The 139,906-nt window shown below is 44.5% G+C and overlaps 1 protein-coding gene across 1 annotated transcript; it reads right to left on the minus strand.

Moving 5' to 3' along the window:
• Positions 1-13,043: 13,043 nt before the first annotated feature.
• On the minus strand, positions 13,044-91,769 carry PLCXD3 (phosphatidylinositol specific phospholipase C X domain containing 3). The gene is made up of 3 exons (XM_080973072.1): positions 91,268-91,769; positions 37,212-37,920; positions 13,044-18,138 (listed from the first exon to the last, which is right to left on the minus strand). Exons 1-3 carry the CDS (start codon positions 91,368-91,370, stop codon positions 17,982-17,984), a joined length of 969 nt encoding a protein of 322 aa, XP_080829198.1. The 5' UTR covers positions 91,371-91,769; the 3' UTR covers positions 13,044-17,981.
• Between the last annotated feature and the right edge of the window lie 48,137 nt (positions 91,770-139,906).

A 139,906-nucleotide genomic window follows, 5' to 3' on the forward strand; every position in this document is an offset into this window, starting at 1 on the left:
GACCTTATTTACTTACTCATTTACTATCTAGATATCTCAAGATGACTCACCTTTTCCAGCTGAGGGCCATAGTTGACTCATGGTCAATCTGCCAGGGGCCATGAACTGATAGTGTAATCCCAATCCTGCCTACTCAGAGGTAAATCATATTGAATTCAATGGGTCTTGCTCTGAGGTAAAGAAGGGGGGCTTTTAGGATTTCAGACACAGTGCATTGAAAGCCTTACCTGGGCATGCCAGAAATTAAACCTGGAACCTTTTGTATACCCTGTACCATTGAACCACATGCTTCTCAAAAAACAGATGCAATTTGACACTGGACAGAAGCAGCCAGCAGCTTTTCTGCAAAAATCTTCTACACAACAGCAAAAAGAACTTGGAATTTTAGAAGCATATTCCTTAATGGCCCACCATTGTTCTTAATTTGCCCAGGTTGTAGGAGGGGTGAGTTAGGATTAGGACCTCTCTCCTACTTACATTATTGTTGTGAATGAGAGCATAAAATGAGTTAACATTGGCAAAAGTATTCTACCAGGTAGGGCCATTGGAGATGGGGTGAACCCCAAGTCTTTTGTACAGCTCCCCAGATCTCCTGCCTCTTCCTGTCTCTTGAAAAATTGTTGTTATTATTATTACTATTTTTTTTTAAAAAAGCTTAAGACCTAAGATGTTGTCTTAGGGTGAGTGAGACAATGCGTCCATCTAGCTTAGGATTGTCAACATTGACTGGCAGTGACTGTCCCAGATTTCAGGCAGGGAATGTTTCTCAGCTGTGCTTGGAGATGCCAGGAATAAATTTGCAAATGGGATTGTGCTCTGAGTGGCTGACAACACCCCAACCGCCGATGTTATCCATCAGATTTTTATTGTTTGCGACCAATGGCTAGAAAACATGTAGCAACAACCTAATCCAAGAATGAATTAAGCATAGGCATATTCAGAATGGCAAGTCACCAACACAAAATGCTCATTTACTTTTTAAAAGGCAGTTGACACCATCTGGGGTCAAAGCCTGTCACTTTCTGACCACTACAAGGGAATATAATGCTATCTTGAAGGTGTGTGTAGTGGTTAAGAGTGATAGACTTGTAATCTGGGGAACCGGGTTCGTGTCTCCGCTCCTCCACATGCAGCTGCTGGGCGACCTTGGGCTAGTCACACTTCTCTGAAGTCTCTCAGCCTCACTCACCTCACAGAGTGCTTGTTGTGGGGGAGGAAGGGAAAGGAGAATGTTAGCCGCTTTGAGACTCCTTCAGGTAGTGATAAAGCGGGATATCAAATCCAAACTCTAGCAAACTGGTTTGCATCAGCCAGCAGCCATCTAATTTTGAAGTCACCTGACTGACCTTCTAGAAAATTATGAATCTGTTCGTAGGTGAGTTGTAGAAAAGGCAAGACAGGCACAGTGGGGTGATTTCTCATGCAACACAAGCAGAGTTCCAGTCAAGCCACAAGGCCTCCCCTTCCTCTCCTCTCCCCCAAATATGGTCCAGAAGCACCCCCTCCAAACCTCTGGAACAGACTTTGAGAGTGCATGGGGTGGTGTGGGGTGGTGAGGAGCTGTAGGGGAGATGAAGGGGGAGTTCTACTGAGCAAAGGGGCATCTGCTTCACCAGAGAAACAGCAGGCTTGGCTACAACTCAACATCTTTGATCTGATCTTTGATCTGATCTGAACTCCCAGCTCAAAGATGGTCATTTGATAGCCTGTTAAAGAACTCACCAGCTGCTAGTAGAGAATGTTGGTGCATATGGGGCCCAGCAAAGTCTCTGGGTGGAAATGCACTAACTTATCGCTATGACTTCTGGCAGGCATCTCCCACCCACTGGCTCGGCAGCAGAAATATCCAGAGGACCGTTTCCATAATGCGGCGCAATAAAAAAAGTCACGGTGGCATCTGTGCTTTGTTTATGGCTCCATTAGCCTTTCCTGAACTGCAAATTATTTGGCAGCAGCTGGGGAAGTGGAGGAAAACAACGCCAGAACATCACGACCAATTCAAGCCCTTTCAGGCTTCACTATCTGCAAAGGTATACGCTTACCTCTTGCCATTTAGAAAAGATGGGGAAAAACTCATTAGCGGGGGAGCCGCCGCATTCATAGCACCTAGATTAATGCAGTGCAATGAAACATGGAAAAGCTTTAGAAGGGTTTTAACAGCAAAAGCCGTAATCATCTTATAGGGATGTTTGGCATGTACATTTTTTATATTATTATTGCAATATTCAAAATAAGCCCACTGATTGCTTTTTTCTTTTTCTTTTGCTGAGCAGACAAGAGAAGGAAGCACAGAGAAAGAAAGAAAGAAAGAAAGAAAGAAAGAAAGAAAGAAAGAAAGAAAGAAAGCTGCAGACCGACATATCAGAACTTCAACAGGTACAGATTTTCCTGGCATAGAGATAAGGAAGGTGAAAGAGGAAGTCAACTGCTACATTTCTGTGTGTCAGATAGCTAATACAGTGGTACCTCAGGTTACATACCCTTCAGGTTATATACGCTTCAGGTTACAGACTCCGCTAACGCAGAAATATTACCTTGGGTTAAGAAATTTGCTTCAGGATGAGAACAGAAGCTCTCCGCAGCTGGAGGCCCCATTAGCTAAAGTGGTGCTTCAGGTTAAGAACAGTTTCAGGTTAAGAACAGACCTCCAGAATGAATTAAGCTCTTAACCCAAGGTACCACTGTAAAGACACAACTTAGCCATTTGAAAGCATGCCAGTGCAAGTAGATAGATACCGCTGTGGAGGGAAGGTAAACGCCGTTTCCGTGCGCTCTGGTTTCTGTCACAGTGTTCCATTGCGCCAGAAGCAGTTTAGTCATGCTGGCCACATGACCCGGAAAGCTGTCTGTGGACAAACGCCAGCTCCCTTGGCCTGAAAGCAAGATGAGCGCCACAACCCCATAGTCACCTTTGACTGGACTTAACCATCCAAGGGTCCTTTACCTTTTACCTTTAAAGGCACAAGAGCAAGGCTGGGTCAGGTGGGGTGGGAGAAGTTGCCAATCCTAGAACCTGGCAGTGGTTTTTGAATTATTACATGGCTTTGTAGACTCTTCATTCATAAAGTTCATGCAGAAGGCCCCAGGTTCAGTCCCTGTCATCTACAGTCCAAATAAGACCTGTGGTTCCTGCATCAGGCAGGGGGTGGCCTACAAGCAGAGCTGGCCCGCCCATGAGGCAGCCCCCTCAGGTGGAGGAATGCCAAGAGGTGGTGCCCCTGAGGACACCTGCCCAGCCTGTTGCCTCTGCCACTGGCTGAGTAGAGGCGGAGCAGTGGTGGCTTCCAGCAAGATCTCAGGAGTTTTTGTGCACTCCATGAGATCTCTCAAGAGCTCTGTGAGATCTCATGGGATTTCACAAGAACCCACCACCACCACTTTGCCACAAGACCCAAGTAAAGGAGCTGTGTGTCTACTCACGGTATTAATTTACACTTTCATATAGGGTTCCAAGAGTAAAATTAGAGAGTCCATGCATAAAATATAGTCAGTCATTACTTCAATTTCCATTGCTCTATCTTCCTAGAATTTTTCAATTTGGGGTCACATCCATAATATAAGATTTTCTACATGCATTTCAATTGCGATTTTGGCACAGAAGCTGCTTTGGTTATCCTGTGTGATGGCTTCCGTTGGGACAGAGACAGGGGAAATGTGTCCCGGTTAATTCTCCTCTACCTCTCAGTGGCTTTCAATACCATCAACCGTGTTATCCTTCTGGAGAAACTGAGTCAGGGGAGGAGAGGAGAGTGATCTTTTGCTGGGTGCTGCATTAAAGGTAAAGAGACCCCTGACCATTAGGTCCAGTCGCGGACGACTCTGGGGTTGCGGTGCTCATCTCGCTTTATTGGCCGAGGGAGCCGGTGTACAGCTTCTGGGTCATGTGGCCAGCATGACTAAGCCGCTTCTGGTGAACCAGAGCAGCACACAGAAATGCCGTTTACCTTCCCACCTGAGCGGTACCTATTTCTCTTGCACTTTGACGTGCTTTCCAACTGCTAGGTTGGCAGGAGCAGGGACCGAACAACGGGAGCTCACCCCGTTGCGGGGATTCAAACCGACCTTCTGATCGGCAAGTCCTAGGCTCTGTGGTTTAACCCACAGCGCCACCCGCGTCCCCTGGGTGCTGCATTAGTGATGAATTTATATCAAATAGTCCACATGTCATTCTGCTTTATTAGTTCTTGTACTATGATTTCCCCAATGTCACTGCATTATTGCTGGTCTGGAGAGGCGCTCTTGCACTCCGGTACAGTAAAAGTGGATTGAAAAATAAAATGTACCATCTGTCATGTTGCAGGGTTTCAGTTGGAAGTTCTGGGACATTCACTGAGTGGAAACAAAGCAGTATGTCTAAACCAAAACATCTGAAAGCACAAATGGCATTGAAAGCAGGACAGTGTATAACTGCCCTCATGAGCACTAATGCAGAAAAGGCCCTAAGATCATCAGTGACTACTATAGCCAAGTTGAATGGGCCCAGCAGCTGAAGGCCAAATCTCTATCAACTACATTATTTTGACTAATGATGGATAAGTCAGCTTCATCCTTTATAAGTCAATTTCATTTCTTACACCAACCAGCCTATTTTTTATTAGTCAATTTCATCATTTCCCCCTTTTTTGCCTGGCTGAGAAACTATTCAAAAAGACCTTCAAGACCTTTGGAAGAAGACGGAGAGAGATTGCAACTGCCTCTTTAAGGGAACTTGAAGACTTATCAAGCTGAGGTTGGAGTGCAGTAGGAGCTCCCTCTTTTTGCCCCTTTAGGCCCCTGTAAAGAAGCAGTCTGCAGCTAATAGCATCAGGAAGCATCAAGCCCTGATAGCATCTGGAGCATCACAAGTAACTCAGCCCCATGTAATTATGTTAATTGCCTTTAATTGTGCCCAGAGACCCACACACACTGCTTCACAGATTGCGACAATCAAATAGTAGTGAGTTAATTTAGAAAGAACTTCAACAAGCATGTAAGCCAGTATACAGCATGGTGGTACTCTTACTTACTGGGCTCACAGAATTATCTGGGAGCAGTTGATGCCAAAGTACCCGGGGAAGGGCAATGGGGAAGCATCAGTTTTGAATGCTCTACCAAGGTCCTAGGTTCAATTCCTGGCATCTCCAGGTAGTTCAAAGCCCTGTCTGAAATTCTGCCAATCCGTGTAGATCATACTGAGCTGGATGGACCCAACGGGTATAAGGAAGTTTCCTATGTTCCTGCATCATGAGGTGGAAATGTCTGATGAATCCCTGTGTGGTAGATAACTGGGAGTCCCATGTAAGCTGCTTCAGCCTAAGGAAGTGGAGGGTATAAGCGGAACTAATAAATTACCTGTTTATAAATTACCTGTTTATACCTGTTTATATCCTATACAGTGGTACCTCTGGTTGTGAACGGGATCTGTTTCGGAGGCCCATTTGCAACATGAAAAGGGTGAAATCCGCAGCAGTGCGTCTGCGCATGCGCAGGTTGTGATTAGCCGCTTCTGCGCATGCGCGAGTGGTGAAACCCGGAAGTAACCCTTTCTGGTATTAGGGTAGCCAATGTAATGTTCTCCAGTTATTGCTGAACTACAACTCCTATCAGCACCAACCAGCCTGGCCCAAGGTATTATATGTCTGTATTATATGTCTAACAACATCTCAAGGGCATATTGTGGGCTATGCCTGCCATAGATTGAGGACAGCTTACAATAGCTGGGGCAATCCTAGTATGAAAGGGCTTTTTTTTCAGCTGGAACTCACTGGAACTCAGTTCCGGCACCTCTCAGGTGGGCGCCATTGCTATTCTAAGAGAACAAGGGAGGTGTTCATGATGAGTTCTGGCACCTCTTTTTCCAGAAAAATAACACCGGCCGGAATGAATTTGGCCTGCTATTGTATTTCTGAACTCACGCGCTGCTCTCTTCTCCGACCCTTCTTCGGTTTGTGTGCTCAATTAAAAACACCTCAATCCTCGCCTTCACTTTTCCTCTCTTGCCTCCCTCTCTTCACCGCTGGAGTCGCCTCGTCCTTGTTAGGATCCCCACATGGAAGGCTCTTAGGCAGTTGTGGCTGACAGTTCTTCCTAAGCTGTCTTGACTATTAACTTCTCACATTCTTGAGCCCCATAGTGAGAAGTGGGAATTGGCAATGTTGCCTGCCTTCCTTGTCATCTCCTGTGACATTTCTCTCTATTTTGATTGCAATTTTTATTTAAAAAAATATTATGCTCTCTCTCTCTTTCAGCTCAAAAAATTGGCTGATGTAGGTATGATCTGGTTAGGCAGCGAAGCAGGGCATGGAGAATTGTAGACTGTGGACCCCAATACGCCTCTGTTTCTGTATGAGCTGAGCACACCAATTTATCAAAATGCTATGCAGATCATAGGCTGAGAGCGCAGGTGTACACTTGGCTACAAATGCCCACATACTGCATGATTAGAATAACTTTGCCATTTCCCTCTGCAGTATAAGCAAACCTCAATAGTTGTCTTCATGTTGTTTTCTGGCAAGCAAAGCATTTTCAACATGTCTGGATGAAAATTGCACAAAACAGAGTTGCTCTGGAAAGGACTTGGGTGAACATGTTTCATTCAGGGTCAAGTTCAGACTATTCGCTTGTTTCATGATTTATTTATTTTTAATTATTATATCTGGGTTGAAAAGCACCTTCCATTTCTAAGATTTTTGGTCCATGGTGTTCTGACTGGCATGATCCTTCACATTTTCCTCCTTTGTTTCAACTCTGCTAGGCTATCACAGATGTTGCCAAGCGTGCCTCATCATGCAGGGCAAATGCTGAGCTGAAATGTGCCATATTAGGAGGAAAAAGCAACTGACTGCCATCTCTCTCCCACCTTTTGAAATGAGAACTCTTTAACGCTGGGAGGTTCTGCTTCTGTTGCCGCCAGTATGAAACACAGAAACAGTTACACAAACTGGCACCATCCCCAGTGCATTCTGAAGAACTCTTTCATCAATGGAAATGGTTTTATATTCCTTAATCAAATTTGCTTGAAACAAACATGTGAGCCACAACACACCAAAGCAGAGTCGAGCGGTTTTTGTGTCCTGCCACCAGGGCACCACTGTAGGATCACAACATTCATATGCGTTCATATTATCTTGTATTTACACTGCATTATGGGTTTAGTGGAAAGCAATTCTCCCCAGGCACGCTCTTCAACAGCAGAGATGCAAAAATTGACCCCAAATCCATTTTAGATGCAAATAATAATAATAATAATAATAATAATAATAATAATAAATAATAATAATAATAATAATAATAATTATAATAATTATAATAATTTTATTTATACCCTGCCCTCCCCAGCTAAGACCAGGCTCAGGGTGGCTAACAACCAATAATAAAAACAAGTTGATTGAAATACAACTTAAAAACAAGATTAAAAAACAACATTAAAAAATGCAGCCTCATCACAGGAAAAGAAGAAGAAGAAGAGTTTGGATTTGATATCCTGCCTTTCACTCCCTTTAAGGAGTCTCAAAGCAGCTAACATTCTCCTTTCCCTTCCTCCCCCACAACAAACACTCTGTGAAGTGAGTGAGGCTGAGGGACTTCAGAGAAGTGTGACTGGCCCAAGGTCACCCAGCAGCTGCATGTGGAGGAGCGGAGACGCGAACCTGGTTCCCAGATTATGAGACTACCGCTCTTAACCACTACACCACACTGGCTCTCAAGAAAAAAGAAAGAAAGAGGGGAGAGAGAATCAAATTGATTCCAAGCCAAAGGCCAGGTGGAACAACTCTGTCTTACAGGCCCTGTGGAAAGAAATCAGATCCTGCAGGGCCCTGGTCTCATGAGGCAGAGTGTTCCACCAGGCCGGAGCCAGTGTTGAAAAGGCCCTGACTCTGGTTGAGGCTAATCAACTTCCTTAAGGCTCGGGACCTCTAGGGTGTTGCTATTTATGGACCTTAAGGTCCTCCGCGGGGCATACCAGGAGATTCAGTAGCTTCTGTAGATTGAAATATATCACACATTCAGGATCCTCTTTTTCATCCCCATTGTCCTGACAGTTCACAACAGAGCATGATTAGGAAGCCAACAACAGCGATAATAATTGCAGCAGTGGCGGTGACAGGAAGACAGCTCTGCCCCACCACACTGCCCCTCACTGTTGCTCCCTGAAGCTAGTTCCATCTCCTGCAAGACAGCCCCTCAAGAGTTTTGAAGATGGCCACAGGAAGCCACGCTTCTGCACCACCTTGCAGCGCCCGGTTTTGTACATGGCTAAGAAATGCCAAAGCACCACGGCTGGAAGATTAAATGCTTAAATATTATTTTGCTGAGCTGTTTGGGAATTTATGAATTTGAACAATGATCAATTTCCTCCCTAATCCCGGGAGAAAGCTATAAAACCAGGTTTTAATTAATTTAGTCACAGCAGAACATTGTTATCGACGTTCGGCGGCCTCATCTGTATGCAGCACCACCAGCCTCCGTGCGATAAGAAGTGGGCAGCCAGGCCGCTTTATTAGTTCGCCTTCACCTTTTGCCACCAGAGCTAATTTGCATTGAGATTGCTTGAATCAATGCCACCAGCAAATTGCCACATCTCGTAATTCATAACAGAGCCGTTCTTAAAGCGCAGCCTGAAACCATGAACTCGAGAGCACAAACAGGGAGTGAGACCCATCACTTCGACAAAAGCAAGCGATGGAAACAATTCAATTACATTTTGTGCAATGACCTATAAAACGCTCTCTCTCGCTCTCTCGCTCTCTGTGTGTGTGTGTGTTTCTGTAGATGTGCATTGCGAAGGAGAGCATACAATTGTTCTTGTGCTCCAGTTCTGCTGAAGTGGTTTTCCTCTTGCTTTCAGATAGTCTTCGTGCTAAATGCTTGCTACGTTTTCCATTTGCTCGGACAAAAATGGCAACCTAGATTAAAAAGTGGAAAGTACGACAGACAAGGCTCCGTGAGTTCTCTGCAGAGCATGCGGCCTGTGTGTGCAAATTAGCATCACTTTTGCACATTTTGCGTGTGCATCGGATTGTAGTCCTCATGATTACGGGGGTCAGTTGGGAAGTATGGGGACAGAAAATGAGGAAACTGTTATGTACTGAAGTTCTCACCCTGGGCTAGCAGGAGGATACTGTAGATAGTTTTCACTCAGGTCCACATATGCAAATAAGGGATTGAAAGTGACGTTCAGTGATTGGATAGTTACAGAAAGTTGTTACAGTTGCATTGTAGTGAAGCTCTATATAAAAAGGCTGGCTGAACCCTTCATTTCAGTTCAGTTCTGTTATGGCTTGTGAATAAACAAGAGCTGTTTGATATGTTCACCCACAACTTAACAGAAACCATGGCATGCAGTCTGCAAGAGGCATATGAAAGACTTTGGTGCATTAGTATTTTCAAAGGTAAAGGACCTTAAACACCCTGAGCAAAAGGCACGATAGATATATGCAGCATACAAAACCTTTATCTGCATTTTGGAAACTTGTTTGTTTTGTTTATCTGTTTGCTAGACATTTGGACCCCCCATAACCAAATTTGACAGGAAATCATTGCTTGGAAACAGTTGGACACCATTTTGAATCAAAATGGTGAACAGAACCTTTCAAAATCCTCAGTTTTCAGGGGTTCTTGGAATTCTGGAGCAGCAGTCTGGGTAGTAAAAAAGAAAGAAAGAAAACAATACAAATACAAAGCAGATCACCTGGTGTAGACTTACCTTTCAAACAGAGCTGGAAGATCTCAGTCAGTAAGAGGACTCATTAAAACATTTGGCCTGGCACAGAGAAGATTAGGGACACACATGAGAGGTGCCTTCCAATATCTGAGGGGCTGCCATGTAGAATATGGCGCAAACATATTGCTCCAGAAGGGAGGGCTAGATTGAACAGGTGGAAATTGCAGATGAAGTAAAAACATCAAGTTAACATTAAGAGAAACATCCCAGTGGATTTTCGACTGTAGAACAGGCTGTTTCTCCTGAAAGAATGTCTAAACAGGGTAAAGTGAAGTGTATCGTATATTAATATGGACTTTGCCATGTTTAAGAACGGAAGAAACCACCCAAAGCCATCTGATGGGTACCAGGGCTTTATTAACATTTCACTGAATACAAATAAACTCGGTTGTCGCCGTTGTCTTTACATTAAATACACATTCTTTTAATAAAAATCCACATTTGCTATACAGAACTGTAGGCGCGTTTTTTTGTTTTTGTTTTTAAGAAATGCAACGTTTACTAAAGCACCCAGATTCTAAAAGAATGAGAAAATCAGGTGCAGCCGTGTGAACCTTTGGTACACATTTGCAATTTGAGCCAACTTAACACATCCACAATTCTCATCCAAATAAAATCCAGTCACTCTGATGCTTTGAGCATGTGTTTTCTTGGAGAAAGAAGGAAACTAAGGGGTTTAGGGATTAATGCTGTCCCGTCAGGAAAAAAAATTCCATTTGGATTTTCTTGTTGACAATAATTAGTACTGCATGGTGCAATGTATAGTTTATTTCTGGTCTGTTGACTGCAATAAACTGATGATGGTGTCAATCATTATAACCCCAACCCAGCTACAGTTCATTGCAGATGCACCCATTGAGTGCAATAAGCCAGTCACAAGATGTGCAACTGACATGTCTCACCACTTTCAATGCAGCACTTGGCCTGATACATTTAGCTGGAAGCAAATCTCAATAGGACTTACTCCCAAAGTTCTTGTACATACAACATGCCTTTAACTTGGCCAGGACCAATGTTCTTAATGGCAATGAATGGTGGTTTAGCAGGTATTTCTGCCTGTAATAGTCCCATCATTTTCAAGCATCAGCTATGCTGGCTGAGACTGGTGAGAGTTGGAATCCAACCATAGAAAAGTCCTGCTTTGGAAACAGCAGCTCAGTCAGTAGAGCATGAGACTCTTAATCTCAAGGTTGTGGTTTCAAACCCCACATTGGGCAGAGGGTTGCACTAGATGACCCTTGTGGTCCCTTCCAACTCTACAATTCTATGATTCTATCATCAAAAGCATGGCAGCGCCACATAATTTCCTGCTTATGAAGCAGACCCATTTAAGGACCAGGCCACCACCCTGCGTGAAGTAAGACTTCCTTAAGGTCACTGAAAGCAAGGGTACCTGACTAGGTGCGGGAATGGGGCTTCAATCTGCAGCTTACAGTTGTGGTCAGCCATTGTGGTGGTGGTTAATTCCATGCTTAGGGCATCCCTTTATTTTCATATGTTTCTAATAGCTGGAGGGACGATTGCCTGGCACTCATGCGCAGCCCCACACAAAGTACTTACCTTGTGACAACTGCTGCCACCTACCGAAATTTGAATTGGCCTCAGTGAACGCTTTCACAAAAGGACTCATCTTGTTTCTGTGGTTGTAAGGTGTTTTTAATTGTTTTTAATGTTGTATTCTAATTGTTGTAACCCACTCTGGGACCTTAGGGTGAAGTGTGGGCAATAAATAAAGATGATGATGATGATGATGATTTGCAAATAAGAATGGCATTATCTTCAGTTGAATTTTGGTAGCAGGACTATATTGACTCCTAATTCAAGAAGTGGGTTTTCAAAAAATAGAAGGTGTACTACAAGCCTATGCTCAGAAGTAAATCTCAGAGTCTTCTCCCATGTGAATATGCACAGGATTGTAATCTTATCCTTAGTCATGTCTACTTAGAAGTGGATGTTGATAGAGACGCAAGTCCCACTGTGTTGAGTAAGTGAATTTAGGATTATAGCCTGAATCAATTTTTCTCCCTGTGAAAGAAACACCAGACTCAGTTTTCACTTCTGCTCAGAACTTCAGTGAAATGGCTGGCCAACTGACTTCCACTCCCACCCATTCCAGACTTGATATCGTTGGGTGGGGGGCAGTTGGCACTAAAATGTTGCTAGAGTACCGTATTTTTCGCCCCATAGGATGCACCGCCCTATAGGACGCACCTAGTTTTTTTTTGGGGGGGGAATAAAGGGAAAAAAAATATTTTCCCCCCAGGCACAGGGCTGGCGCGGGGGAAGCCCGAGCTTCCCCCGACCCCAGCCCCCAGAAGAGCCTGCTATCCGCAAGCCTAGGGAGCCGCGCCAGTCTACCCAGGCTTGCGGACAGCTGTGCGAAGCCCAGGCACGCTGAGGCTTCCTAATGCAGGCAGCTCTGCGCAACCCTCCGGAGCCCGGCGCAGCTTGGCGCTGGGCTCCGGAGGGTCGCGCAGAGCTGCGCAGACCCCGGGAGGGCAGGCAGCTCTGCGCGACCCTCCGGAGCCCGGCGCGGCTTGGCACCGGGCTCCGGAGCGATGCGCAGAGCTGCACGGAGCCCGGGAGGGCAGGCAGCTCTCCGCGACCCTCCAGAGGCCGGCGCGGCTTGGCGCCAGGCTCCGGAGGGTCGCGCAGAGCTGCGCAGACCCTGGGAGGGCAGGCAGCTCTGCTTGACCGTCCGGAGCCCAGCGCGGCTTGGCGCTGGGCTCCGGAGGGTCACGCAGAGCTGCGCGGACCCCGGGAGGGCAGGCAGCTCTGCGCAAACCTCCGGAGCCCGGCACGGCTTCGCGCCGGGCTCCGGAGGGTTGCGCAGAGCTTCCTGAAGCCTGAAGAGCGAGAGCCTCTCGCTCTCCAGGCTTCAGCGAAAGCCTGTATTCACCCCATAGGATGCACCCACATTTCCCCTTCATTTTTGGAGGGGAAAAAGTGCGTCCTATAGGGCGAAAAATACAGTACTTGAATTAGGTAAAAAGAAGTTAGTGCATACTGTGGGATACCCAGTGTTACTTAGAGTGAACCCACTGAAATCAATGAAGTTGTCTATTGATTTTAAATGGGTCTACTCTGTATATGACTTGGTTGGTTATCACCCACTGAAGGAGAGGCATGGGTTCAATGATGAGGACAGAACACCAGTGTTTGAAATGTGTCAGAATGAAAACTGCTTCCTTTTTTGTTTGGTGATTCCCTTCATTGTTTGTGACAAATGCACCATCTGAATTATTTAAAGAGGTTGTGTGACTTGGCTGTATAAATTAGAGTGGAAGTAATTTTTTCCATTCCATTTGAAATTTGACAAATCCCCCCCTATCTATAATAGCTATAATATTCAGAACATTGAAAAACAAACCTAGCATAGTGTAGGCATGTATTTATGTTTGTTTTAAAATATTATATCCCAAGTGTCAGGAATAAAACTAGAATTTTTGGTATCTGACTTTGGTTTCAGTGTCACAAAACCCGGCCTCCCTCTCTCCTTCCCACGTTTGAAACCTGGCAGTGAAACACAGATTATGCTGAATTTCAAATTTAATTATCATGAAACCTGCAAATCAATCCTTGCAAATTCATTCCATTGTAAGATTTGTGGTTGTATATTTGACATTGTTTTGATTTTTTTTTTTAAAAAAAGCAAACATTCATTTTTCTTAAATCTTTACAATTAAAACTTGCGTACTAAGAAGGAAAGCAACCAAACCCTAGGAGTGAGATCTAGGGAGCTTCAAGAGATCCATGCACTCAATGGTTTTTAAAGAAGTCTTTCTATTAAAGAGCTCTCTGGATCTCAGCCCAAATACATTAATCCTCAAGCACACATGAAACTTCAAGATTTCACAAGCTGGAACATTTGTAGCGTTAAGGAAGATAACACAACTACCCTTTCCATTGAGGCTGAAGTTGCTAATTCTCATATATTGTACAACGTAGTACACACCCCACACCCCTGAACACATACATACACACAAACACAAACGTGAAAACTTACAGGAACACTGGCACAATTTCAAAATTATGAGCTGGGGGAAGAAAGAATCACTGAACTCTTAACAAATTGGTAATCAATACATTTTACAGAGTATACAGCGCATTTGATCTTTCTTTTTTTGTCGGCAGGTAAACGGGAACAGTTCAGAACAATGTAAACACAGAAGCTACTGCAGAGTTATGCCACACATATTGTATAATACACAATTAGCTTTTGCTTCACTGTAAAAGAAGCTAGACTAGTTATTGGCTGAGCTCTTACGGTCCACACAAAGGACAGCGTTCAGGCAGCTGGGCTTGTCCCTCCAGGTGTCCTATTTGAAATAAAGTACACTGAAGCTGTTCTGTAAAGCAGACTGACAATCCATCTTCAGAATTGCTTGCTCTAAGGCTGTGTACACACTCCTGCTTTTACTCTGCACTCAGTCTGCTCCCACTGCTGGTTGGGGAAGCGGTATACACATGATCTTTATCTACCTTGTCATTTCTAACAGCATACTGTGTTTTGAGGCATTCTCCCCCAAACCAGCTTCAATCTACATTGAGAAAAAGAATGACTGGCAGCTGGTAATGTGTGTACAGCCTAAGGCAGAAATGGAGAACCTGTGGTCCTCTTGATGTTGTCAGGAGTCAGTCAGCCCTGACGTTGGGTTGATGGGATGTCTGGGGCTGATGGGAGCCAGAGTCTGGCAACATCTGGAGGGCCAAAGGTTCCCCAAGCCCTCTTCTCAGGTGCACAATAGGCAGCTGTGTTTTGTTGTCCTACAACACCAGAAGGGAATATTTATGAACATTCCACTGAACCAGTAAAAAAATAAATCACACTGGATTTGAATGGGTGTTAAAATGGAAATACGGGATTCGGCCAAACAACCACAACCACACAGAGAGATACCCATCCCTAAACATATTGGCTTTAGCCAGTGCTCTTTTCTAGAAAAAGTGGTGCTGGAACTCACCATGAAGCCTCCCTTGTTCTCTTACAATGGCAATGGCGCCAACCTGAGAGGTGCTGGAACTGAATTCTGACAAGTTCCAGCTGAAAAACATCCCTGGCTTTAGCTATACTCAACACCTGATAATTCTGGGTGCAGATTCCTAATTCGCATCCAATGATGTCTCAACGTAGATGTTGGATATGCATGAAAATGTGGGTGGAGAAATCCATCCAGTTGTACGTTTGGTAGCATATCTGCGTCAGCAACTGTTACGGAAGGCTCCTTATGCTCCTGTGTTGGATCAGAATAATTCTTGCTTCTGGAAAGTTTGTTCCCAATAGTTTTTTTTTAAATAACAACAACTGATCCCCCCCCCCATCACTTCTTCCCATGAAAAATTGGTGTCAGATGTTGGTGAGATGTTTCATACGCTCCACTCAGCAGACAATGTTGGATGATTAGCCATCTTTGAACATTTGACAGTATTAGCCCATAGATGTTCAGTGTCTAATCTTTCTTGTCGTCATTCATCTAAGGCCAAGGTTTTCTCAGACTATGATTTGGGGAACCATGGGATTCCTTGGAAGTTTATCAGGGGTTCCTCAAAAGACTAGTCATGGTGGACTTGGGGAAACTCCCCTTTGGCAGCTTTCCCACCAGCTCCACAACTGATATTTGCTTGAGTGCATGAGCACAGGGGAAACCTGGGCAACTATCCATTCATATATGGACTAGGATACTCTCTACTGTCACACCATTGGACTGTCTTTCCCAGTAATGGGACCGACAGAGGCTCTGCAGAGTTTGAGGCAAAGATTTCTACCAACCCTTCTGATCCCCGTAACTTGGGACTGGGGGAACCTGTGACCCTGCAGATGTTGTTGGACTCTGACTCCTGTCAGTGCCAAGAAGCATAGTCTGTGGTCACGCCTGCTTTTGCCAGAGATGCCAGAGACCAAAATTGGAACCTTGTGCATGCAAATCCTGTGCTTTACCACTGACCCAATAATCCATCACACAAATGAGTTTGGACAGGTGGGAATAGAAGCAAGATCTGGGGATATTACTAAAAGAAGGAACCTCAGGGAGGGAAGAAACTTGGAATCTTGCTACCCTGGAGCACAATTTGCTGAATGTGGGAATATTGCACACCCATTACTGTTGTCCTAGCAGAAATGGAGGTGCAGTTAAGGCTGGACTTTGGAGCAGAAATCTAGGGTCCCCTTCAGCAGAATGAGCAGTAGGATCCCCAGCTGACATTTTGAAATAAGTGGAATAATATGTCTTACCCCACTAAACAACTTCCCTGTAAAACCACTAAGCTGAGAGTCTAGAATTACAGCGAACATTTCACCACTGAGTGGGACAATCGAAGTGACTTGAAGGTTTTCCAGTCATAGTGAAGCAAGGGAGGGGAGAGTTAAAAGAGGAAAAGGGATGAGATTATAGAGTAATGTGGGATCCAGAGGTGAAAAAGTAGAGATAGTTGAAGTGGGGCTAAGATTGTGAAAGATCTGAATTTACGTATGGTGTCCACAGACTGAGAAGACCCGTGACAGGGCAACAGCTGGTAGATCAACTAAGCTAGGCTGTTTCTCAGATTTCTCTGAAAATTCAAATAAATTATCAGACCTCTTCTTCATGTTCTGTTATGAGGTCTTATGATGTTATGAGGTACTTATCATGTGCTCTCTCTTTTGGGGGGTTAAAAAAAGAGGTGCTGGTATATATTGATAAAAGTACCATAGGTGCCAGCCCAAATTGGCTGCCATGGGCCACAAAAGAAGTACTGGTACTTCATACCTGTGAGTACTATGAGGGAAAATGCCCGAGGGGGGAGGATTGCATATCTTCCAACTATATCTCTGAATTCTAGGATATGTTTATGTGTGAGGTACTTCCTCACATGGTCAAGTATATAAACATTTTGGATATTCCTTTAAGAACAACATGGGGCAGTCTTCCTTTGTAACTTTCTCTAGAACAGTGGTTCTCTCCCTCCTCGCGGACCACTTATTGTTTTTTCTGCCTGTTGTAGCAACTGTAATGTGTGGTGCTACTTGTTGTAGCTTTTAATTGCATTTTTTAATTACTTCTTTTGTTTCTTCTATATTGCAGCTTACAGTACTATAATTTGAATTCCATAGAATGCAAACTGTAGTACAATAAAATCCAATATAAGGAATAAAAGAAGCAACAAAAACACAATTAAAATTCAGTACCATTATTTAATGGGATAGGTGTGCCTTCTCCCATCTTGAAACACAAATCCACAGACATGCTGCACACTACCTGAATGAAGCTCATGGACCACATTTTGGAAACTCCTGCTTTAGAAGGAATAGCTTTTCATCATTGATTCAGACAAGAAAAGCTTATTTTAGCTTAACAAATGGGGTTTGCAACAGAACGCTGCAGCATGGAGTGCTTCCATTCAAGATTCCAGTCATGCCCTTTCCCTGGATGCTCCATTGCATTCCTACTCCCCAAAGGCAGTTAATGCATTTTATAACTAACTAACTAACTAACTAAAGTGACAAATCAATATAATGATTTTTTTTAATTGACTTCTCAGGAAGCCATCGTTCCAAATGGTAATGTAGAGTCACCCTCTAAAACTGCATAATGAAACTCTGTGCATAAGTCTATGACAGGCCTTCTGCCCCTCACAGGAGAAGACAGAATTAGACTCACAATGGGGAACTTCTTTTAAAAGCAATAGCAACATATATTTGAAATGTTTAAAAATTTCAGGAAATCTGCAAGTTATTAGGCATTGTAACTGCAACTGTTAACTTTTGACTGGTCTTTTCTTTACGATGCCATATCCTTCCCTCCCACCTGAGTTCAACAAACCTGATGCCACCAATTTCTGAAACATTTATATATATATATGGAGCACCTGGATAAGACTATACAATGTTCTTGTTCAGCAGCAGACAATGAGAATCTACTGCACGGACAAAGGGCAATTCATGAACGCCAGTTACAAGTTAAGCATAGCGAATGATCCTCAATATGGCCAAAACCACATGTGGTTGTTGGAGAAATATTTATGAATGGCTTTCTTGAATAAGATAACTGTGTAAATGAAACCTGGTTGGGTTTCATGAGACACAAGCTAATCAATGTCAAGAAATGATCAGACCAAGTAGAAAAACAACAACCCATTTTCTTTCTCTCCCCCCCTCATCCTTTCTAAGTCCTCAGCATGTCCAAAAGAAAAGAATAATATTCAGCATGTGCTTGCAAAATCTGTGCCACAAGATTACAACCTAACACAACTAAGGGAGATAAGTTCCACTTTAGAGCATGTCGGACACATTACGGTACTATCAAGTCGTATCAGCTTCACCTTCAGCCAAGATGTAGTTCAGTTTTATGATCGTGCTGATAAAATCGCCAAGTTCTACAAAGTCCGCAGTGACAATGTTGACACCACTTTCGCCCGGTGTCTGAGTCTGGACCCACTGCATCATGGCGGGGAGAGCTCTGGGGAGGAAGAAGAGAAAAAATTACCCACCGTTGAAAGCATCAAATGTGCAGGGACATAACAAGGCGCCTTACATTGAGTCAAACCATCAGCCCATCTAGTTAAGTGTTATCTACAATGACCAGCATTGGCTTCCCATGGTTTTAGACATGGTGACAACTCCTGTCAATGTTGTTGGGCTCCAACTCCCATCAACGTACCTCAAGATGCCAGGTGGAGGAGAGAGAGAGAGAGAGAGAGAGAGAAAGGATTTTATTCTCAGCATCTTGAGAAATGTTCTTTTTTGTTTTCTGTTTCATTTTGGATGCTCTCTGGGTTTTGATGTTCTGACTGAAGTTCAGAAACATCAGGAGGGCCAACGGTTCCCCACCCTGATGGGCCAGGTCTCAAAAATAAATAAAAATGGAGGTAGCAAATACAATTGGAAAACTTGCAGCAGAGAATCCAACTTAACAAAAGTCTACTTCATTTAATTCTCCTCAAGAGGAGAAGTTCACAGGTAGGAAAGTATATTTTTCCTTCCACAGATAATCTTAAAATTCAAATCACAACCAAAATCTGAACCATTTTAATGAAAATATTCCATATGTACATGGCAACGAGAAGAAAAAAACCAAGTTGGTGTTTTCCCTGGGCTGGAGGTGGTGTGTCTTGTTTAAGGATGGACAAATTTGTTTAAGGATGTATAGATCCATTAGTTTGGGTTTCTCAGTTTCTCAAACATAAATTCAATTCTTCACATTCCTGCAGCAATTTAAAAAAAAAAATTAGAAACCAAACACCTCATATAAATGTGTTAACATTTTAGTGCAAATTTCTGCCAATAAACTACATTTTGTATGCAATTTTGATTACTATACACATGATTGCTATCAATTTTCACTATTATGCGTTTTAAAAGTCATTTTCACTAATATGTGCATGTTATGCACACTTTCCCCTAATATGTACATTTTTGTTTGGCTGGAGAACTGCATCGCAAAATTTGGAGAAGGACGAATTTCAAAAGATAGAATTGTTTTGGTTCACATATTGGCTTGAGAAGTGAGAATTAGGTGGTTCCTTATTAGAATTCAAACAAAATCAAATTTGTCCCTTGTCCCTTGTCTTGTTTACCATTCCTTGTAATTCCCAGTGCCTCCATCCCTGTAATTGGCCTCATTAAGCAGTTTATTCAGCGAAAGCACAGCCCATGTGGCATGGCAGATACCCACATGGCTGAATGCTCTTAGAAACATAAAACAGCTACATTATACACCCTGACATTAGCAATAAACACCTTCTGGTTAGCTGTTAAAAAAGAGGGGGAGAGGGGGAGAGAAAGTGGATTATGTGTCTGGCCCAATGTGTTTCTCTTTCCCAATACAAAAACCTGCAGGTAGCCAAGGTCTTTGAAGAGTCAGAGAAAGATCCATCACAGTGTGGTGTAGTGGTTCAGAGCGGTGGACTCGTAATCTGGTGAACCGGGTTCGCTTCCCCGCTCCTCCACCTGCAACTGCTGGGTGACCTTGGTCTAGTCACACTTCTCTGAAGTCTTTCAGCCTCACTCACCTCACAGAGTGTTTGTTGTGGGGGAGGAAGGAAAGGAGATTGTTAGCCGCTTTGAGACTCCTGAAGGGGAGTGAAAGGCGGGATATCAAATCCAAACTCTTCTTCTTCATCATCCCTGTAATGTTCCTAATGATTCCTCAAGTTTGCATCAAAATACCCACCCACCCCAAGCGCCAGTACTAGTTTTCTTCTCGGAATAAATAACAGGGCGATGGTTTCAATGCTACAGAATGGCCCTGATCTGACCCAAGACTACCTGGAGCTTAGAGTATGCAGATCTGAGTCTCAACCCAATTTGGGGGCCTTGGGCAGTCATGTGGTAGAGGGATGGGGAGAAGGAGACAAATGTTTTCTTCTCCCCCCTGGACTACTTAAACACGGTGAAACATGCAGTTGCAGGGAGAGAAAAGAAGCACACCGGTTGCCTGCAAATCTCCTTCTTCCTCTCCTCATCACAATCACCCCCAGCTCTTTTGACATTCCCCAATCACTCCAGGCGAACCTTACGTGGCCTAGGCCATTCTTGGACTGCCTCAACCCAATCTGGATGAATCCTGGGTTGCCCCAAATCAGCCCACTCCAGTTCAGAATCTGAGAACCAGCCATATCCAGTACATAGCCCTAGTAAGTAACAGCTACCAGTGGAGATTCAGATCGGTGCCAGGGCAGGCCAAGTGTTACGTCTCCTGTCCCCTTACACTGTGGCCTTGGCCTGGATTGGGTGACCCAGTGTCATGGACTGGCTGGATGCTAAGGAGTGGTGGGAGGCACCAGCAGGGGAACCCCTAAGGGAAGAAGGCTCAGAGCCAGGGAACTGGTGGTGGGACAGTGATGAGGGAGAAGAGGGAGCAGACTGGGAGGAGAAGGAGTCAGAAGCCGAAGACGCAACAGGGTCTAGTGAGCAGGAAGAGGCTGGGAGAGCAGTCCAGAATCAGAGGCAGAATCAGAAGCTGAATTGAGGTGGGGCAGAGAAGCAGAGAGGAGGCAGGCCACTGAAGAAGCCTGGGATGTTCTTGGGTTACGACTCCCATCCAGCATGGTCAGGCATGATGGGAGCTGTAGTCCAACAATATCTGGAGGGCTACTACTATATTATGCTGTTTGCTTATCTCTCAGCCTGGTCTTTGCAACCAGAGAGAGGAATTCAGCATAGTGCTAGCAGACTGCTCTATCACTGGAAGCACTTCTGCTTGGCTGGTGGAATGACCTGACCTTTCTTCCTCCTGCATACTGCTCAGGGGATCGTCTGCCCCCCTCCCGAAGCCTATTTGAGAGATGCAGGGGGCATGGAGGGAAGAGAGAGAGGGGGGCATTGTGTTAGTGGAAGTGCTTGCACAGGTTTCCACTGGCTGAGCTTGTTTGTTGTATCCCACCAAGAAACACAAGTCCTCCAAGTCGGTGGTAGTTCCTTATTAAAAGGAACTGATCACATGGGGGCGAGGAATGGGGGAAGTAATCAGCTCATGGTTGTTGCCAAGAAACTACCTGGTAGTGATCAATCATATTAAAATGTTCATCCAGCCTCAAAATGTTAAACTGTGCCATCTGATTGAATATGCTTCCAAATTTTATCCAGCAATTGGAGAGTGCTGAATTATAGATAAGCATTTCAGCAGAATGAATTCCACGGCTGCCGAACGGCAATTTAGAAAAGCTGAATTCATAAATTTGTAAAAGTTACTTCCACTTGTTTCCAATGAGCCTGATGCCTATAAGAATGAAGAACTTCCATGGCTGATGCCCTGAGATCAGGAAAGAATCTATGTCAGGGACAGGGAACCTGTGGCATTCAAGAATTTGTTGGACTACAATTTCCATAATCCCTGATTTGGGCCACGCTGGATGGGGCTGTGTTATGTACTAAGCTTGGATCCTAGAACAATAGGCAAGTAGGATCCTAGAATGCAACAACTGATTGGCTTGCAGGAAAAGACCAATTAGGCTCCAGGAGGAAGTTAATCAGTCTATTAGGCTGATAGGATCGTAGAATGCAATAACTGACTTATCTGCAGGAAAAGACCAATCCAGGAGGGAGCAGAATCAGCCAATCAAACGGGACTCATTGTGTAAATAATGTATATAAAAGCCTGAGGTTTGGGGGGCAATTCAATCACTGTTTTACAAGCTGCAATAAAGAAATAAATCACTACAGGACTCCGAGTATATTTCAGGCTGATGGGTGGTGAAGTCCAACATCATCATCCATGTCACCAAGAAGCTACTTGCACATTACTTTCCAAAGTCCTGCTTTGTAATGGAGTGGGGGCTTTTCCAAAAGCAGCAGACCCAGAAGTACCCCCAAACTATGTACCCGCTCCTCCAGAGGGAGTGTAATCCCATCAAGATCAGGCAGCCTCCCAACCATCTGGTCTAGGGAACCACCCATTAACAGTGCCCAAGTCTTTGTTGGCTCTCATCCAGTCCATTACTGAGGCAAGATAACAGTCCAGCACATCCACTGCCTCACCCACAGATGTAAAGGGGAAGCAGAGCTGTGGGTCATCAGCAAATTGCCGACAGTGTACTCCAAAACTTTGGATAAACCCACTCAGTCATTTCATGCAGATGTCAGACAGCATAGGGGATAAAATCAAACCCCGAGGAACCCCAAATTGAAGGCTCCACAGGGCTGAAGAACACTCCCCAAGCAACACTCCCTGGACCATCCAGGCAGGACAGCAACCACCTCAAAGCCACCCACCTCTAACTCGGACACCCGCTCAAGAAGGATGCCATGGTCGATGGTACAGTGGTACCTCGGGTTACATATGCTTCAGGTTACATACGCTTCAGGTTACACACTCCGCTAACCCAGAAATAGTGCTTCAGGTTAAGAACTTTGCTTCAGGATAAGAACAGAAATCGTGCTCCAGCAGCACGGCAGCAGCAGGAGGCCCCATTAGCTAAAGTGGTGCTTCAGGTTAAGAACAGTTTCAGGTTAAGAACGGACCTCCGGAACAAATTAAGTACTTAACCCGAGGTACCACTGTATCAAAAGCCACTGAGAGGTTGAGGAGAATTAACAGAAGAGGAGGAGGAGGAGGAGGAGGAGTTTGGATTTGATATCCCGCTTTATCACTACCCGAAGGAGTCTCAAAGCAGCTAACATTCTCCTTTCCCTTCCTCCCCCACAACATACACTCTGTGAGGTGAGTGAGGCTGAGAGACTTCAGAGAAGTGTGACTGGCCCAAGGTCACCCAGCAGCTGCATGTGGAGGAGCGGGGAATCGAACCCAGTTCACCAGATTACGAGTCCACCGCTCTTAACCACTATACCCCACTGGCTCCACACAGGGACACATTTCCCTTGTCTCTCCCCAACAGATTTCATCACACAGCGTGACCAAAGCAGTTCTTATAGCAGGGCTGATGAACTTCAGGCCCAGGGACCAAAATGGCCCTCAGGATTCTCTCTAGGCCATGCCCTCCCCAGGCCACACCCCTTCTCAGGACACACCTATCACCGACTCTGCTCCAGACCCCCCTGAAGAGCTTTTTACAGGCTGGAATGTGCCTTTGACCTGTGATCACGGCTCCTGCTGCTTGGATGCAGGATGAAGATGTATGTGTGGGTTGAAACCACATCCACTTTTAGCTCCTGCCCCACCTACCCCTGGCTTGTGCCCACAATTTTGCAGCCCCCAAGCAGGAAAGTGTTCCCTGCCCCTGTCTTACAGTAACTGGCCTGTGTTCTCATTTCTCCATGACTAAAGAAGAGTCGTATTATTAATGTTGTTAATTTTAATGACAGCTGAACATTTAGACGAGCGGTAGTGTCGCTGGAAGGGTCCAGGCCAGGAGGACGTCTAGTTACGCACGAGGGAAATGGTTGGCTTTTGCAGGAAGCTTCAAAACACACCAAAGGTTTAACGAAGGATGGCTAGCTGCCTAGTCATCGAGGTCTGTTGTGTTTCCCAGACAGATGGGCTGCCAAGGCATACCTTCTGTTACAGTCAGCCAGTCTCACGGGAGACCACAGAGGGCCTGACTGTGGTGTCTATTCCCATCGACCTTCTTTGGTGACAAGATAAACCCTCTGTTCAAACTCCCACAGGCGTGAGGGAGAGGCGTTGGAGGCGACATTGCATTTGCATGCCGTTGTGAAAAACCCTGCACTCCTGCTACAGATACCCTTCCCACCATTTATATTTGCCGGCTGAGGAATTCGCCTTCCTCTCCCATACGGAGTCTCAGCCCCTCTTTTAATTGGATCCTTTGAACTGGCCTCTGCTATAGTAGAGAGATCACATCAAAAGCCTCCTTGCTGGCTGACTATATTCAAGGCCAGCAAGTCCTAGAATTCCATGTGGAGCAATTACGGTAATTTCTGTCAATTTATTGGGCTGATGTGGTTCGGTAGATGCAGACAAGAGCCAGCAAGCACCGTGGGCCTCGGGACGGAGGTCATTTGACACTGCTATCTAGACTTATTAAAAAAGTTATTTAACTGCCTTGCTGATAGATAATTCATCCATTGTAAGAGGTTGTAACAAGCATTATACGCTATTCATATTCAGGGAATATTCAGAGGATGATTTAATGAAGGTGGCATTTATTTTTCCTCTAAGCCCCACATAAAGGTTGCAGCATCTGGGACTTCTTAGTTTAGGGAAAAGGCAAGCCAGTGGTATAATGGGGGGTTATGAAGATTTGCCTTTAAACCAACCTGGACTCATGATCTGAGGCCCTTCTTCAGCGCCCCCTCCACAAACGGTCCAGAGCAGGGGTTGGCAAAGTTTTTGTGGCTTGGGCCGGTTCATGGTCCTGCAGACGCTGCGGTGAGCCGGAGTGCGCATGCGCAAACACTATTTCCGGTCCTCCTTCCAGTGCGGAGGAGGCGTGCCCAGCTTCCCATTGGCTGCAGGAACTTCCTGCAGCCAATGGGAAGCCGGCCAGTGTCGCAGAAGGCGGTCCCCACTCTGTTCTGTGCCGGTTTAGCACGGCACATGGGAGCTGACTGAGCAGGCGGTAGGGGTCCATGGGCAGGTTAAATGACCCCCATGGGCCGCTTGTGGCCCATGGGCCTTAGGTTGCTGACCCCTGGTCCAGAGGTTGACAACATGAGAACAACAACTTTCCTGCTCTGTTTGTGGAATGCTCTCCACAGGGAGGCTTGCCTGGCGCCTTCACTACATATCTTTAGGCACCAGACAGAAACCTTCCTCTACAACCAGGCATTTCGCTGATTGAACATGCTATGGCCTTTTAAATGTGTTTGCGGGAGGGGGGTTATTGTTGGGTTGTTGTTGTTGTTGTTGTTCTTATTATATGTATCTTGTGTTTTCATTTTTTATTTTTATGCTGTAAACCACCCTGTGATCTTCTGATGAAGAGCGGAATATGACCTTAATTAATTAATAATTTAAATGTGGACTGAATTGAATTTGTCTCCTAGCCCTCCATGCCCCCATTTTTCCTTGCCAATCATGAGGAAATGTTCATCAAATTTGCCCACTCCAACTTTAAAGGTATGTTATAGATTAGGGGGGGACCCCCCCCACCAACCCTAGAAATTAATAAATGGTAGGATTTTGATTATTTGGGATGCGAAGGGAGAAATACAAGCTGCAGATGAATCCCTAAGTTAGCTTATGCAAAATGACCTGGCCAAGCGAGGGCCATTGAGAGCCATTGGCAATGCAAGGGAACTGTCCTTTCCCCAGTGCCCTGAGGTGTGAACAGAGACTGGAGTCTGGAAGGTTGCTAGGATAACTGGGTGCAAGGTGACAGGAAAAGAGAGTTTTTAGCAGGGTGTTCTGTGAAGGAGGAGGAAGAAGAAAGACTGGGATCCATCTTGGGCAGGCTGGCTGAAGGCTAGCTAGGAGAGATGCCTTGGACTCCATAGCTGCACTGCTGTGGGGGACAAGCTCCTCTTGAAATGACCATTTAGTAAGACCTGGACTCCCTCCATGGAGACTGAAGGTCTAAATAGGTGAATATACCATATTTCTTAAAGATACAACGGTCTCTGAAGTCTTGGTTCTCCAAAGGAACACAGACCCTGGGCGAGTGCCTGGACCCCCCTAGAATCTTGCAGGTATGACACCCAGCTTTTGTAACAGCACCTTGATTGCACATTTCCCCACTTTTCTAATATATAAGGGAACATAAAGGCAAGTGTATGATCCTTGCACAAGTGTATGTGACCTACCTATGCAACACAAGATTCCTTACAGCTCATACCCCAACACAAAGGCTGTTTGTTGATGCTGAATTTCCAGCACCAATGCCCGTGGCAGTTGTGTATTCACTAGAGATTACCCAAGAAAATACTGACCAGGCTTACCCTCTGTCTCCGCTTATGATATCTGACAAGAACACGGCTGGAGGTAATTCAACTCCAGGCAATTACAATAGCCCTGATCTGCCCTTCCTGTACACAGCATATGTTACCGGTATCTCCTTAAATAAAACCACATCGAACAGGCAGCGTTTTCTCTGCAGCGGGAGTCGGTAATGAATTGATACATCCCAGCGCTGTTGAATGCATTTCCCCGATGGAATATTCAGCGAGTGTAACCAAGAGTAGGAGCCAAAGTGACATGGTTAACCATGCAGCTGTGAAATGGAGCACTGATGTGAGAATCCAGGAAAGTGAAACTAGCTAGCTCAGGGACCGAGGCATACATGTCACTGAGCAATCAAGAGCTACATAAAGAAACAGCAGGGGGACGAATGATGAGACAAGTGACATGAATGGAGAAAGGGAGAGCCAAGGTAGCCTAGATTTTACCCAGGGACAATGGTGCAGCAAAAAAACCTTAAGGTGGCTCAAGGCATTTCTTCAGTGCTATAAATCTGGTTATTTGCAATGTAAGAACCAGTCTTGAAGCAATGAAGAAATCCCTTGAGACACCTTAAGTTTCTTTGTTGGGCCATTGCCACTGGGTAAAATCTAGCTAGCTTGTTTTTGCTAGAGCCAATGGATTAAAACAGCTCTTTTCTAATTATGCTTAGACATGCTGGTATCCTTAGATACTTGGAAAAATAGGTTCCCCTGGGCAGGACACCTTTTTAGCACACCCTTGCCTCAACCTGGTGCCCTCCATGTGTTTCTGACTTGAACTCCCATCAGTCAGAAAGTTTTTATCTTGTAAAAAATCACCATCAACCTGGCAACAATTTTGCATGAACCCAGCCTCGCAGGCTGAAAGCTGGTACTATTTAGCACACAAAAGAAACAAACTCAACAAATCAGATTTTCTCCTCATGGCAAAACTGACCTGACCTAAATATATAAAATACTGCTAACGCAATCTGCTGCCCTGCTTCCATTTTGCACCTTTCATTTATAGATACTATAGCATTTGTAAACTTGGGAAGTTGGATAAGAGCATAGATCTCTCCGCTCCCTTAAAAACATCTTGATGAAATGTCTGATAATAATGCTTAGTAAAAAATGGCTAGATTTAATACATGCTTGCACCCCATTGCAGCTGAAAAATAACACTGAAAAGTATAATCAGCGCAGCTTTTCTTCAAGACAGCTAGAAATGGGAATGACCTGGGTTAGATTAATCTTTGTGATCTCTGGAAGGACACATTCCTACATTGTACAGCAAAATAATTATTGTTATGCCACAGCAGCTACAAAGTAAAATACATGATTGAGACACCATAAGTGATTCTCTTAGCAATCATATCTAAAAGGTTCTAATGTAGCAAATAGGCAGTCCAATCAAAAGTGTCCAGATGGAGATCATGAACATAGCTCCCCCATGAAATTAACACCAACAGTGATTCCTGCCCCCCCGAAGTAAGGTATAACTAGCAAAAAAAGAGGCAGCCTTTGAAAATAAGGAACCCATTGTGGCAATCCCACATTAAGGAGCTGTTGTGAATTTATAGGTGGATTCCAGATTGTGTTGGTCTTGGGCGTTTAATTCTTCACACCATGCATTACTGCAATTGTCTTAAAGCTCTTGAGGCGAAACACTCCTCTCTGATGAAGCTCAGTAAACAAAGGATGGACCTGGCAGATCTCCAAGGCTCCAAACTGCTCATCACCAATCAGTTTTGCTTCAGTCCTTAAAGCCACTTTATCAAGCAGTAATATATTCTACATGACAGTTGCTTAGCTACCAGAACTCTAATTTAGATGGCTCTACAATTTTAAAATCTCCCCAAAGGTCAAAGCCCATTGTGTGCTCCATCCTTCGGTCACTGTAAAACCATCTTTACAGCCGCCTCTTCCTTGTTCATTCCAGACCCTCCAAGTGTCCCTGTTTTTCAGGAACGGCCCTGGATTTACCAAAGAACATCCTGGTTTCTGATTTGATCCTAGAATGTCCTATTTTCCTTAGGACGTCCGTAATTTCTTCAGAGAAATATTGGAGGGTATGGAGCTATGCAACCCCAAGCCAAGGAGATAAGTATAACTATACAGTGGTACCTCGGGTTAAGAACTTAATTCGTTCTGGAGGTCCGTTCTTAACCTGAAACTGTTCATAACCTGAAGCACCACTTTAGCTAATGGGGCCTCCCACTCCCGCCGTGCTGCCGCCGCCTGATTTCTGTTCTCATCCTGAAGCAAAGTTCTTAACCCGAGGTAATATTTTTGGATTAGCAGAGTCTGTAACCTGAAGCCTATGAAACCCGAGGTACCACTGTACAACCTTTGGAAGACATCTGAAGGCAGTCATGCATAGAGAAGTTTTTAAAAATGTTTAATGTTTTTATATATGTTGGAAGCTGCCCAGAATGGCTGGGGCAACCCAGTCAGATGGGCGCGGTATAAATAATAAAATTATTATTATTATGGGATAGGACGCCCCATTTTCATCAGAGAAATGCTGAAGGATATGTCATTCTTTTACCAACTCAAATCATGAAGTCTGGGGGAAGCGTCATTATAGCAGTTTGTGCATCTGTTTCGGCCCAAGCGTAATGTCTCTTCCCAAGCCCAAAGTTATCCTATCTCCATTACAAACTCCTCCTAGACCCCCTTTTATGTCTTTCGCTATAAAATTTGACTTCCGACAGTCAAGTGGGAATGCACAAGGCCTAACACTGAATTTGCCCGCCTTTTCCCCTTGCAAGGAAAGTACAATCAAATCGGAATAATGTCTCTTAAAGGAACAAAAACATCACCGCCTGTAATAATAATAATAATAATAATAATAATAATAATGAAATCACTGTGTTTTATCGTACTGCTCAAAATGAAGTCTGCATCTTTTTCCAGCCGTGAAGAATCATGGAAAGTGCTTTGCAAACATTAATGAATTTAGCCTCACAAATCCTCAATGAGGTATTATAATAATTTTCACAGGGAAGAAAATGAGAAGTGAATCACTGGCTCCAGAGATATTTCATGAACTACTGAGAGGCAAATGCAGTGAGGCAAAATGTGAGTCTCTGTCTTGCCTGCTTTTTATTGATTTGCTAACAAAATGACTGCTGTCATGGTGGGTGGGATGTATGTGGTCATGAACTGTGCTCTGGTGTGAGACTGGATGGAACAGGGGAGTTGCTGAGAGGATGGAATGTGTTAAGGTAAGAGGCAGGAGGAGTCTGCAGAGAGACAGGAAGTTGGGGAAGAAGCAGTTGCAGTTTGCCAGTTAACATGTTGTTGTTGTTTAGTTGTGTCCGACTCTTCGTGACCCCATGGACCAGAGGACGCCAAGCCCTCCTGTCTTCCACCGCCTCCCGCAGTTTGGTCAAACTCACGTTAGTAGCTTCGAGAACACTGTCCAACCATCTCGTCCTCTGTTGTCCCCTTCTCCTTGTGCCCTCCATCTTTCCCAACATCAGGGTCTTTTCCAGGAAGTCTTCTCTTCTCATGAGGTAGCCAAAGTATTGGAGCCTTAGCTTCATGATCTGTCCTTCCAGTGAGCACTCAGGGCTGATTTCCTTAAGAATGGATACGTTTGATCTTCTTGCAGTCCATGGAACCCTCAAGAGTCTCCTCCAGTACCATAATCAATTCTTCGGCGATCAGCCTTCTTTATGGTCCAGCTCTCACTTCCATACATCACTATTGGGAAAACATCACTACTGGGAAAGCCAGTTAACATACCCTCCAACATTTCTCCAATGACAACAGGGACATCCTAAGAAAAAGTGGTACATTCCAGGAAATAATCAGAAATGGGGATGACCTCTGTAAATCCAGGACTGTCCCTGGAAAATAGGGACACTTGGAGAGTCTGAGTTAAAGGAGTTGAATGGTCTGGAATTAGGGCAGAGAGTGGTGGTCTCTTATTAGGAATAGGTCTAGCAGATGAGCTCTCCTGCTTTGAACATTTTGAACCTGGAGGGCACTAGGTTTGCGAAGTCTGCTTCCAGGCGCTACAGGAATCTCTGTTGTTTTTCTTGCAATAGACTTGGGTTGTGAAGCTGAAACACAGCTGAGGCTAAGGCTCATAAAACTCATTGGGACTTCTGAGTAGATATAGGCCAACATTCACAGCATACATATAAAGCACTATGACCCCCACATTAAACTTTCATGGCTACCCCCACAGGATTCTGGGAACTGTAGTTTGTTAAGGGTGCTGAGAGCTGTTAGGAGGCCCCTACTCCCCTCAAAGAGACACAATTCCCAGAGTTCCCTGGGAATTAATTGCTAAACCATTCAGGAAACTGTAGCTGGGGGGGGGGGAGTATAGGGGTCTCCTAACAATTATCAACACCCTTAACAAACCACAGCTCCCATAATCCTTTGGGAGAAGCTGAGACTGCTTAAAGCACTTTAAATGTATGGTGTAGATGTGTGACCATACCTAGATTGCACTGTTGTTGTTTTTTAAATCACAAAATGATGTGAAAATGTGGAAAAGTGAACTTACATTTGTAAAAGTGTAAAGATGAAGGAAACCAACATTCACAAGGTTCGCCCATCCCTGTTGGAGATTTTGACTCCATAATCCATGCCATCTCTCAATTCTTGCAAATTACTCCTCAAAATCCCACTTTTTCTAAAGTCAAGGTTTGGGCCAGGCAAAATCTTAGTGGCACTCCCAGCCACACTACTGCTGACCTAGAGCTATTCCCAACTGCTTCCACAATGGTGGTGACTCCTGATACTTCACATTTAATTCCTGCCTCTGCTCCAAGCAACTCAGGATAGATAGCTAGTGTGGAATTCTCTTCATTTTATCCCCAGCACCCAAAACCCTAGAAGGTTAGTGGGGGCTTTGTGGCCAAGTGGAACAACTCTAAGTTCCTTTAACTCACTGGCTCAGTCAGAGCCGTCATTACTTAATCCTCGTCGCCAACTCTAAAAATACAGCCGTACCCTGGAGCAGCTAACACAAAGAAATGTAAGAACCTTTGAAGATAAAAACCAGTGCATACAAAAGTTAGAAAATCTGGGCCAGAGAGCAGATACCTCTGGAGAGAGATCATCTCTGCCTGTTCTTGTAAGAAGGCTCCAACATATCCGGGAGGCATTTGGAGCAGTGTCCTGAAGAGCTGGGAAGTTGAGAGCTGGGAAAACCCATGGTAGGGCTGCCATATTCTGAAAAGTGAAAACCAGGACATCTCCAAAGTTGAGCTTACAAAAAAAAAAAGCCAAATTAACACAATTTTTTGATTGACTTGCCTAAGATCCAGTAGAAAGCAATGGGGAAAATTTATAACTTATCTTAAAGGTGACTGTAAACAGTTAAAATCGTTAGTAGGATTGGAATATCACTTGTAGTTTAATGGTGAATACAATGGAGAGATAAAGATGTCAATTGTTATAAAAGATGCAGGAGGAAATGATTAACTGTGGGACCCACAAAGGGTAGGGGGGAAGTCCAAGAGATTTCTTGTTGTGTGTTGTATGTTGTGTGTTGTAGGTGATTGCAAAATTTCAATCTGAGAAACCCAAAAAAACCAAATTGCTGAAAAAAATAAGATCCAGGAGAAAGCGCCACCTTTTGGAAATCTACCCCCCCACACACACACCCCTGGACGTCAATTCCACCTTTGAAATCCCAGTAATGTCCAGGAAAATCTGTGGGAACAAGTAAGTGCTTTCGATTTTTTCATGCCTTTCAGAATGGGGGTTTTCTACTTTCAGAATGGAGTTTTCCTTCTGAGTTCAGCCCCCTAGGCTCACCCCTCTGACTTGGTTGGAGCTGTGTTGACTTCCCAGGCAGGCACAGCTATGTACCTATAGGAGGTACATAGGTGAAGCCAGGCCAGCTCATTTGGCCAGGTCTCGGTTCTGTACAGCAGGTCAGAGCTCCCTCATTCATTAGATGACAGATGGCTTCCTTTGGACAGAACCAGCATTCATCAACAGCTCCACCAGACTGGGGAAGGGGAGGGGCGTTGACCAATGCTCATCCCAGATTACGAAACATTACAGAGTGAGGGCCTCAATGTACCTGGAACTCCATCTTGCCCCTGGGAGTTTTAGGGTGTGTGTGTGTGAGAGAGAGAGAGAAACTTTGTAGGTTAGATTTAAGGAGGATCCATTCAAACGAATCAAGAGCGTAAGAACTACTAGCAGCTTTTATTTTCAATAATGGCCCCATCAGATCCCCTTTAGAATGGAAAAGCTGAACACACAACTGACTGCTGTTTATCATCCAGCCTCTGGTTCCAGCCAATGTTGAATTTGTAAAAGGGAGAAGAAAGGCAAAGAACAGGATGGAAAGGGAGGGGAAAGAACAGCAGGATCATGATGAATTTGGCACAAGCTGCCTGCTAGTCAAAGAAGCTTGGCATGTACACCCTGTACAGGAGAACATGCGAAGTCTGATGTTGCCGCGAGCCTTCCATGTTTCTTAAGAAAACTGAAAATGACAAAATAACAGGCAAGTGCCCACCTGAGTCTTCCCATTTACCCACCATGCCAACCGCTACTGGATACAACAGTAATCCAGGTTGGAGTTGTGAATTCAGAAAAGAGCTTCGAGGAACCTGACATTATTACATGCCCCACCTTCTTTTAGACACCAGGGACTAGCTGCCTCTGGTATCAAGCAGCAGAGTTCTTCAGTGAACATTATCAGCCAGAAGCAGACATGACATATTTGCTATTGAACTGTGTTTTAGGGGAGGCCTGCAGACTCCTTTCGCTTTTATCTGGATTACAACGGCATTGCCTTATTGTACATTTGCTGTGTTGCCTGAGGGAAGGGGGCTGGGGAGGAGAGCAGAGCCATTTTTCATTCTGAGGAGGACAGATGAACTGCGCCCTTGTAATTCCCGTCTGCATTAGAGAAATAGCTTTGTGGCAGGTGAGACGGTGTTTGTGCGTCAATGCACGGCATCAGCACAAGCTGCTTTGTTGTGGGCATGCACTCATGCGCCACATCAGTGAACTCATCAGTCTTCAAAGACCTTATGGCTGGCTGCATATATTTCCAGCCTCCAGTGGAACATCTCCTCCCAAAGAATTAACATTTGGAGGGTTAGGGTCGGAATATGTACCTTTCTCCAAAAGTGTGTTTGTGTGTGTATACGTATATACATATACATATAAACATACACACACACACACACACACACACACACATATATATATATATACACACACACATATACATATAAAGGTAAAGGGACCCCTGACCATTAGATCCAGTCGTGGCTGACTCTGGGGTTGCGGCGCTCATCTCACTTTATTGGCTGAGGGAGCTGGCATACAGCTTCCGGGTCATGTGGCCAGCATGACTAAGCCGCTTCTGGCGAACCAGAGCAGCGCACGGAAACGCCGTTTACCTTCCCGCCGGAGCAGTACCTATTTATCTACTTGCACTTTGACGTGCTTTCGAACTGCTAGGTTGGCAGGAGCTGGGACTGAGCAACGGGAGCTCACCCCGTCATGGGGATTTGAACTGCCGACCTTCTGATCAGCAAGCCCTAGGCTCTGTGGTTTAACCCACACCGACACCCGCGTCCCTACATATACATATACACATAAAAAAGGTAAAGGGACCCCTGACCATTAGGTCCAGTTGTGGCCGACTCTGGGGTTGCGGCGCTCATTTGCTTTATTGGCTGAGGGAGCCGGCGTACAGCTTCCGTGTCATGTGGCCAGCCTGACTAAGCCGCTTCTGGCGAACTAGAGCAGCGCACGGAAATGCCATTTACCTTCCCGCCGGAGCAATACCTATTTATCTACTTGCACTTTAATGTGCTTTTGAACAGCTAGGTTGGCAGGAGCAGGGACCAAGCAATGGCAGCTCACCCCGTCACGGGGATTCAAACCGCTGACCTTCTGATCAGCAAGCCCTAGGCTTTGTGGTTTAACCCACAGCGGCACCCGCATCTCTACATATACACATATACACATATACATATACGTATATATATATACACAAATACACATATACATACACACACACACACACACACACACACACATATACCGTATTTTTCGCTCTGTAAGACGCACCAGACCACAAGACGCACCTAGTTTTTGGAGGAGGAAAACAAGAAAAAAAATATTCTGAATCTCAGGAGCCAGAACAGCAAGAGGGATCGCTGCACAGTGAAAGCAGCAATCTCTCTTGCTATTCTGGCTTCTGTGATAGCTGTGCAGCCTGCATTCACTCCATAAGACGCACACACATTTCCCCTTACTTTTTAGGAGGGAAAAAGTGAGTCTTATAGAGCAAAAAATATGGTACATATAAACATATATTAGACAGATCACCCAATTAAGGAAATTGGAAGTGATTAATTGTATGCATTTTAATCAATGCATCCATTGTTTAATTGTATCTGCACAAATTTATGCATGCTTTTAACAGTAATTTAGAATGGGTTATGGAACCTGGAGCTTCCAGATATGACTGGAAGACAACTTCCATTATTTGAGGCCGATGAGAGTTGAAATCCACTGATTCCCCACCCCTATTTTAAAAGGTGGGGGCGGGGGGAAGCATTGTATAAATAAATAATAATTATTATTATTATTATTATTATTATTATTATTATTATTATTATCATCGTTCCTTTGTTAGATAGTGCATGCTGTGTTTCATAGCAGACAACATCTTAGAAGAGTCATTTCCATCTGCAACACAATATTAGTTTAAAAGATATATTTTTTTTATAAAGGTGCTCATTATAAACACATAAAGCAATAAACCCATGAATATATTCATTCTACCGAACAGGGGAGAAGGGGACACGCCAGCTTTCACTTTTTCTTTAAATGTAAAAAAAATAAAATAACCATAGGTGAACAGAAAGGGTTGAGATATGTTTTTAAAGGTAAAGGGACCCCTGACCATTAGGTCCAGTCATGGCTGACTCTGGGGTTGCGGCGCTCATCTCGCTTTATTGGCCGAGGGAGCCGGTGTACAGCTTCCGGGTCATGTGGCCAGCATGACTAAGCCGCTTCTGGCGAACCAGAGCAGCGCACGGAAATGCCATTTACCTTCCCACCAGAGTGGTACCTATTTATCTACTTGCACTTTGATGTGCTTTCGAACTGCTAGGTTGGCAGCAGCAGGGACTGGACAATGGGAGCTCACCCAGTCGCGGGGATTCGAACCGCCGACCTTCTGATCGGCAAGCCCTAGGCTCTGTGGTTTAACCCACAGCGCCACCCGCGTCCCAATGTTTTTATGTTTAAATGTATTTAACTGGACTCAAATTTACAGCTTTTGGGGAATGGGGGGGGGAGGGGGAGAAAGGGGTAGTGGGGGTGGAGAGAGTTAAAACCTGAAGTATCAGTTACTCCAAAGCAAGTCCAGGTCTTCAGATAACCATTACACAAATATTCATTAGGATTTGTAATGCACGCATTAGCAGTAAGATCAAATTTCAGACTGAAAACATACAATTAAGTGATACAATGAAACCCTCTAAGGCTTAGATGTTTTCCAACCCAAGCTAGGCAGCTGAACTTTGATCATTGCCCTATTTTCTTTGAATAATATTTCAAGAGGGAAAGAGCAAAGAAGAAAACTAATCCCCCATGGTAAGAAAAAACTAATCCCTCTGACAACCTTTGTATGAATGGAAATATATTTCAAGGTATTTTCCCAACAGAAGATGCAGAGATGGGTTTTGCACTACTTGAATAATCAGGTTCAAAGTAGTCCTTGAAGTGAATTGTTTCAAGGGAAAAATTAATCACTCCTAAAACAAAGAAAAAGAAAACAAGAAAAGTGTTTTGAAAATAAATCCCCTTTGACAGAAGTGAAGCATGTGGTAAGAAGCATCCCTTGAGATGCATCTACACTTAGAAAATAAATCAGTTTAATAATGATTCCTTCTCTGTGGGGAACTCTGGGAATTGTAGTTCTGTGTCAAGGGCTAGGGAGCTCTAACAGAGAAATTTCAACATCCTCACCAAACTACATTTCCCAGGATTCTTTGGGTGAAAGCTACTGACGTGATATATAATATAAACAATATAAATTTCTGGAGTAGGACGCCCTTTAGCTCACATCATTTTATTGTGACTTGCAACTTAATACAGGAATAAAAACTATTGGGAAGAATTGTTTTTGGAAATAAATTGGTATTCTTCCCCATCTCAACTTCAGGCAAGAAAATGTCATGGATTAGCTCTGCCTTGGTGCAAGAGAACACTGGGTTTGGTTTGGTTTGGTTTGGTTTGGTTTGGTTTGGTTTGGTTTGGTTTGGTTTGGTTTGGTTTGGTTTTGTTTTGTTTTTTATGCTCAGTCCCCACTTCCCTTTCTCATTTCAGAAAGGATCACAAAGTTGGGTGTAATGCAAATCTATCCCTACATATTTACATCTGGCTCACCCATTCCTTCCTCTCTGCATGGTGGTCACACCTAATCTTCAGACCCAGACCCAAGCTGCATAAAGGACATTAATCAATACTTAAACCCATCACCTGTAGATAATAAGCATGCATGTTTACAAATACGGACCAAAAAAGAGGGAAACAGTCATTATCTGATTTCTGGCCAATTGCTCCCGTCCACAAGTAACAGTAATAATTGTTGTTTCTGCTTCCTTTGTAATATTTCAACATTTGTTGACCATCATAAATGAATATGAGAAGACAACTCTAATAGGCTCTTACTTCCATGTAATAAGAATAATAAGAATAAGAATAAGAATAAGAATCTTTTATTTATATCCCACCCTCCCCGGCCGAAGTTGGGCTCAGGGAGGCTAACATCAGATATATAACATTGGTATAAAATCAAACAATAATTAAATTATCTCCTAAAAACAGGTTAAAATCAAATTAAAGTCTAATTAGATGGCTCATCGGCCCAACTGTTTACACTGATCTTATATGGGCCTGTGAGAATGCTGGGAGACCTCTTTCATATTAGTTCTTATACAAAAAGAAAAGGGGAGTCAGGCTGAGCCCTGACGAAAGGCCTGGCGGAACAATTCCGTCTTGCAGGCCCTGTGGAAAGATGTCAAATCTCTTGTGGCAGAGCGTTCCACCAGGCTGGGGTCAAGGCCGAAAAGGCCCTGGCCCTGGTCGAGGCCAGCCTAATCTCTCTGAGGACCGGATCTCCAAGGTGTTATTATCTGCAGACTGTAAGGTCCTCCGTGGGGCGTACCAGGAGAGGCGGCCCGTAGGTACGTATATCCTAGGCCATATATCCTAGCACACCTGGATTTGTAAGGCACTCACCTTTCTGTGATGGTTTCTCTGAGACCACTAGTGACGCCTTTGACCACAGTGCTAGCCTTTGGGGTCAGCACCACCTGAGATATAAAAAAGGAGCCCTTCTTCCTCTTCTCAATGATGGATGCCTGGAGAAACTGGATCAGTTTTTCAGGATCTGTTGTGTTGGCCCACGGAGCTGGCATCATCTGCCCTGGCCACAAGAAGGAAACCTCCAAAGCCACTGGACTGTGATAAAACACCAGCACTTGATAATCCTTCTCCCACAGATACTGGAGACAGACTTCGTGAGCAAATATAGCCGGGCACATTTTATTCCCAAAAGTGTCTTTGAGCATTTGGACCAGTTTTTCATGGTGGCACATTTGCATCCCGTAGAAATGGTTGAAGTCCAAAAAGACCACTTCCTTGTGGTGGTCAGCAAGAAAGGCACTGATCTCCTCGAGGCCCTCATTGACTTTGGCACTGAACAAACCGTGAGCAAAGTAGAGTTCATTGTCGGGGTCTCTGGGCTTGGTGGAGATTCTAAGATCAAAATACCGTATGCCTGCTCCAAGTTGGCTTGTGAAGTTCATCGTCTGCGTCGCCAACCATTTCCTCATCAGCTTCTTAGCCACAGTTCCAAACACAGAGACAAAATTCTGGACGGTGTCAGGTTGTTCAGGTCCGACGGGTGAGGCTTCATCAATGTAGAAGCTAAATGAGTCATGAGAGCCTAAAAATAACACAAAACAACACGTTTGCAATTTTTTTTAAAAAAAAAAAAAAAAGCAAGATTTGAAGACTGATACTCAGGGTTGCATGAAAATATTCCAGAGCTCAAATTACAACACAAATCACTTATTTCCTCTCTAACTGTTTTAATATCAGTTATTTTAGCATTGGAAAGATGTCGCTAGTAGTATCCAAATGGGCTACCTGTGTAGCAAGAGAATCACAAAATATGTTCTTTTCAGAAGGCACCTGATTGCTTCACACTTGCGCTGGTGTTCTGATAGCATTAGTTTGCACCTTGCAGAGTCAATGAAAGGGATAGCTGTGTTTGTACTATGTTGAGTGTTTGGAGGTCAAAGCATATTGTTACCTGGGAGGGGGAAATGACTTAACTTTTCAGGCTCAGTCAGTGGTGTGCTGAGTCCCTGCCGAGTTGTGTTTCTGGCACAGAATATGACTCGGCACTGGGAATTGTTTGGTTTTCATTCTGCAAGTCCTCGATGTGTCTGAGTAGCAATTGTTAGTCTTGAAGGAAACACACCGTTAGTCTTGAAGGCTGACAATGAGGAATAACTCCAGCTGATATCAGGCCAAAATATATGACTCCAACACCTGTTTAAATTATATGAGAGAGGGCTTAGTCCTAACGCCTAATCCTGACATCTGTGGCGGGGCCATAGGTAAAAACAGGCAAAGCCACAAATGTACAGTGGTACCTCGGGTTAAGTACTTAATTCGTTCTGGAGGTCCGTACTTAACCTGAAACTGTTCTTAACCTAAAGCACCACTTTAGCTAATGGGGCCTCCTGCTGCTGCCGTGCTGCTGGAGCAAGATTTCTGTTCTCATCCTGAAGCAAAGTTCTTAACCTGAAGCACTATTTCTGGGTTAGCGGAGTGTGTAACCTGAAGCATATGTAACCTGAAGCGTATGTAACCCAAGGTACCACTGTAAATTTGCAGCAGGCTAGTTTTGACACACACTCATGCACCCTTCTCTATTCTCCATGAAGACAAGCCACTGAGATGTGTAGCCTGAGGAGAGTTATGAGGGCTGGATGGTGAGGCCATATTCAGTCCCTGGGTATAAGCTTCCCCAACCCTGACCCAAATGTTCACTCAATTTGGATCATCACCATCACTGTGTCCTTGCAGCAGCACAAACTGTAACATTGTGCAGACACTGTTCAAATGATGGGGCAACGTGCCAGATAGACAGAAGGATGGCATGGGAATGGTTGTCATTATGGATTCATAGGATGAGAACCCTAGAATTATAAGAGCACCACTATGATGCAACTGGACCCTCCCAGATGACGATGAAACTGCACTATTCCTTTGGATTTGGATGGATGAATCAACTGACTTATTGGCAGGTCTATCACATTTCTATTCCACACATCCTCGGAGGAGCAAAGGATATGTCAGTTTCCAGGGCAAGAGAAGAGTGCATAACATTCAAAAACCAATAGCTGTAAATGAAGGTGATTCTAAGAAGGCTTTGAGTGATAATACAAGAAGACCAGTAACATTATATAAAATGAAACTTCAAAAGACTACAGAACAGTGTGAGCATGGAGGCAACAAGTTCAGCTCATCATAAAGGACATCACGGGTTTTATCCAAAAGAGTCTTGGGACACTTCTGCCACCAGATTCCCTACAGCTCCCCCCAAAATTCAAGGACGGCGGCACCACCCAATACACAAGCATGCATATACATAGGGATCTTTTTTGTTTCAGGTACAAAATATTGCTGTTTAAAGGATGAAAAACATTATACCCCAGTGCCATAGAGGATGAATCTGACAGAGGATAGGGAGGTTTGTTACAGGAGATGGATAGCTTCAAATCTACCTGTCTCACAAGATACCCATGGGAAGGCACCCCCCAGGAAACAGTAGTGCATTTTCTTTCTTTCACAGCCTGAGGATGTAGCACTTCCCTCTTCTAGAACTCTGAGCAACCCCTCAGAAAACCTGCCAGTGAAGCAGGAAATCCCAGAGGCAGCAGAAGGCTCCCTAGTCCCATCACTGTCCAAGCCTAAGCAATAAGGCACGGCCCCTTTCAGCCCTGATAGGATTCTCCTTGGGAGTGGAGTTGCAAACAGCAGCCCTCTCTGGTTTGCTCCAGATAATTGCTGAAGCGGAATTCCAAGTTTGTGACGCCTGAGAGCCATGTTTCCCCTGGAGTTGGAACCTTGCCCCCCAAATGTGCTGGCCATGGTCCTGATCTCCTGCGACCTATCCTAGGATCCAGCCCTAACCAAAAGCAGAGCAACAAAGGCTGAGGCTCTCTTAAGGAGCAGGCATGTGAAAGCGCCAGCAACAAATAGGAAACATCTGCATGTTATCTGCATGGCAAAGAGCCCTAGAAAGACTCTCATCGTGCCACACTCTATTTGTAGCGTCTTCTGTTCTCTGCACTCACACTACCCTGCAGGTCATTTATTGAAAGGGGATTAGACAAATTCATGGAGGACAACATTATCATTGTCTACTACTTATTGTGGGACGCGGGTGGCGCTGTGGGTTAAACCACAGAGCCTAGGACTTGCCAATCAGAAGGTCGGCAGTTTGAATCCCCGTGACGGGGTGAGCTCCCGTTGCTCGGTCCCTGATCCTGCCAACCTAGCAGTTCAAAAGCACATTAAAGTGCAAGTAGATAAATAGGTAAACGGCGTTTCCGTGTGCTGCTCTGGTTCGCCAGAAGTGGCTTAGTCATGCTGGCCACATGACCCGGAAGCTGTACGCCAGCTCCCTCAGCCTATAGAGTGAGATGAGCACCGCAACCCCAGAGTTGGTCACGACTGGACCTAATGGTCAGGGGTCCCTTTACCTTTACCTTACTATGGGTAATAATGGCTATATATGACCTCTGGGATCAGAGGCATTATTCATCTGAATTTTCAGTTGCTGGGAAATGCAGATGGGCATCCTGTATGGGGGCCTCCTATAGGCACCCTGGCTGACCACGGTGAGAACAGGATGATGGACTAAATAGGCCTTTGGCCTGATCCAGCACAGCTCTTTTTATGTTCTCAGCTCTTTGCAGTGATGCTTCCAGTCCAATCCTTAAAAGGAATCTGAGTGGCTAGAGTGCTTTTCAAGAGAAAGGGTTGCATTCAATGCAGTGCTAAGCCTAAGGCTATCCTTGCACAACAGAATGTTCTCCCCACCCTGAAATCTATTCTGGGTGTTCTCCCAATCCTCCAAGGCAGATCTACAGATGGCCTGGGGGGGGGCATGCAGGGGGAGGAAGGGAGGGAAGTCTCATTGTTTTGCTGCTTTTGTTTTAATTACTTATTTGTGTTTTTATCTTGTGTTTTTATCTCGTGAACCGCCCTGAGATCTTCTGATGAAGGGAGGTATATAAACCTAATAGTAAATGGTAAATAAAATAAAAATTATGCTTGTGGCAATCCCAGAACTATCTGGTTTTCTCACGGTGGGGGGTGGGGAAGGGGAGGACCTGTAACTTGGAACTCTTTGGAAGAAAACCAGTAAAGGGGACGAGGAAGATAAGATTCCGTGCAGAAAAATAGCAAAGAAAGGGTTAAACCAGCTGACCACTCCACCCCACCCAAGTCCCCTACCTTTAGAACATCTGTATGTCCTTTGAGGACTACAGATAGATGGGGAGATACTGAGCAATGGCTTGACATAGGAATGAAGCAGATTCCTATGTTCCTAATTCCACTTGCAGAAGAACTCTATTTTATCCAGACCTCAGAATGTTTTTGAGGGCTGATTCACTCACGAATGTTTGTCATATAATGACTGAAGCACTGAGCGGTGGATTTGCCATCATAAATCAAAATGCCACAGATATCATTTCACATCACCTCAAATAGAGGGTCTTTTATTGGAGTTGGATTAGACATATTATGGTGAATCATCAAATGCTGGCTAGCTAAGAGCGTGCATGTATGAACCGGCACTCGCTCTTTGTGACAACAAATTCCACCAGTGTTTAAGCCGCCGTTGAAATAGTTCCTGCTAAAAAGTTCTCTTTTTAAAAAAAAAATAAAAAAATACCAATCTTCGATGTTTCCTGCAAGCGTTCTCACTCAGATCTTACTACAAAGGCAACCATGTAAGCACATAAAGTTAAATATATTTGTGCCTGGGTGGAAAATAATCTGGCAGACTTCACTATTCTCTCAGTTAATTATCTGATGATCTGAGATTTTCTTACACCCACAATCATTATGTTTTGCAAACCCAGGTCTGTTCATTCATGTGCAAATACTGTCTTCTGTCAATCTATTCTTGCCTTAGTCACTGAAAAGAGGTCCCCTGTTAGGAGAAATGTCTGTGTTGATAAAAAGTAAATAACTAGTTTCTATGTTGAAACCAGGGATCTGGAAGCTGTTGCTCTGCAAATGTTCCTGGATTTGAATTTCCATCTGTCCTGGACAGAACGGGCAATGACCAGCAATGATGACAGCTCCCCAACCCTGATCTAACCCAATTACTACATCATATGAGATGTTGCTTTTCATCATGAGCTGATTGTGGAGTTCTGTGCCCACACCTAGTAAAACGTGCTTTCTTCACTGCAATCTCATGATGTTGTGTCCTCACGGCAATGCAAGGATGGACATGCATTTCTGAACTGCAATGGGAGAGCTCACTTACTCTAAAGTAAGCCCCTTTCTGTTTTGCAGGTCCTGTTTGAAATGGCAGTCTTCGGTCTGCAAAGACTTCCCCTTTGAAGTTTAAAGCAATCCCTGCTTCTCTGCAAAATTAATTAATGAACCGTTTCCACCGTCGCCTTGAAAAGGTTTGCAACCCGATTGTCTGCATTTCCACTCAAATGTGAAATCCTGCTGCATTTAATGGGTACAGAGTTAGAGCCTACAAAAACCTACCACCTCCCCCCCCCAAAAAAAAACCAAGTTAAGGGGCAAGAGTTAGGCAGAGACCACTCTCCCCCACTACTTTATAAGTTCAGCCCCAATCCCAGCTGGACTTCCACAAGATGGGGCAGCAATGCCACTCTGGCCCATGGGCATAGCCAATGGGGGATGGGTGGGGGGCAGTGGCCCCCTCTAGATCAAGTAAAACAATAGAAATACTTAACTAACTGACCAATCACATCGATTCTTCCCCCTCCACACACCAAAGTCCTCCCCTCCCCACAACCAAGTCCTCCCCCCAGCAAAAATCCTGGCTGTGCCCATGCTCTGGCCTAGAGGTTGTCCTAATGTCATCCTCTGGCTCAGAGGACTAAATTTCAGGTGCTCCGGTGAGATCAGGATAATGAGTCCTGTCAGTGGAAGCCATGTGCAATGACTTCCATTTGTGCAACAGCCTTTTCCCTTCTGTTTGACCCCCCCATGCTACCCCCCCCCCAAATGAAGGGAGGAGTGGGGGGAACAATCTGTCTGGCAAGCTCAAACACTTGCACTGTGCATGCTACTGAATTTCTCCCCGGGTCTGCCCTGCTCCATCTGAGTAAAAGACGCCTGGAAGGACCTGGTCTCCTTTTACTGAGGAGGAATCTTTCAGTGTAGGTGAACACAGGACAATCGCTGCTCCTATAAAGGGCTCGGTCTAAGCTTGGCTGTTGCTGAAGCAACATCCACCTGCTGTTCTTTGCTAGTACAGTGGTACCTCGGGTTAAGTACTTAATTCGTTCCAGAGGTTCGTTCTTAACCTGAAACTGTGCTTAACCTGAAGCACCACTTTAGCTAATGGGGCCTCCCGCTGCTGCCGGGCACGATTTCTGTTCTCATCCTGAAGCAAAGTTCTTAACCTGAAGCACTATTTCTGGGTTAGCGGAGTGTGTAACCTGAAGCATATGTAACCTGAAGCATATGTAACCTGAGGTACCACTGTAGTCAGGCTGAGCTCTCTGCTCCCTGCAGAACAAGCTGTTCTCATCTTGCCACGAACTGGGTTGAAATTCCCTTCCACAACTGGCACCGTCGGGGTGTAAGGAACCAGTACCTGGGCCACAGGATTTTCTTGTTCAAGCTTGAGGAGGTACAGCTAAAGTTGTTTTATTGCAATATGAAAATACACAATGGCATTGTTTTTGGTGGGGCCGGGCAGGGGGAGATACCATTTGCACATGCTTCAATTTCCCCCTTCCCACCTCTTGTGAGCACTTAGGAAGGATATATTGCATCGGAGACCTTTTTGTGATGCAAATGGTATTTCTATTAAAGAAGCCATCAGTCAAATGCAAGCCCTGGTTTAAATAAATCTATTTACCCAGCGTAAAATGTTTGCGTCGTATCATCAAAACAAAAATAAATCAGTGGTTAATAGCTAATTCTTTCTCCCAAGTCACATATATATAGGCAGAGAGATCCATTGCCAGGCAGTTAATCTGCTCAGGGTTGCCCATATTGACTGCACAGCTTTTAAAAACTCGTTCTTCAAGTACAGGAAACCAGCTTTTTTTCTTTTTAAAAAAGAACTCTTTCCAGGATGAATTGGTCTGCAATGGCTATGCAAAGATAAAGATATTTGGAAACCAATATTCAGCACAAAGGCAGATGTTAAAATATTGGGTGTGTTGTGCTATGATCATGAACAAAGCTGGAGTTGGATGCTAATGGATGGAGCTAATTTTCTCTCTGTCTTTCATAATCTAATACTTGAATACAGAGGGGGGGAATGAAACCAAGTGGCAGAAGGTTTGGGACAGGCAAAATAACTTATTTGCACAACACACAATTTATGGAGTCCACCGGCACTTGCCTCGTATACTGAACTGTGCTCCTCAAAGGGTGAGTACCCAGCGTGTTCCCCTCCAAATGTTGCTGGACTCCAAATCCCAGCAGCCCCAGTCAGCATGGCTCATTGTCAGGGATGATGGGAGTTGTGGTCCAGCAACATCTGGCTATCCTATGTTGGCTATTCCTGCTCAAAGGTATCATTTGGACTGCAATGCAATCCCCGTCACCCATCTTCATGTGGCTCAATGGACCAGTCTGGCTGAAACACACATCACTCTCTGAGTTTTATCTTCCATTTTCACCACTTGACTCAACCTGGTACCCCTATCTAGATTTGTTCCTGTTCCCTTCCGCCATATTGCTTCCTGCCTTGGATGAGTTTACTTGCATCTAAACTGTGTGGGGTTTTTTTCAGCTGATGATTCTGCAACTTGACCTTCATCCTTCATGACCTTCTGCCTTGTTTGGACTACATTACCCAAATCCATTGGGCCTTCACTCTTGGGGTTGCTTTCATTGATCATTCTTCATGCTTCTAGCCCTGTGAAACTAAGTCAGATCCCCAAAAATGTGACTGCCAGCAGATCCTCCCATCAAGCACGCAACACCCCAGAGCCAAAACAGCCACAAAAATAAGCAAGCAAGCCCTTAACTTACAGCACAAATTATTAATCAACCTAACCTTCAGTAGATTAACCTGCCAACTAAATGGTCTAGCAGCTCTTGTGAGAAAAGTGAATAGGATTCCATGCAAAGAAGGAGATCAACATACAATTTAATTAGTGACCAGCATGCTCAGGTGAAACATGTCTAAAGTAGCCTACATCGCTGGGCAAAACCTGGGGGCTTGATTTCCGCCCCCACCTGCAATTTCCTCCATAAAGCAGAATTCCCTGAGCACTTTCACACGACTGAGCATGAGAGACAGCATCTTTGCTATGCAACAACGTCCCCATCATCATTTGCGTTCGGAATAATCCTGGCACGTCTACTGATAAAAGCAATTTAAGAAAAAGAATCACTTGTATTAGAAAAGAAGATGATGAAATTTCCAGACGGTCCCTGTTAAAGGTCTTTGTAGCACACAGCATTAAGTGAGTGAGGGCAACACTTTCTAGTAAAAGGAAGTTGAAATCAAAGTGTTCCCTCTCAGCCCTGAGCAGTCTCTTGATTGATGTTATCTGTAACAACAACAATACTTAATAGATTTTTATAATGGGGAGAAACCTTTCTTTGAAGTACAGTGCTTCACAGTACTAACACGATTGCTGGACGAAAAAAGAAAAGAAAAAGCAGTCTTCATGCCAATTACCGGAGCTCATCAGCGAAAGAAACCTTCTGGATCGCTGGCTTATTTTTCCACTATAATTTTCCCCCAGTACAATCCGTACAGTCCTTCCTCAGTGCAAGGCGGACTTGGATGTATATTTTTAGACTCCCTGCAGACTTTTTCAATGTTACTTTCACCCGCTGCTTGTGTAATAGGTTTTATTAAGACTGTAAAAAAATAAATAAATCCCGAATCTATGCTGGAGTTTCATATTCTGCCCTTTAAAAAAACAACCACCAGAAACCTACCAGCCCTAGCATTAGGCAGTTTGCTGCCACTGCCTCAGGCTGCAGATTCCAGTGAGGGGCAGTGGTGCTTCTACTGGGGGGGAGGGGCATACCCTTCTGTTGGAGGACAGAGCTGTCCGTGCTATATGGCTTCTCCTGCACCTTCATAACTACCTTTACAAACTGCCATTAGTACGAAAGCTATGGCTATTCCCTTCATGTGGGACCTTCCAACTAACTTCGCTTAATGAAACAAACAGGAAGCGAGCCAACTCCTTACAATAACCAACTAAAGGATGGAAATATATATGTTTACATGTTACACATTGTCTGTTATGTGTGTTGTCTGTTAAGTGTATGTGAGTCTGTTCCTTCTGTCTCTGTCATTTTAGAAATGTTTAAGGGGTTTGTGTTTAAAATTGGCCACAACAGCCACAGACTGCCTTTCTTAAGTGCGCATAGTTTAAACTGCAAGCTTGCTTCAAATTTTAGTTTAAAGAAACCATTTTGGACCTGATCAACATGGCATGTTTTAATACTGGGAGCCGCCCAGAGTGGCTGGGGAAACTCAGCCAGATGGGCAGGATATAAAAAATAAATTATTATTGGAGCAGGAAAGTTTGACCACACTAATTTATGCATCGATTCCTTCAAGCCTGGGCTTCCCTTCCACTTGATCTGTAAGCTGCAGTTGGGTGCGGGATGCTGCCCAATTTAGAACCCCACTCTGTACCCACGCAGCCACCCAGTCCCCAGTCCTAACACAAAGGACCACTGGCAGAGCCCCCTACCTGACTCTCCTCTATATAGTATATGTTTGTTTACTCTGCAATAAAGCATGGATTTAAATGCTGGCAGAGGCTGCTTGTTCTTTTGCCTAAAGATACCCGGGGCGGGGGGACCTGAATTTGCCTTAAGTGTGTTCTCTATGCTTCAAAATATACCTCAGCAGCTGCAGTGTGTGACATATCAAGCTGGGCACTGCACGGTGCCTTAATGTTCATGCCCAGGCAAAGACACCGGAGATTGTTAGAGCCCAAAACACCATGGTGGATATCACCATTAGAGGTATTATCTGTTAAAAAGAAAAACACAGAAGGCAAATGGGTCAGATATCAGCAATTAGTAAAAGAAGATCAAGGCCAATTAAGGTTAAGATCATATGAAGAACTCGGCCAATATTGTAATACACAGCTACAATATGGAGAGGCGTTGAGCCATGCTTGCTCTTGCATTTCAACAAAAGAGACATCCTGCGAGTGCTTCTGCTTGGCTCGAATGTACTGTTGAACTGTGTTGGTACCTCTTCCTGGGCAATGGAGAGATGAGCATGTGGGTTGTGTGTAGAAGATAATGGCTTTTGCATGGAAGGAAGGTAGCCAACTTTACATATGTTGCTCCACCACTTTTGCTTCTGGTTTTGCTGACTTTTGCCTCTGCCCTGCCCACCTCTGGCATGCAGCCCTTGGCAGGTTGCACAGAAAGAAAAATGGCCCCCTCAGACTGAAAAAGGCTCCCCATCCCTGACCTATTGCATGGGATAGCCCAGGTTAGGAGCTATATAAAGGGGAAGGGCAAACTAAGACTCCGGGCTGCAAATTGTCTCTTGCTCCAACTTGTGATGCACCCCTTGGAGCGTGTTTGCAGCATCTGCATGCTAACAAATATATGCTGGTACAGACATAAATCTCCCCCCACAATGAGTGCATCAAAAAAAATTCTAAACAGTTCTTACAAAATATGAGTTACGGCTAATTAGCGCGTGCCAGTAGCACAATTAGCAAAATGGCTTGTTGCCAGAAAAGAAGGGAAGAGAGACTTTGTAGGCATTTTAATTCCTTATGCAACAAAAATGGGAGCCACAAAGATGAGAGTTTCTAAAAACCAGAACAAGCAGCATAACAGCATTTAAATCCCAGCCGGAGGGATGATGATGACGATGACTGCAAAAAGACTGAAAATACAAAGGTCTTCACCAGGTGCCAAAAAGATGTTTATGTAGGTATCAGGTCCTTAGTAACCTCCAATTTCATCTCTTTAAGTGGGGAACCTAAAAAGGATCTCTGGTGGTAATAATCTGAAGGCCCAGGCAGGTATATACGAGAGGATACCTGGCCCAAACTGGTGTAGACAATGAGTTCTTGAGTTGTCAGAGTGAGCTTTCTGAAGGTCTCCCTCTCACATGCAGATGTGCAAGGCTGCTATGTTATGAAGGACCAGTTTATATCTTTAGGATAATTAAAGGTATAGTTACTGCAGTGTACTAATTTAGGCTGACCATAAAGAAGGCTGATCGCTGAAGAATGGATGCTTTTGAATTATGGTGCGGGAGGAGACTCTTGAGAGTCCCATAGACTGCAAGAAGATCAAACCTATCCATTCTGAAGGAAATCAGCCCTGAGTGCTCACTGGAAGGACAGATCCTGAAGCTGAGGCTCCAATACTTTGGCCACCTCATAAGAAGAGAAGACTCCCTGGAAAAGACCCTGATGTTAGGAAAGATAGAGGGCACAAGCAGAAGGGGACGACAGAGGACAAGATGGTTGGACAGTGTTCTCGAAGCTACTCACATAAGTTTGACCAAACTGCGGGAGGCAGTGGAAGACAGGAGTGCCTGGCATGCTCTGGTCCATGGGGTCATGAAGAGTCGGGCATGACTAAACGACTAAACAACAACTACTACTTCAGGCTACAAGGTGGGGGGACTGCTTGAATGTTTGAATGTTCAGCATGCATGCACACCCCACACACTTCCCTATACGTTGAAGTAAGACATGTAGGAGAAGTCTAGGCTGAATCACCCTGACATGCTTTGTTTCTACATGCAAGGAATTGCTTCCCAGCTAACAACTACTTACAGTATTAATTTGCTTCTCAAATCTATTGTGGTTTTAGGAAACAGGTAAAAGATACACCTCTTCCACAGCAGGCTTTGGAATGAGGGGACAGCGATTGCAGTAATTTATTAAATGGTTTGACACTGCGGCTTTTGATATGAGTTATACAGAAATAATAGTTTTAAAGTTCTTGTGTTGCATGGTTATTACGTTGCAAAGTGGCCTGTCCACCAAATAAAGCATACAATCTAATACAGCATCAAAACCTACCTACAGCGTCAAATAGTATGATACAGCTAAAGCTTGATCTCAACATGCCTACTTGCATCATTGGCAAGGTAGGGACCCCTGACCATTAGGTCCAGTCGTGGCCGACTCTGGGGTTGCAGCGCTCATCTCACTTTATTGGCCGAGGGAGCCGGCGTACAGCTTCTGGGTCATGTGGCCAGCATGACTAAGCTGCTTCTGGATAACCAGAGCAGCGCACGGAAACGCTGTTTACCTTCCCGCCAGAGCGGTACCTATTTATCTACTTGCATTGTTTGGTGTGCTTTCGAACTGCTAGGTTGGCAGGAGCAGGGACTGAGCAACGGGAGCTCACCCCATCACAGGGATTCGAACTGCCAACCTTCTGATCGGCAAGTCCTAGGCTCTGTGGTTTAACCTACAGCGCCACCTGCGTCCTTTATCATTGGCAAAGGCAGAAGCAAATTAAGCAAGGCTTCCTGAGACTTTTCTCAGCTAAGCAATGTAAGGAGTGTGCTCTCCAGCTTTCCAGTATAAAGTATTACCCAATTTTCAGAGTATTCAAAATAAAATGGCAATAACAGTTATGCCCCAAACATGCATATATTGTATTGATTCATTTCATTTATTTTGTACACAGAATTCAACTTGCTGTTTCTTGGGGTGTGTGGTTTGTTTTGTTTTTTTTTAAAAAGCATTTCCATTTTACAGCATTTCCAATTTTCAGCTTTAGTGCCAAAACATAAACAAATATATTTGCCCAAAGCACCTATCTATGGTGCATATGATCACTGTAATTATCTAAGTGCAATGTTCTGCTCTAATATAGACTGTTTACACATCTTCCTTACATCAGTTGGGGAAAATAGCAGAATTTCTGCATAATTTAGACAGCATAATGTAGATTGCATAATTTAAACCCAATTTGCATAATGTATTATATGTGTGCATATGTGTGTGTACACACAGCATAATCAAACTATCTTCCGTTTCTATAGTGCAGAAGTTTGCCAGTTCTACCTCCCAGCTTAGTTGCTATGCAGACCAGCAAGCGTGTGGCGCCGGGAAGTGGGGGGCGACCTACAGACTGGGGAGCGGGGCACAATACAGTACTTAAAATTGCCTTTCTGTGCGTCATAAAAATGATGCTCAGAATAATTACTATAATAGGCATGCTGAAACGCTGTTAAGCCAAGCAGTTCTCTGCAGAACATGCTGTTTTGATTGATGCGTCGGCTAGAATGCAAACTTTACTTAGCAATCTCTTATCTGCTGAATCAAAGTACTTAATCAATGGGATTAGATGAAATGGGGTTATCTCTCTCTCTCTCTCTCTCTCTCTCTCTCTCTCTCTCTCTCTCCTGCTTGATGACGAACCAAAAGGAAGACATGCTCTTGCACACTAGGCTGGGTGAGTCCAGAACAGATGTTTATAAATCCCCAGCTTTCAAAAGTGGGTGGATCTTCTTGCAGTGGTCAAATATAGCAAGGAAGTTATGGCAGGATCAAAGAGGTGCTGGCAGGTAAATAAAGAACCTCAGAGTAAGCTAACGAGATCAAGCTGTAGATATGATCACTCCAGCTAGAAAAATTTGCACAAAGGCATACAGAAAATATCAGATCCCAATAAATTAGATCTAATTAAGAAGGTATGCAACCAGTTAAATATGGTTAAAATAACAGCTGTATTTGAGGAGGAAGGGAGGCTTAAAGAAAGCAAAAATAAGAGGAACCTGGTAACTTCTTATATCTCTTTTCAGTGTTAGGAAATCCAGGACAGGGAATGGATAATACAGTGGTACCTCAGGTTACATACGCTTCAGGTTACAGACTCCGCTAACCCAGAAATAGTGCTTCAGGTTAAGAACTTTGCTTCAGGATGAGAACAGAAATCGTGCTCTGGCGGCGCGGCGGCAGCAGGAGGCCCCATTAGCTAAAGTGGTGCTTCAGGTTAAGAACAGTTTCAAGTTAAGAACGGACCTCCGGAACGAATTAAGTACTTAACCTGAGGTACCACTGTATGTAATTATGAAGACATGAAATTAATGTTTTTAAGGAAAAGTCAAAAGCTTTAAACAAAACGAAGAATAAATCAAATGCCAGTCAAAGTATCTGCCCCAAAGATGTAGTATCTTCCCACTCCACAGCACACAGGATTTTCTTATCTATACTCACAATACCCAGAAGGAATGGGTGCCATTAGCTTCATGGTAATCTGCATGTATCTCTGAGCAAAACTACACATTACTTTTTTTAAGGGGCACTACATTGTTTAGCACGGCAGCAATGGCGCTTTTGAACTCCCAGCTTATTGATGCCAGGCAGATACCTTAACTGTATTCTTTTTGGCACCTGCTGAAGACATTCTCATTTAGACAAGCCTACTCAAAGGTTTGGGGACTCGGGTGGTGCTGTGGATTAAACCACAGAGCCTAGGACTTGCCGATCAGATAGTCGGCGGTTTGAATCCCCGCGACGGGGTGAGCTCCTGTTGCTCGGTCCCTGCTCCTGCCAACCTAGCATTTCGAAAGCACATTAAAGTGCAAGTAGATAAATAGGTACCACTCTGGTGGGAAGGTAAATGGCATTTCCGTGCGTTGCTCTGGTTCGCCAGAAGTGGCTTAGTCATGCTGGCCACATGACCCAGAACTGTACGCCAGCTCCCTTGGCCAGTAAAGCGAGATGAGCGCCGCAACCCCAGAGTCGGTCACGACTGGACCTAATGGTCAGGGGCCCCTTTACCTTTACCTTACTCAAAGGTTTATAAAGTTTGTGTGAGTTTTAATTTATTTTAGTCTGTCCTATTGGAGAAGGGGACGACAGAGGACGAGATGGTTGGATAGTGTTCTCAAAGCTACCAGCATGAGTTTGACCAAACTGCGGGAAGCAGTGGAAGACAGGAGTGCCTGGCGTGCTCTGGTCCATGGGGTCACGAAGATTCGGACACAACTAAATGACTAATCAACAATAATTGTGGTTTTAACTTTCTGTTACTTTCTGTATGTTTTAAAATTACGGCAGTTTTATTCCATCTTCCCAACGTTTCTCAAACTGCTGATTTTGTTTTATCTTTTACACAATGCAAAAGTCGCTTCTCAATGCCGTAGATCAAAGCATACCCTGTGGATGTGAGCTTAATCTGTAATGTCGTAAAAGATTTTCCAAGCCTTCTTTAATGCCATATGGATCACTGCATACAGAACATAACACTGCTACTTGTATTTGTCCTGAAAGACAATTCTCAGTGTTTGATAATTATTAATTTTTAAATTTAATAGTGTTTGTATTTTTGTAAGTGACTTCTGGAAGTCTATCAGGATATAGCGGAAGCCTAGTGCTCATTTCTGTGTTATTTGCTGCCGGAAAAAACTTCTGCTTGTGATCCCATTAAATCACAAAACCATGGCAATTTTGTCCCAGTTGTTTTCATGATCACACCACTACTACTCTCATGACAAAATTTGGGGTAGCATCCTTGGCTGGCCAAACCTCCCCCCACAACACACTCTTTCTGAATAAAGCTGCTCTCTCTACTTGTGCTGTTACAAATAACCTCTAACTCTGAAATTCAAAGAAATTCATAGGTCTGTTATACTGTGCCTTCTGCAGACAATGATGTTGGGTGTGCGTCATGCACTGCATAATGGAGTGTATCTTCATGACGGGGGGGGGAACTATTTCCAAATACTGAGATCTATTTATATCAATTGCCAGAGTTTGCCTCGTTAAAATGGCTTGCCAATTGTACCTACCGTACATTTGTGCTGATTAGCTCAAGGCCAGAAATCAGAACAGGCAATGCATCTCAAAAGGCTTTGGGCATAATCTGCTACTTTGTGCAGGAAAACTTCCCGCTAGATGAGCTTTCCTCTTGCTGGAAACTTTAACCTAGTCAGGGCTGATGGGAGTTGTAGTCCAATACATTGGGAGGTCGCCAGCTTGCAGAAGGCTGTGCTAGATGGTGTCCATTGCCTGTCTTTGTCCTGGCAAGATTTCCTGAATCACTACCTGAATTGTCAGCAAACCCCTGAGCAGTGCAATCCTTGATACGTCTAATAATGTGCTGCGAGAATGGAGAGCAGGGGCAGACTTGGAAGTTGCCCACTGTCAGGCTTTGGGGGATCAGATCCCTCCCCTGGTGGCAGTAAATAAGCAGATCAAACGAAAGGAGCATTCTTACCAGTTAGTTTCTTTAATAATCACAGTGAGAAACAAAGGAATGCATATCTCTCTAGAAATGGTGTTGCTCCCAGTAAAGGTTTACCCCCTCCATCCCCATTAATCTACATCACTCCTACGTCGGGTAATCTGAGCTTGTTGCCGCTGTGCTCTCTGTTCTATCACTCTCAAAGCCCGTCTAGTCTTAGGCGAAGGGGGGTTAGGAATGCTGTCCAAGGGCACTGAATCTGCCAGCTGTCTCTCTCCTGGTGTTTCTTCTTCTAGCTGTTCCTCACCCAGTATTTCCCAGCTTTTCCCTTCTGGACTATGCCCCTCTGCAAACCACTGCTCTAAATCAATACTGTCTTCCTGCCCTTAGGAAGGTTGAGGGAAAGGGGGGTGGCTCCCACCATCTCCTCAGTCCAGCGCTTGACACCCACCAATACTTTCCAAATCCTCCACTTGACGTCATCGTCTGCTGTTGGGACACATGGACCTCCAGGGGCAGAGAGAGGCAGGCAGCAATGTGAGATCTTGCCCCTGTGTTGCCATCTCCACCCAAATAACATGTGTAGAGAATTAGACATTTTGAAAAGTTATTATTGCATTTTGAGTTGACTTGTAAGACAGCTTAGAATGATTTCGGTCCTTCAAGGTGAGATACACATGATTTCAAAAATAAACAAGCAACTAGATTGCTAGACTGATGCAATGCTGAGAGAAGGGAAGGAGAGGATTTTCTGCTGGCAGCCAAGAACTTAGCTCTGCTTCCAGCTGGATCTTACTCCCCCTCCCCCCCCCATCCCGCCATGCATTTATAAAATGTGCTAATGAAGAAAATGTGTTAATCAAGCTAAATCAAGGATAGGCAAGAGGGGTTTTCTTGTGGCAACAGAAAACAATGATCAAGATAAATCATGGAGGAAGGGATTTTTTTTCCTGGTGGCAACTAAGAACTTATCTCCACTCCCAGCTGTATTGAGATCACTTTGCGCACATTTATAAAATGTGCTAATGAAGAAAATGACGGATTTATCTACGCTGTGTTAAGCTAAATTGTGGGTGGGTGGGGGAAGGGTTTTTCTGGTGGTTCCAGAAGCTGTGTTTAAATCTCTCCATTTTAATTGTTTTAAACTCTTTTTAATTATAGTATGTGTAAGTCGCCTTGAGACAGTGGTTTAGAAGGGCGATTAATAAATTAAGCATAGAAATAATAATTATAACGATACATTTGTAAAATGTGCTAATGAAGAAAATGAACAATTCACCTGCCCTGTGTTAATCAAGCTGAAACTAAACGCACATGAAAATGCTTTTGGTGTTGCATTTGATATTCACGCTAACAGCAAGACAGTCTCGGAAGGAAAATAAGTATCCCTGAGACAATTCTAGGCACATTTTTTCAAGTTTGCCAAGTCCTGGCTTCCAGGTGATGGCCCTTGTTAGGGTTTGCTTGTCTTTTCCATGTTATTTTTGGGTTTCCTCCTTCACACAAACATATACCCTTTTGGATGTACACACACAGAGGCAGACAGAGATTTAAGACGGTAAAAATAAACTTGTTGAGTTTATTCTCCAGTGACTCATAGCAAAGAGCAAAGGTAGAACAGAATAAAAAAATTGTAGAGTTGGAAGGGATCCCGAGGGTCATCTAGTCCAACCCCCTGCAATGCAGGAACCTTTTCCCCAACGTAGGTCTTGAACCCACGACCCTGAAATTTTGAGGCTCCTGTTCCAATGACCAAGTTATTCCAACAGAGGAGGGAAAAAAGCATGGGGAGCTGTTGATTCCCCCCCCCCCCCATTATCAAGATGATCAGGAATATCTAACCAGCATTGGTCAGGACTAAGACTGGAGTGGTTCTATATACATATTCACGTAAAAATAAGGCCTTAGAATCATAGAATTGTAGGGTTGGAAGGGAGCATGAGGTTCAACCAATCCCACCCCATGCAATGCAAGAATCTTTTACCCAACATGGGGCTTGAACACACAACCCTGAGATTATGAGTATCATAATCTACTGACTGTCAGGGACCGTGCTGAGGAGCGCTGCACTGAGGAGGAATGGTGGGAGCCATCCCCTCTCCTGTTCCTGCTCCTGAGTCTTCCCAGGAGCAGGAGGACAGTATAGATTTGGAACAATGGTTTGCAGAGGGGCATAGTTCAGAAGGCAGAAGCTGGGAAATACTGGATGGGGAACAGCTAGAAGAAGAAACACTGGAAGAGAGAGTTAACAGATTCACAGTTGTTGGGCAGCATTCCTCCACCGCCCTCCCCAAGGTCGGGAAGAGCTCAGAAAGTCTCGGAAAAGAAAACGCATCACATGGATGATGAAATATTATGCAGTTGAAAATTTTGACAATAGGACCCATGGAGGGGATGGTGGGAAGTCTGGAGAAATCTCTGAACATGAACATGTATTTGGTATTGTTATAACTTTACACTTGTAAAATCAAATAAAAATGTTTTTTTTAAAAAAAAATTGGTTTTGCTTATTAATCAAGCACAACCTAGGCCTTTACATCTAGCACACATGACACATCCTTTCAGCATTAAACCCTGGCTTTTGTCCTTGTCACTCTCTAAGAACTGGAGGAGCGGCCCCACCCATTTGTCATCTGGTCCATAGCCCTCTCTCTTGCTTTCTAAATGGCCCCTTTGTTCTCTGAATACTTTCTGAATCCAGGGACTAAGTGTCTGGTACCCAGTTTAACACCCCAAGTCTTGATTAAACTCTAAAACTTCCTAGAGGCAAGAATTTAGAGGAGTCCGGCACCCAAAAACTCATTAAACTATACTTAAAATACTGGCTTTCACCTGTCTATGTATACCCATTTCTCTGTGTTTATACAAACTTACATAAAGTTAATAATTCACTAACAGATGGCTAATCAGTTAAAAGGATTTCATCAGTTGACAGCCCTAATAGAAAAACTGTACTGCTGAATCTTTTCAACACAGGTGTTCAATTTTTAATGATTTTTTTTAAATTGCCTGTAACATGTAGAAAGTTCAGTATGTGCATTTTATTCTTTGCAAAACAAATCTAAATTATCCTGCTTTTAATTGCCCTTTAATTGTTCTTAAGTAACATTTGCACCGCCGCCTTAGAAATCGTCCAGCTTTCAGTTTTGCATTGCACACTGCATTGTGCTTTTATGATATGTAAGCCACTTTGTGTGGGCAGTGCTCAGAATGGCAGACTATAAATGAATTTATAATAACAATAATTATAACCAAAGCATACTAAAATCACAAGCCCTCTGCCATTGTAATCTCAGGTCCTCAGACTCACATCGTGCAAAAATGTCCCAAACCTTCTGCAAAATGGCTGGATTAGAAAAGTTTCTCTGTAGAGTTCTAGTAGTTCTATTTAAATAGCCAGGGTGAATTAATGTAGGCTGGGATGGGAGGAAGCCCCTATGCACCTTCTACTGAATGCCTGCTTTGGAAAGCTGGGTTACAAGTCAAAAGCAGGGGTTCCAATGTGTGTACATTAATATGCAGATGTGCTCAGACTTCTGTCCTGGAGTAAATTTGTGGGTCAGGAAATAATAAGAATAAGAATAAGAATATTAATAATAAATTCTTCAGATACCGAAGATTCTTCAGGTATCTGAAGAAGTGTGCATGCACATGAAAGCTTATACCAAGAACAAAATTAGTTGGTCTCTAAGATGCTACTGGACAATTTTTTTATTTTTTTTATATATTTTGACTGTGTCAGACCAACACAGCTACCTGCCTAAAGGTAAATTACCGTATTTTTCGCTCTATAACACGCACCAGACCATAACACACACGTAGTTTTTAGAGGAGGAAAACAAGAAAAAAAATATTCTAAACGAAATAGTGGATATATGATTTTTGTGGTTCATGCTGTGGCCACAGACATGTGATCTGACAGTGAGTTTGGAGTAGCCCAATGCAAAAATCCTGAGGATCCATGTGGATCCATGCTTTGTAACCACGGAGGAGGGAAGGAAGGGGAACCATGGATCCTCTGCTCACGACTGCAGCAGATCCCCCCTGCCACCCGCAGGCATTTGCTCCATAACACGCACAGACATTTCCCCTTACTTTCTAGGAGGAATAAAGTGAGTGTTATGGTGCAAAAAATACGGTAAGTTATTTTGGAGTAGGACAATGTTTGGTTCATCTTTACATTCATTCCTGCCCCCTTCGCTTCAACAGGAGGGCTGGACTTTGAGCTTTCATTTTAAAAATAAGTAAATCAATCGCACATATATAATGAAAGTTAGAAAGCAAACTGTGGAAGGAATGTTCCAAGGTTTATTAGGCAGGCATGGGGCCACTACTGCTGCTCTACTGCTGCTCAGGATGTTTGGTCCCTAAATCACTGTTGCTAAGCAATCAGAAAGAAGGAATGTGAGCACTGTTGGGGACACTGATAAAGTACAGGGTGTTCTACTCAAGTTCAAACACACACGGAACACACTATTACACTGAACATGCAAAGATCCTCTCATCACTCACCCTGGGTATGACTTCTGAATAGGGTTATTGTTGTAAGCAACCAACAAGACCAGTTCTCTATGGATCCTGTCCATCTTTGTTTCACCCTTGTTTTCTAGGGGGACAGTGGACATGACTTTCACCGCTCGACAGCTTCAGAAAAAATGGAGAGAGCAAAACCAACCCCTGTATATGGCGTTTATCGACCTGACTAAGGCTTTTGACACTGTAAATCGTAATGTCCTATGGACGGTCCTTCTGAAAATTGGCTGCCCAGATAATTTGTAAACATCATTTGGCTCCTCCATGATAATATGACAGCAACAACTGCAGATAACAATGGCTCTCAAAGTGAACCATTCACAGTGGGATCTGGTGTTAAATAAGGTTGTGTTATTGCCCCAACTCTATTATTTTCATTGCCATGATCCTACACTTTGTCGAAGGGAAACTCCCCACCAGAGTAGAAATCATATGTCGAACAGATGGAAAGCTCTTCAATCTGAGCAGGCTGAAAGCAAAGAGTAAGGTTACCAAAACTTCCGTCATAGAGCTTCAGTATGCTGATGACAACGTAGTGTGCGCACGCTCAGAGGATGACCTCCAAACCATCCTAAATATCTTTGCAGAAGTTTACAGAAAGCTTGACCTATCACTCAACATTCAAAAAACCAAAGTGCTGCACCAACAGGTACAAAGTAACCCCTCTGCAGCGCCACAAATCCAACTCAATGGTGTAATGTTGGAAAATGTCAATCACTTCTCCTACCTAGGCAGTTATCTTTCCACAAGCGCCAACATTGATGCCGAAATCCAGCATCGCCTGAGCTCTGCGAGTGCGGCTTTCTCCCTATTGAAGTGCAGAGTGTTTGAGGACCAGGACATTCACATGGAAACCAAAATGCTTGTTTACAAAGCTATTGTACTACCAACCTTACTGTATGCTTGTGAAACATGGACCATCACCAACTCCTCAAAAGATTCCATCAACGGTGTCTCCGAAAAATTTTACACATCACTTGGGAAGACAGGTGAACTGGAAGAAGCAAAGATCACCAGTGTTGAAGCAATGATTCTTCAACATCAACTTCGTTGGACTGGTCATGTTGTGCGGATGCCTGGTGATCGTCTTCCAAAGCAACTATTCTATTCCGAACTTAAAAATGGAAAGCGTAATGCTGGTGGTCAACAAAATAGGCTTAAAGACTGTCTCAAGGAAAATGTTTAAGAATGTAGTATAAACACTGACAACTGGGAAACACTGGCCTGCGAGCGCTCCAGTTGGAGAACAGCCTTTACCAAAGGTGTCATGGGCTTTGAAGACACTCAAACTCAGGACACAAGGGAGAAACATGCTAAGAGGAAGGCACGCTTGGCAAATCCACACTGTGATCAACTCCCACCCAGAAACCAATGTCCCCACTGTGGAAGGATGTGTGGATCCAGAATTGGCCTCCACAGTCACTTACGGACTCATTGTTAAAACCGTGTTTATGGAAGACAATCTTACTCGGCTACGAGTGATCACCAAAATGAGAGAGAGTAATATTTTATATCCAGGATGTATCAGAGTCTCTATTGCTTACAATATATCTGTATCTAGCCAGCTAGCTGGGTATGTTATGTACCATCAAAAATTGTTAGCTCTCCCCTCCCTCCCCCCTTTCTGAAACCCAAAGAAGAAAATACTGGAACAAACTGTGTTCAGCAAAGATACCAAACATCTGTTAGGTCAAAACCACCTAGTTTCCTGCTGTGGGATCTTTAAAAGAATGAGAGATGAAAGGGGATTCAGAGTCCAGTGCTTTGCTTGTACCACAAGTCCCAGAAAACTGTAGCATGTGGCCAAGAGGATTCACTGGGGTACAGCCAACTTATTTTAAGCTACTTTGAAACCTTTATGCTTATTCTTAGCAATTGTCTGAAAATGTTACCTTAAATGTTCGTACAACTTACTCTTTCTTTTTTCAAAAAATATACTGCGGAGAATTTATATTAACAAAAATGCCTGGTGCCCTTGAGCTAATATTTGAGTACAGCTCTCACCTTCCTTTATCATTGGACATGCTGGCTGGGACTGATGGGAACTGTGATCCAAAACACTTGGAAGACACCAGCGTCATGATGGTTGATCTGCAAAGTAAATGGGGGCCAAAACCAAGCACATTTAATGCTGCAAGAACATTGGGTCACATTATTATTATTATTCACATCTCCCATTTCAAACGGGACACGGGTGGCGCTGTGGGTTAAACCACAGAGCCTAGGGCTTGCCAATCAAAAGGTCGGCGGTTCAAATCCCTGCAACGGGGTGAGCTCCCATTGCTCGGTCCCTGCTCCTGCCAACCTAGCAGTTCGAAAGCACGTCAAAGTGCAAGTAGATAAATAGGTACCACTCTGGCGGCAAACGGCGTTTCCGTGCGCTGCTCTGGTTCGCCAGAAGCGGCTTAGTCATGCTGGCCACATGACCCGGAAGCTGTACGCCGGCTCCCTCGGCCAATAAAGCGAGATGAGCGCCGCAACCCCAGAGTCGGTCACGACTGGACCTAATGGTCAGGGGTCCCTTTACCCATTTCAAACAGCTCCTCCCAACCCTGCAATAAAGAACTCCATTTCTAGATGACCTTTGGGGTTCCTTCCATCTCTACAATTCTATGATTCTATTTTAGTTTTGCACCAGGACCTGGAATGTTTGAAACTTTTCCATTTAATTTATTCCCAGCACAGAATGTAGGAAACATGATGGCTTCAGCTTAATCTGTTTGGGTTTTTTCCTTGCTTTAATTAGATAGCAGTGTCTCTTCCCCACCCACCCCAAGTTTTTAGGTTCCTGCTTTCTTTTATTCACCAACCTGACTGCAGAACAATATGACACTGCAGGTGTCTGCTGAAATATTCTGTTTGTTTATCTGTTTTTACAGTTTTATTTTGCTTTTGTTGGGAGGCTAATAAGAGGAGCAATTAAAACATGGCTTTCTGCACGGCCCTCTCCCCTTACTTTTGTGCTTTTTCCACATTAACAGACTGCTCCATCCACTCCATCCACTGCCGTGGCGCAGGAAAATGGTGGGTGCCACGGCAGCAAGCAGCTCCTGAAGCTAGCCAGAGCCAAGTGTGTTAACAGGCTGGCTCTGGGCTGCTGAGGCTGCCGCTGCCATGTTTACCAGGGACAGATTTGCAAATCTGGGGACATCCTGGGGACGGAATTTGCCCGGGGACAGATTTGCAAATCAGGGAACTGTCCCCGGGAACCGGGGACGTCTGGTAACCCTACACTGAAAGCCTTATTGTCCATGAATTTGTTCCCTTCTAAAGCCATCCAAGTTGATGGCCATCACTTCATTTCCTCCTGCGGGAGCAAGTTCAATAGTTTAATTATGTGCTGTGTGAATAAGTATTTTCTTTTATCTGTCTTGAAGCTTCTTCCAACATTCAGTTTCACCGGATAGTCACAAGTTCTAGTGCTATGGGAGCAGGGCAAAAACTTTTCTCCAGCAATTTTCTCCATGCCCTGCATAATGTCACCTCTTAAATTTACTCTAAACTAAAAAGTCCCAATAAGTTGCAAAAGTAACCCTTTTCTGAAGCTTTTCCAATTTTATAGTCTCCTTTTTGAGGTGAGAGGACCAGAGGTGTATTCCAGGCATGGTCACATATTTGCATCACAGCATTATGATATCAGCGGGGGGAGAACCATGAGCACCTTCAAGGAAAGGTGGGGAACAAATGTTGAATCAATATATAAAATTCAGTGTGGAAGGGGGCATAGTCCAAGCAGAACAGAGTCATGTGTCTGGAAGCTGAAAAGTCAGGTGGCACATCAGAGATAAGCTATTGCGCCACAGCAGTTTTTGTAGGAAATGGCTTGTTTTATTGACTGTTCAAAGTGGTCTGACCACAGCAGTCTGTTTATACTGCAGCTGTGTACTGAAACATTCACCTGGTAGCTATAGGCACCAGGGAATTCCATGCAGGTGAGAGCACTCAATTCCATGCTGGAAAATTGAACAGGCTCCTCCTCAGGCGAGGAGGAAAGCTGGAGCATTCTGCTGCTCTTCTGCTTCCAGCATAGCTCATTTACTGCGAGGCTGGAGAACCTCCAGACTAATTTGGCCCAGCATGGGTGTCAATTTGACTCATAAGGCCATATTCCCCAAACCACAGCTGCTTCCCCTACACCTAATCTGGTGTAGACCTGGTCTTTTCCTCAGAGCAAACTAGTAATACTCCATTGACTGGGGTGGAGGGGAGGGGCTCAGTGTGAGTCACTTGTCATGGATAGACCATTCGCTGGTGAGGTTTAGGCTAAATGTAGCTACTCAGCTCCACAGGAGAGACTCAACGAGTTGGTGCACTCTCAAAGACTGATGGAATCTGATGGATTCCTGAGTGTTCTGGGGGATTTTCAGGCTGGCGCACTTATCAAGACTCTTGTCTCACTGTGGAATGTGCTTCTTGAGAGACAAAGCAGCCTTTTCCATAACCACTGGTTCAAACAACCTAGCTTTTTGCTTTTTTTAAAGATCTGTCCTTGCTTTCCCTTTTTCTTTTGCATTAACAGATGAACTTTCACTCTGCCATACAATGCACTCTAACACACTCTTCTTATGAAGCTAGATTATCATGCTTGTGGAGTGCCAAATAATAGAAATCACAGAGTTCTTACACACACAAAACACGCCATCCCGTGTACATAAATGTCAAACTTTCATCACAATGCATAATGCTTTTCAAGATCTGCAAGGCACAGGGAGTATACTAGGGACAGCATGTCTCTGTAGGCAGGATGAATAGCAGGAACATTAACGCATGCGGAGTGGTAATGGCTTAGGTGGGGCTTACCCCCTTTTTATTTTCCACAAAGGCAGGGGGGAGGGTTACCATAAGAAACCAGGGAGGGAAGGGGGAGGATGGTAATGCAATCCCACCCATTAACGACTCCCTGCTAAGCACCAGCATAGCAGTACACACTTTCAAGAATCCGTGCAAATTAAAAATGAAAAGGAATCCTTTACTGCTGCAGCCAAGAAATTACTGCATTAATTGGTGTTTAAACGATAGCAACACCCCGCCGAACCTTTGTTTTCTACATTACGGCACAAAGAATCACTATTGTCACTCAGAGAGCTAAACAGTGGCTTCTAACTCAAAAGAAAATTAGACACGGGGAATTCCTGCTTTGAACAGATTTTTGAAAAAAAGAGCTGTCCAAAGCGAGCAAGTTCTTTAAAGATTGCTATTTTTGCTGCTCATAGAATTTCACAGCAACAAGGAAGTCTTAAAGCAGAGCCAGACAGCTGCGGGTTGCAGCCAGGAGCCTGAAGGAGCTGCCTAGAATTGTGACGCTCTGCCATAGGGACCACCGCAACTCACTGATCAAGCACCAGCTTCAACATATGGAAGGCCCCTGACTTGGTCTGATGTTCCCAGTTGAAATGACCTCAGGCAGCTGAGAACGTAAGAAGAGCAGAATCCAGAGTTGGGTTCACAAGGTATTGTGAGCCATTTTCTCAGCAAAGTGTTTCACCAAGAGGAGAGGAACCTCGTGTCCAGGGGGTCAAATGTGGCCCTCCAGGTCTTTCCCCCAGCCTCAGGACACAGGACACACCCCCTCCCAAAGCCACCTCCTTTTGGAGTGATTTTCCGGGATGCATTTTGGATAAGAGGTTGTCCTGTCCTTCTAGGAAGTGCAGGAGGCTGTGGTGGCACTAGAGACAGGTTTGAAACTTTTACGAGTATTAAAATGAAGAACACCACTCAGCCACCTCACAATGTAGGAGTGGGAAACTTTCCTGTTGGCCAAATTAGGCCCCTGCCATGCTTCCTCATTTGAATTGTGCTTAAAGGCAGCCTACTGCAGCCTAATAATAATAATAATAATAATAATAATAATTTGTTGTTATTTAGTCGTTTAGTCGTGTCTGACTCTTCGTGACCCCATGGACCAGAGCACGCCAGGCACTCCTGTCTTCCACTGCCTCCCGTAGTTTGGTCAAACTCATGCTGGTAGCTTCGAGAACACTGCCCAACCATCTCGTCCTCTGTCATCCCCTTCTCCTTGTGCCCTCAATCTATCATTTATTATTTGTACCCTGGCCATGTGGCTGGGTTTCCCCAGCCACTCTGGGCAGCTTCCAACAAAGATTAAAAATACATCAAAATGTCACACATTGAAAGCTTCCCTGAACGGGGCTGCCTTCAGATGTCTTCTAAATATCATGTAGTTGTTTCTCTCTTTGACATCTGATGGGAGGGTGTTCCACAGGGCAGGTGCCACCACCAAGAAGGCCCTCTGCCTGGTTCCCAGTAACTTTGCTTCTCGCAGTAAGGGAACCGCCAGAAGGCCCTCGGTGCTGGACCTCAGCGTCTGGGCAGAACGATGGGGGTGGAGACATTCCTTCAGGTATATTGGGCCGAGGCCATTTAGGGCTTTAAAGATCAGCACCAACACTGGAGTTCTGGTATCAACACACAACATAACAGTCTGTTTTTGACTATGTAACTTCTATTTCAAACACAATTCAATATATAATATCTCACAAAGTGTAATTCCATAGACCAACACATCATGCAAATAGAACATATATACGTGGAACATCAGAAGATAAGCATACCATATTATGGTTATTGCCAATATGCCAATTTAGGAACCAAATGGACTTTATCTCCTGACCATCCATTGGACTTTAATTTCTCTTGATATGTTCTGTTTGCATGATGTGTTGGTCTATGGAATTACACTTTGTGAGTTATTATCTGTTGAACTGTGTTTGAAATAGAAGTTACAGAGTCAAAAACAGCCTGTTACATTGTGTGCATTGTTACCAGCATTGTATTTACGTTACCTAAGGTTTAGTAGTGTTTTGCCTCATGGAGTTCAGCAAGACTAGCGACAGCAACTGAAACCTGATTCTCTGTTCACCTTCCTTTGCTCAGTACTTACGTATTGAAGTCTAAATTCGTTGGACTGGTTGTGCGGATGCCTGATGATCGTCTTCCAAAGCAACTACTCTATTCTAAACTTAAAAATGGAAAGTGTCATGCTGGTGGTCAACAAAAGAGCTTCAAAGACTCTCAAGGCAAATCTTTAAAAATGTAGTATAAATACCAACAACTGGAAAACACTGGCCTGCGACCCCTCCAATTGGAGAACAGCCTTTACCAAAGGTGCCATGGGCTCTGAATACACTCGAACTCAGGATGAAAGGGAATCATAGAATCATAGAATCATAGAGTTGGAAGAGACCACAAGGGCCATCGAGTCCAACCCCCTGCCAAGCAGGAAACACCATCAGAGCACTCCTGACATATGGTTGTCAAGCCTCTGCTTAAAGACCTCCAAAGAAGGAGACTCCACCACACTCCTTGGCAGCAAATTCCACTGTCGAACAGCTCTTACTGTCAGGAAGTTCTTCCTAATAGTAAGAGCTGTTCGACAGTGGACAGTGGGAGAAATGCGCTAAGAGCAAGGCACATTTGGGAAACCCTCACCGTTATCAACTCCCACCTGGAAACCTATGTCCCCAATGTGGGAGGACATGTGGATCCAGAATTGGCCTCCACGGTCATTTACAGACTCACTTTTAAAACCGTGTTTATGGAAGACAATTTTACCCAGCTACGAGTGATCACTAAAGAGAAAGAGTTTCTTTTGTAATACGGAATTTACTCTATGTTGGTTCCGATGTTGATTTTTGCCCTGCTTGAATTTATGGATACATTTTGTAAGCTGGCTTCTCTCAGCTACCCCCAATGCTTGCTTTTTTGATAAGTGGATGTTTAGGGGCACCTGCTTTGGGGCACAGCTCACTGTGGAACGGCAGCATGTAATAAATGAACTAAGCCATTCTGCCCACCAGGGCTGTTTCAGCCAAGTCGCCTCCACTTGCCCTATACCTAACATCAAATATGGCATCAGGGATAGGGAAGGCAAGGATGCAGCTGGACCAAAGCAGGTTTGTAGGCACTGACAATCTGCTGACCAATGGCAGCCCTGAAGTTCTGCACACAGCGTTTTGTGATTGGTGGAAATCAGCACTTTGCAACACCAGGTGACTGACAGGTGGGTGGCTCTGCCCCCCTGCCAAACTTGCCTCATGAGGAGCGGGAGAGATAAGGATCTGGTCCACCAGCCTAATTCAGGCTGAATCCTTACAGCATTATATTTCTTTTCCCTAACTGTTAATTTCCACATTTTACTTGAGGTTTCACCTGCAGAAATCTGGTGGCAGTTTAGTGCTCATTGCTCTGCTTATTGCTTCCATTAACTGCAAGTCCATTAAGTTAGAAAACTGCAGGAATAAAATGATGGAATTTGGGGTGGCATACTGACATATAGTTCATTCTTGAGGTTTTCCCGGGTGATCTGTGGGGGAATAAGAAGCATGCATGTGTGGAAAGGGGGGGGGACAGTGACAAGGTCCAACAGCACCCATTGTTGTGTCACAGCACAACCGCTGGTATAAATGAAATTTAGCATGATATGCCAGTTTATTGGTCAAAGAGCCACTGTTCCATAATGCAACAGGCACTGCAGTGAAAGGAACATTAGAAAACATGACAAATGTGCTAGCATTATAATCAAGAAAGTTTACACAATATTTCCCAGGTCTGAATGAATTCTCAAGTCCCCCGCTTCTCTCATGATGCTATTCAGCAAAAAACCCACAGGCCACTGAATTTCTCCCACTCTTCCCTAATATGGGCAAGGGAGCTATTTGCTTCTGCCCTAAATGGGCAGGGGAGAAATGTCTCCCAAATATCAGGTCATTTCTAGTCTTGACACCTGCCCACCCCCAACAACACTCCCAATAGTATGTTTTTATTGTGGTAAATTCTAGGATTGGCAATCTCCAGCTTTCAAGTCAATTATTAAGGCCTTTCCTGAGCATACATGTCTCAGCTTTCCATTGCAGGACAACTATCAAGGTCACCCAGATCTTGGCACGGCCTCAAAAAACATTTAGCACAAAGCTCTAATGGAGGTGGAGAGAGGCAGCTCTTCTAACACAACCCTTGCAAAGGGTGTTTTGCAAAGAACTTCTCCATGCTGAACAATTTGCATTTGTTTCCCTCTGTTTTCTGAACAATGGGCTAGCAGGAAAATAACCTGGGGCCTCATCCACCACTTTTCTCTATTAGATGATCACATGTTTGCTCATTACTTAAATGTTCCACCACAAATGCACAGCACATTATTATTATTTTTAAAAAAGTTCACAGTAACGACAGCCAAGCTCCAGGTTCAATCCACTGATCAGAGAATGTCCACCAAAAATATCTATAAGACATCCATTAAAACTCCATCTGTACTATACATTTAAAGTGGTGTAACACCATTTCCCCCTTCATGGACCACTGCCTTGTCATGGTGAAGGGGCTTGAATAACTCCAAGAAGCTATGAGCTATGCCATGCAGAGCCACCCAAGATGGACAGATCATAGTGGAGAGTTTAGACTAAATGTGATCCACCTGCAGAAGGAACTGGCAAACCACTCCAGTATTTTGCCAAGAAAACTCCATGGACATAAAAAAGGAGACGCTTTGAGAAGAAAGTGAGAGTTTCCAAGACATGCTCTGGTTCATGGGATCATGGAGAGTCGGACACAACCAAGACGACTAAACAACAACACCACAATTTTAAGCCGTCATAGCTTCCCCACAGAGAATCCTGGAAGCTGTAGTTTGCCAAGGGTGCTTGTAGTTGTTAGGAGACCCATATTTCCCTCACAGGGCTACGATTCCCAGAGTAGTTTAACAGTCAATCCCTCTTCCCAGGGAACTCTTGAGTACTGGAGCTCTGTGAAGGAGATAGGGGTCTCCGTACCAGACACTTAACCCTAAACCTAATCCAACAAACACAGAGAGACAACCACACACTCACTTCCACCCCAGCAATTACCGTATTTTTCGCTCCATAGGACGCACTTTTTCCCTCCTAAAAAGTAAGGGAAAAAGTCTGTGCGTCTTATGGAGCGAATGTGTGTTCCCTCGAGCCAAATCGCTGTTGTCCTGTGCTCCTGGGCTGCTCTTTGGGGGTGGGGGGAGGAGCCACGGTGCTCTGCCGGCAGCCTCTGCTTTCCCCGAAGTCCCGACAAGGTTTGCAAGCAGCGGGAAGGCTGTGCGCCCCCGGGCTGCTCTTTGGGGGTGGGGGGAGGAGCCACGCGGCTCTACCGGCAGCCTCTGCTTTCCCCTGAAGTCCCGACAAGGTTTGCAAGGTTTGCAAGCAGAGGGAAGGCTGTGTGCTGCTGGGGTGCTTTTTGGGGGTGGGGAGAGGAGCCACACTGCTCTGCCTACAGCCTTTGCTTTCCCCTGAAGTCCCGACAAGGTTTGCAAGGTTTGCAAGCAGAGGGAAGGCTGTGTGCTGCTGGGGTGCTTTTTGGGGGTGGGGGGAGGAGCCACACTGCTCTGCCTACAGCCTTTGCTTTCCCCTGAAGTCCCGACAAGGTTTGCAAGGTTTGCAAGCAGAGGGAAGATTGTGTGCTGCTGGGGTGCTTTTTGGGGGTGGGGGTGGGGAGCTACACTGCTCTGCCTACAGACTTTGCTTTCCCCTGAAGTCCGGACAAGGTTTGCAAGGTTTGCAAGCAGAGGGAAGGCTGTGTGCTCCTGGGGTGGAGGGTGGGGGTGGGGAGCAGCAAATTGCTGTCTCTCATTGCCTCCTAATTCAACTGCAAAGGATTGCCTAACTGGATTCTGAGCTCCATTTGAAGTTTAAAAATAGTAAGTTTGGGGATTTCTTCAAGTAGCAGTTTTGGGGAAATAGTCATAAATACATGCAAAGCATCTCTACAAACCAGTAATAGTAATTTCAGCTAAAACTGAGCAGGTATCTGGCTCAGGAACAGTTTAAACTGCACAGCTATAACCAGACATCCTGTGTGTGTGGACCATGTTCCTAGTAGCTAATCTTTACTGCTGAAAAGAGGCTCTGATATTCCACTCCAACTCTATAATTCATTATACAAATTCTTACAAGTACAGTCCACCTATACTAAACCAAAAACATTGTGTTCTCTTGGTATTGAATGGAAGCTATTTATCTGCCCTCTTTTCCTCCTCTGTTCTTTGCTCAGTCACTCCATTTTGAATCTTCCTTTCAAAACAACCATGCCTGTTTTGAGAAAACTTCAGAGATTTAGGAACTGGAGCACAATCATTTGATCTTTAGCTTCACAGTATTTTAATATTCTTTTGGAAGCCGCCCAGAGTGGCTGGGGAGGCCCAGCCAGATGGGCGGGGTATAAATAAATTATTATTATTATTATTATTATTATTATTATTATCATCATCTTTTTGCTGTTCCTCCATACTCCAAGCACTTCTCATTTGCACAGCCCTGGTTTCTCTCCCTTACTATTAATATTCTTGATTAATAACAGTAAAATGCTCAAATTTTAGTTTTTGTGACTGCTGCCAATACTGACTTCCCAGCGATAATGAAAACAGCTACATTATAATGGAATGTGTCCTTTTTCCATTCTCATCATTATATACCATGGCTCGCTTTAAAGCAGCAAAGTGGACAGGAGCCACACACTTTGCTGTTTTAAATAGTTTAGTACAAAATTTGAGTCAGATTTTTTTTTCTTGTTTTCCTGCTCTAAAAGCTTGGTGCGTCTTTTGGTCAGGAGCGTCCTATGGAGCGAAAAATACGGTAAGTTTGAGAGGTGATCTTGTGGAAGGCATCGAGGCATCATTCCTGGCAGTTGTAAGTGGCCCACAACTCTCTACCATAAAGCCATGTGCTCAACACGCAAGGCTGGTAGACCTTCATCTTGATATTGGATGTTCCCTTCCATTTATGTCCCATACCCTTTCAGAGAGGTAAGCCATTGCTGTAGCTGTCTTGCCAATATGCTTGTCCAGCTCAGCATCGATTGAGAGGTTGCTGGTTATGGTGGAACCCAGGTGGACAAAATGGTGTTGGTAAAGTCAAACTCCCCCCCCCCCCAGTGTGCAGGCAATGAGAGCAGGGCCACCAATGTCCAGGAATATTGGAGGCAGAAGCAGGAGGACACAGTCTCAAGCCCTTTTTTTGCATGCATATGAAGGAACAACTGAATATGGCTTCAGACTGTAGTCAGTGGGTTGGAGTATTCTGAACACAGCTGGAGATTTTAGCCCCCAACTATCAGGCTTGTCTCTCCCTCCCTCTCTCATATATATAGTTAGCTAATTATTTGTTTCATAAATCTGCTGTTCACAGTATTTTTTTAAGAGATTCTAGATGTCAGCTTGACATTTGTATCAAGATAATTATGTGCAACATATTATTAATTTTTGGTTTTATGCAAGTTGTACGCTGGTGGTTTCCTTGTGACTGTTATTCAGACTTTTTTTTTTTGACAGATTCATAGCTCTGTTCTTACATCGATTTTACTTTCAGTCCATTGACACCTGCAGCTGCTTCTGATGAAAAGAACTGTTGATACACTAAGCGATCCTTTGTATTAATACATTATCTTTAGGCACTTGGTTTAGATTCACCTGTCTTCTCACTCCTCTTTTTTTTTCTATTCTTTCTTTTCTGGCTCTCTTCTCACAACTGCCAAATCTGTGACACCAAAACCATTTGCTACAGTTATCCCTATCAGGGCCAGAGTCAAGCTCTTCTTGATGTGTGTTACTGGCACAAGGTCTGTTGGTCAGTGGGAAGGATCTTATTAGCACAGGAACAGAGTGACTGCTTGCATGTGGAAGTTCCCAAGTTCAAAATAATAATAATAATTTATTATTTATACCCCGCTCATCTGGCTGGGTTTCCCCAGCCACTCTGGATGGCTTCCAAGGGAATATTAAAAACAATACAGTGTCAGACATTAAAAACCCAAAACAGGGCCACCTTCAGTTGTCTTTTAAATCCCCAACACCTTCAGGTACAGCTGAGAATGTTCCTGGTCTGAACAGTGGTGAAGGAAGGCTCTTCAGCCCCCGGTGCGGGGTGTTAAGGGGTGGAGCAAACCACCCACAGGGGCGGGACAAACCACCTGGTGGAGCATGTGCGGCGCCGATACAGACGGTGCCGATCGAGCACCACCGATACGGACAGCGCTTGAGCAGCGGCCATAACGACAGCATGCGTGGGCCCTTGGCCACCCTACAGTGAGTGTAGCCTTTGGCCAGCAGCCATTTTGTCATCCCTCCTCAGGTGACACCTGGGGTGAGCCATCCCCCTTCCTACGCCCCTGGGTCTGAAGCCATAGAGAGCCACTGCCAGATAGTATTAGGAGCTTCCAATATTCCTAAGCTTTCTGATAAGAATCACAGAATTGTAGAGCTGGAAGGAACTCCAAGGGTCTTCTAGTTCAACACAAACACACCCCACAAAGTGATACACAAATCTCAGAGACCATCCAACCTCTGCTTAAAAGCCTCCATGGAAGGAAGATCCACAACCACCCGTGGGAGCCTGTTGCACCGTCAAACAGCTCTTACTCTCAGAAAGTTCTTCCTGATATTCTTCCCAATGTTAAGTCGGAATCTCCTTTCTTGTAAGTTGAAGCCATTGGTTTGAGTCCTATCCTCCAAAGCAGGAGTCAACAAGCTTGTTCCCTCTTCCATGTGACAGCCCTTGAGTTACAGTGATACCTTGGGTTACAGACGCTTCAGGTTACAGACTCTGCTAACCAAGATGTAGTACCTCAGGTTAAGAACTTTGCTTCAGGATGAGAACAGAAATCATGCAGCAGTGGGAGGCCCCATTAGCTAAAGTGGTACCTCAGGTTAAGAACAGTTTCAGGTTAAGAACAGACCTCCAGAATGAATTAAGTTCTTAACTCGAGGTACCACTGTATTTGAAGATGGGTATCATATCTCCTCCGAGTCTCCTCTTTAACAGGCTAAACATACCCACTCTCTCCACTGTTCCTCATAAAGCTTGGTTTCCAGACCCTTGATCATCTTGGTCACCCTGCTCCACACATGTTCTAGCTTGTGACCCACTTTCATCTTTCTATCATGATACCGTAACATGGTTCCCTTCCATTTATGCATGCCACTTTATAATGCTTCCCTCCTGGTTTGGGAGATTACCTTAACCCCATCAAAGTCAGAAGCAAGAGAACATTCTTATTTTAAGGAGGTTTACTCTGTTCTTCTATGGTTTATAAGCCATCCAGGGAATGGTGATGGTCACTGAAGAAGCAGGTATCAGTTTTAGAAATAAACACATTCCTTGAAAGCTTAATACAAACACAAATGGGAGCCATTAGGACAATTGTGTATCTTAGTGGCTTATGGAAAATGTACCCCAACCCCCCCCCCAAAAAACCCTGTAATATTTTATAAAAATATGCATGCACCCTTTGGAATGTTTTCACCTCCAGTAACTCTCTCCCTCCTTGTCTTTGTACACAGTAATATTGATTGAGAGATTGATCACTTGGGGCATGAGCCATAATTTGCAAAGCTGTTTTATTAAGTTGAACGTGATAATGATTTATGGACTGTTATGTCATTATGCTGTATACGTTTGAGAAAATACGAACCTATCAATCAAATAGCTCCTTGGTTCCCTGCCCATGTATGGTTTACCTTAAACCAGCAATGGGCAACCTGTGGCCCACCGGCTGCATGTGGCCTTCACTCAAATTTTATGTGGTCCTTGGCTGACTTTCAAAACTCCTCTGCAGGTGATCTCTGCTCAGACGTCTGGAAAGAATGATCTGTCCCTCCTGCAACAGCCCATTGGATGAGCAGCAGGGGAGAGAAGGAGTGGAAGGGAGGCGGGGGGGGGGGGGAGAGAAAGAGAATGAAAGAGAGGGAGGGAAAGATGCCATCACCTACTTTAGGCTCTGGTCATTTCCACCATTGTCTTCAGCCCCATCCACAATCATCACAAGCCCCCTAACCTACGCCAAAGGAAATTGGGCCACCAACACCAAAATAAAATTTGCTCACCATTGCTTTGACTATCTCTCCAGGAAGTACAACTTTAGGTTGTAAGCATGGCTGCTGTTCCACTCAAACATTAGACTTATTCTTGCACAATGGAGCTCCCGCTCCTCCTTCTTTTTGCAGTCCCTACTCTGTGCACCCTCAAAATCTGCTCCGATGGATTTAGGGGCCCGTCATAGCACATACAAACCTCTTGATTTCACCTCCCAAAATGAGCCGTTCTGAATTCCACCCTAGCTTATTGTCCTGTTTTGTGCTTGTGCTGACAGTATGCCGCCACTAAACTCCTCAAATCTCTTGTTCACACAAAAGGTCATCTTGCAAAATGAGAGTTAGATTTATATATACTGTCAAAAGGCAGGAAAATAAAGCCTAGCTTTCCTCCAAGATCCCAAGTTCAGATTCTAGCTCCCCAGTGATTTTGAGCCACAATCAGTTTCTTTTTCCAGCTACACCTTGCTTCAGAAAATTGTATTACAGGAATTATTTCGAAAGCTGGAATAGCTCCACTTCCTCCCGGTCTCATTTTTAAGAGCAAATTTTGTAATCCAATAAACCTCCTCAACAGGCTCTTCCCTCCCTAGCAACAGCAGCCCGTGTGTGTGTCATACATCTCAGCTAATCTGCAGATGTAGTGCCACGTATCAAGTGCAGCTTAGTCTGAAATTGACACCGTGGAGAGTATTTTACTCTTCCCAGAGTGCTTGGAGATAGGCAGTACTGAAGGTTAGGTGGAAGAAAGATTGAACAACCTTTACACAATAAGATGGGGGCACTTCAAGCTGCCATAATGGCCCCTGAGGGCACAAAAGGCAGCAAGCTTCTGAAGCTAAGCAGGTCTGCATCTGGGCTGGGCTGGATGGATGAGACACCACAACAGACCCTCCAAGTGTCCCTGTTTTCCAGGGACAGTCCTGGATTTACAGAAGCTATCCAGGTTTCTGATTCATCAGAATCAGAGAAATGTTGGAGGGTATGCCGCAATTGCTTGGAAACTCCTAGGCAGTACTTTGAGTTCAACAGAAGAAAGGTGGAACATAAAACAAAATAAGTAGGTTTAAATTAACTCTCAAGGAACTAGACAATATAATGCACTGTGCTTAATCTGGATTTGTGGCTATTGTTACTATTTTTTATTTTTTATTAAATTTATCTTCTTCTTTCTTTGGCAATCACTCATAGCTGAGTAAGATTGTCTTCCATAAACACAGTTTTAACAGTGAGTCCGTAAGTGACTGTGGAGGCCAATTCTGGATCCACATGGTGGGGACATTGGTTTCTGGGCGGAAGTTGACCACGGTGTGGATTTGCCACACATGCCTTCTTCTTAGCACGTTTCTCCCTTGCGTCCTGAGTTCGAGTGTCTTCAAAGTCCATGGCACCTTTGGTGAAGGCTGTTCTCCAATTGGAGTGCTTGCAGGCAAGTGTTTCCAATTGCTGGTGTTTATACTACATTTTTTTAGATTTTCCTTGAGACAGTCTTTAAACCTTTTTTGTTGACCACCACCATTATGCTTTCCATTTTTAAGTACGGAATAGAGTAGTTGCTTTGGAAGACAATAATCAGGCATCCACACAACATGTCCAGTCCAATGAAGTTGATGTTGAAGAATTATTGCTTCAACACTGGTGATCTTTGCTTCTTCCAGTACACCGACATTTGCTTCCTCATACCTGCAGGTCTCAGGGTGGTTCACAAGTTAAGTAATGATTGTGTGTTGGCTGTGGTTTGTAGCTTAGCAGCCACCATTCCTTAGCAAATCATTAGCCCAAAGTGGAGACTTCAGCCTGCTTTGCTAAGGAATAGTGGCTCCTAAGATACAAACTGAAAGTTTGGTTTTATCTTCAATGAACCTCAACTAAAGGGGTACCTAGAGTGCTGGGTTCCTTATTACTTATATACAACATAAATGCTGGACTCCCAGTTTTCCCCAATGCCAACAAGCAAGAATGTCTAACAACAATTTCACAGGAAGCCCTGAGCTCAAACTTTTGAAGCGTCTCCAGGTATGACATATTCACAGCTGTGCAACTAGACAGCAAAAATGCCCTTTGTAAGTTCCTTGACCATTTAGCCAAGTGGATGTTCTTGGCCGATATATAGTCTTGGCTGCTATGAAAGTCTGTGATGAAATGCAAAAGACAAAATGGTCCCTACATGGTGCATTTAGAAAATCCTGTAGTTGCAGGGAGAGAGAGAAAAGATGGGGAAAGTTTTCCAGTCAAGACTTAATGGTAAATGGGAAATGAATGAAGTAAGAGATATAAAAGAATAATTCCATATATTTTGTCCCGCATAGAATCTATCAATAGCAGTGGGGTTTTATTGAAAGGAATAGTAATGGGAAATACAATGCAAAACTATCTTAATTTGCACTGAAACAACATGCAAATGAAAATGCAGGTTTTTTGTTTTGTTTTGTTGTTGTTTTTTAAAAACCAGCCACAGTTTCCACCCAAGAATCTGGAGAATTGTAATTTGCTAAGCATGCTGAGAGTTGTTAGGAGATGCCTCTTCCCATCACAGACCTCCCCTGACGATTTCCAGAGTGGTTTAACAATCAATCCTCCTTGCCAGGGAGCTCTGGGAGTTGTAGTTCTGTATTGGGAATAGGGTTCTCTTAGCAATTCAAAACAAACTGCAGTTCCCAAGGTTCTTTGGGGGAAGCCATGGCCATTAAAGTGGTATAGTACTGCTTTAAAGGCATGTACTTTCCAATTTTTTAACTATTTTCAATTGGTTTTTAATGTCAAGTAACAAAACGTACCCATACAGAGCTTAATACAGAAAAGAGAATGATAAATAGCAGCCAATGGTTGTAGTTTGAGACATTCCAAGAAAAGCAGTTCCAATGAAAGCACCTTTCCATAAGGTTCATGAGTCAATGGAGGGTGAAAATCATGTTAGAATGTCTTAAGAAAGTCAACAAAAGGGCATCATATTGCAGTGAGAGCTTCACAGCTGCTGTGAATCCTTTCCAACCTCCTGCTCAGCAGAAGAATCTACAGTATCTCTAACAGATGTCCAACTTTCTGGGGTGGGATTCAACTAAGTTCCTACTCTGAGTAGACCTAACTTAGTCATGTTCATTAGTTCAAATGGGTCTACTCTGAGTAAAATGCATATCTGACTTCCACTCCTTGTTCTACCTTTACTGGAAGCCCAAGTCTTTTTTCCGGGAGAAATTAAAATCAAGAGCTACACAAGCAACAGGCAGATGTGCTGCTGGCAGACAGATTTGTAAATGTGAGAAGAGCAATTAATCACTCAAGGTTAAGCCACCAAGGTTACTATTATTAAAATCAAGCAGCCATTAAAGTCAGAGAAGTGCCTCCTTGGAAACAGGCTGGGATTGGGTCCGAGACAAGAGACAGACAATAACTTTTAGGAGAGCTGAAAGTAGCGCAACAGGGATGTTGTCCCTCATGGCATCTGCAGAAATGTTTCCATTGTCCAACTCACACATCTGGTCAAAAAGGTTTTCAAACAGTCCTGCGGAACCTCAGGCATCTTGTATCTGTTGTTGGCTTGTTGTGCGAAACCATAATTAGCTTAACAACAGCCTAGAGTTTAGACAGAATGCAAAACTTGGATCAACTGAAAATGGAAGCCTAAGCTTTTGAACTCTTCCTTGTGCCCACACCAATACTGGAGATGGAAATAGGCGGCCATGATCCAAAGTAACATTTAGCATTTATGTCTAAATTGGCCTATAGTGGCTGGCCCAAAGTCATACTGCAAGATTCATGACCGACCAGGAGTTTGAAACCAATTTTATCCACTCCGAGTCAGACTCTTCATACCTGCAGTGGCTCTCAGAAATGGAATATTCTAAGGTGCAGAATAGTAGCTGCAATCAGGATAGAGCGAAAGGAGAGAGAAGAGCCCCAGAGGAAGCCCATTTTGAAATTCTCAGTTATTGCATTTGATCTATTTTCTATTCATGCCCATGCTAAAATAGGAAGAAGTACTTTAGCAAAATTTAAACAGCTGAGTGGTATAATTTCTACATGCTTCAATAGCCCCCAAATGGCTAAACAGATGTTCCTAAAACTTTCCAAGAAAAATTTGATCTTGGCCAAATATAAGCATATAGAAATGTCAGCCTAAGAGGTAATATACACCAGCAATTTGTAGATGCCAAGAGGAGGGCTAGAATTAAAATGTCATTAAGAAAGAGAAAGAGAAAACACACCCGTCATGATGCTAGGATTTTATACAAAGAAAAATATTCCACTGCTATACTAATATGCAGGATAATAAGCCAATAGAAAACAGGTGTTGGAATACACACCACGTACAACATTTGCCGCACATTTCAATGCATGTGCAACATTTTCTGTGCATTCCAATGCATGTCTACCCAGAGGTAAATCCCAGTGAGTTCAATGAGACTGACCGCTAGGTGTGTACAGGAAGAACATTAAGAGGCCTTCCTGGTTCCAGCGTTCTGTCCTCACAGTGGCCAAGCAGATACAATACCTATGTATAGAAAGCCAGGAACACAACAGTGCTCGCCCCACTTGTGGCATCCAGCAACTGATATTCAGAGTTATACCATCTCTGACAGTAGAGGCAGAACACAGCCATTGGACTAGGAGCCATTGATAGCTGTAGCCTCCATGAACTTGTTTAAGCCTCCTTTAAAGCCTGCAAAGTTAGTGGCCATCGCTGCCTCCCATTGGGGGTGAACACCATCATTTAACTATGCACTGTGTGGTACAGTTCTTTATTTAGTCTGTCCTGACTCTTTCAACATTCAACTTCCTCAGAGGTCCTGGACTTAGTACAGTGGTACCTTGGTTCTCAAATTTAATTTGTTCCGGAAGTCCGTTCCAAAACCAAGGCGCACTTTCCCATAGAAAGTAATGCAAAATGGATTAATCCGTTCCAGACTTTTAAAAACAACCCCTAAACCAGCAATTTAACATGAATTTTACTATCTAATGAGACCATTGATCCATAAAATGAAATCAATAAACAATGCACAGTACTGCAGTCACACAATCAATCAATCAGCAGCTGAACTGGGTTCCACACAGTCACAAAAACAAACAAAAAAGCTGCAAAAACAAAAACGCAAAATAAATAGCAAAAACAGACATCAGCGTAACACTCAAAATGGAAGTGTGGCACTCAAATCAAAAGCATAACACTCAAAACGGAGCATGTTCAGCTTCTGAAAAAGGTTCACAAGCTGAACCCCTTACTTCTGGGTTTGCAGCCTTCTGGTTCCAAATTGTTCAAGTACCAAGGCATTTGAGAACCAAGGTACCACTATTTTATGAAAGAAAGAGAGAGATGTTTCCTATTGGGTTTCTCCACACAGTGCATCATTTCAAAAAAACTCTGTCGTGTCCTCCCTTCCTACCTTAGGGTACAATCCTGTTTACCTGGAAGTAAGCCCCACTGAATTTAGTCACACTTACTTCTGAGTAGCCATGTTTAGATTGCGCTGCTAGTAGTTTGTAAGCAGTGATAATGATAATGGCAACGATAATAACCAAGCTTGATAACAGATCAAATTTAAGACTGCACTCTTACCTGGGAAACTTACTCCTCTGACCAATGGGGTTAACCTTCAAGTAAACAAGCACAGACCTGCACTATTAGACATGCTGTACATGCTTAGCATGGGCCGTACCAACTAATTCAGCATCACCAGCCAAATATTGCTCTTAAATCTCTAATGTTCCACAAGCAAAGACAGGCTCTAGTGGATTGAGTGGACAAGACCAGTAATGGGTCCAAAGGTCAGGAAGGGGGTTTCTGCACATGTTGTAGAGGGAAGTGAGGAGCAGATGGGGTTCGTCAACCTGGGGAGGTAGCCCATCTAGGAGATTGGCTGGCTTGTGGGACATCTTCAGGAGAAGGAGCAAACCCTACACAAATCCAGAGTGGAGTCCTTAAGACGGTTGGATGGCACCTTGTACGCCTCCTTCTAGCAACTCCTGCAGCCAAGCTGGTGGCAAACGCATTGCTCTGCTTTGATTTGGACCACATCAACAAGGCCAAGGGAGGGGTCTTGTTGTCTGGGCAACCCAGGACCTCCATACACATTGCCCAGGCTTGCATCCCAGAGACGTCACTTTGGTGCTGCTAATGCTGCGGTTTGACTTCACCCCTAGAGATGCACGCCAATGTCTCTCGAGACAGATGGATGCCAACAAAGCAATTTTCCACATTAAATGTAAGGCTGGACCCTATATTTGCCTTTTCCTTTAGTGGCCAGGGGGAGAACAATGCTTCACAGGGGAGGCTATTTTCAGAACTCCATCAAACTTACTTTCTCTCTCTCTCTCTCTCTCTCTCTCTCTCTCTCTCTCTCTCAGAAGACCATTGATTCATCTGGCTTCTCAGGATTTTAAACGAGAGTTTCCCAACCATACCAAGATATCCCAAGGATTGCACCTGAGGCCCTAAGGCCCTTTGGGTTACAGCCCTTCTTGCTAGGATTAATCCATCCAAACAAGCAAGGATCATTCATTCATTTCATACCCTGCCTTTCCTCCCAAAGGAGCCCAGGGGAGGCAAACACATCAGCCATAACACAATCTAAAATGCAATGAAGTGAACAACGTTGCAAGACTACAGAGCCAATAAGATTTGGCTATGTCAGAAAGGCAACTGAGAGTGAGGGCACAGTGTCCTGGATCAGCATTGCCTCCACTCCGAATGAGCTCATAAGAATAAGAATATCCACAGGCCACCCTTCAATTTGTGGAGATATGTATTTATCATGCCATCACTGTGCATGATGATTTACAGAGCAACAGAAGCCAAATATATGTCCCTGCTCTAAAGAGCTTTACAGACTAAATTTAGACAGCGAAGAAGAGATTGTAGGAGCAAGACAATGGAGAGCGAAGAATAGTGAGAGATGAGTGCAAGCAAACGTGTTTCTGTCAAGGACCAAGGGCTTTGCAGAAGAGACAGCAGTGGTTCCATGCTGGAATTGCAGGAACATATCTCATGCAGCCTCTTTTCAGAGAAATCTGTGTGACTGATTTGTGTTTGTTCAATTTTTGGATTATCATTCTGATGCCCTACCCCCCATCTCCCAGGCATTCAAGAGGAGTTGCTCAAAACAACACGCAGTTTGAAATGTTATTATGGAGGGGCAGCCAGAAAAGAACATAAGGAAAGAATTCCAAAATGCTGTTAATACCATGCAAACAATACTGGGATTTGTGACGACTTCCAAACATGCTTCACATTCTTGAAATCTCTTACACACACACAAAACAACAACAACAACAACAACAACAACAACAATGCTGGGCTGCTATTTGGGGACTAATTGAACATTTCACTGGCATTTCAAGCTGCTCATGAAATTACACACTTATTGGTATGAGAGGATGCATTCAAATAACCCATTATTCACATTGTGTAGCAGTTTTTCATTCTGGTTCATTTTGTTTGCAATAGCAGCAAGGCGAAACCTGCTTGAAAATCAGCACTGTGAAGCTGTCCAGCATATGAGTAACATCTATGCCCATTTTGGTTTAGCAAACACATACAGTAATCTTATCCATGGACACAGCAATTCTTGAAAAATGTAGCGCATTCCAGAAAGGAAGCCTGCCTTACTTTAAAATGAATTCCACATTCCTGTCCCCGGTCAGCAGTATTTAATGACTGAAAACAGCACAATCCTGCTCAGGAGGAAGACCCACTGAACTCAGTAGGCTCCCAAGTTAACTTATTTGTTTATTTCATATGATTTAATACATCACTTGATTGCAAAAAGCAAAAAGGACCCAAAAGCAGTTTGCAAAGAGAATAAAGAATTAAATTATCAGTAAAGACAACTCTTTAAAACAGTCAAAAGACAAAATCAGATTAAAAACAGACGCCAACATTCTACATGGCAAGGCAAGCTCGTCTAAACAAAAATGTTATCAGGCACCGAAAAGAGTACAGTGAATGCAACTGCCTGGTGTCAGGCAGGGAGTGTAAGTTCTGCCACACTGAAAGATTGATTTCTTACAAAGGCAGCATAGGTATTATGAGGACCAGTTGCTGTGTCAGTTCCACAGAATGAAGCAGTCAAGTGGGTGGATATGGGAGTAACATGATCCTGCAGGTAAACTTGCCCCAAATTGCTAACTTGGATAGCACCCTGAATGTGTTTTGCTGTGTCAGGCTGCAGTCACAGAGTCCATTCTGAGCTGCACTGCCGCTTTGCCAGGCCTGCTGGCCCCACTAAGCCCCGGAATAAACTGACACCTGATATCAACCAACTTGAAAACATTTGTAATCATTTCCACCCTGAAGAAGAAAAAAATCACATCTTTTTTTTTTTATCAATTGATGGTCCAGAAATCCATCTTGATGCTCATTCTGCCCTGTCCAGGTGGCACCCATAGCAGGACCCTCTTTCCACCCACTCTTGTTACATTGCTGGTTATCTAGTATAGCAGCACTTGCAGGGCAACTGTTAGCAACCACCTTGCTTTCTGCAAAAGAAGCTTGCGAATGAGGGCAAAGGGGGCACTGCCCCACCAACTTCTGCCCACCCTCAGCCAGTGACTCCTGTCTTGTTACTTACGACCATTTCCAGCAAGGGGCACTGCCTGCCACATTCCTCCTCTCCTTAGTTTCAGTGTTGCCCCTTGAAGAACTCAGCTGGGAGGAAGGTGGGGTCAAATCCGGAGCTTTTGGGCTGGGCTGCCATCAGTATGCTGATGACACCCAGCTCTATCTGTTGATGGATGACCATCCTGACTCGTCCCACAGAGGAACTTAAGGTCTTCAAACAAAAAGATCTTGAAGGTCCCAGGCCTCAGAGAGGTTAGGCTGGCCTCATCTAGAACCAGGGCTTTTTCGGCTGTGGCTCCGATCTGGTGGAACGCTCTGTCACAAGAGACTAGGGCCCTGCGGGACTTGACATCTTTCTGCAGGGCCTGCAAGACAGAGCTGTTCCACCAGGCCTTTGGCCAGGGCACAGCCTGACTCCCTCCTTTGGCAATCTTCACAGAACTCTAGCCCAACGGTTGCCATCAATTTGATTTGAATTAATTTTATAATGAAATGATTTTAGAATGTTGTATTATTTTATTGTTGTTAGCCACCCTGAGCCCGGCTTCGGTTGGGGAGGGCGGGATATAAATAATTTTTATTATTATTAAATCTCTAATCAGTCAGCTCTGAGAGTCATTGACTCTGGGTCCACCTACTGTAGGGCTCTCTGACGTCTGCCCAAGGGGTACCAGCCCCCGCTTCTTTGACATGTTGTCCCCAGCCCGATCCAAGATCTGCTTCCTTACCTGCCTGCTTGCCCACTTCCCAATTTTTCTGCATCCTGCTTCCAAGCCCCTTCAACTGGGCATCATAGCCCTAATCCTGGGCAAGTGACTGGTCCTTGCACTGAATTAACCTTTTGCTGAGGATGTCACCCCCGCCCCCCTTGCCTCCTTCTGGGTCCAGACTGCCGAGGTTATTGTTTCAATGATGAGTGTCAAGGCTGATGTCTGATGTATTAACTTTGATATTGAACTCTCTCGAAGAGGATTATCAAGAGCCAATCAAATTATTTCTATTGCACACACGCAGAAAAAACTCTCCTAGGAGCTGCAAATCTACTCCTCTCCCGCTCAGCACTTGACATCTGCATCAACTGAATGGGCAATTAAGGTACTGGACATCACAGAAATGGATCCATTAACAGATAATACAGGCAGAAGAAATGGACACATTGGGGAGAAATAGGCTCTAAGTAGTTCTTATTGGCGTAATCATTGCAACTAGAACATAAAAGTGGAATGAAACATATTCTTTGAATTTCAAGTCAAGTGTGATGTAGCAGCAAGAGTATCAGACTAGGGTTTGGGAAGCCCTGGATCAAAACTCCACTCTGCTACAAAGCCACTTCCGAGCTAGGGAGGAGGTGGGGTTGTGGGCTTCACGCCCCTCCCCCACCCTCGCGGGGGCTGGCTTCAGCCCCCGCGATATCAGGGAATCCTTGGACGCATCATCTTCAGGCCAGCCAATTGGCTGGCCCGGGGGCGTGGCCTCACTGCATTTAGGTCTGGCGCGGCCGAGGGTCTCCCTCTTTTCCGCGCTGCAGCTAGCCAGGTTTTCCCTTCCCTCCCACCCGTTAGGCTAGGCGCTCTGACGTTGCTATGGACTTAGGTTGGTCGCCATCAAGGGGCCTGGTAGGAATTTTTTCCATCTGGCAGATTGGCACCAGCCACTTGGTTTTCGCCTACCTCATAGCAATCCGTCACAACTTCTCGGTATTGGCGGTTAGGCATTGGTAGGGGTATTGTTCTATTGTTATGCAGATGAAGGGGGAAAGGAAGCGTCGTCACCTTCCCCAAAACAAAGGGTAGTCCGATAAAGGATTCCGGGGGGCGTGGCCTTGTCCTGAGCCTATGGAGGTGTGGGCCCATGGCACGCCCCCAAGCAGTAACTCCGGGGGGAGCTCCTAGTTGACGTGCATCAGGAGGACTCCCCTTACTGGTGGTTAACCCTTACCGGTCTTCAAGCAAGCGGGCTGAAGCCGGTTAGTCGTTAGGACCAATGCCTAAGCCAATACCGCTCAAAACCCGTAATCAATAAAGTTGACCCATTAACCCGAATTCTTGTGTCTCATGTCTTTATTTCTGAGGGGGGAGGCAGGAACTCGCCACACAAAGCTCACCATAGGTGAACAACTGTCTCTCAGCCTGGCCTACCTGGGCTGCTTCATTATGCCAGTCACAAAGCAAACCACACAGGAGCACAGAATAAATTTATTTCATGATAAATCTCATTTCTCAATTGCAAGGCCATTATATTTTGGGCGCATCGAAATCACGTTTTGTTACACGTATGGGAACTGTGAAAAGGCGAGATGTGCAGCGCGGCTGGGCTAATTACGAGTCTCCACAACGTCACTAGCAGCAGATCGCCCCTAAAAGCAAACATTAACTCGAGCCATGTGACTCTTTCTCATTCTATGCGCAAAGAACAAGCAAAACATGTAAGCACAGTGAATTATCAGGAAACGAAGTATATCTGATTACCCTAGGAACATCTTCAATATTGAATCAGTCAAGACAAATCCATTAGGAAACTGAAGATAAGTTATTGTATGAATATATATACACACACACACAACAGATGCAGATAACATTCTGAGCTCAAACTCTTGCTATGCCAATATCAAGATCAACATTCTTCCTACTGGGGGGTGCGAGGAGAAAACAACAAATTTAAATTCTGCCATTGGTCCAGACTGATTCATATTTCAATAAAGGTGGTAAGAACAAGTTATACAAAAAAATCTACCCATGGGCGTAGGTATTTGTTTCTGGAGAAAGGCTTACACATAAGAATTGAATGCAGTGTTCCCAATTAATATACAGCACTCACTGACTTCCCCAAAATGGTGCCTTGAAGCAATTTTGAGAAGGGTCATCATGTGAGCAGTGAGTGGGCCTGGCAATCAACTCACCAAGATGGCTGCAGAGGAGAGAAATAAACACAGACGTGCTGTCAGAGCTTTGTCAAGCTATGTGGCCACCCTAGGTGCACCATTGATGGCAGGGATGTGGAACCTCAGGTCCAAGAGCCAAATGGGACCCTCTGTCTGAACTCTAGCCAGGTCCCATGCCCTTCCCAACCCTAAACATTTTTGCCTGTCTGGAATGTGTCCTTGAACTCAGATAACACTTCCATTGCTGGATGGAGGAAAGAAGGGGAATCAGTGCGCAGAAACTAGCCTACTGAACAACCTTACATTCATACGCAAGGCTCCGCCCACTTTTGCATCTGGCCCCACCCACCACCGGCATGTGGCCCTGAGAAGGTTACCCAGAAGGGAATGTGGTCCTCAGGCTGGAAAATGTTCTGCAGCATCGCTCTAGAGCAGGGATTCTCAAACTTGAGTCTCCAGCTGTTTTTGGAGTACAATACCCATCATCCCTAGCTAAGCAGGACCAGTGGTCAGGGATGATGGGAACTGTAGTCCCAAAACAGCTGGAGACCCAAGTTTGGGAAACCCTGCTCTAGCACAACAGAAAAAAATTGGGGGTACGCCGGTCATATAGTCCACTGCTTCATTAGCCCGTCTTTGAAATTAACATATGGAGCTGCCTTTAAACTGAGTCAGGCCAGCAGCTCATCTAACTTGATAGTCTCTGTCTGCAGCTCTCTATCAACATGAGCTACTACAGCAGGGTTTCCCAAACTTGAGTCTCCAGCTGTTTTCAGATTAAAATTCTCATCACTGCTGACCACTGGTCTTGCCAGCTAGGGATGATGGGTGTTGAGGTCCAAAAACGGCTGGAGACGCAAGTTTGGGAAACACTGTACTATGGCATTGGTTCTTATCCAGCCATAAAAATATACACTGCTGCCAAGATGCCATGCTTTTAACTGATTAGTGTATTAATTAACAAATTAAAAGTGTATTAATTAACCAATTAAAAGTAATGTAGGAGATAGTTGGGAGAATTATGTAATGAGGATGGAAGGCTTTTCCTAAACTGACACTAAGTTTTTAGTGTGTGACATTTTAATGTACTTTTAATCTTTGTTAGGACACGGGTGGCACTGTGGGTTAAACCACAGAGCCTAGGGCTTGCCGATTGGAAGGTCAGTGGTTCGAATCCCCACGACGGGGTGAGCTCCTGTTGCTCGGTCCCTGCTCCTGCCCACCTAGCAGTTCGAAAGCACGTCAAAGTACAAGTAGATAAATAGGTACCGCTCCGGTGGGAAGGTAAACGGTGTTTCCATGTGCTGCTCTGGTTCGCCAGAAGCGGCTTAGTCATGCTGGCCACATGACCCGGAAGCTGTACGCCGGCTCCCTCGGCTAGTAAAGCGAGATGAGCGCCGCAACCCCAGAGTCGGCCACGACTGGACCTAATGGTCAGGGGTCCCTTTACCTTTACTTAATCTTTGTTGGAAGCCGCCCAGAGTGGCTGGGGAAACCCAGCCAGATGGGTGGGGTACAAATAATAAATTATTATTATTATTATTATTATTATTATTTGTCAACTGCTAAGTTTGGTCAACTAACCTTTGCTGGTTCTCGCTGGGTTTAAACTCAGTGGAGCTGAGCCAAATCAGAATGATATCTTTAGCATGTTTGGGCCTTTAGATCTAGGTGCAGAGCAATCCTGTACATTTTTACTCAGAAGTAAGTGCCACTCTGCTCCATGAAGTTTGTATATATGATTTCAGCCCCAGCCTAAACAGCCCTCGTGCATTTCGAATTCCCTTTCCTCTCCTTATCTCTCATTTTAATGGCAGGAGTTCCAAGAGTTCTGAGCATTTGGGGATACTAATCCCCTTGCAACTCCTACAACAAAAGAATATTATCTTTTGCCACCTTCCAAGAAAGGGAATTGGAGTGCGTTAATCAATACTGCCAAGGTCATTTCAGATTAAGCGGTGGCAAATAAAATCCTAGTGGCAGGCACTGAAAGAAAAAGAAACTCCCTCTATATTCTAGAAGGTAGCATGGTTGGGATTTGCAGGAGGGGTCCTAACATTCCCCGGCAAGATATGGAAAGAAAACCCAATGTCAAAGGCAACATGAGGGAAAACAATCCATTTGCACACATACACACACCAATCTCTTTCAATTAGATGCCTCTGTGAGGCCCACTACTTGGAAAAGGTCCATAAAAGAACAACCAAAATGATCTAGTGGGTGGAGCCGCTCCCTTAAGAGAAAAAGTTGCAATGTAAAGAGATTCTTTAGCTGTAGTTCCTACATTTCCAGGGAGTTGGGCCACATGACCCTTCCAGCTCTACAATTCTGTGATTCCATGATTTGGGGCTGTTCAGTGTAGGAGAAAAGTAAGAGGGGGTGTATCCAGAGGCACATAAGATTATGCACAGTGCGAAGAAAGCAGATAGGGAAAGGCTTTTCACCCACAAGAGGTCGTGATGGCCACCAACTTAGACGGCCTTGAAAGAGGACCAGACCAATTCATGGAGGGCAAGACTATAAATGTCTAACAGCCATGATGTTTATGTTCTAACTCTACTGTTTTGGGAGGCATTATACCTCTGAATAGCAGTTGCTGGGAATTGCAAATGGGGAGGATGCTGTTGTGAACCAGTGTGGTGTAGTGGTTAAGAGCGGTAGTCTCGTAATCTGGTGAACCGGGTTCGATTCCCTGCTCCTCCACATGCAGCTGCTCCACCTTGGGCCAGTCACACCTCTTTGAAGTCTCTCAGCCCCACTCACCTCACAGAGTGTTTGTTGTGGGGGAGGAAGGGAAAGGAGAATGTTAGCCGCTTTGAGACTCCTTCGGGTAGTGATAAAGCGGGATATCAAATCCAAACTCCTCCTCCTCCTGCTCAGGTGCTGCTTGAGAGCTTCCCATGCGCATGTGGTTGGCCGATGCAACAAGAGGACCCCGCATGTTCCCTAAGGTTACCTGCCCAAAGTAAGCCCCCGAGAAATTATGGAGCCAGCAGTCAACCTACTGCAGGAAAGTTTGGGGAAATCGATCCAGAAGAAGTACAAGAAAGCAAACAGCATTTCTCCCATTGCAACAGCAAAGCAATCCCCTGTATTTATTTAATTTTGCTTGATTCGCACGCCCACCCTTATCAATACTAAATCAGATCACCACTGAGCTGCAAAGCGCTTTGTTCCGAAGGCAGATCAAGCCTACATTGCAGCTCTAGGAAACTGCTTTGTACTGAGGTTATTGGCTTGTCTTGCTCACTATTGTACTGTACGCGGACTGCCAGAGGCTCTCTAAGGTTTCAGGCACGAACCCAAGACCTTTTGCATGCAGAGCATGCAATCGACCACTGTGCTATGAAGCATCTAGAGCAGGATTAAATGCCATCCACCCACAGATAGCCATCATCTGTTATTGCAAGAGCAGTTTGCGCTGTTCCATAATCTTGGCCCTACACTATGGGTTCTGGCTTCTGCCTTTAAATTGCTCAGTATAACAGGAAAGCTTATCTAACCACAGGCATTCCAACCCACTTCCCATGGCAGATCTGCTCAGCACTCAAGGTGCTTGAAAAACTCAGTTTGAGTGTGTGTGTGTGTGTGTGTGTGTGTGTGTGTAAAGAGAGCAATAATTGTGTGTTTTTGTTTTTAAATTTAACTAGCCAGATAAACACATCTCCAATCAGCAAGCCATCCACTTTCTATGTCAGAGCAATTAACCTATTTGCATGCATTAGTTTTCAATTAGCATATATTAGATTTCAATTAGCAATTAGCAGAGAATCTATTTCTTTGTACTGCAGAGAATACAAAGGATTTCTCTCTCTCCCTCCCTTTCTCCCCCTCCTCTCCAAAATGTTATTTTGGGCAAGTTATTTTCATATCAGACAATTATGGAAAGAACATATTAGAATATATTTTCCCCCCCCCCAAGAAGTTGCCTGTTTTTTACCTTTGTTCTGTCTCATGCTGACACCCTAAACACTAGTGCAGCCTTCACGAAACCAGGATGCTCCAGATGTTGTGGTTGCAACTCCGATCAGCTCCAGTCAGCGAGCTGTGCTCACTGGGAACAATGTGAGCTGTAGTCTAAAACATCTGGAGGGTACCAGGTTTGCAAAGGCTGAGCTAGGAGTTCAGAGGCAGACAAATTGATCATTGATTCCTGCAATGATCAGGCACCACCTCTCTCTTGCTCTTGCAAATTCCGAATAACCTTGGCAATCTGCACAGACGCTCCTTCGCACAGCAGCTTCAACAATATCCCAAAATTAGAAGATATCTTTTGTTCCACAAAGCAATTCCACATTTTCAAGTCGTGTCCTTTGTCCGAGGTCATCCAGAGCCAAGTGGTGTCCCCACAACTGCTTCCTTTGCACACACACCTTGCAATCCCAAGACTACAGGTATTAGGATGCATTTGGCATGTTGGTCTAGCAACATGCACACGGAGCATTTTCACAAATGTGGCTTAGAGCACAATCTTCTCTGTAAACCCAACTGAGTTCAATGGGACTTGGCACATTTACTAGGGAACAAGTTCAACTGAACTCAGTGGGGCTTGCTTCTCAATAGGAATAGGGTTGAATGGTTAAACACATTCCTTGCTTCTCAGTTTGCAATGAAAATGTGAAATCTGCCCTGGCTAGAATGCTCATCTGCTTCGTCTTACACAACAAAAGCTTCCAGGTATCCACACGAACAGCATGAAATAAGCTGAAAGGCAACGTAAGTCTTGTGTAGGAAAACAGCACCAATATAGTAAATGACAAGGAGGGTTGTTGTTGTTATTATTATTTTAAAAAGCTTATTATTAATCCCAATAAATAAATTTATTCTGCTTTTCCAGAGAAAGGTACTTTTTCTAAACTGGATTTTTTTGGGAGGTGGGAGAAATCTGTCATGTGTTCTACAGTAGTGGCAGTGGTTGTTTCCTCCAAGGACATCAAAGACTTACACAATTTATCCTCACAATGCTGAGAGGCAAACTCAAGGCTGAGACAACTTTCTCAATATACACCCTCCGCCCCAGATGAGATGCATGGCTGAGATAGGCTTTGACGCTTCAGTTCTCCCTATTACAACCCCAATTCTGCCATCCATTACAAACTATTGACTCTGCAACAGAGGAATAAGGCAGATCATTTTGAAAAGTTGCAGTGTGTCAACGGTTCTTGGGTAGATTTCAAATGATAGATGAGTTTCCCACTTTACAAAGCAGGGATGGGGAACCTGTGGCCAGATGTTGCTGGACTCCATCTCCCATCATCGCTGCCCATTGGCCATTCTGGCTGGGGCTGATGAGAGCTGAGAATCCAACATCCGTTAGGACTAGGGCTACCCAGCCCATTATAGAGCAAGGCTATCAGCAATGCAGAGTGAGGCACATCAACCCCAACAGACTTCCCTCTACCTGCTGCATGCAAACATCTTGACCCCTGGATCTTAGCTCTTGGTCTTGAACTGTCCATTCTCCATGGCTCTCTGATGGTTGCTCACACATGTATGCACACACTCCTACCTACAAGGGTCAGCTCATGCATGAACACCCATCACCCTTTCCCTGCAACGCCAGGAAACATATTGCTGCATGCATGCAACGTCAACGATGCAAAAACCACCCAGGCTAAACATTGGTTTCATCTCACATCACCTGAAAGGTGCAATGCTTTGCTGTTTAGGCAGCTCACAAGCTTGGGACCACTAGACATGATGTGGCCATTCTGTGGATTTGCAGATGAGAACTACCTCAACTATGCAAACAGAGAGTGGTGGGATGGGGTCAGTCATGCATGCCAGTAAGGTTTAGGACAAGGAACTGGGAAGACCCAAATTCAAACTCCCACTCAGCCATGAACCTCACTGGCTGAATTTGGGCCAGCTATTGTGTCTCAGCCTAATCTACCTCACAGGGTTGTTTGTGAGGACAAAACAGGGGGAGGTAGAACCTTGAGCTCCTTGGGGGAAAGTCAAATAAAAAATAAAATGTAGTAACAAGCATGTGTGCCCGATTTTAACAGCAAGAGGTTGGTGGTGCCAAATATCTAAACTGACCCTTGCTTGTCACTCATCAAGATGCAGCAGTCAGAGGCAGAGAATGAAGAGAAGGGCATGCATGTGTGAACCAAGCCAGATAGATCTGCCACATGTATTAGATCATGGAAACACATGATCTATGGGACACACATCAAGGTGCCATTGAGCTTCTAACAGAAGGTGGAATGGAAGAGGGAGAGAATAGAACGAAATGGTTTCATTAGTCTGAACTTTTGTCCCTCCTTTTCTTGGAACTAGAGATTCATTTTTAGAGACTTGAGGAGAATATTAAGAACCTGGATGCCAGGCAGTGGGGGAATTATCTAAAGCCATAAGCCTTCCAATGCAAGTCAAACACAGATCTTCTGGCCACAGAGGCAGGTGGAGAAGGTGAGGATTTTTAGTATTACACACACATTTCCAGAGGGCGAATTCCTTGTTGCAGTAACACTTTATATGCCTGTGGCACCCTAAGCAAAAGCCAATTTTATTGCGGCGTAAGCTTTCTGGGATTCAAATCCACTTTCTTCCCATATGCCATATATATTATATACGGTCTCCAGCCTGTGAAAGAGTATGCCTCAGCAAGGCTACAACCCCTAACCACACTTACTAGGGAGTAAGTCCCGTTGGCCACAATGGAACTTACTCCTGAGTAAACAATGTACGAGATGGCGTTGTAAATGCGCTCGCCTTCAAGGAGCCACGAGAGTCTTTGTTGTTTGCTTGGTGCAACGCGACTGCTACCAGCTACCCTTCTGGAAAGCATGTGCACAGATGCGCACGCAATACGCACACACACATGAAACGCCGAGGGGCTCACATACAAGCCAGTTTCTCCCAGCCTTTCATCACACACGCCAGCCATTCCCCAGAAGAAAAGCCATTATCTCCCTGCAGGCGAAGCGAAGAGATTCTCTAGCAATGTCACCTTTCCCATGTCTGGCTGCAGCCCAAGAGCTCATCCACATTTTATAAAGGACTTTTGAGGCAAAACCAACCAGTCCTCCCCAAATCCCAACCCTCGAGTCGCCTACCTGGGATCGCCAGATTCGTCAGGGGCACGCTGTGGATGCTCTCGGGCAAACTTGCCATCCAGTCCGCGAATTTCAGCTCCAGCTTGCCTTGCGACGAAGCCATGCTTGCAGGTCGGAGAGGGGCGCAAAAACGCACTCGCTCACTCAACCCCGCAAGCTGCGGCTGCTCTCTGGTCCCAGCCGGCGGCGGCAGCGGTACCAAGAACAGCGACCTCCTCCTCCTTCTCCTCCCCCTGACTCCCTGAATCCCAGACTGTTCGCTCCTCTCCAGCCTCCGCTGCGCTCGGGAGTTTACGCGCCACGCTGCGCCACACCCACCCGATGATGGCGCAGGCACAGGCGAATTCGAATCGGGCTGCGCGCAACAAGAGAAACAAGCTGCGGGCTGGCGCGCTGCTGCTGCTAAGCTCTCTCTCTCTCTTATTTTTGGTAACCTGCAAAAGCAATCGCAAAAGCCTTTGGGCTGGAGGGAGGAAATCCAGCCAGGAAATGGAAGACTTCGTTCTTCTTTTGAGTAGGGCCCGGGTCGCAAAACAACGAAGGCTGAAGCCTCTCCAGTCAGCCTGTTTCCCTGCCACCCCCCACCCCCGGGCCAAATCACAGCCCCGGAGTGGGAATTCCAACGAGATCATTAAGAAAGGTTGGAGGACATCTATCTCAACCCCCTTTTCTCAGTGAGGGGACTGGTGTGCAGTGCAATTCCCATATCCCTGACGTGACATTTATTTCTAGCCATCTATATCTATATCTATCTATCTCCATGCGGCTTAGTATTTCATGGAGGATAAATCTATCAGCAGCTACTAGCCACAGTGGCTATGTAGCCTGTGTGCTTTTGAATACACCATGTTGGGAGCGGCTGGTGGGAAGAGTGGTTTTGTGCTCAGGTCCTGCTCATGGGCATCCCTTGGGCATCTGTGAGCTTCATGGCTGAGCTAGACGACTGATGGCAGCAGATAGCCACAAATGTGTGACACAATTGTTTCAGCATCTGCATTAACCTCCCAGCTATGACTGAGCCAGGTCTAAGGTCCTTGCCCTCAGCAACTCAGGTAAAAGATACCTTAGGGACCTCCTGAACCCTTATATCTCAGCTGAGTCACTGAGATCATCTGTAGGAGCATCTCTGGTTGTCCCCTGAGTTGGCAATGCTCATCTGACATCAACACCAGACCGAGCCTTCAGCTTGGTATATATACAAGAAGAGTCCTGCTGAATCAGGCCAAATGCCCATCTAGTCCAAGTTCCTGTTCTCACAACCAGGTGCCTCTGGGAATCCGACAAGCAGAATTACCATCCAATCACATTCTCCCCTCTTGTGATCCCCTGATATTCAGAGTATATGGCCTTCAATAATGGAGGAAGGACGTATTCATTGCATCCAGTAGCTACTGATAGCCTTATCCTTCATGAATTTGTCACTCCAGTTCCATTGTTTATCTAAGTGCTGCTTGATGAAGTACTTTCTTTTGCCTGTTCCGAGTCTTTGAGCGTCCAGCTTCTTTTGATAGCACCCAGTTTGTTATTTATTTTAATGCACTTATATCCTACCTTTTTTTTACTCCAGAGAGCTCAAGGCAGCATACATGGTTCTACCCCTCCTCATTGAATCCCCATAACAACCCTGAGAGATAGGATAGGCTGAGAGGCAGTGAGTGGCTCAAGGTTACCCAGTGAGCTTCATGGCTGAGCATGGATATGAACCCTGGTCTCCCAGGTGCTGGTCCCAACACTCTAACTACAACACCACACCAGTTCTCAAAACCTAAACTCTTACACTGTCCATAGTTCTCCTCTGAATTACTTCAAACACCTCAACTTTTAAACATTTATACCCCACTTTTCTTCCATGATAGAATTCTGGGTGATATACATGGGGTATCCAGAAGGTCCAGCATCATCCAGGCCCTGACCAGACCCACACCTGCTTTGCCTCAGCAATTGTTGCTGCATCCTGTGCTTAGAGCCACTGCCTTCTTGCACCTGTCGAGAAGATGCTATGGATCTCAGCAAAGTGCGACACTGACAAAAACACCAATCCTTGCTAGTCTTCATTGCCATTTGGGGGCAAAGTCAAACCTCATTTGGGTGTTACTAAACAATGAGCTGAAATTCTTCTTTCTCTCTCACTCTCTTCTTTTTTTCAAAGCTGTGTTGTTCAGCACAGCTAAAAGGAACCCAATGAAGTATTTTTATCTCCGAAGTGTTCGGCTAAACATGAAGGTGTCACATTTAAACAGTCACCAAGAGGATGTGTGAGATGGGACTTGGAGGAGGTTGTGTGTGTTTTTTCTCTCCACTGTCTGTTTCACATTTCACTTTCACTCTGATATCAATACTTCAGGTAGGTTTGCAACACTTGGCTCACTCCAGATTTCTTTCTCTAAAATAATAATAATGTGTGTTTATTAAGTGAAGCAGCAGAAGGAAGCCATGAAGAAGAGAATGGGTGGCAACTAAAGCAATCACCTAAATATCCCAAACCAGATCTAAGCCTATTTGCTTACTTGGAATACCAGATCTGCTCATCCTTCCATAAGCATGCTTAGCATTGTAGTCTGAGGGCCAAACTACATCAGACGAGAAATATGTGACTCCATTTCTGTCTTTTTAGACTTCTAAATATTTGTATATATCAGCTAGAGGGGATCTGGATCCAGTCTGGGACCATGGCACAGCTAGAAGGAAGATTTCACATTTCCTCCCTCTCTTTTCCCCCATCAAGTCCACACACATCCCCAACTCTTAATTGCTATTTACCTTGGAAGGAAAGACATAAATGGGATGGAATTTACCTAGCGAACCACAGCAGTGGAAGCTGTTCGCAAGGCTTTCTCTCTCTCTCTCCTTCCCCCATGTACCCCTTTCACCACCACCCCCAAAATGGCTGCAGGGGGTCAGGAGAACTCCTATAACAGCAGGGAAGGAAGGGGAACCATTCCCTTTGGAAAGCTGATATGCTTGCACATTCAACATAGCACAATCCTGAATTCCTCCAGTGGTGTTGTCATTTGTGTTGTTTTCCTCCCAGGCAAAAGCAGCTGGAGGGGGGGCATTGATTTTTCTTGGGAAATGACACAGCACTGGTGGGGGCAGTAGTCAAAACTCCCGCCCACACCATTATGGTCCTGATTCAGATCAGGCCTACTACTCACAACTGCCAGGACAGCCCTGCCATCTGAGTCAACCCAATACATTTTGGCACCTGAGGCAAACCATAAAATGGTGTGTGTGCGTGTGTGTGTGTGTGTGTGTGTGTGTGTGTTCCCCACACACACACCAGGGAAGAAGGGGGGAGTGAAGATCAACATCGGGGACAAAGGGGGAATAAAGATCTACATTGGGAACTGTGGTGGTGGTCAAATCAACCTTACCCGATGGTTGAACTGGGAATCAAAGTTAATTGGGGGGGGCACTCTGAATCACACTGGGCAAGTGCAGAGCCCAGATGGCAGGCTTCAGGGACTTGGCTTCCTCCCCACCCCCCGGCAGTAGATAAGCAGAGCAAAGAGAAAGGAGTCTCTTACCAGTTAGAATTTTTAATGATCACAGTGAGAGAGAAAAGAATCCATTCCTAGGAATGAAGGTGCTCCCAAGTAAGGGTTCCACCCACTTCCTCCCTAGTCATCTGTTTTCTCCATCAAGTCCACACACATCCCCAACTCTTAATTGCCATTTACCTTGGAAGGGAATAAATGGGATGGGATTTACCGAGCGAACCACATCAGCGGAAGCCGTTCGCAAGGGCTTCTATCTGTGCAATGAGGCTTTCTCTCTCTCTCTTTCCCCCATGTACCTCTTTCACTGCCACCCTCAAAATGGCTGCCACCTTATCTGCTCTTCTTGATCTTTGGCAGAGCGGATGAATGCTTCCCAGTGACAGTGAGTCTGTTAACTCTCTCTCCTCCAGTTCTTCTCCTCCTAGCTGTTCCCCACCCAGTTCTTCTCAGCTTCTGCCTTCTGAATTATGCCCCTCTGCAAACCACTGTTCCAAATCTATACTGTCCTCCTGCTCCCGGGAAGATTCGGGATCCTGACTAGGAGCAGGGGGACGTTCCCACCATTGCTCCTCAGTGAAGCCCTGACACCAGGAGACTAAGAGCGAGACCCCTTCCATTTCCTCCCTAGGGGTGGGTGGAGAGCAGCAGCATCTCCCATTCACCGAGAGGCCATTGTGAAGGGGCTTCTGAGGAGGAGGCAGACCCGGCCTCAAGGAGTGTGCTGCAGACACCACTGCCACTGCGGCAGCAGTGGTGGACGATGTATTCCTTGGAGGCCAGATCTGCCACCACTGTGGCTCTGCTGCCTGAGATGATCATCTCACCTTGCCTCATGGATGGGCTGGCCCTGCCTGCCATGCAGTAAAGAGATGTGCTTCAGGCTGCACCATGAATAGATGAAAACAGGAATTGGTACCTGGATGTCCTTCAATTATTTTTTTTAAGGGTTGGTCCTGGTAAGTGTTGGGGAGGTGCCATCTGGGGTCTGCTTCAGGCAGCAAAACATCCTGGGTTGGCAGCAACAGGCAAATGGAAATACCCTAAGTCTGTGTTCAGGTGCCCTAAGTCTATACTCTGATTGATCCATTGGGCCGCTTTTTCCAGAGCTGTAATCTATAGCATTAAAGCTTAAGTGACAAAAGTCCTTTAAGAAGAGACTTTGCTTTGGACAGAGGATTTCTCTCCTCCAAAATAAACCTATTAAATTAAGCTCAAAATTGATATGTTCTCCATATTTATGGAAGTGGCACTCTTGATATATGAGAGCCATTGTGGGTTTTATCACAAGATGTTTGCTGCCACACCTTGTAATTTATCTTAATTAAGGCTGAATGCTGCTTAAGCAGTGATTATTTATGCATTTCTGATTGCTTTATTGGAGGGTCATTGGAAAGGCAGTTCCAAACCTCCAGAGAAATCCTTGTTTTATTACCTTAGTTGTGAAATTGGGGAGGGAGGGAGGCTTAGCCAGATGGAGCCTCAGCACTGCCAATAAAAGACACTTGACATGGGATTCACATATACGTACTAAATGTTATTGAATGAAATGGCGGACCCAAAGGCCGCTTAATTAATAACAAAATGGATTGTTCTTTCTTCTTGGTCTTTTGAGGCAGGATTGAAGGTCCATTAATGAAAAGGCTGCCTTGTACTTTTCAGAGCAGTGAAGATCAACTCTCTGGTAAAAATAGATGCAGACCATTACAGGCAGCTGCACGCGCTCAACAAAAGCTGGAAAGCTCTCACTGCAGATGACAATTGATTGGGGAAGGGTCATAGCCCACTGGGGGAAAGGGCAATAGCACAGTGGAAGTGCACATGGTTTGCATGCAGAAGGTTCCAGGTTCAATCCCCAGCATCTCCAGGTAAAAAAAGTCAGGAAGTGGGATTGTGGTACCCTGGAAAACTGCTACCAGTCAGTACAGACAATACTGAGCTAGAGGCAGCAATAGTCTCAACTATGCATGAGGTATAGGAGCCTTAAAGGCTTGAGGAGCGATGCCATTATTTGGCCTTGATATTGCTGTTTTGGGACTATCATTGCTTGTTCATCCCTGCTCAACCTGTATATTGGCAACTACAGTGGTACCTCGGGTTACATACACTTCAGGTTACATACGCTTCAGGTTACAGACTCCGCTAAGCCAGAAATAGTACCTCGGGTTAAGAACTTTGCTTCAGGATGAGAACGGAAATCGTGCTCCGGCGGCGCGGCTGCAGCAGGAGGCCCCATTAGCTAAAGTGGTGCTTCAGGTTAAGAACGGACCTCTGGAACGAATTAAGTACTTAACCCGAGGTACCACTGTACTGCAGACAGACATTACAGAACCAGGAAATGCTGCTTATCCCCCACTCCACCAACCAGTTGGTGTAAAAAAGAAAAAAAGAAGGAAAGGAGAATTCCTAGATGCCAAATTCCAAGTTTGGGGCAAGTACTCTTCGCTGAGAAAGCCCCAGCAGAGAGTCAAAGTCACAAAATATACAGCAAAGTAGAGCATGAAAATACAGGCTTTAGACTTATAAAAAATGAGTTCCAAAATTTCCCTCCCAGCAAAGGAAAAGACCACACCTTTGGTTAAAAATCATTTACTTACAAACTCTCCAAAGGTCAGACTCGTGTGCTTTTCCACAGCTTAGTCAAAAAAAGTTGCACAGGCAGTAAAACATAGCTTAGTTACAAAGTGGTAAAAAATCCTAGATTATTGGTATAGGAACTCAAGAGTGGCGGGTGAGAGCCATGTGACTGAGCTAGAGCAAGCAGCTCAAGTTTCCTCACATGCTGTGTTTCTCGGTAAGCAATAGACCTGATTACCTAATTCCTCCCAAGGTAAGAGGAAGTGGCATAGCTAAGCCTGGCAGGACAGCTTACTCTATGATTTTAACTCCTTCATGCATTAATTAGACTTAAACATGTTGCTTATATGAGGCTGGTTATCCGACACAACCACCTTGTCAACCCTCTCCCTTTATATCTCAACCCATTATCCCCTCACAGCTCCTTAAACCACCCCCCATTCCCGCTACACTTCCTTCTGTTGGTGGCACAGAGTATAGAATCATAGAATCATAGAATCATAGAGTTGGAAGAGACCACAAGGGCCATCGAGTCCAACCCCCTGCCAAGCAGGAAACACCATCAGAGCACTCCTGACATATGGTTGTCAAGCCTCTGCTTAAAGACCTCCAAAGAAGGAGACTCCACCACACTCCTTGGCAGCAAATTCCACTGTCGAACAGCTCTTACTGTCAGGAAGTTCTTCCGAATGTTTAGGTGGAATCTTCTTTCTTGTAGTTTGGATCCATTGCTCCGTGTCCGCTTCTCTGGAGCAGCAGAAAACAACCTTTCTCCCTCCTCTATGTGACATCCTTTTATATATTTGAACATGGCTATCATATCACCCCTTAACCTCCTCTTCTCCAGGCTAAACATGCCCAGCTCCCTTAGTCGTTCCTCATAAGGTATCGTTTCCAGGCCTTTGACCATTTTGGTTGCCCTCCTCTGGACACATTCCAGTTTGTCAGTGTCCTTCTTGAACTGTGGTGCCCAGAACTGGACACAGTACTCCAGGTGAGGTCTGACCAGAGCAGAATACAGTGGCACCATTACTTCCCTTGATCTAGATGCTATACTCTTATTGATGCAGCCCAGAATTGCATTGGCTTTTTTAGCTGCCGCGTCACACTGTTGGCTCACGTCAAGTTTGTGGTCAACCAAGACTCCTAGATCCTTTTCACATGTACTGCTCTCAAGCCAGGTGTCCCCCATCTTGTATTTGTGCCTCTCATTTTTTTTGCCCAAGTGCAATACTTTACATTTCTCCCTGTTAAAATTCATCTTGTTTGTTTTGGCCCAGTTCTCTAATCTGTCAAGGTCGTTTTGAAGTGTGATCCTGTCCTCTGGGGTGTTAGCCACCCCTCCCAGTTTGGTGTCATCTGCAAATTTGATCAGGATGCCCTTGAGTCCATCATCCAAGTCGTTGATAAAGATGTTGAATAAGACCGGGCCCAAGACAGAACCCTGTGGCACCCCACTAGTCACTCTTCTCCAGGATGAAGAGGAACCATTGATGAGCACCCTTTGGGTTCGGTCAGTCAGCCAGTTACAAATCCACTGAGTGGTAGCATAGTCAAGACCACATTTTACCAGCTTCTTTACAAGAATATCATGGGGCACCTTGTCAAATGCCTTGCTGAAATCAAGGTAGGCTACATCCACTGCGTTCCCTTCATCTACCAGGCTTGTAATTCTGTCAAAAAACAAGATCAGGTTAGTCTGACATGACTTATTTTTCAGAAATCCATGCTGACTATTGGTGATCACAGCATTCCTTTCTAGGTGCTCACAGACTGTTTGCTTAATGATCTGCTCCAGAATCTTCCCTGGTATTGATGTCAGACTTACTGGGCGGTAATTATTTGGGTCCTCTCTTTTCCCCTTTTTGAAAATAGGGACAACATTTGCCCTCCTCCAGTCTGATGGGACTTCGCCTGTTCTCCAGGAATTCTCAAAGATGACTGCCAGTGGTTCTGAGATCACATCTGCCAGTTCGTTTAATACTCTTGGATGCAGTTCATCTGGCCCTGGAGACTTGAATACATCTAAACTAGCCAAGTCTTCTTGTACTATCTCCTTAGTTATTCTGGGCTGTGTTTCCTCTGCTGAATCATTTGCTCCAAATTCTTCAGGTCGGGCATTGTTTTCTTTATCAGAGAAGACTGAGGCAAAGAAGGCATTGAGGAGTTCAGCCCTTTCTGTGTCCCCTGTTTGCATTTCACCATCTTCTCCTCTGAGTGACCCCACTGTTTCTTTGTTCTTCCTTTTGCTACGAACATACCCATAAAAGCCTTTTTTGTTGCTTTTAACCTCTCTAGCAAGCCTGAGTTCATTCTGTGCTTTAGCTTTTCTGACTTTGTGTCTACACGTGCTGGCTATTTGTTTGAATTCCTCTTTGGTGGTTTCCCCCCTTTTCCATTTTTTGTACACATCCTTTTTTAATCTTAACTCAGTTAAAAGTTCTTTAGATAGCCACCCTGGCTTCTTTAGGCACCTTCCATGTTTCCATCTCATTGGTATTGCCTGAAGTTGTGCTTTTACTATCTCCCTCTTAACAAACTCCCAGCCATCATGAACTCCCTTTCCTTTTAGTATTACTGTCCATGGGATCTCACCCAGCACTTCCCTAAGTTTTATGAAGTCGGCTTTCTTAAAGTCAAGAAATTGAGTCCTAGTATGCTTGGCTGCTCCTTTCCGCTGTATAGTAAACTTCAGAAGAGCATGATCACTCGCACCTAATGATCCTTCCACTTCTACCCCACTAACCAGGTCATCAACATTGGTTAGGCCCAGATCTAAAATGGCTGTTCCTCTTGTTGCTTCTCCCACTTTCTGGACAATGAAGTTGTCTGCAAGGCCAGTGAGGAATCTGTTTGACCTTATGCTCTTGGCTGAATTTGACATCCAACAAATATCCGGGTAATTGAAGTCCCCCATTACTACTATCTCCCTTCCTTTTGCATGCTTGGCCATCTGTTCCAGGAAGGCATCATCTATGTCCTCCGTTTGGCTTGGGGATCTATAGTAAACTCCCACAATGAGGTCACTGTTATTCTTCTCTCCCTTAATTTTGACCCAAATGCTCTCACTTTGGCTTTGAGGTTCTAAATCTTGGATCTCTTCACAGGTATACACATCCCTGACATATAACGCCACTCCTCCTCCTTTCTTGTCCGGTCTGTTTCTCTGAAATAGATTGTATCCCTCCATTATTACATTCCAATCATGGGACTTATCCCACCAGGTTTCAGTGATGCCTATTATGTCATATTTAGTTTGCTGTACCAAGAGCTCAAGCTCATCTTGTTTATTTCCCATCCTTTGCGCATTAGTGTACAGACATTGAAGTCCATTAATCATTCCCCCGTGTCTCTTATTTAAGGATTTTTTCCTCCCACCACTAGGTCTGCGTGCTGTTTGCTCCATTTGGTCTATGACATTTGGATGATCATCTTCATCAATTGATAGACTCCTACCTTCAGGAGCACTGTCTCCCTCTCCCACATTAGTCAGTTTAAAGCCTTCCTGATGAGGTTTCTGAGATTTTTGGCAAAAAACATTCCTCCCAACCATTGTGAGGTGCAGCCCATCGCTTGCCAGAAGTTCATCTTCAAGAAACTGCAGTCCGTGATCTAAGAATCCAAACCATTCCTGTTTACACCATTTGCGAAGCCAGCTGTTCACTTCCACTATTTTTCCCTCTCTCCCTGGGCCACGTCGTTCAACTGGGAGGACAGATGAGATGACAATTTGTGCATTTAATTGCTTCAATTTCCTGCCCAGAGCCTCATAGTCTCTTTTGATCTTCTGGAGGCTATTGCTTGCAGTGTCATTGGTTCCCACATGAACCAAGAGGAAGGGGTATTTTTCAGTGGGTTTTATGATTCCTTGCAGTCGTTCAGTTACATCTTGGATCTTAGCCCCTGGGAGACAGCACACTTCCCGAGACATCTTGTCAGGCCCACAGATCACTGCTTCTGTTCCCCTCAGTAGGGAATCCCCTATCACCACTACACGCCTCCTCTTAGGTTTGGTCGGGGTTCTTCCATGAGCTGTCCGTTCCAAGGTCGCCTGCACATTCCCTGAGGACTGACTTTGCTGCTCGTCTTCATATACCTGATCGACTGTAATGAGGGAGAGATCCTCAAATGGAGTCTGCTCTTCGTCTTCCATGCTAGGGGAGAGGACCTCAAAGCGATTGTGTATTTCTAAACAATCAGAGCGAACCCTGGGCCTCCTACTTCTTTGAGTCACGTTTCTCCATATATCTGGCTCCTGTGTTGGTGAACTAGCCTCCTTCTCAGGGGAGTCCCCTGTCTCCTCCTTGGTGGAGACGGTGTGCTCTGTTGCTTCCACGAAGAGCTCCAGCTCTCTAATTCTTTGGAGCGTAGCTACACGTTCCTCCAGTTGCTGGATTTTGTCTTCTAAGAGGGCAATCAACATGCAATTGCTGCAGGTAAAGCTGCCTGCAACCTTTGGCAAGATGGCAAACATTGCGCAGGAACCGCAGGCGACTGCAGCTGTTCCCTCACCCTCCATCTTGAGAACGTGTCGTTGGGGGTGGCTACAGCGGTCCTCCATCATAAAAAGCGTGAAGACAGGACAAATAACTCCCCCCCCCAAAAAAAACCCTAGGTCTCCCCCAACAAACGTTTGAGACTAGCTCCCCTAAATCTAAAAGATGGATTAAACTGCGCACGCCGCTAGGCGCGCGCCGCTGCCCTACAAGCTCTGATAAGCTCCTCCCACAGCTAATCACCTGCCTCAACAGAAACCCTGCCCCCTCTGACCTTTGCACAGGGAGAGCAGCTAATCAGCCACAAAGAAACACACACAGTAAAGGGAAGAAAGACTTTCTCATCTTCATTCAGGGAAGTGGGAAAGCATGCCTGGGCCATTCAATTGCCTGCTCACCTGCTGACACTGCTGGCCTGCTCACTCATGCCACCAGCCTGTTCGCTTCACTCTCTTGCTCCAGCTGCATGACAACTCTTCTTCTTACAAATACTGTATATCATATAATAAAACAAGTCTCTGTTGTTCTCTCCTCCAAAAGGAAACTGACCCCTGAGGATCTTCCCTGGAAGTTCTCACCCACGTGTATCAAACATTACAGAGACAGCTCCTTCTTATCTCTTCTGAAACAACGTAAAGATTGTAAAGAGTTCGGGGAATTCAAAATGCAACACATGCAGATGCTGGGAAGCACAGATTGCCGCAATAAATCTCATTTTGGTTTATTGGTACCTTTCCACAGAAGCTTTCCTTCTCGCCTGACGAGCTTCCACTGTTTCTTAATTTTGGATGCCCAAAGGACCTATCTCTATTTACATGGTAATGAAGCACTCCCCAAAGGTGTGGAGAGCCGTCAATGAGCCTAATGAGATTTTATGAAAATTACTTAAATCAATATGCTGGTTTCGGTCCACAGCACAGTTTGCGGGTTATGTTACCATCTACAATGCACATCTTGCAGGCCTGAAAACCAGAGGGACCTAATCAAGTTGATTATGCAAGACTGTAGTTCGTTGTGGTGGTGGTGGTGAATATATGCATCTATCCAGCTCCTGGAAATGGGGAACCTGACTTCTGTAGTCCGTGCTTTGGCAACCTCGAGGCTGGATTACTGCAACACACTACATGCAGCAGCCCTTGGGGCTGGCACAGAAGCTTCAGCTGGTGCAGAATGCAGAGACTAGACTACTGAACCCTTATGCCAGAAGCTCGGCTCTGCCCTCGCCGGTCCTGGAAGGATCCTTTAAAAAAGTGCCATATGCTCAGAGACTTTGCACCTGTTCACGGGGGGAGATAGGAAGCCCAGAGCACTTGTTCTTTAGATGTCCCTTTTATGAAGAGGCACGTAGTGAGACCATTGATCCCCTGCTGGTGAGGCTCGCTGACCTCCCGGAAAAGCAAAAATTTGACCTTTTCCTGTTAGGCAAAGATCATAAGACGACCCAGATGGTCGCCAGATTCTGTGTACAGATCTGTAGGCTCAGACCATCCCCTGATCCAAACTAGTTCATGAAGAAAACCCCCAAACTCGGTTCTATGGGTGACTCTGGGTCATCACTCTGCGGTAGCTTATCTTAAAGTTTTAAGTGTCTATACACTTATTGCATTTATAAATTTTAAATTTATTGTTGTGCATTGTTTTAAATGTTTGTTTTCCTTCTAGGATTGTACCCCCAAGTGTGTTTTATAAGCTGGTCTCCGACCATAATAAATTATCTATCTACTGAACCCTCATATCTCAGCTGAGTCACTGAGATCATCTGTAGGAGCATCTCTGGTTGTCCCCTGAGTTTATTATTTTTATTTATTTTTTAAGGAAAAAATTATTCAATTTTACAAATTATTGTTTACATTCACAATCATAAATAAAAACAAATAAACAAGATTCTTCTGAATCTTTAGACTTCCCTCCAACCTTCCATGGGTTCTTTGCTTAACCTTTTCTACTGCATATCATGTGTAGCTCCAATTTTTCAGTTATCAATTGTATCCAAAGTCTTCATTACCTTACAATAGTTATTTTAGACCTGCAAAAGAGTTCAAATGTTTACAGTGGTATTCAACTTTATTGAAATTTTGATCTTCCTGATTTCTGATTTTCCTGGTCATTTTTGCCATTTCTGCATAGTCCAACCATTTAGTCTGCCATTCAACTCTGGCAGGGACCTTGTCGTCTTTCTAGCTCTGGGCTACCAGCATTCTGGCGGCAGTCGTTGCATACATGAATAGTTTTTTCTGCTCCTTCGGTAAATCTGCACCTACAGTTCCTAACAAAAATGCTTCTGTTTTTTTAAAAAAACAAATGTTATTTTAAACTTTTCCCCCCAATTCGTTATATATCATTTCCCAGAATTATTTTATTACCTTACAATTCCACCACATATGTTAAAAGGTGCATTCCTTTTCTTTACATTTCTAGCAGATATTTCAACTAGTCCTATACATTTTTGCTAATTTACTCAGGGTTAAGTACCAGCAATACATCATTTTCTTGCTTTCTTTTTTAATTTTTATTTATTTATTTTTACTTTATTGAAATAAACAAAAGAAACATTCTTCACCATCCATTAATACAAAAATATAAAACAAATCAACTAAAAGAAAGAAAGAAAAATTATCTAATGTAATAGAATAAAGAATATCTTCTTACTTTACATACAACTTCCCATCCACTCCATATTTCACATATTCATTATTAACTTATTGCCCAAACTTGTCAAATTGTTATCAAAGCCAAAAGTATAAATAAATATTTACTTATCTATGGTCTCGATTCTTACTACCAACTACTATAGATGTTATTCAAATGCTACAACAGAGTTTAAAGGTAAAGGTACGGGCCAGTTCTTGCCAGACTCTAGGGTTGTGCGCTCATCTCACTCTATAGGCCGGGAGCCAGCACTGTCCGCAGACACTTCCGGGTCACGTGGCCAGCGTGACAAGCTGCATCTGGTGAGCCAGCGCAGCACACGGAACGCTGTTTACCTTCCTGCTGGTAAGCGGTCCCTATTTATCTACTTGCACCCGGGGGTGCTTTTGAACTGCTAGGTTGGCAGGAGCTGGGACCGAACGACGGGAGCGCACCCCGCCGCGGGGATTCGAACCGCCGACCATGCGATCAGCAAGTCCTAGGCGCTGAGGTTTTACCCACAGCGCCACCCGCGTCCCTACAACAGAGTTTAGACTGCAACAATTATTTTTCAAATATATTTAAACTACTTCCCACTTAGAAATGAATACAAGTTTTGGTTTATTTTTCATTTTTCCTGATAAATTGTCCAACTCCACATATTCAACCAGTTTTTCAATCCATTCTGTCCTAGAAGGAACTTTGTCACTTTTCCAATTTGATGCAGTAAGCATCCTGGCAGCAACTGTGGCATAAAGGAAGATCTCTCTAACATTTTTGGGAATATCCGTATCTATGATTCCCAGTAGGAAGGCTTCTGGTTGTTGTTTTTTAAAGCAATATTTAGCTTTCTTTTAAGCTTGGAATAAATGTCCTCCCAGGACACCTCTATTTTCCTACACTGCCACCACACGTGAAACATTGTGCCTATTTCTTCTTTACATCTCCAGCATGTGCTAGAGACATTTTGTACATCATTTTCATGTAATTTCTTTTAATGTATAACATGCCATAAATTTTAAATCCTCTCTCCATAGTTTTCCCCATGCTGACAGATGTATATCATATCCAAAATACCTTGCCGATTGGATTATTACCAATTTAACTTCTTCATCTTTAGTATACCATTCCAATAAAAAATTGTACATTTTAGAAAGTAATTTCAAATTATTTTCCAACAATTCCTTCTCAAACCTTTTAAAATTCCTTAAAATTCCTAGGAGTTTATCTCAGTGAAGACCTTACTTGGAAAATAAATACAACCCAGGTGGTTAAGAAAGCCCAACAGACACTCCATCTCCTCAGAGTATTGCGGAAGAACGATGTCATCAAATGTTTGATGATCTCCTTCTACCAGTCAGCAATAGAAAGTGTCCTTTCATACTGTATCATGGTGTGGTACGCTGGTTTGACATCATCTGATAGTGCCTACAGAGGGTGCTGAATACAGCACAAGATATTATGGGCTGTCCCGTGAATCCGCTGGATGAAATAGTGGAAGAACGTTGCCTCAGGAGAGTGAGGAAAATCCTTAGGGATGATTCACACCCTGGCCGGCACTTTCTTGATCTCCTGCCCTCGGGCAGAAGATATAGAAGCATGATTAGTCGCACCAACAGGGTAAAGAACAGCTTCTCTCCGTGGGCTGTTAGGCTGCTGAATGAAAAGATAACAGGGCAACTGACTTTCGGGTTTGGTGGGTGTGCGTCAGTAAACGAGGAGAATTAAGACTAAGAGAGCTGAGTGGGGGGTGCTCATGTAATATCACTGTATACAAGTTGTACAAGTGACAATAAAGTACCGTATATTTCGCTCTATAAGATGCACCAGACCATAAGACGCACCTAGTTTTGGGAGGAGGAAAACAAGAAAAAAAATATTCTGAATCTCAGAAGCCAGAACAGCAAGAGGGATAGCTGCGCAGTGAGAGCAGCAATCCCTCTTGCTGTTCTGGCTTCTGGGATAGCTGCGCAGCCTACATTCACTCCATAAGACGCACACACATTTCCCCTTACTTTTTAGGAGGGAAAAAGTGAGTCTTATAGAGCAAAAAATACGGTATTTCAAATTCAAAAAAAGAAAGGGATTTACTAATGAAATACCGAGGTGTTGTTTTTATTTATTTTATTGCACTTATATTCTCCTTTTTTTGCTCCAAGGAGCTCAAGGCAGTATACATGGTTCTACCCCCTCCTCATTTAATCCCCATAACAACCCTGAGAGGTAGGTTAGGCTGAGAGGCAGTGAGTGGCTCAAGGTTATCCAGTGAGCTTCATAGCTGAGTGGGGATTTGAATCCTGGTCTCTCAGGTCCTAGTTAAACAGTTAAACCCAGACACTACACTGGCATCTGTGTGGTTGTCATCATATCTCTTGTGCTGCACAAATTAGACCAACCACACCGACGCACACACTCCAGCTCTAGCTTCTGCTTTTTAGCATCAGCAGAAATTTCCATGCTCCCTGTTTCCTGAACCATGGCTGATGATAAAGTTATGTGCACCTGACTCTTAATTTTAAATCCTGCTTCCTTAAAAACCGGCTATTTATTTTCTGTAATAACATTTTCCTGTTCAACCTAAAAATAATTTATGTGCACGTTTCATACTGAACTTTGCCTTTTGCATTTCTCAAATAAAAGGGGGGGGGGGATGTTGTCATTATATGCAAAAGCTCCGATGAATATTTCAACCTAAAAATAATTTATGTGCACGTTTCATACTGAACTTTGCCTTTTGCATTTCTCAAATAAAAGGGGGGGGGGATGTTGTCATTATATGCAAAAGCTCCGATGAATATGTTAAAATATTTTCATTACATGCAGAATAGTTTTGGATTATACAGATAATTAGGTGTTGAAACTGTAATAACATTGTACAAAATAAGGGATGAATTGCTAATAAAGAGCTCAGACCCCATGGGATTGGATCTCATTATTGTTTCTCAGTTTGAGCTACAAATTGCAGCTATCGGTTCCTGCAAAGTAAACTTACCGCTATTAGCAGGCATGGATTAAATAAGAAGTTAACCTTTGGAGACGTCTTCAGCTTTCCCCTGGAAGCGTAAGAATCTTGTTTGGAATTTTAAAATAACAGAAGGAGAAAAATAGAACTCAGCAGCTACACAATGGATAATGCAGCACCGGTCAACTAAGAACCCGTATCTTAAGCTAACAGCAAACTCATTCTCCAGTTGTGGATACCTAAATGATCAGTACAGCAGCATCTATGCCAAAAAGGGGGTATCAGCAGGCTTTGAGAAGCCTCAAAGTTTGTAAAAGTAGAGAGAGGGTTAGTGATTTTCGGCATCCCCCCCCCAAAAAAAAAGCTCAACAACTCTAGGGCATCTCCCCCCATTTTCTTAAATTTGAATCCCAAAAAATAGGGGCCGTGTTATAAAAGGGGGGGTTATACACAGAAAAATACGGTATTTATTTCAGAGTAAAAAATGTTAGACTTCTCTCCCCTGCCCCCGCATCATGATGATGTAAGATCTATTCAGTTTTGTAGAGAAAGTTCTATCTTTATGGCTCGTGGTAAGTTCGGAACAATTCAAATGAAGAATCCTGTTATTTCTGATAGTTCTAATAAGAACTTGTACAATGACAAGAGCATCGTCCTTGATGGTTTGCAGACTCTAAACCACTCTTCTAACACACTGTTTTGAAAGCTCAGGTCCTCTCTGTAGCAATCATCAGAAAATAAAAGGCTTGTCTTTACAATGACATTCCATAGCACCTTCATTTAATTAGCCACATTGTTTGGCATTCAGTTTCTTAAGTGCATGTTAATTCTGAATGTCTCTATATTGCCCATGTCATCTCCACCATAGAGTTCAAGTATGTAATGGAAGCATGTGCAAAAAGAGGCACTGGGGGTTCTTAGAGAGCGGCCATCCAAAGATTACTTGTAAAACTTGTTTGGATACAGTGGATAATGTAGAGTGGATAATGGCCTGAGCCGTTTGTGGGGCTGCCTCTGAAGATGGTCCGGAGACTACAGGTGGTGTAAAACATGGCTGCTGTTAGAGGCCAGGAGATACCAAACTCCAATTTTGTGCCAGTTGCACAGGCTACCAGTAGTTTCTGTCGGATTCTCCGCTGGACCGAGCTGATAAAGCTCATCTTCCTCCGGCCGAGTCCTTCAGAATCGCCCCCGACGTGATTGATGACCTGAGCCTTTAATGAGGCTCCAGGCACATCCCACTCAGCAGAGAATCAAAGCAGCACACAGAAGTGATGAGATTTAAGGCTACATGCTATGCTTTATTACTAAGCTACACAGACAGCAAAGAAAAATACATCCTCTCTCTGTGAAAGCAAAGAGCAACGGAACAAACAAAGGAACAGGAAACCAGTAACATCACATCCATCTCCTGTCTTCCGTGAGACTTCCAACAGTCTGGAATCCCAGGAATGTAAACAGAGTCCTGTGACTCCAAGAGCACTGCTCCAAGAGAAATGCTCTGAAGCCCTGGTGAGCAGCTACCAGTTATTGCAGTCACAATACTGGGCTACATGGACCAACGGTCTGACTCAGTATAAGAGAAATTCCTGTGTTCATGTTCCTAATGTCTCTGAAGCGCTTTAAAAGTCTATTCCCAGTCAGAAGGTCAGTAATGGCAGAGAAGTAATGGCAAAAGAGAGCAACATTGCCTCAGAACCACAGCTTAGACCTCAGCGTCTTCATGTAGGGTTAGGAATCTCTGCTGAGTCTAATACCCTGGAGAGCCACAGCAGGTCAGTGCAGCCATTACTGACCTAGGTAAAGGTAAAGGGACCCCTGACCATTAGGTCCAGTCATGGCCGACTCTGGGGTTGCGGCGCTCATCTTGCTTTACTGGCTGAGGGAGCCGGCGTACAGCTTCCAGGTCAAGTGGCCAGCATGACTAAGCTGCTTCTGGCAAACCAGAGCAGCACACGGAAATGCCGTTTACCTTCCCGCCGGAGCGGTACCTATTTATCTACTTGCACTTTGACGTGCTTTCGAACTGCTAGATTGGCAGGAGCAGGGAACGAGCAATGGGAGCTCACCCCATCATGGGGATTCAAACCGCTGACCTTCTGATCAGCAAGTCCTAGTCCTAGGTGCTGTAGTTTAACCCACAGCGCCACCCGCGTTGGACTTGAAATAAGGCCGTTTCCTGCATTCCTTCTTTCACTTGGCCTTTGTATTTCCCTTTTCTCATTTCTGCATTTCCTTATCTAAGAATTGTGTGTTCAAGTTTTCTCATTTGTTCCTTCATAAATTCTTAATGTTGCCTTTGCATCCAATAAATGCGATGCAGTTGGAAATGAGAAAAGTGGGGAGCACTGGGAGGGAGAATACAACAGCTCTCTTCTCCCTTTATAGCTTCCAGCGGAGGTCATCTACCAGGATGGCTGAAGTTGTCTCTTTCCCCCCAAAATCATTCCTGAAGCTGGACTGGAATGTGCATCTGTTTCATCTGACAACCTTTGAAGATGGCTTGCTACCACATAGCCAAACACCTAGTCCAAAAATTGAAGACTCAACACTGGCAGGGAATTCTTCAAAATGGAGGGTCTACACAATAAAGATCTAACCAGAAGCACTTTAAGGCTTGATGGAACTAGAGTTTCCTCAAGGGAGAGGCATTGGCTGCTCTCCTGACCCAAACTTCCTCCAGCTCTCTTATGTAGCCAAGACAGAGAAAGATACTTCCTGGTGCTGTGCTGAAACCTGTCCTAAAATTTTTCTGCCTTCCTGTGGCCTTGGACCCATCGCAGAAGTTGGGCTGATAATACGTAGATGGCATGAGTGAAAGTGAAAGTCAGGAGTAATAAGCAAGAGTGAAAGTTGGAGTGAGTCTTTGCAGCTGTGCTAGAGAATCAGTGGTTTCCTGATGTATGATGTGCCTTTATCTTAAAGCAACCGTTCATGGTATTGGCCCATTAAAGTGGCAAATTGCAAGCATTTTTGCAAATGCTCTTGGATCGAAACTTGCAGCAACAATTCAATCAGCAAGACAGACTGATATGGTTTAGTGGTATCGTTCATGGAACACATGGTCCCTGAAAAATGCCACAGCACTCTGTTATTAATCCAGCTGGCAGATGTGGAAAAATACAACACAGTTTCTCTCCGTGTTCAGAACCTTTCTCGTCTTCTTCAGTAAAGGACAGCTCCCCAAACTGAAACAGAGGCTTACATAGCGTGCTTTGAAGGATTACCGCCTTTAGATGTTCCGAGTTTTGGAAGGAGTGATATAGTGGAAAGAGACAGTTAAGGGGATTTTGCTATGATGATAGTGAAATATTTATGAAAACAGATTTGTACCTAAACTACACGAAAGCCGCACGAGGGGGTTATAAATCGATGCTTGCAGCATGCGCAGTGAACTCCACGGATACTGGGCCTGATGTAGAGCTCAATCCAGATCAGACAAAAGCCCCCTTTCAGACATTAAGGTTCCAGAGAGAAGAAACGAACAGGGCAGCCCCTCCCACTGGCATCTGTATGCCCAGAGCAAATGTCTGAAGCAGGGGCAGAGGACCTTGGACTCAGTAGCTCTCCATAGACCAGCCCCCTCAAGTGCTTTTGCTGGTCGCTGAGCTGCAGTAATGCCTCTTGCCTGTCCGGATGGAGAAATGTGCATGTGTAGAAAACATATGGCTTTTTCTTTTTTTCTTTTTTATAAGATATTTATTAAAATTTTTCAATGTTTTACAAAACACACAAAGAAAAAGAAAAAAGAATAAAAAAGAAAATACATAGTAAAAATATAAAAACAATTCTTTCCTTCCATTACTTAACCTTCATTTACTTATTTCAAGGACCTCCTCACACCTTCCTTTTTTGTATTCCAGTTCAATTATTTTGTTCAGCAAATCCCTCCCCTCTTTTAATATCCTAATCATTAATCATAAAAATGTTGTAATTTTAGATTTTTACCTATTACATAATAAACCCTTTTTCATCTTCCCTTGTAACCTTTCAGCTAGAGACCACTTAGTTTCTATCCAGCATCATTCTAACATTCATTAATTTTACAATATTTCTGTAAATAATCTTTAAACTTTTTCCAATCTTCCTCCATCGAAAAAACATATGACTTTTTCATAGCCAGGAGGTAGCCTAGTCTTCAAAGGTAAGAATCTCATCTGTTGTTCCATCCACTTTCACCTCTAACACTGTTGGGAGTTTGGTATAAACAGCAGTCTTGTAAGACTGCTGGTTGAAAGGATAAAGTGTCTTAAGATTTTTCCCCACTCCTGGCAAAGAAAGCCTTTCCAAGCGCAAGCTTCCTTGTGGCCATATCATGCAGTCAATGAGGGGAACAAAAGGAAGACCCAACACTAACACTGATGAAGAAAGGAAGGAGGGAAGCCAGGGTGCGAAGAGCAGGTTGCTTTTCTGTTTGTTGCCCCCAACTGGTCTGGGTAACTCATTGCAAGATGGTTTCTTCGCTTCCCACACCCCCTTTTGCATCTCTTCCATGTGTTCTGTTACTTGGAGTCCCTGACAGAGAAAAAGGCGGGGTATAATAAATAAATATATTACTTATATTATAATCCGGCAGGGTTCTTACAATATTACGGTCTGATTCAGTAATGTGGTAGAAGCTGGTGTGTTGTTGTTGTTTAGAATTTATTGTTGATTTTTTCACAATGCAAGTAAAAGAACAAACTAATCTACAAGAAATAAAGAAAAGAAAGAAACCAAAGAAAGAAGAAAAAGAAACTACAAGATCCTATCTCATCACTTTCATCCTCTCCAGAGGAAGGTAAACCCTTCCATCTTTCACCTGGGCTCAGCCCTCTGTTTTCACAGCCTCTCAACCTGTGAGATTTCCCCTTACCCGCCTCTCACATGGGGTCCTCTTAACTGTGTGTTGTTGTTGTTTGTGAACTGACTGTGAATTGCTTTTGGGTTTTCTCATCAAGGTTTGACTCCTGTGCCTGAATAAACAGTGACTTTCATAACAACAGCGACAGATTTTAAGCCATATGCATTTTGTCAATTCATTCATCCAGCTTTCCACAGCCATCAGCAATCAGATCCTACCTAGTTTTATTGTCCCCTAGTTGTAGTAAGAACAAGGACCCGTAGCAGAACTTTAGCCAATAAAAGGCCATAAAGGCTCTGCTTAAAATATCCCTGGGCAGCACTAAAGCATCCTTCTTTGCCTTCTTTGTAATTCTATGCATCTAATTAACAGCCTTCATAAATGCACTAAACTGGCCCATTTATCTGTGCTTTTAACACAAGAGAGGAATAATTTTCTTTCTGATCCTCTCGTCAAAAGGCACAGAGCTGTGCACAGCTGCCTCTTATTAGTCTTAGCCCGAGTAGTCAATAACATTGTATTCTTTTACCAAGCTAATATTTTACCTTCTCTGTTACGCACATCCTCATTTAGCAAATCAAATCAATGGATGCCCATTATTGATTGATGTCACTGCTGTATTTAGATGTCTCCCGCAAGAGACATTCAAACGATACCCCATGGAATCATAAGGTATCTTGTTTTATTAAGGGTGAAAAGGCCAGAGAAAGGTCTAATTTTTGGCAGATGCTGTTTCACAGCCTGTCTTCATCAAATGTTTCTAATCGTGCTGCATGGTTATTAAGAGCTGCTATAGATCTGTGGTTAGTTGGTAACAGCATGAAACTCTTCATCTCAAGGTCATGGGTTTGAGCCCCACGATGGGCAAAAAGATTCCTGCATTGCAGGGGGCTGGACTAGATGATCCTCATGGTTCCTCCCAACTCTAAAATTCTATAAAATTTAGTCTGCATCATGAACCGCTAGTGTGTACTGAGTAACTGACCATAAGCAAATCATGATTTCCTGGCCTCATTTCCTATTCTTAAAATAAGTTATTCCAATCCACAGAACTGGTGTGAGGATGAACTAAATAAACATAGTTATTGAGGATGCAGCACTGGAAACTAGAGGTAATGGCAACATTAATCTCTTGTGAGGTGTCTACGATCCAGGAGTGTACAAGCTGTGCACACAAATAGCTGAACACTTGTACCCTTGTACTTTTACTTGTCACGTTCAAAAAACGTACAGTGTCTGCACACCATAGTTGAGCTGTACAAATGAACAAGTGTACACCCTTTCACACAAATGCTTGTACACATGTCGCAACAGTTTGTGCTTGTGTTCAGTGTAATGTCTGGACAATCCTAGAGTCAAGATATCCAAGGGCTAAAATAAAGGTAAAGGTAAAGGGACCCCTGACCATTAGGTCCAGTCGTGACCGACTCTGGGGTTGCGGTGCTCATCTCGCTTTATTGGCCAAGGGAGCCGGCGTACAGCTTCCGGGTCATGTGGACAGCATGACTAAGCCGCTTCTGGTGAACCAGAGCAGCGCACGGAAACGCCATTTACCTTCCTGCCAGAGCGGTACCTATTTATCTACTTGCACTTTGATGTGCTTTCGAACTGCTAGGTTGGCAGGAGCAGGGACCGAGCAACGGGAGCTCACCCCGTCGCGGGGATTCGAACCACCGACCTTCTGATTGGCAAGTCCTAAGCTCTGTGTTTTAACCCGCAGTGCCACCTGCACCCCAAGGGCTAAAATAGAAGAGTTTTAATCCAAAGAAGTGAGAGATGGGGCAGAATCTCATGCATAGCCAGAGTTTTGTTGACACTGGTGACAGAGCAATCCCCGCAGCTGAAGAGGCAAGCCACAGAAGAGTGTAAATAGGGCTTGTCCCTTCAGCTGTAGGAAGTACAACAGTACAAATCGCATATATAAGAGCCAGGGTTCTTTCTTGTTTTGTTTTGTTTAAACCTGTTTTGTCAATCTAGCATGGAGAGGGACGTCACCTTTCAAGTGGCAAGCCTAATGCAACTCATAAAGGTAATTTCACTGCTCTGGATGCCCTCTACAATTTCCCTTAAGTGTGGTTTTAAAAAAATTTAATAATAATACAAGAAACATACTTGTCCTTGGGGACTGCTCTTTGAAAACATTTCCCTGGGCTCAGACACAAAAGCAAAATCGGGACATTTGCCATTCTTTAGAGGTGTCACTTTAGAATTTACCCCACGATTCTCTATACCCTGCTGACAGTGATGAATAACAAGCAGTCTCTCCATTCAGGTAGAAAGTGTTTCAGCTGTGTGAGGGAGCATTTAGCATCAACAAAGAAAGACAGCACGAAGCTGTTGTCATGTTGTGCTATTGTGGTCTGTGAATACATGATCCTTTAAATTTCTACTAGCAAGAGTGGGGAAAATATCATTCACACAAGCTTTGTGTCTTTCTTCATTTCATGGAATTGTCTACTCGGATGGTCACTATCTTAGAACTGTCTTTGCCTTCTATTTTTGACAAAAATATTTTCAGTCATTCATTCATTCATTCATTCATTCATTCAGTATACCACCCTATACCCATAGATCTTACGGTGGTTCCCAACATAAAATCACGGTATACAAAACACATAATAAAAACAAAGACAACCCAATAATCCGCATTTCCACCACACATTTTAAAAGGACAAATATAGATTTCTCCATGTTGAGTAGCTAAATTGGACATCTCCATTCCAGAGCATCAGGATCTTAGAATTAGAGACATCATGGGAATTTGCCTGAAGAAGAACCCTGGGAGTTTGGAAAGCCTGCCCCAAAAGGAGTGGGCAATCTCCCAACCCCTGGTACTGCTCCCCTGCTCAGATCTAAAACTGTAGCACTGAGGGATAAAACCCTGTGTCCTGCAAGTCTCCACTCCTTCTGCACACCACCAGAGGACCATCCCTTCAGTGCTTCCAGGCCCACAGAATGCTCTCCCCTCACACATTGTATTGTCCTTGTCAGTGGGAGAGAAGCAGTAGTGGCAGCAAGTGAGGAATTAAAAGGAGAAGGGTATGGTCTTTTCATTCCCTCAATCACACAGACAAAGAAGAGTGTTAAGGAACTACAGGTCCCACAATTCACCAGTTCCCTGCCCTTTTTTTCTGGGCCAAGGGTGGAACTCTTAACGGATTAATACGGTACCCAGACACACACACACACACACACACACACACACAGAGAGAGAGAGAGAGAGAGAGAGAGAGAGAGAATGTGAGGCACCCAACAAATTACCGTATTTTTTGCTCTATAAGACTCACTTTTTCCCTCCTAAAAAGTAAGGGGAAATGTGTGTGCATCTTATGGAGCGAATGCAGGCTGCACAGCTATCACAGAAGCCAGAACAGCAAGAGGGATTGCTGCTTTCACTGCGCAGTGATCCCTCTTGCTGTTCTGGCTTCTGAGATTCAGAATATTTTTTTTCTTGTTTTCCTCCTCCAAAAACTAGGTGCGTCTTGTGGTCTGGTGCGTCTTATAGAGCGAAAAATACGGTACATGATATTGTGGCTCCTTGAGGGAATGTCATTCAGTGTTAAGCATCTTAGCCAAGAGATAAGCCAGACAAACATATGAACAAAAAAAAAAAGATCTGCAGTCTGCATAACGGTATGTGTGCCTATCGATCTATTTTAAGGATTTATAAACTTCTTCCCAACAAGTGTTTCTGAACAACAACAGAAATATCCCAAAACAACAAGTATATACACACACGAAAGAGAAAGAATGTGAAATACACGTAACAGTCTAAAACACAGATCTTAAAAGCATCAACTTACAAAATTATATGTCATATACAATACAAAATGGCCGAGTTTCTTCAGGGGAAGCCCTTTAAAAAAGCAGTGATTCTCTGTGTTCAGCCAGAAGCTGATTCCATCGAGATGGAGTGCAAGCCTAAAGGTTTGGTTTCCAGCTGATGTCAGTTGTACCTCTGGAGCATAAAGAACTCCTAATGTACCCCATGAGAGGAATGGCATTGCCAGGTTGGGGTACATGGAGCAAAGGTACTCCCTCAGGTAGCCTGTCAAGTAACCTGTCCCCAAGATGTAAAGGGCTAAAAGGAAAACCTTGAACTGAGCCCAGGAGCATCTTGTCAGCCAGTGCAATTCTCCCAGCAGAGGTGTCCTATTCTGTCTGGGAGACAGCCCAGCCGGCAGCTGGGGTTCTTCGCCAGCTGCAGCTTCCAGGCTGCACCCAACGGAGGAATATAACTGAAAGGGACTTTTCTAAGTACAGTGGTACCTCTGGTTGCGAACGGGATCCGTTCCAGAGGCCCATTCGCAACATGAGCAGAACGCAACCTGCGTCTGCACGTGAGCGGGTCACAATTCACCGCTTCTGTGCATGCACGTGATGTCATTTTGCGTGTCTGCACATGCGCAAGCAGCGAAACCTGGAAGTAACCCTTTCCAGTAGTTCAGGGTCGCTGCAGGACGCAACCTGAAAATGCTCAACCTGAAGCAAACGCAACACGAGGTATGACTGTATTTCACTTGCCTTCCACAACAGACAGTGGTGGCCACCCTAGTTGAATGGCTTTAAAAGAGGACTGGACAAAATCATGGAGGATAAGCCTATTAATGGCTCCTAGCTATGATGGTGACAGTAGCCACGAAATTAAAAGATGCCTGCTTCTTGGGAGAAAAGCAATGACAAACCTAGACAGCATCTTAAAAAGCAGAGACATCACCTTGCCAATAAAGGTCCGTATAGTAAAAGCTATGGTTTTCCCAGTAGTGATGTATGGAAGTGAGAGCTAGACCATAAAGAAGGCTGATCGCTGAAGAATTGATGCTTTTGAATTATGGTGCTGGAGGAGACTCTTGAGAGTCCCATGGACGGCAAGAAGATCAAACCTATCCATTCTGAAGGAAATCAGCCCTGAGTGCTCACTGGAAGGACAGATCCTGAAGCTGAGGCTCCAATACTTTGGCCACCTCATGAGAAGAGAAGACTCCCTGGAAAAGACCCTGATGTTGGGAAAGATGGAGGGCACAAGGAGAAGGGGACGACAGAGGACGAGATGGTTGGATAGTGTTCTAGAAGCTACCAGCATGACTTTGACCAAACTGTGGGAGGCAGTGGAAGACAGAAGTGCCTGGAGTGCTCTGGTCCATGGGGTCACGAAGAGTCGAACACGACTAAATGACTAAACAACAACAAAGCTATGATGAAGGTTTCTGAGTACCAGTTGCTTCAAAACCACAGGAAGGGAGACTGCCTAGGTCCTGCTTGAAGACTTCCCACAGGCATCAGGTTGGCCACTGTGAGAACAGGATGCTGGACTAGATTGACCAAGGGCCTGATCCAGTAGGCATTTCTTATGTTCGGAAAGTAATATTACTCTTCTCTAGTTCTGAAAATGTACAAACACACCCACCCACAATGATAAAAAATGTTGTTTTTTTAAAAAAAATGTTTTTTATTCCATTTGTTCCAATGGCAATAGGATAACTTAGCATCTCAGCTAAAATAGGCAGCAATCCTTAATGCCAAGACCCTATTAAATCCAATAAGCATTACTTCTGACATGGTTTGGATTGTGCTGTTAGTCTGTCAATCTAAACCTGCAGCAAAGTTGTCATGACCGCTTTTGACACCAAAGCCTTGCTTGGTTTTAATTCCCTCGCCTCTCTTCTCATTTTTTGTCCTGTATAGTCAAAGCTGCAACTGAATACTAAATAAGTCTTTTCAGTTTTTGAATGAAAACATGTTTAAAACTGTTGTTATTCATGCAAAGCAGCTGCTATTTCTTCTTTGATCTGCTGAACATCACACCTTCCTGGCAGAGATGAACGTGTTAGGACTAGAATATTAACGCAGGGCCCAATCCACCAGGGAACTCCCCTGCTGCAAGCCCATTTCCAAAGGGTTTTGCAGCACATTTCAAAACCATTTTTCATTAGGGTTGCATAAGAGCAGATCTTAAAGGTTGAGAGCTATGGATACTTCCCACACTGATTATTACCCTTGTGTTTGCAATGGATTAAATACATCCACTTATTATTTTTCCTTTCCATTAGCTAGCTTCATTCCTGGCTGCCAAAGCTCTTGTAATTAAAGACTACAGCACTAGTCCTATTTTGTAAAATAATGGCCAAATCTTTCTGCAGCTCAGCTAGAAATAATATAATTATTACAGGAATCCCTCATTACTACCAGTTCTAAACTTGCTCCTTTTTAGGTCAAATATATTATCAAGAGCATACTTTCCCCTTTTTTAATTTAATGAAAACACCCAGTTGCATAGCAACCTCTTTTGATCCCTCTTTTACTTCATTTCCATAAATGAAGCCTAAGTTTGCATATTTCATTTTGTTCATTTATGGTAGGCTTTTCCACTAGCCAATAGAACATAAGAAGAGGCTGCTGGATCAGGCCAGTGGCCAGTCTAGTTCAGCATCACAGTGGTCAACCAGATCCCTGTAGGAAAACAGCAAGAAATAGCTCTGCAAATACTTTACTCACATGTGTAAACAGCTACTTTGATAACACGCAACACCTTTATTCACTTGCTCACCTATCTGGAGAGAAGCACCGGAAATTTATGCCAAAAACCAACTTGCCGTTAGTGTTGGGAGTACATCTCTTGGCTCAGCTTGAATGAATTAGACCATCTATTCTGAGCTTCCTGAATGAACATTGGTAGGTGGTAGTTCTGTTTTCAGAGGACCATAGGAAGGACCATTGGTCTAGATTAGCTTATTATCTGCTCCATATACTCATTTCACTGAAGAAAAACTGGCAATGCTCTGTTGTTGTTTTTTTCTAATTAGCAAGCAAAGCCCCTACACACACACATGCACACAGAGCGAATAAGGTATAGACAAAAAAGTAGACAACACTCCCCCCCCCATACACAAAACAGACACTTTCCCTGTCAGACAACTAAAAAGCTATTTAAAAAAACACTCCAAGTTTTAAAGTTTTATAAGATGCTAGAATTTAACCCACTGAACTCAAAACCTTGCTCATTTCTTGGGCGGTTTTTAGCTGGCCCTTTAAAAGGCATTGGTCTATTGTCACTTTTGCACAAAATCTGTGGAGCCTCAAGGTGTGATTGAGCTTCCATCAGCCCATATCAGAATACCTAAAAGCCAAGGATGGCGGGATTTATAGTCCTGCAACATCAGAAGTGTATTTTAGTATTTAGCATTCTCATTTGTGAGCTTTGTTTGTTTAGATATTTGTGAGGCTGAGGCTGCTTTTTTTTTTTTTTTAATGAGTGGAATGAAACAGCTTTTTAAAGTCTCAAGCATTGACTTGACCCAGCTTCTGGATCAACCCTACTTTCTCCTCATTAAATCATTCATACATTCCATCCACACTCTATTTATAGCACCTTCCTACAATAAATGATTGCACATACAAAGCGAAAAAAGCAACAGCGGCTCTCTTGCATTCCCTCCAGGAGTCAGCAGTATGTTAATTGGCACAGGAAATTATAGACCTGGCTCTATCTATCTATGTATGCTTTTTAACCTAGCTTGTGTCCTTATTTATTTGCTCATGAGAAAATAGCAGCAGCCAGGGATTTGCAAAGGTAAGTGCCAGATCTCACGGGGAACACCTTGTGTTCCATGAGCTGCAGAAGAAATACAGTTTGTGGCAAGTGACCTTTTTCTTTCAGCAGCCTAGGAATGTGGAAACTTCAACGGGGATTTAAAATAGCTTAAAGAAAAGTATCCTCTTCCTGAGCTGTACTGAGATAGATGACAACCTTGACAATACACACACACACATATTCGTACAGAAGGCTTGACCTATTGCCAAATAAAATCCCCTTACAACCAAGGACCGTAGCTTGGTTTAAAACCAAGAGCTGATATCAGGTGCTCTTCATATTTTGTGTGTGGTCCAAATTCCCCAAATACTGAAATGTTCAAAAGCTTTCAACAGCAGGTCTGTCACCCCGTTGACAGAATTATAGCCAATAAATCATAACAAGCTCACACCAACTAATTGTGTACATTTGCAATTTCTGCTTTGCTCTTACCTAAGAAGAACATAAGAGCTCTGCAGGATCAGACCAAAGGCCCATTTCAATTAGCATCCTCTTCTCCCAGTGGCCCACCCATAGGTGCCATTGTGGAGGCGGCCAGACCTCCTGGGAAAGAAACAAAAATAGTGGGTCTTTTTTAATGTGGCATGTTAAAATTTGGCATGCTCTTGTTGCAAGAAGCAGTTTTTTAAAAAAGTTGCATGAAACAGTATGCTGGACTAGACAGGTCCTTTGTCTGATTCGGAAGAGCTCTTATTCTGTTCCCTTGCAAACTGTGCATACTCCCAAGCGTGGATTCCCAAAACCTAGAATACATGCCTGCATTATTCATTTCCATATTATGTTTTTAAAGAAGCCAAGAAATAGGAATCAAAAGGCATAACCTGTGAATTCCTTCCCCTCCCCCTTACTCATCACCTCAGCTTCCCCTCCCGCCTTTTTATACCTGCTTCTTATTTCTCACTCCAAAATTGGCTCCGGTGCCCCCCCTTCCTTTCACCCTTCAGAAAGGTGAGGAGAAAATATGATTCAGAGTATAAATACAAATTGTGCTATTGCTGTGAAGAGAGAAAATAGAAACATAAGCGCTGCAGTAACATAACAAACCCTTCTCTAATCTGGGAAATGGTATGACACATTGTACAAACACAGTGACTAATATGTTTCTTTGGTCCCCAGATATATTTCTTTTGTCCCCACAGGGAAGCAGCTTCACTGTCTGTGGGGACCACCTTTTCCCAAAATAAAAATAAAAATGCAAGGTGATGTCCCCAAGGAGAGAGAAAAGAGTTGATTCTTCTTTCTAAAGCTCATGGCCTGTTGACCTTAACTAGTCACTTGCCCACATGCCTCTGAACCCATGTTAGATCATAATGTATTTATCGCCTTGCATTTCCACTTAGAATCATAGAATCATAGAATCATAGAGTTGGAAGAGACCACAAGGGCCATCGAGTCCAACCCCCTGCCAAGCAGGAAACACCATCAGAGCACTCCTGACATATGGTTGTCAAGCCTCTGCTTAAAGACCTCCAAAGAAGGAGACTCCACCACACTCCTTGGCAGCAAATTCCACTGTCGAACAGCTCTTACTGTCAGGAAGTTTTTCCTAATGTTGAGGTGGAATCTTCTTTCTTGTAGTTTGGATCCATTGCTCCGTGTCCGCTTCTCCGGAGCAGCAGAAAACAACCTTTCTCCCTCCTCTATGTGACATCCTTTTATATATTTGAACATGGCTATCATATCACCCCTTAACCTCCTCTTCTCCAGGCTAAACATGCCCAGTTCTCTTAGCCGTTCCTCATAAGACATCGTTTCCAGGCCTTTGACCATTTTGGTTGCCCTCCTCTGGACACGTTCCAGTTTGTCAATGTCCTTCTTGAACTGTGGTGCCCAGAACTGGACACAGTACTCCAGGTGAGGTCTGACCAGAGCAGAATACAGTGGCACTATTACTTCCCTTGATCTAGATGCTATACTCCTATTGATGCAGCCCAGAATTGCATTGGCTTTTTTAGCTGCCGCGTCACACTGTTGGCTCATGTCAAGTTTGTGGTCAACCAAGACTCCTAGATCCTTTTCACATGTACTGCTCTCAAGCCAGGTGTCCCCCATCTTGTATTTGTGCCTCTCATTTTTTTTTGCCCAAGTGCAATACTTTACATTTCTCCCTCTTAAAATTCATCTTGTTTGTTTTGGCCCAGTTCTCTAATCTGTCAAGGTCATTTTGAAGTGTGATCCTGTCCTCTGGGGTGTTAGCCACCCCTCCCAATTTGGTGTCATCTGCAAATTTGATCAGGATGCCCTTGAGTCCATCATCCAAGTCGTTGATAAAGATGTTGAATAAGACCGGGCCCAAGACAGAACCCTGTGGCACCCCACTAGTCACTCTTCTCCAGGATGAAGAGGAACCATTGATGAGCACCCTTTGGGTTCGGTCAGTCAGCCAGTTACAAATCCACTGAGTGGTAGCATAGTCAAGACCACATTTTACCAGCTTCTTTACAAGAATATCATGAGGCACCTTGTCAAATGCCTTGCTGAAATCAAGGTAGGCTACATCCACTGCATTCCCTTCATCTACCAGGCTTGTAATTCTGTCAAAAAACGAGATCAGGTTAGTCTGACATGACTTATTTTTCAGAAATCCATGCTGACTATTGGTGATCACAGCATTCCTTTCTAGGTGCTCACAGACTGTTTGCTTAATGATCTGCTCCAGAATCTTCCCTGGTATTGATGTCAGACTGACTGGGCGGTAATTATTTGGGTCCTCTCTTTTCCCCTTTTTGAAAATAGGGACAACATTTGCCCTCCTCCAGTCTGCCGGGACTTCGCCTGTTCTCCAGGAATTCTCAAAGATTTAGGAGCAGGCCAGAAAAAGTAGTGTGTAGATACCGTAGCTCTTGGGGACCTGTCCACGGTGCTGAAGGACCTGTCCCTGACAGCTGCCCTCATTCTCCAGGCCATGGCTTCTGAATCTGGACTACATGCAGCCCTTGACCGCTTTTGCCATCTCCTCTTCATTTGTCACTATTCTTTTTTTTTATGGCCTCTCTATTTTTCTTTGCAAAATGAAGTTTGAGTCACACCCCACATCTGTGTGCATGGTGCACAGAGCGCTGTCGCAGTTTACAGAACGGCCTTCAAAATACGAGCCCAGCATTTCCCTGAAACTGATTAGCGCCACCTCTGGCAAAGTGCCTCTGCCATCTCTCCCCTCCAATACCACCAACAGTCTGCAATATGAAGATAAGAATAACGTTTGTGGAAACGGTTCCTGTTTACTAGGACTGTCCCTGTCATTCCCCCCCTGCCATATTGTCCTAGGGATCTTCAAGGGATCCAAGCAGTTGTCGCCATCCTAGAGCCTTACTAACTGAAACTCATCCAGCATAACAGGACTACGCAGTGCTCTGGACACTAGTTAAAACTATAAATTTTCTCTAATCAAAATGCCTGTAAGGAGGAGGAGGAGGAGGAGGAGGAGGAGGAGGAGGAGGAAGAGGAGGAGAAGAGGAAGAGGAAGAGGAAGAGGAAGAAGAAGAAGAAGAAGAAGAAGAAGAAGAAGAAGAAGAAGTCATCTTCAGTAGGCACTGGAAATTCAGCAGGGTGGGACCCTGTCTGACCTCAGCTGGAAGGCAGTTCCACAAAATTGGTTAGTGGCTACTGGCAGCAACAGAGCTGATTTTGTCAGATACCATTTTATTTCCCCATAATATCCCTTACTGACCAATTTTCCCCCCTGCCTAACACCCCAAGAATGAAGAAATATTCAAAGCAATCTGGGAAAATAAAATAGCATGCACCAAAATTGGTAGTTCCGCTTGCCATAAAAAGTAACCCAGATATATAGATAAGATAGATGCACACACAAACACGGCATTGAATGAGTGGCAAATGAATACAAAAGGGATAATAACAAAATAAGAGTGCATGAAAGGATGAGCTCAATGGGCTTCACTTGAGCCAACCTTTATTTATTGTGAAATGGAAGGGGCATGAACCCTGAAGGCACCCCGATATTGATACTGTGCAGTGTTGTAAGAATTACTGGCGTAAATTATTACAATACAACAGAGGCTGGGAATAATTCCACCACCCACCAAGGATTGGTGGTTGGGGGGGGGGGGGGAAGGGACATTGTTCACAGTGATGTGTAACTACTGGCCTTGGGCATCTAGCCAGCCATTTTAGAGGGTAGTTATTCTTGACAACTGAGGAACGAAGAGAAGGCAGGGGAATAATATAAGTGGCTGTTCTGTGTTAGGTAGGGATGATTCATCATTAGCAAATAACCTTTAAAATTAAAAAAACCTGTATGATATTAAAAGCTTCACCCACACTAAGGTATCTGTATCAGGATAGTCGGGCTCACACCCCTGGCAGGCATGGTAAGTGTCTGAAAAAATAACATTTAGTAGTAGTCTTTACAAGATCTGCTGACCTGTGCAAGGTGATGGTGGGCTTGAACCAGGGAATCTGACAGCAGGGACCAGGTGTGTTCCTGTTCTGTGCCACCAGAACAGCTTGTAGGCAGACAGAATGTTTGGCCTGGGCTTTGCTGCTCCTCAGCATCACCTTGATACTGGCAGAAAAGGAGATGGCAGCTGGTAAGCTCAGAGGGATCATGTGACCTGCAGAGCCAATCACGGCCCTTCTGACCTTATATAACAGGCATGTACAACCTATTGATTGTGATACACCTGTTGATCGCAGGGTGTCAGTGGTCAATTGTGGAATCCTAATCAATCGCCTCCCCCCAAAAAAAAACCGGGGGGGGGGGGAGCTCAACAACTTTGGTTCACCCTCCCCATAAAAATCTCAACAGCTTTTTTGCTCATCCTCCCCCAAAAAAGCTGAACAACTCTGGTCAATCCAATGGGTAGATCACTGCCAGTTTATTTATGGTGGGAGTAGATCACAGTCTCTTTGAAGTTGGATGTGCCTGTCATATAAGAATGACATTAGGCTTGGCCTAGCTCCTTAGCTGCCAGAGTAGCCAGGCTCTTGTGGGTAATCTCCACCTGCCTCGCCTCTGCAGCCTTCTGAAATCTAGCCTTCTGAAATCTTGGGCTTCTTTGCTTCGCACCCTAAAATAAATCTGGCCCTTGGGTTATACATGCCTGACTCTGGCCTTCCAGACTCTCGGTTGCTGCTTTTAACCTGTGCCTGCAGTCGATCTTGCAGCTTGCCTTCCCCAACCCTGCAACCTCACTTGGTCCTCTCACTTCCGTAACGGCAAAAGACAGTTTGCATTTCTATTTTATTTATTTCATTTAAATCCCACCTTTCCTCCAAGGAGCTCGAGGTAGAGAACATGTTTTCCTCTTTCTTTCCATTTATACTCACAACAATCCTGTGAGGTAGGATAGGCTGACAGGCACTGTGACTGGCCCAATTCTCTTTGTAAACTGTTTTGGTTCTCTTCATGGACTGCTTTGAGGTGTTTTTTTAAGCATTCAGGCAGTGTATAGATTTTGTGAAATAACATAAATACAGTGGTACCTCGGGTTAAGAACTTAATTCGTTCTGGAGGTCTGTTCTTAACCTGAAACTGTTCTTAACCTGAAGCACCACTTTAGCTAATGGGGCCTCTCGCTGCCGCCGCACAATTTCTGTTCTCATCCTGAAGCAAAATTCTTAACCCGAGGTAATATTTCTGGGTTAGCGGAGTCTGTAACCTGAAGTGTATGTAACCCGAGGTACCACTGTAAAGTCACCCACGGCCGAGTGGGGATTTGAACCCTGGTCTCCCAGGTCTTAGTCCAACACTCTAATTCATGGGTAGGCAAACTAAGGCCCGGGGGCTGGATCCGGCCCAATTGCCTTCTAAATCCGGCCCACAGACAGTCCAGGAATCAGCGTGTTTTTACATGAGTAGAATGTGTCCTTTTATTTAAAATGCATCTCTGGGTTATTTGTGGGGCATAGGAATTGGTTCATTCCCCCCTCCAAAAAATAATAATCCGGCCCCCCACAAGGTCTGAGGGACAGTGGACCAGCCCCCTGCTGAATAAGTTTGCTGACCCCTGCTCTAACTACTAAACCACACTGGCTCTCTAAGTATATATGTTGCATTTAAACCACTTCAGCTGCACAAACCTAAATTTCCAGTACGTGCTTGAATCCCTCCCACAAAATACTGACAGTTTGGAGTTGCCCCTGCTTTCTTTGAGATCTGTCATATTTGTTGAAACTAGAGCTTATCAGGCATGTATTTCTTACCAAGAGAAATAACCCACCATTCATCACCACTGTGATTGGCATGTTTCAGAACTGTTGGTATACACTGAAGTCTCGCTACATGAACATAATGCGTTCTGAAGAAATTGTTTGTTAGGTGAATATTTGCATAAGGAGTCAACGATTATCAACAATTCCCACAGGAAAATTTCCAATAAGTTCTATACCACAGAATTTTGACACCAAAATGATGGGGGCGGGGAGAGAACCAGGAAAACCCTTTGAAACTTTGCAAAAGGCAAACAAGGAAAGAAAAAATGCTGCCTCTGTACTCACTCACACCATGGTTTCTGGCAAAACAGCTGCTTCAGACCAGCAATACACAAAAATGTAATGCTTGTTTAAGGTTTCTTATTTGTTTACAGTATTACTTGCAGGTCTGGCTGTTTGGGGTATCTGTGGTGTGTATGTGTAATGCATAATGATTTTTTGTCTAATGAGCATTTGGATATACTTTCATTTGACTCTACTGATCTGATTTTTGCCCTAATAGCATGCTGAGAAACTGAACTGGCCGGGTGTTTGGGGGCAGAGGCAGCACACACTTGAACAGAGAAAGCAGGATACCAATTAGAAGCAGAAGCCCACAGGTGAGCAGCAGACACACTCCATGTCGACCTCTGGTAAACAGGTTTTGCAGGGGTGTTGTATCTTTTCAAAATCCCCCAGAAGCTTTTGGACTTGCAGGTGCCTGGGGGGCCAAAAAAATAAGTGTACACAACATGGAAGGCAATGCTTCTCCCAAACCATCTTCAATTTTATCTCTTAAAAACAACTGCCTTTCTCCAGCCAGAGAGATTGCTCCTGGCAACAAACTGCTGGACTTAGGAGACACCTGTCTGATCCGCTAAGACCATTCTTTGAAAGGGTTGCAGAAATCCAAATCAACACGGCCCGATGCCAATTAAAAAGACCGGTTAGCCGAGTGCCTTCTTTTAGATAAAGCTGAATCTAACACAAAAGGAGACCTGGCTAAGGATCTTCTTTGCCAAATATCGCTCCAGCTGCTGACAGGAGACCATGCCTGAAACATAGTGGTCAAGGACAGTTCCTGATGTTAAAGGATATAAAGAGAAAATGATGAATAGCTAGGTTTGGGGACGGGGTGGAGGGTGCAGGAGGCCCAAGCCGGTGGCTTCTGTAAGGAAAATGAGGTTGTCTCGGAATGACTGGGAATTCAACTTCTCAAGGGTGACTTGGGTAGCAGTAGCTGCATTTTAATGAATTGGCAAGTGGGGAGGAAGGGGCGGTCAAGGATGAGCCATCAAGGCATGTCAGCTAAGACTGTTAGAGCTAGGCTGTTCTGTTATGCAAGCTGAAAAGAAAGAGACTTCTCTATTGGGTTGATATAGGCACCAGGTTGGGGACGCAGGTGGCGCTGTGGCTTAAACCACAGAGGCTAGGACTTGCCGATCAGAAGGTCGGCGGTTCGAATCCCCACGACGGGGTGAGCTCCCGTTGTTTGGTCCCAGCTCCTGCCAACCTAGCAGTTCGAAAGCACGTCAAAGTGCAAGTAGATAAATAGGTACCGCTCCGGCGGGAAGGTAAACGGTGTTTCCGTGCACTGCTCTGCTTCGCCAGAAGTGGCTTAGTCATGTTGGCCACATGACCCGGAAATTGTATGCCGGCTCCCTCGGCCAATAAAGTGAGATGAGCGCCGCAACCCCAGAGTTGGTCATTACCTTTACCTTTAGGCACCAGGATGCCTCCAGTGTTGAGGGGGCCCAGTACGTGTCACATGCATGTGACAGACGTCACATGCGCAATGCATGTGCGACAGAGGAGGCCGAGCACTCTAGAGGAGCTGGCCACAGGACCTGCAACGTGAAATGCACACCACACACATGACATCACACACACACACACCAGGTCCTCTCAACATTGAGGGAGCCCAGCCCCCTTCCAACAAATATTGACAGGGACGAGCTGTCTTCAGCCCCCTGGAGTTGATGGATCATCAGTGTTTGTCTTACAGGGGCAATATAGTGACAGCAATGAAATCCTGGCCCTAATGTAAATGGAAATTGAAATCAAGTTCTATTTACAGTATTCAAATGGGACTTTAAGTAACTGTGGGTGGCATTCAGCTATGTTTTATCCAGAGTGAACCCACTGGAATTAATGGACCTAATCTAGTCATGTTCATTAATTTCAGTGGGACTTCTCTGAGTAAAACTTAGCCGAATACCACCCTATGTGCAGGATCAAGTTGCAAGTCCCATCAAAAGCACCTGGATTTCTGTTGTGGTGAGCTTGTTCCATTGGTTTCTATGGGACTAATTGTACAGTGCAATCCAATGCCTGTTTCATAGAATAATATAATGGTAGAGTTGTGACCCTGAGGGTCATCTAGTCCAACCCCCTGCAAAGCAGGGAACTCAACTACAGCATCCATGACAGATGGCCATCCAACCTCTGCTTAAAATGTCCAATAAAAGAGAGTCGACCACCTTCTGAGAGGGACGCGGGTGGCACTGTGGGTTAAACCACAGAGCCTAGGATTTCCCAATCAGAAGGTCAGCGGTTCAAATCCCTGTGAAGGGGTGAGCTCCCGTTGCTTGGTCCCTGCTCCTGCCAACCTAGCAGTTCAAAAGCACGTCAAAGTGCAAGTAGATAAATAGGTACTGCTCCGGCGGGAAGGTAAACAGCATTTCCGTGCACTGCTCTGGTTCGCCAGAAGTGGCTTAGTCATGCTGGCCACATGACCCGGAAGCTGTACGCTGGCTCCCTCGGCCAATAAAGCGAGATGAGTGCCACAATCCCAGAGTCAGCCACGACTGGACCTAATGGTCAAAGGTCCCTTTACCACCTTCTGAGGGACTCAGTTCCACGGTGGAACAGCTCCTACCAGAAAATTGTTCCTGAAGTTTAGTCAGAATCTCCTTTCTTGTAACTTGAATCCATTGGTTCGGGTCCTGCCCTCTTGAGCAGGAGAAAACAAGCTTGCTCCCTCCTCCATGTGACAGCCCTTTCGAGATTTGAAGATGGCTATAATATCTTCTCTCAGCCTCCTTTGATCTAGGCCAAACAGTTTGTAGGTTTGTTTCAATTTTTTTAAAAAAATGTATAAACTGCTTGTTCACAAAATAACCCAAGTAGTGTGCAAGTCAAGTTATATACAGTGCATAAAACATGACTAAAATCCACCAGCCAATTAAAAACAAATACACATGAAACCATCATTAACAATAAAAGATGAAATCAATTACAAAAAAAAAAAATTAGCTAAAGATTAGGCGATGTGTGAGTATGAGTCTTTTCATCTCATTGAAAGCTGTGTCTTGTTCGATATACACAGGTGGATACCAGTTTTGTGTCGAAATGCAATTAATGAATAACTTATTCAGTAAAAGGATGAGCGCTTTAGGACTGTGCCCCGTCATGCACCCAGCCTGATCAAAATCAGATTTCTGGTCTCAGTCACTGGCTACTTTCTTCCTCACAACTATTTCTCTCTACATCCTTTCCAGGAACATAGGGGTTTGTCATAACCAGAAACGACCAAGGTTCATTAAAAGCTCATCTTCAAACTAGGAAAAACCACTGAAGAAGAATCCTTAGCTATTTTGAGGAACATCAACTGACCATCAGAGCCCATTAGAAAGCAATCAAAGAGGCAAATAATGGCCCCTCTTTACTTTATTCCACACAATAGCTCTTTTGCTACAATATTACTTTATATTTCATCCGTGTGCACCATCTATTCTTTTCAGTGTTGTTCGTTCTTAACAGCTTATTTCAACACGGCCTTTTTTTCCTCCATGGAGTAAATGAGGAGCAAAAGACCCATTTTTATTTCCAGCAGCAGGCACACACAAAAAAGACGACTCCGTAGGTTGGGATTCTAAACGGAGCGCTTGTGAAAAGCTGGGTGGCAACTTGTCAGCTGTGATTCGTGCATTGCAAGGGGTTGGACTAGATGGCCCTTGGTGTCCCTTCTGTGATTCTGTGTGACAAATAATGTGCATCAAGAACATAAAATCCACATCCATTTTGCAGAACTTGTTAGCACAAGCAGGCAGAAAACTAAAGGGCAAACTGCAGAGATCTAGAGATATATTTTTCTCCCAAAAAGTAGCCCCAGAGGAAGGGTGATTGATACTGAAGCCGCAGCGTGAAGAGGCAGTGTGGTGTAGTAGTTAGAGTGTTGGACTATGACCTGGGAGACCAGGGTTCAAATCCCCACTCATCCTTTATTGTCCACAATGCAATGAGGGATTAATTAATTAAAATTAAGAAGAAGAAGAAGAAGAAGATGCCACACAGAGAAAAAGGGGGGAAATACAGAGGCAACTGGCCTGTACAGCTGAAAACACAGTGTCTTAGGAAACATTTCTAAGCGATTAGGAATGAGATGGAAAGAAGAAGCTGTCCTGACCAAAGAAGATTGGCAAACCAAGTTAATGGACTATGCTGAAATGGTGAGAAACTAACTGGAAAGCTGAGAAATCAAGATGATAAGAAGTTTAAAAAAGAATGGGAAATGTTTATTATGTGTTTGCAAAAGTATTGTAAACAGGTTAATACAGTGGCAGGATTTTAAGAACACTTGTAATTTTAGAATTCATATAGGATATTTGAGGTAGAAAAAAATAATTTGGAATAGAAATGACATGCAATTGAAAAGGGAATTTAAGGAACGGGGGGGGGGGTGTCATGGGATTCAGAGAATCCCATTTTATCGATTTGATATTGTTGTTGTGTATAATTTTCTTTGTTTGTGGTTGTTGTGGTGGTTGTTTGTTTTTTATTTGTTATTTTTTGTTGAAATTTTAATTTAAAAAAATAATAAAAAGGAATGAAGGTGATTTGCATTGTGACATCACTATGCAGAGGCAAAGGGTTGAATGCAATTCACATCCCTCCTCCCCCACCGCACCCCAAAACCATGTGTTGTTTGGCCATGATACCCTTGAAGATTTTGAATGCAGATATACTGTTGTTCCATGGATATCGCTCCATGGAAGGAAAGCATCTGCCCTGGAATCTTTTTCAGCAAAGACCTCTGTGGTGGAGGTTCTGCAGTGAGAAACACGGCGTTCCCAACAGCTAAAAAATCTATACCACAGCTAGATTATCCGAAAGTGCAGGATTATTTTTGAACGGTCTGTAGAGGTAGCATAGTCCCTAAAGTATCTCGGTTTCAATCCATTAAGAACCATGCAAACTGGGATCGGGCCAAGCTTATTTTTAGACCTGCAAGTGTGTACATCCCTGATTGTTTCAAGGCTGAACCCATTGCTAAAAGCCCCTTTTTTGCCCTGGCCGTTTATTCTGCATCAATTGGTTCGAGACTGAAGCTTTGGTCTGTGGTTGTACGAACCATTTACTGCAAAATACTTCTGTGTTTTTGCCAGCAGTTGGTGTGCTACCAAAAAACACCTTTTAAAAGGATGAAGCCTCTTGCCACAGAACAAGACTAGAACAGGAGCTTTGCGAGCAAAACATCCCTGGTTCATTTGTAGGGCCAGCCCTACCATTAGGTAGAGAATGAGGTGGCCACTTCCGGCAGCTGATGCTGGGAGGTGATTGTGACTGGCTTTGAACCATTCATCATCTCTCTTGCCCAGCCATTCCGCCTGAGGCTCCGCAGCTACTCCCATTCTCCTGAGGTTGGAGTGAGGCTTTCTTATTACAAGACAAGGCTTGCTGTCTGTCTCGCCTAGTCATCTTCTCCCAAAGTGTCACAGATACTGTTGGAAAATTCCATTCCACCTTTACTTGCAGACATAGAACTGTTGCATGTCACATGTCTCAGTTACAGATAGGTAGCCGTGTTGGTCTGCCATAGTCAAAACAAAAAAATTCCTTCCAGTAGCACCTTAAAGACCAACTAAGTTAGTTCTTGGTATGAGCTTTCGTGTGCAAGCACACTTCTTCAGATACACTGAAACAGAAGTTGCCAGACCCTTCTATATAGTGAGAAGGTGGGGAGGGGTATTACTCAGAAGGGTGGTGGGAATGGGTGATTGGCAGATAGCTGAGATGAGCCTGTTGACGACTCTTAACGACTGCAATAGGTCTTACAGGAAAAAGCAAGGGGTGAGAAGGTGAGAAATGGCTTTGTCATGTATAATGAGATAAGAATCCAATGTCTTTGTTCAGGCCAGGTCTCTCCATGGTTTTAAGTTTGGTAATGAGTTGTAATTCAGCAGCTTCTCTTTCCAGTCTATTTCTGAAATTCCTTTGTAGTAAAACAGCTACTTTGAGATCTTGTATAGAATGTCCTGGGAGATTGAAGTGTTCTCCTACTGGTTTCTCTGTCTTGTGATTCTTGATGTCAGATTTGTGTCCGTTTATTCTTTGGCGTAAGGTTTGGCCTGTTTGTCCAATATAGAGAGCTGAAGGACACTGTTGGCATTTGATGGCATACACAATGTTAGACGATGAGCAATTAAACAGTCCCGAGATGGTATGTGTGATGTTGTTGGGGCCAGTAATGGTGTTGTCCGGGTGTATGTGACAGCAAAGTTGGCATCTGGGTTTATTGCAGGCTCTGGTGCCAGTGTCCGTGTTAGGTCTGGTTGTAGTATTATTGTGGGTTAGGAGTTGTTTAAGATTGGGTGGCTGTCTGTAGGCAATGAAAGGTCTTCCTCCCAGAGCTTGAGAAAGAGAACTGTCATTGTCCAGGAGAGGTTGTAGATCTCTGATGATGCGTTGTACTGTTTTAACTTGGGAGCTGTATGTGATGACTAGAGGTGTTCTGTTATTTTCTTTTTTGGGTCTGTCTTGCAGCAAGTTCTCTCTGGGTATCAGTCTGGCTCTGTTGATCTGTTGTCTAACTTCATCTGCTGGGTATTTTAGTTCTAAAAAGGTTTGCTGTAGATCTCTTAGGTGAGAGTCTCTGTCTGTAGAATTGGAACAGATACGGCTGTAACGTAGTGCCTGGCTATATACAATGGACTGTTTGGTATGTTTGGGATGGTTCCAAACATTCCCACCACCCTTCTGAGTAATACCCCTCCCCACCTTCTCACTATATAGAAGGGTCTGGCAACTTCTGTTTCAGTGTATCTGAAGAAGTGTGCTTGCACACGAAAGCTCATACCAAGAACTAACTTAGTTGGTCTTTAAGGTGCTACTGGAAGGAATTTTTTTGTTATGTCACATGTCTGTTTACATACCAGCACAGCTTGCTGGGAACTTCCATTGTGTGTATAGCTTTTGCTTTTCCCTGTCTCTCTGAGAAGACAGAGAGAGAGATGACATGTTTCTTTGTCCTGATTTATGATTAATAAATCCATAGTTGTAGTATGTTTCCACAAGCCTCAAGCCTATTCTGTGTGCGCAGTTCGCTCTGCTGACATAGTGTGCCCTGGCTTTGAAGCCTGGGTTGCTGATTTATGTCAGAGCAGAGGCCGATGGGTCTTCGCAGTGGGACGGCTGGGGCTAGCCAGCTGGCCTTGCAACCCTCTGCATGCCAACAATAGATACCACCCTTGGCTTAAGAGCAGAAGGGGGCATCTATCCCACATCCCCGAGCCAGATCATCGCAAGGGCTTGGATGCCTGGCCGCAACACCACCCACCAAGATAGGTGAGTGTGCTGCCAAATACATCAGTTCTTTCCAAGGATATCAGGACAAAAGGAATGAGGAGGTGGAAGGGGAATCAAAACAGTTTTATTAACAAATAAACAGCAGGCATGCAAAGCATAAAATAAAACATACCCAACAGGGGCTACCCAATCTCCTCTTCAGCTGCCCGGAGCCCCAGGTAGAGCAGCAGGAGAAAGACCCTGACCATCGGTCTCCCAGCATCAGGTCCTTTGATCTGGGTAGAAGCTCCCTGGGCCCCTCCCACCTATGGCTTTTATAGCCTGCCTTGATGTAATCAAGTGGACCTGACATTACTCATGATTAGCCCAGGACCCTGAGATGGGATTAATACAGAGCAGCTGAGAGTCTCCCACTACCTGCAGCCGGGCATCCAGCCAGCACTTGCAACACAGAAGAACCCAAGAAACTCGCGGCAGGTGTGTGAAACACAAGAATCCAGCAGACCTCAAACTGGGGATGTTAAAGGGAAAGGGACATGCCATCTAACTCCTTGAAATACAATTGTCTTCTGCATTTCCACTACAGTGAGCGGTCCTATAGGAAGGTATGCTTTAGAGCAGCGGTTGAGAGCCTTTTTCAGCTGAGGGCCACATTCCATTCCAGGCAGCTTTCTGAGAGCCACATCCCAGAAGAAAGGTAAAGGTAAAGGGACACCTTACCATTAGGTCCAGTCGTGGCCGACTCTGGGGTTGCGGCGCTCATCTCGCTTTATTGGCCGAGGGAGCCGGCGTACAGCTTCCGGGTCATGTGGCCAGCATGACTAAGCTGCTTCTGGAGAACCAGAGCAGCGCACGGGGACGCCGTTTACCTTTCCGCCGGAGTGGTACCTATTTATCTACTTGCACTGGCGTGCTTTCGAACTGCTAGGTTGGCAGGAGCAGGGACCGAGCAACGGGAGCTCACCCCGTCACGGGGATTCAAACCGCCGACCTTCTGATTGGCAAGCCCTAGGCTCTGTGGCTTAACCCACAGTGCCACCCGCGTCCCTACATGCCAGAAGTAGGCAGGGGCAAAGGCAAACGTGGCTGGACAAATCAATGTGCATTTTACATTTCTACAGCGAGCTAGTTTCTACACCCCTCTGAGTCCTTCATCCAGACAAGCAAGAGGCACTATATCCAAGTTCAGGGACCCATCCCAGCTAAGCAAACATGCTCCAGGTTAGAATCAGGGCCAGTGAGAGGGAAGCCTAGATAGGGAAGCCTAGAAAAACACAGACTTGTAGAGTCAGAAGAGACCAAAAGGGTTGTCTGGTCCAACCTGCTGCAACGCAGGAATCTTTTGCCCAACGTGGGGTTCGAACCCACAACCATGAGATGAAGAGTCTCATGCTGTAGCAGCTGAGCTATCCCAGGGCTGCAGTTGTCCCCTGGGTCTGAGATTCCCCCGCTCCTAATTTGCAGAGAAAGAGAGAGGAATCCGTTTCTCCGAGATGGCAGGCATTCGTGGCAAGGAGCATGCCAAGCAGCCCTCTGTCATGATTAGACAAGAGCTCAGCACTGAAGGGTGTCAAACGATGGAGCATCCAAAACTCCACGGCTCTGGAGTTCAGTCCATTGCCATCGCATGCCCCCCCCCCTCTTCCAACTCTGCTGGCGCTGACATTTCCGAAAGGTTGCTTGGGCAGCTGAGCAGGCTCGGTTTCATGCTGTCCGTTGCGCGTGAGATCCGTTGTGCTTAATGCTTCTGATTTATCATTTTAAATAGAAGCTGTGAGATCTGAGCGCCCCAGCTTCCAAGGGAAGGTATCAGAGCAGAATAATGAAAAGAGCACTCACTTGCGGGCATGTCTCGCCCCCTCCTCTCTCCCATATCTGATGCAGCTTGGACATACATTTGTTTTGTCACTGCTGTTTATTGTTTGAAAAGATCAAGTGGCGAATATCAAGACCAGAGCAATGAAAGGACCAAATGAGGCTTTTATAGAAGAATCCACATTTGATCTTTGCAAAATAAGTAGCCGTTGCTTTAAGCATCTTCTGGACCATGAAGGGGGAACCAGAAGCCCTCCAGGTGGTGCTGAACTTCAGCTTCTGACAATACTGGCTGGGGGCTGATGGGAGTATTTGCCAATATGGTGGGAATCAAAATGCAATGGGCAGGAAAGGGCCTTTATTTTTGCTCCAGGCCAACATCTTCCGATTGCCACTCCATCACGTCCAAGGGTCCTTCCATTACAGCACTGTTTCTCAAACTTGGGTCAACAGCCATTGTTGGACTACAACTCTCATCATCCCTAACCACTAGTCCTGCTAGCTCGGGATGATGGGAGTTGTAGTCCAACAACAGCTGGAGACCCGAATTTCAGAAATAATGCACTGCACCATCCTTCACCAATGTGGTGCCCTTCGGATGTTTTGGACTACAACTCCCATCAGCTGTGTGCATAACCATGTTGGCTGGGGCTGATGGGAATTGCAGTCCGAAACACAAGTGAAACCACTAAATCAGTCATAGGCAAACTCCAGCCCTCCAGATGTTTTGGGACTACAACTCCCATCATCCCTGACCACTGGTCCTGTTAACTAGGAATGATGGGAATTGTAGTCCCAGACATCTGGAGGGCCGGAGTTTGCCTATGCCTGCACTAAATGCATCTGCTCCTGCATCAGATCCTGTGAGCTGCTGCCGTAAGTGGAGAAGCCCCCAGAAACAAGATCTTGGTTCTAATGAGAACAAGCTGGCTTAAGTGGAAGTAATCCATTGTCAAGGGCACTCCCTGGCACACAGCAGATAGTTAACGCTTTATTGTCAAAGATGACACAGTCATTTCTATGGCTCTGAATACCTCCCCACACCAGTCTAGTTAGCTGTTGCCAGGTCTGTGCTCTATGGAGCAGGTTGCAGTGACAGGGAGCTACTCCCACTCCACCAATTTATGTACCTCCCCACCCCCCCGACAGTCTGCACACATGAAGCTGGAGACTTTGCCTGTGTGGAAACGTCCTCTGCTCATCCCTCTTCAACCCCCTCCTGGTACTAGGAGACAGTGGTGCAGGAGAGGATAAGGAAGCACCCAGCCCTTCACTCACTCAACCTGCCTCTTCAGCCAATGTTCCACCTTCCCTCCATCTCTGAAGCTTCCCCTGCCTCTGACTCTGGCCTCCTGGCTGGTGCAGTTCCCCCACAACTCAGTGGCCCCCTCTCCCAAGTCAGACTCCAGCCCCCCCTTCCCCAAGTCCACACTCGTCAGCGTCCTGCCATTCCCTGACATCCGTGCTGATAATTGTGGTCCACAAATTGTTTGTTTCCTGGCATGAATTAAGACAGTTCTTGTTGAGCTCCAGATGTGACATAATCAAATTGCTGAGATAGGGAAAGAAACCATTCAGCCTCTTTGCTTTTCTTTTAGAAATCCAGAATGTGGGTTTGCTTTGGCAATTCCTTAACTTCAATGGATCTTTACAAATTTCCTCTCCTTGCCTATGTCTCCCCCCACCCCGTAAGATTGCTTAAACCCGCTGCCAATCAAAAAACCCAGGTGTTGTGTACATTAGTGATCATGATGGAGTCAGAACGCTTGCTGTGCAGTGGGAAGATCATTTGACAGGTTATTACTAAATTTATTTTGCACTGACACATAATGTCAGACCTCCTTGGCTATATTTTCAATCACTCTTGCTCGCACGCTCTTTGAGGAAATTGAAATACCCCCTTTTTCCCTACTCCTAAGTTTTCAAGTAAGTTATGACTGAGATATCAATATATCTTCCTGCAGTTCATAAGGAAGCTGGAGTTTTCCACTGTGGATGGCTCTACAAAGTGAGTTGTCGAACATGGCCTGTTTCCTAGGAAGCGATGGTCTTATTGCAAAACAGACTCTCTGGCTGAAATCCTGGATAAAGGTAAAGGTAAAGAGGCCCCTGACCATTAGGTCCAGTTGTGGCCGACTCTGGGGTTGCGGCGCTCATCTTGCTTTATTGGCCGAGTGAGCCGGCGTACAGCTTCCGGGTCATGTGGCCAGCATGACTAAGCCGCTTCTGGCGAACCAGAGCAGCACACGGAAACATGGTTTACATTCCCGCCGGAGCGGTACCTATTTATCTACTTGCACTTTGACGTGCTTTCGAACTGCTAGGTGGGCAGGAGCTGGGACCAAGCAACGGGAGCTCACCCTGTCGCAGGGATTTGAACCGCCGACCTTCTGATCGGCAAGGCCTAGGCTCTGTGGTTTAACCCACAGCGCCACCCACGTCCCTTGAAATCCTGGATAGGTGCTGCCAATTAGTGTCCATTGTTTTTCAACCTGAGGTTCCCAAATGCTGTTAGACTACAACTCCCATTATCCTTAGCCATTGGCTTAGCTGGCTGGGGGTGATGGGAGTTGTAGTCCAAGAACAACCTTTGCCGACATAGTGCTGTCTAGACATTTTGGATTTCAGTCTTATCAGTCCCAGCCTGTACATCGGGGGGGGGGGGGACAGGTTAGCAAAGGCTGCTATGGGGGTAACGTCTGTCGCCACCTTCAGAACGACAGCTTAATAGGATCAGAGACTGAGTTAACACGACAGCTGCATCTGCAGAACGTTGGAGAAGGTAAGGAGAGGTTTAATGAGGCCAGAGAATGCCAAGGCAATGAAACTCCTGCGCAAGTTTTTGTCTCCGCGGGTGGTATGTGTAAATGGCAAGGCAGTTACGAGGAGCATTACACACTGACATGGACGCCTTTATTTTTCGATATATCAAGCGACAGACATTGATGCAAATGCCACCATGTGGCTAAGGGACTCTGGTATCAGAAAAAAAGGCAACTGATATGCGACAGTTATAATGAGTCACGATCTCTGTTGCTTCTTGTCCTGGGAAGAAACTTGCAGTCCAGAGGCGAGGACCCTTTTTCAGACTGAGGGCATTCCCTTCTGGTCAGCCTCCCAGGGGCTGTCTGCAGGTGGGCAGCACTAGAAGCAAAGGTGACTCAAAAAAGGAGAATTTTTTCCTTTTGTACAGTAGGCTGTACACAGTCACACACCCCTTTCTATCCTCCCCCCAGGCAACCAAGAATTCAAGGACACACTCCAGCTAGGCCAAAACACTCAAGGAGGATATGAAGTAGAGCTGGTGAGAGGTGTAGCTGTGGAGAGTTCTGAGGGCCAGGTAGAGAAGTCTTGAGGGCCACATTTGCCCCCTGGGTTTGAGGTTCCTCGCCCCTGCTGCCATCCATCCAGACAATAGCCTTGTTAGGCCAGTATTCTCTCCGCATCCTTAGGACTGCAATGAGAGAGAATAGGGCTGTGCGTACAGGCTGCTCCCCTCCGTTATATCCCTTGCCAATCCTGCCCACCTCACTGTCTACACATTGGGGGCTGAATGCAAACAGGTACTCCCTGTGATTGGCAACCGTGATCATGCAGTGCCTGTAAAGGAATCTTGCATGGTGTCTGACAACGGAGCATCTTTAGATTTGGACTTGACTGAAATTTGGCTGAGCACACCTAGCTCCTCCCACGTGATTATACATTTTATGTATGCATGTCATGCTCAGGGCTGGTTGTCATGCCAGTTCTTGTCACTTAAAGATCAATGCATCCGTTCTAACCTTCTTCTTCTTCTTCTTCTTCACTTCTATTTAGAAACCATCCAACTTCCTCTAAACCAATGGTTCCCAACCTTTTTTTGGCCATGCCCCACCTAAAGGTAAAGGTAAAGGTCCCCCCCCCCCATCAGGTCCAGTCATGGACGACTCTGGGGTTGCGCGCTCATCTCGTTCTATAGGCTGAGGGAGCCGGCATTTGTCCTCAGACAGCTTCCGCGTCATGTGGCCAGCATGACTAAGCTGCTTCTGGTGAAACACAGCAGCATACGGAAACACTGTTTACCTTCCTGTCAGAGTGGTACCTATTTATCTACTTGCACTTGATGTGCTTTCGAACTGCTAGGTGGGCAGGAGCTGGGACAGAACAATGGGCGCTCACCCCGTCGTGGGGATTCGAACCGCCGACCTTCTGATCGGCAAGCCCTAGGCTCTGTGGTTTAGACCACAGCGCCACCAGTGTCCCTATGCCCCACCTAAGCATCTTAAAATCCTGATGCCCTCCCTCCCCGGTGACATATAATTCTTATTATTCAAAAAGCGAACTATTCATGTGTTAATAATTCATTCTCAAATTGCCCCCCTTAAAAATCAAATTTCCCCCCTGTGGGGCATGTGCCCCATGTTGGGAACCATGGCTCTAAACACATCTTGCTTCCTTTTCTCTCTCACTTTGGTCTTTGAATATATGCATTTTCTTCTCTTGACATTATTTCGCTACAAAATTTTAAACCGGCAATGGTCCAACATCATCTGAAGGGCCAAGGGTTCCCC

This window comes from Podarcis pityusensis (assembly GCF_964106645.2).
Source record: "Podarcis pityusensis genome assembly, chromosome: 11".
In the NCBI taxonomy this organism is placed as follows: domain Eukaryota; kingdom Metazoa; phylum Chordata; class Lepidosauria; order Squamata; family Lacertidae; genus Podarcis; species Podarcis pityusensis.

What these genes read in the sequence shown, in the direction of transcription:
- PLCXD3 (XM_080973072.1), bottom strand. Translation starts at nt 91,370, where the DNA reads ATGGCTTCGTCGCAAGGCAAGCTGGAGCTGAAATTCGCGGACTGGATG. An exon ending in GACGAATCTGGCGATCCCAG is followed by an intron (nt 37,921 to 91,267) that starts GTAGGCGACTCG and finishes TGTTATTTTTAG; the next exon opens with GCTCTCATGACTCATTTAGC. An exon ending in AGAGAAACCATCACAGAAAG is followed by an intron (nt 18,139 to 37,211) that starts GTGAGTGCCTTA and finishes CTTCCTCCCCAG; the next exon opens with AGCTCTCCCCGCCATGATGC.